The 144,179-nt window shown below is 40.8% G+C and overlaps 2 protein-coding genes and 1 pseudogene across 3 annotated transcripts; all 3 read right to left on the bottom strand.

Moving 5' to 3' along the window:
* Positions 1-8,955: 8,955 nt before the first annotated feature.
* On the bottom strand, positions 8,956-23,585 carry LOC148091619 (metastasis-associated protein MTA3-like). Its single transcript, XM_087823519.1, has 3 exons — positions 23,404-23,585; positions 20,637-20,783; positions 8,956-9,113 (listed from the first exon to the last, which is right to left on the bottom strand). The coding sequence occupies exons 1-3, from the start codon at positions 23,519-23,521 to the stop codon at positions 9,088-9,090; spliced, it is 291 nt and encodes a 96-aa protein (XP_087679645.1). The 5' UTR covers positions 23,522-23,585; the 3' UTR covers positions 8,956-9,087.
* A 6,815-nt stretch (positions 23,586-30,400) lies between these two features.
* On the bottom strand, positions 30,401-140,663 carry MTA3 (metastasis associated 1 family member 3). 2 transcript variants are annotated; one of them, XM_087823516.1, is made up of 14 exons: positions 140,587-140,663; positions 138,653-138,720; positions 128,844-128,937; positions 104,047-104,173; positions 84,750-84,813; positions 81,875-81,992; positions 74,509-74,611; positions 70,723-70,822; positions 52,418-52,606; positions 40,788-40,862; positions 38,931-38,989; positions 34,270-34,394; positions 31,569-31,720; positions 30,401-30,736 (listed from the first exon to the last, which is right to left on the bottom strand). In XM_087823516.1, exons 1-14 carry the CDS (start codon positions 140,612-140,614, stop codon positions 30,491-30,493), a joined length of 1,548 nt encoding a protein of 515 aa, XP_087679642.1. In that variant the 5' UTR covers positions 140,615-140,663; the 3' UTR covers positions 30,401-30,490. The 2 variants fall into 2 exon arrangements, with proteins under 2 accessions (XP_087679642.1, XP_087679644.1); XM_087823518.1 differs by having other exon boundaries at positions 34,270-34,391.
* Positions 90,276-100,827, bottom strand: LOC107539761 (large ribosomal subunit protein mL62 pseudogene; annotated as a pseudogene).
* Positions 140,664-144,179: the final 3,516 nt, after the last annotated feature.

Below are 144,179 nucleotides of genomic sequence, written 5' to 3'. Positions count from 1 at the left end.
CACTGGGCAGGGGCATCTGCCGAATGCCCTGCTCCCCCTGCGGTATACTAGCGCCCTGTCCAAAGACTCAGATGGCTGGGCCTGCTCCGGGGTCAGCAGTGCTGGGAGCCCCGGAAGCAGCAGTGGGTAGAAATGACACGCGAACCTTCTGCTGGGAGATGTGGGCTCTGTATCCTGGGACTTCAGTGAGAAGTCGATGAGGGGTCCGAGTGGGGGTAACTGAAGCTGCACCTGGATGGAATATGCCCCTGGTGAGAGTCAGAGCTTCCTCTGGGAAACCTGGGGTCTGAGCCCTGCCTTCTCCACCCCGTCCGGCGGCTCACCGCTTTGCCACACTCCACCGAAGAGCAGAGAAGAGCCCGACTTCGCAGAAGGGGCTTCTGGCCCTGAGGGATATCAGGACCTTAACTCACCTCTCTACTCCTAATCGCCCTCCTCTCCTGGAAGAAAGGAAAAAAACACACCACCAGCCTCCCCCAAACTTGCAAACAGCCCAAGGCAGTGAGGGGAGAAGCCTGGCGTGTGCTGGGGCTGCCGCAATGTGGGGCTCCGTACAGGAGCTGAGGAAACACGGGATAGTGGTTGTCCCTACTGTCCAAAGGAAAAGTCACATGGTGGGGACACAGTCTTCAAGGCTTCCAGAAGACTTCTTAGAGGTCACTAAAGCCCCAAACATGTACCTCCTGAACTCTGTGTGTACTCAGCTCTGGCCACTTCAGAAAAATATACACCTCCCCGCAACACACGTGCCTCCCCACTGGGGAGACAGAGGGGCTGGAACTGGGTCTCCACTCATCACCCCAGACACAGGCCTCTAGGCCTCGGGCACAGGAACCAAATCCTCTCCCCAGTTCCCTTCGGACTTTTAATCCACTAAGTCCGGCCCTCTCAGGCCATGGACAGGGATGGTTTCCACCTCAGGAATGGAGGCCTAAGCACCGGGCAGTCCCGGATGTTGGTGGGAGATGGAGACAATGCGCCAGGAGGAGGGAGGTGGCCTGGGGGACGAGTGGGATCGATATTGGGACCCATTTCTCCTGTGTATCTCTAGTTCTCTTGCCTTTTTGGAAAACTTACCAGGAGCCCTTAGAAACTCACAGAGATAGAAGAACCCAGCCCAAGTGATAGAAAGGGGCGTGCCACCTGGGCGCCTCCAGGCTGTCTCCTCGCGCCTCTCTGTCCCTGAGGGCTCCTGCTCCATTCCTCCACTCTCGTTGCTGCCTTTTTCTCCCTGGCAGAGCCACTGCCAGGGACGCTCCACCTCTCCACCCTCTGACACCCGGGGAGAAGCGGGCCAAGCCCGGACCAGCTCGATTTCAACCTGAGGTTTGGAATTTCCAAGTCAGACACTTTTATGGACGGCCCAAGTGCTCCTGGCGGCTGGGGGCTGAGCCCCCACCTCCAGGGGTGCTGCCAGAGCCCCCAGGGAGGAAGGCAGTTGTTGAGTAGGGGGCGTCAGAGAGGATGGGGAGAAGGGGGACAGGAGGAGGGGGAGGGGGAAGCAAACTGTTGAGGAGCAGGATTTTCTACAGATGGGAGGGTAATGCCCGTGCTGGTACAAGGTGAGCTAAGACAGGCTGAATAAAGACCCATTTCTTACATTCGTGTCCCAAACAGCAATATGGTCCCTGGGGTGGGCTGCACGATTCAGTGTGAATGCTGAGCGGCGCCTTCTCCCTCCTCTTTCTCTTAACGTAACCCACTGTCACCCTGAGGGACAAGCAAATGGCATCCAAGACTCTACTCTGGTGACTCCTATGCAGGGGGACAGCAGGCAGGGCTGGTTGATGGGCCCACAGCCACTAATCATCCAGCATTTACTGGGCACCCACCAGTAGCCAGACACTAAGCTACAAAGGTAGACAATAGACTCTAACCTTGAGCCCCTCCAGGCCAGACCTGGGACAGACCTGCAAACGGATCAAATGCAACCCAAGCCAAGGCAGTGCAGGGTGTCTGCGGGAGCACCTCTGAGAGCACAGACGACGGAGGAGCTCGCCGCCCAGGTGTCAGCGAGGTAATGCACGTGAGCCGCATCCTGGCGGGCAAGGAAAGGAGTGAAGGGAACAGCATCGCTGACGTGCGGAAGAGCATAAACAAGGGCACAGGGCTGTGGAAAGCCTCGGTGTGCAGGGAGGGGCGAAGAGATCACTGAGGCAAGAAAGGAGGCGGCCGAGGCACCAAGTTAGGAGACAGACAGGACAAGCAGGCTGGGCCCTGCAAGCCCAGGAGCGCGGCTGGTCCCAAGACAATCAGTATGGCAGGAAGGAGAATATACATGAGGTTTTTAAGTGGAAGATGACCAGTTTTGCATTCTGATCAGTTAACTCTGGTAACACTGTGAACAGACTGGTGAGGGGGTGGGGGGTGGGAGTCGACCTAAGTAGGGAACAGTCTGTATTCCAAGCAAGGACCTGAATAAAGGTGGGGGGGCAACATTGAGGCACAGCCTAGGTGAAGACGACAGGTGACTGGACGCTGGGTAGATGGTGACACACTGAGGATACAGGTAGTAGAGCAGGCTGGGAGGAGCCGATAAAGAGTTACGACAAGTTGGAGGGGCTTGGAGGACCTCCAGGTAAACATGTACACTAGCCCACTCGGGCTGGAAGATTTCAGAATCTTCCTCTTACTAATTTGGAGTTGAGCTTATGGGAAAGGATATTTAAGAATCATCCTCGCCCAGCCGGGCGTGGCTCAGCGGTTGAGCATCGACCTAGGATCCAGACGATCAGGGTTCGATTCCCGGTCAGGGCACATGCCCAGGTTGCGGGCTGCAGCCGATCAATGACTCTCTCATCATTGACGTTTCTATCTCTCTCTCTCCCTCTCCTTTCCTCTCTCTGAAATCAATAAAGATATATTAAAAAAAAAATTTAAAAATCCTTTTAAAAATCCCCACAAGTAAGAGACAGGCAAAGGAAAACCCAGTAAAATGCCCAGAAGAAACCTCTAATAGGAAGAAAACCAGGAATGTAGCAGTAAGAAGAACATAAAAGAAGTCAAGGCAATCTCTCTGCCCAAGTATAGAGATTGCCCATTAAAAAGAACAGAAAGGAGACACCTTTTATGAGGGTAAAAGCCAAACATAAAATACCCAGAGAGGCTGCAAGTGCTTCATGCAAGAATAAAATATTTTTTAAACTCCTAATTGCATGCTGAAGAAAGCTGATCTGAAAACGAAAGTGTGTGTCTGAAGTCTGCTCAAGCATCTTGGATTGACAACCCAGATTAACAATGCCTTGTCTGGTACTATTAACACAAGCTTTTCAAGACGTGATAGACCCTCATTTGTATAAAATTTAATAATCAAAACATGTCCTATGTTGGTTATAGATTCATAGATATGTATCAGCTGTATAAAATCAAGCATTGGGATAAACACCAAATTAAAGGGAGTGCTTGCTTGTGAGACGGAGGAACATGAGAATGGGGTACACAGGTGACTACTACTGTACCTGAAATTACCTTTGTGAAAAAAATCTGAAAAAGATAACTATGAGCAATAGCTGAATGCTACTTAGTGTTTCTCTGGGTAGAGAATGAAGGGGTCAGTGTCAAGAGCAAAGAAAAGTAATACGGTAACAACAGCTTCAAATGCTCGAGAGAGCTCAAGTGCAATGACAGAAAACAGTGTTGGGTTTGGCAATTAGGTCACTAATGCCTTCATCGACAGGAATTTCAGTGAGTGGCTGGGAGCAGGGGCAGATTGGAAGCCGTAAAGTACTCTAATGGGTTGAGAAATTTACGAGATTTGAAGCAATGGAGACAACTCTTCCTCTTCCAACAATGAGCCTGCCTGCAAAGGGAGATAAGCCAGTAGCTTCAGGTGAAGCGAAGTAGAGGACAGGCACGGTGGCGGGGTGAGTGTTGTTTTGTTGACTGGATGGAGAAATTTAAATCCAGTGGAGGGAGAAGGGAGAGGTGAAGGTGAGGGGAAAGGAGAGAAAATGATGCTAGAACAGTAAACACTCTGTCCCAGGCCCTGTACTAAGTAAGCACTTTACAACTTATTTAGTCCTCTGTGGTAGATACTATTATCTCTTCTTACAGATGAAAACCTGAGGCACAGAGAGGTTGTATAACTTGCCCAAGGTAGGTCATACACCTAGGACGTGGCGGCCTGGTCCGAGTCAGGACATTCTACTGCAAGGGTGGGTCGGGGGGAATGGGTTCAGCATGTGGGTGCCAGAAGGGTCCTCTAGAGGCCGGGGGTGCCTCCTTGGGTTGTTGGAAAGGCACTGTTACGTAGTCAGTCTTGGGGTGGAGGGGAAGACAGGCGAAGGGATTCTGAGAAGGCTAAGCTCTCAGCGGGTGAGCGCTTAGGGAGCGACAAATGGCTGGCTCTGAAAATAAGACAAGCTCCTGAAGAACATACAAAAAGGCCACGACGCAAGCAGCCCAAAGCCACCTGGTGAGCCAGGCACCCGCGGCCCGGGCAGCCCCAGCCCCTGCAGGGTGCAGGGCTTCCTCTAGCGACCCCTGCAGTTCAGGAGCAGGATCGGAACAAGTGGAAGGTCCAACTTAGCCAGACGAAGCCTCTTGAGGAAGCCTGACCATAAAAACCCAGTCGGCAATGTACCAACTTAAGGCTGGCACACCGAGGGGGTAGGGCACGGGGCACTCTGAGGTCTACAGATCAGCTTCCAGAAAGAAGAAGATATTTGAGTCAGAATAAAAAGTCTTAATAAAAAGATACCAAGAACATGGGGCACATTAAGGGTCCCATGGAGGTAGGGCTGCTGTGTTCGAACTTGAGGGCTCCCTCTCCTTCCACAGAGCCTTCCCTGGCCTCCAGTCCAGCCTTACTGAGCCCTCTTTCCCAGAACTCCTCCAAGTCCTGGCACAGCCTTAGTTCCCACCTCTCTCTTCTCCAGTAACCTCCCATGTGTACGTCTTGCTTCTCCAGGGAAACCCCTGAAAGAAACTTGGTCTCTCTGTCTCTCTCTCTTCCTTCCTCTCTCCTCCCCCCCTCTTCCCATCCCTGTACCTCTATCTTGCAGTCTCTCGCCTCTCACAAATGCCAGCAAACAAGTCACAGACAGGCATGCTTCACGGACATGGGCTGGAATGGTCCCAGGTGAGCCTGCATGGCCCCAGCACAGCAGCTGAGGCAGAGTCTACACTGAGTCAAACAGGCTGGAAAGTAAGACACATACTAGATAGAGAATGTCTACCAGGCCGGCGCCAGCACCTGGCTGGGGAAGGGGAGAATGCCGGGCATTTGGATCTGGCTCCCTTTACCTTTTAAATCAACTACATTTTTATTTCTGACTTTCAGGCCTGAGGAGGATGGCATGAGGGTGCTGGGCTTCGCCTGTGGAATATGCAGCTCCTGCGTCCACTTTGCTTGCCCAGGAGCCTTCCCCAGAACACCCCCCGTGACCGGCACTCAGCAGAGCAGGGCAAAGTGGCTGGTGGGGAAAAGTGGCCCCTCACACCTCCAGGCCTGGGGGACACAGGGCCGAAGGCCACCTATCAGCGTGACCTGGCCTCACAAAACCTCCAGCTGACTTAGACAACAGAAGAAAATGTAAACCCTGGGGGAAGGCCTCTGAGGGTACGGATGTGGCCACGGGGGACGTCAGACCCACTGGCCTGGCCCGTGACTCCCCAACACCCCATGCGGGAGATCAGCACCTGAGACCAGGAGCACCTGGTGCTGAGGGCTGGGGGCTGTGTGCACCCAGCCTGGCCGCTGAGCCACTGTCCCAGCAAAGGACAGCATACAACCAGGCATAACTTCCAGAAGTTTATTGGAAGTACAATACAAATTGGTTAGGAGATGACAGACGGTGCGCACTGTATGTTACTCTCTGCATGAACCGTCCTGGGGAACACTCATGACCACTGATGCCTGGTCTGGGTCACCATTCTCCGGCAGCAGAAACCAGAGATTGGGGGGAAATGGGGAGGGGTGGACAGATAACTGGGCACAGCTTTCCCGAGGGGCGTGGTGAGGTGCGGCTGCTATATGGTTAAACTCCCCCAAAGGAAATCAGGGACAACTGTTAAGAATAAAGGCTTTTGCCCTCCCTCTCAAAAGCACTTTCCTCTCTAGGTAGAGTGGAAAAGAGCCTAGAGGACAGCATGGGGCATGAACACCGCCTGGGGCATGACCCAGAGCGGGCCAAGGGGACGCACGCCCCCCTTGCCCTCGCTGCTCCGCCCTGCAGGTGGCCTGTCCCAGGCCCCCAGGTCAGCTGGCTCCCAGCTGGCTGCAGCTAACAGGAGGCACCTGCAGAAATCTGGAAGGCACAGGCCAGGGAGAAGCAGGCCATTTCTCCCCCCTCTGCCCGCGGGAGTGTTTCTGACAAGGACCACGCCTCCTCGTGGCTGCAGCTCCCACCGATCGATCGGCCCTCTGCGGTCCCGGGTTCCTCCCAGCGTCCCTGCGCCCCAGGCTCTAGTAACATGGCCTCGCCCCTGTCCCATCAGCCTGCAACTCATCTCTGGCTTGCTCCTCGCTCCCATTTGGCCTCTCAGCTTTCCTTGTTTCTGTGCTAAACAATTACCTGGATTAAAACCCGCATTTTAAACTTAGACTTGCTTCTTTTTTTCAGGTTGGATACTGACACAGAAACTGGGCTGTGGGCAAGATGGGCTTGTGAGAGGCACCCTCTGTGACAGGAAATCAGGAGTTTGGGGGTGATGATGGCAAAGGAAAGGGAGGGTGGCTCGCAGAGCTTCTGGGATCTCATCCAGTGGAGCACAGACCAGGCTCAGCACGGCACCCGCTGCGCATGTCGGCTGCAGGCCATGCGGACAGGCTCACTGCACAGCGGTGACACACCACCCACACAATGGTGACGCCGCGGGACACCCTCTCAGCACCTAGTGCTCAGAACAGCCAAGGCCGACGTCAGAGGCTCCTCGGCGTCCCTCCGACTCCCTGGAGTGCTCGCTGGGGAGGGACTTTCCAGAGGTGAACTGAGAGCATGAGACCTCAGTCAACATCCTGTTCGTGGAGGGCAGGGCTGCAGAGCCAGCTCCAGCTTCCGGTGCGGAAGAGCTTTCTTAGCACATGTGGCTCAAGCCGAGCTGCGCCTGTCCCAGAGCTGAACTGGCCAGCACTGGGGTGGGCCTCCCTGTTCTTCCTTCAGACCCAGCCCGGCCCCAGGCTCCACATCTCCTGGGCCCGGCCACGAGGGCTCCCCCAAGGGGCAGAGAGAAGGACACTGGCGGCGGACCGGGCAGCCAACTGCTTCTCTCATCGGAGGCCCCGTTTCACGTGGGTGAGGGGGAGCTCTCCGCTGTCCCTGTGCAGCAACGAGTCCGGGCAGGGGCAGAGACGGCTCTCCCTCATCCCTCTGCTGAGAAGCGCACACCCCGTGGCATGTGATGTGAAGGGGCAGTTGCCCCCTCTCTGGGGCTTCTCTTGGGAGCCTGAGGGCAATGCCTGCCGCCGCCACTGGCTCACCGAGCTCCTCCGACACAGGCCCACCCGCGGGGCCCCAAGCCAAGACCCAGAATAGCTCCAAGAACTGGCAGGGGCGACATCGTCCCTGGGTCAGCCCCGCAAAAGCCCAAGATGAGAACCGACTCCTCCTCAGGAGAGAAGCCACCGTGACTGCAAACCAGAAAGCGAAAGGCAGCTCGAGCTCTGAGCCTTGCCTCCGGCCAGCATACATCACGTCCTCTCTGCGGGGTGGAACCCAGCCCTGAGGGTCTGGGCATGGAGAGAGTCACGGCCATTCCAGTGACACCTCACTCTGCCTGGGGGCTGGGGGGCTAGGGGCCAGCTCAACTGCAGCCACTCTGTCCTGCAGCCACCTGGCTGTTCGGGGCCCCTACTATCCGCTGCCGCCCAGTGCAGACCCCAGGGACGGCTGGGAGGCCAGGCGCCAGCTGTCTCTCCTGGTACTGTGACCCGGTGCCCTGTAGCTTGTCCCTGCAAATGGAGGGCAGGGGAGTGGTCAGACTCACATTTGCCGGGGAGCCAATGGGCACTAAGCTGTGGCCCCTGCAGCTGTGTGCACAGAGCCATGAGGCGCCAGCCTGTGAGGACTGGTGCTGAGCGCGGACAGGAGGAGCCCACGCCAGTGGAAGCCAGGCTGCAGGCAGGTCTCCCAGGCCCCAGGCACAGGTGCTCACAGAAATGTTTGGGGCTGGAAGGGCGGGGGCTCAGGGGCTTATTCACAGGCTCACCTGCAGACACAGCTCGCTCACTTCGCCTTCCCTGGTCAAATAGCTTCCATCTGCTTAAACAGACCCGGCTGATCTGTAACTTGCTGAAGGAGCAGCCTGGCTGCCATTCCCCGTCGGCGGGCTGGCCGTAAGGGACAGGACAGAACGCAGGCGGCTTGTCCCGGTGACACACGCGCTTGGCTCGGTTTGAACACTGCTCCTGGGGGAGCTGTCTGGGACCAAGCAGAACCGAGCAGAGCACCCACCTCTCTTCAATGACAAAACACAGACAGTATGAAGAGTTCCCAGGCTTCCCAAAGACGGCTCTCTTATCTTTTGTCAGGACCTCGGGTAATTCTTACCTTGTAGGGGTAGGGAAGGGGGTCAAATATACAATGCAGGGGGTAAAGAGGAAAATTACCCATTAACAAAAATAACTATGAAGCCGACTGAGAAAAAGCCAGTGACAGTAACATCAAGGACGGGAAATACTGCGAACTGCATAAACACTGGCAGATCTGCTAAGAAAACTCCAATCAGGAAGGTGCCAAGTCCGTCCTGTACACAGTCACTCAGCTTGCGACGGAGCGGAGCTGGCGCATGCAGGGCAGCGGCCCCGCGCCCGGCTGCCCGGGCCCCAGGGGCCGGGCGCGGGGCGCAGAGGAGGCCGTGGCGGGGTGGCTCCCCATCCCCTTCCTTCTCAGGCAGGTCTCAGGCCGGTCTCGCTGGGCCAGCGGGGGCTCTTGGGGAAAGCGAGGTGACACGGACTCACACACGGAGGCTCGGCTGTGGGGACGCGCACTGCCACAGGCCCTTCCCCTGCCCCTGGGGCCTCCGACGGAGCCACGCGGAGACCTCCCACGGGAACGCACTGCGCGGGGCCGCGGCCTTCCCGGCACAGCCGTGAGCGCGAGCAGGGCAGAGCAGCAAGTCTTGGGTTATAGGATGAAACGGGGTAGCTCAGTCTGACCCGCAGCACGTGAGTTCTGGAAAAAGGAAGGAAGAGGGTCGGAGTTAAATGAGTGCCAACGGCGGAGGCAAAGTGAGAGGAGGGATGGAGTCAGCCCTCCCACCAACGTCACAGCCTTCGAGGAAAGGAGTCTGGGCATGAACTCAAATAAAAGCTCACAATGTAGTTCAAGGCTGGACCAAAGGAAACTTCAACCGAGGCCAAGAAAATATGTGGATAATACTGAAGTGTCTTAAAAACTGAGCTCTGGCCCGGCCGGGCGTGGCTCAGCGGTGGAGCGTCGACCTGGGATCCAGGCGATCGGGGTTCGATTCCCGGTCAGGGCACATGCCCGGCTTGCGGGCTCGATCAATGGCTCTCTCATCATTGATGTTTCTCTCTCTCTCCCTCTCCTTTCCTCTCTCTGAAATCAATAAAGATATTTTAAAAAAACAACACAACTGGGCTTTGGATGGGCAGCTTTAGTCACCCCTGGCAGGTGCTACAGCTCACCTGGCACGTGCGCCCATGCTTATCAGACTGACGTCATGGACCTTCTGTGACCAGAGGCTAAGGGACAGGGAACACCGCTGGCAGAGGAGGCACCACGGGATCTGAGGTAAGCATAGTTAATCATAACGATGTGGGCACTCAGATGCCAGTAACGCAGTTTCTCGTAGGAGGGGAACAAACCTAAACGCCCTAGTGTCCCTCGTTCTCACCCCTCCACCTCCCCTAGAGACCTTCAACTCTCCTGCCCCAGAGCTGGGCACCCAAGACTCTCAGTAGAAATGAGTAAATGAAAAGCAGAACTGGATAAAAACCAATCATCACCATCTGGTACTGTAAGTGGGTTGTGAAACCTTTGGCTCGGTTATTAGGAAAATGTGGAGGAAGGAAGTGGGGGTTGTCTGCTGAGATGGGATCAGGTGGTCCTGCCACGGTGGCACTCGGATGCTCTCTCACCATGCGGGCCACCTGCAAGAGCAGAGGACAAGGGACGCTCACCTTCACAGCCTCCCGCCCTCCTGAGGAAGGTCTGCAGGATGGAGCAGAGCTGCGCCTTCACTTCATGAGCCTTTCTAGAATAGGGGAGATATATGTACACAGCCTGGTATTTGACAGGGCTCAGCAAATATGTGTTCAATACAAACCCAGACTATTCAGTTTAGGACTCAGGCTAACCTTTGCTTTATTGAGCCGACTGTAGATTATATGACGGACTTATTTAACTTTCACCAGAACGTCGTCTGGCTGAGAAAGGTTAGGAACTTGCTCAAGGTCACACAGCGATTAAGTTGAGGAGTCAAGATCTGAACCCAGATCTTAATTCAGGTCAACTTTTCCCTGCTGCACCAAGCTGCCCCTCCTCCAGCCAGCCAGTAAGGGCACACTGTCCTCTCTGGTGTATAAATTAAGGGTTACATACGTGTCATCATGTCTCAGATGACTTTTTTTTTAGGGGGGGCAGGCTTCTGTCATTCATTTGTTTGTCCAAACCACAATGGAATTAAGCCATCTGCCAGAAAAGCCACCTGTAATAAGTTTCCCGAGGGACTGGTCTGCCATGGTAAATTGTGCTTTTATCTATTTGTACTAAACTTACCTGCTCACTTCAAAAGCAACCCTGTCCCCACAGCAGCTCGGGACCTGGCACCCAGATTCAGACCTGCCTTCTCCACATTGGCCATGGTTTTACATCGAGATATGTCACCTCTCTGCAGTCCAGGCTAAAGAATCCCAGTGCTTATCACCTGCCCTGGTAAGGCTATCACTTCAGTCCCCACTGCTCAGAAGTTCCCCGGGCCCTCTGCATTTCCCTGAAGCCAGAATGAGAGCCACACGCCGCAGACACAGAGGCCCCCAGCACGGAAGCGCTGGCAGAGGCCCCAGGGAAAGATCTACATGGATTCTCAGGTCTCGTCCCTGGCCAGTGTAGCCCAGATCGTTTCCTGTTTTGTTTATGAATTGTCAAATGCATTAATCTACATTTGCTGCCTTTGTCTATATTAACCCTGATTCATAAGCACGCACTCTGTTTTTACAAAATAAATGGTCCCTATTGGTTTGACTGTTCACAAGCACTTGAAGTGCATGGACTTCAGCATTCTGCACTCTAACAAGCAATGCAATGAAAGCAATCTTTTCTTAAGGCGTCCAGCTGCCACCTTCTCGGTTAATTTCCCTCCCTTCTGACACCCAGAGGAGAAACCACCATCGGAATCGGGGATGGTGGAAAGCAGATAAATGAGAGATAACACATGGCACAAGAAAGCCAAATCTGAAGCTGGCAACACAAACAGTACGTTACTACAATCCTTCTGAGAAGCAAGTGGGAGCCCATAGAACTGAGGAGTTCTGCTGCTTATAATGGTGGGCTAATTTATATTGGACTCACCCTCTAGTCAATAATGGTGATAAACTCTGGATATTAAAAAAACGACTGTTTGAAGGTACTGGAGAACAACCAGAATCAGGCAAAAATTGGAGCAGATATGACCCTTGGAAAAAAGTGAGAGTAGATGAGATCCATGCTTAACTGGTTTTTCCCTTGTGAGCACTTCCAAGCAGTACAAGAGGAATAAAGCTCAAGCAGAAAGCTGCAGCCTAATCGAGCTGAGGAATCAGAGAGAACTCAGAGTTCAAGGCTGCCAATGCAACTGGGAACTGGAGGAGGAGATCCTGGGAAGGAGACACAAAAAGGGAAGCCCCTGAATCTACATACACAGTGCCCTCAAATCATTGGCTGATTTTTGAACTGAGCATGTACAGGTGAGACTCCAAGTAGAAAACATCCGCTGGAAGGCTAAAAAAGGCCAAGCAGCAACCTCAGCAGCAGCCCAGTGCTGGGAGGCAGAGTTTAGAATTCAAGTTCTGCGAAGTTAGAACGGCTGGGCAAACAATTTCGTTTTTCTATTGAAATCCCATGGGACTAAGAGAAAAAACTGTTAATAGACCAGACCTAATAAAGCTTTAAACCAGGCCTCCACATAATCGAGGTGATCTGCCAACTTAATTGCTTGCTAGAACAAACTCAACACTCTGCAGAAGAAAATAACAGAAGCCAGAGTCCCCACAACGTTACATCCACACTGACCAGTATTCATTAAAAATTATTAGACCTACCCTAGCTGGTCTGGCTCAGTGGCTAGAGTGTTGGCCCATGGACAGAAGGGTCCCAGGTTCTATTCCAGCCAAGGGCACGTACCTGGGCTGCAGGCTTGACCCCCAGCCCCGGTCAGGCGCATCCTCCCAGGAGGCAGCCAATCGAGGTCTCTCTCTCACATCGATGTTTCTCTCTCTCTCTCTCCCTCCCTTCCATGCTCTCTGAAAAGCAATGAAAAAAATATCTTTGGGTGAAGATTTGAAAAAAAATTATTAGACCTGAAAAGCAGGAAACTGCAGCCCATAACAAATAAAAAAGTCACTGGAAGATGATTAATGGATGATTTAAATGTTAAAATTAGCAGATATGGACTTAAACTATTTACTATAAGTATGTTAAAGAATCTATCGAAAAATATGGGTGTAATGGGTGACAAGATGATGTATCTTAGGAGAAATATCAAAGAACTAAATGGAAATTCTAAAACTGAAAAATATAAAATCTGAAATAAACACTTTGTTGGATGGGATTAACAGCAGATTCAATACTACAAAAGAATCAGTGACCTTGAAGATAGATCTCTAAAAATTATTCAAACTGACAAGGGCACATACTAATGACTCCACTTAAATAAAATTCTAGAAAACGTAAACTAATCTGTGGTGACCAAAAGAAGATCCGTGGTCACCAGGGATGAGGTGTGGGAGATGGGAAGAGAGAATAGATTATAAAGGGGTGCAAAAAAATTTTTTAGGGTGATGGATAAGTTTATTGATTGTGGTGATAGTGTGTGTGTGTAAAGATTATATATATATATAACGTTAAACCTGTCAAATTGTATATTTTAAAATATGTGTAGTTTACTGAATGTCAATTATGCCTCAATAAAGCTCCTTTAAAAAGAAATGATAATAGAAAAGGGCTCTATAGGGCTTTTAAAAATCTGTGCTAGAACAACATGAATGAGTAATTCACAGCTTGGTGTTTTGGTATATTCTGGTAGGATGACGAATTAGCCACCTCTAGGACCATGCCTGGGTTCACTAATCTCGAAGTTTCTCCCAGAGAAAGCTTCTCTCCTGTCCCTGAGGGAAGTACTAGTGTGGGAGCCTGTAAGAGGCCCATACCTGTGACCCTCTCAGTAGTGTGGGGGTCTTAGAAGAGTGACGGAGTCCGTGGTAGTTACTCAAGGGTTCTCAGCTCTGAGGGCCAGCTCTGGCCTCCGCGAAAAGTGTCTCAGTTTACCTACAAGGGTCGTTACAGGAAACCTTTAAACCAACCTATCTCTGTGTACTTCCATTCTCAGTGACATGTCGAAGGTGAACCTCTGAGAAAGAAAGTGGACCTCTGACTTGAAAGTTTAGGTCCCAGGGTTTGGGGCGGGGGGTAGGTATAGCTGCTTAGGAAAGGAAAGGGAAGAAACAGCAGAGGGAGGGGACTGGGTCCCTGAAAAATACTCTTCTTAGGAAGAGATTCAAGTCATCTATCAAAAGAACAGGCACAAACGTCTGAGCAAGCCACTGGGACATCCGTATTAGACGCCCAGGGAATTAAAGACCAACCCCCAAAACCAACTGTTTCAGGCATCTCCCTGAACAGTCTCTTTAGGTCCCAGTGAAGAAGTGAGAAGTCTTCTGAATCTGCACAGTCCCCAGGGCAATGGAAATGGAAAGATTTGTCACAGTCTCGTTGATTCGGGTCCCCCACTGGGTTCATTTTGAGCTTCTCAACCTTGCTGTTGTCATTTTCCGTTTCCTGTTTTCCCTTCCAGATGACTGAGCACTCTTTAAGCTCAGAAAACATCTGAGTTATCGTCTATGCGTTTTCCCCCTCAACCAAATGTTTATTTTCATTAGCAACTACTTCCATGTCAATGAATATGAAAAATAATTAATGTAAAACTGAGGAGCAAGCTTGAAGGTGACTTTGTCAGATGCAGATTCCTAAAGAAGATGCCTGAGAAGGCTGTTTTCATGGTAGTCCGATGGCAGCTTCACTGCGTGCCTACAGGAGCCCTTCTGAGGCAGTCAGGGCAGGGCCGAGGATGAGTCCTGGGAAACAGGGCTGACCACACTGAGGGCATCTGAGGCCAGTCAGCAGAAAACTAGTCAAGATATTAGATATTGGACCTCCTGCACTGGTCCTCCGATTTCTTCTTGTTTCTCCCCAGTTTTCTTTCTCTGTATCTTTTTACTCTACTTTCTGGGAGGCTGTCTTCCTCTACACCCCCCCCCCAGCTTCACAGTAGGAGAGACCCACTCACTGCCCTCAGACCATGCCCCAGCTCTCCTGAACTCTCTGGATACTTTGGCTACTCTGCTATAATCGCTTCACATTCAGGAAACCCTGTGGCCATAATGATCCAAAAAATACCAGGGGGGAAACCTCTAAGGTACTCTCATGTATTTAACCAGGTTACATAACATTACACCTTGAGACAAGGAGACCAGGGGTCTAGGGGTACTCAGTGTTCTTCCTTAAACAATACTTCAGAAGATTCAAAAGTACTGTAATCTTTGGAAATGGCATAAAAATTTTGACAGAAGGCAGGCGAGGCCGAAGCATGCCTAGGAGTGCCATCAGCTGTTCCCAGCAGTCTATTTTTATTGGGATTTGTGAAGACAGCAGATGCAGTCCCTGAGCTCTCTCACTGGTACAATGGCCCTCACCACCGCCCATCTCCCAGGGTTGGGATGCAAACAGTTGGAACTGTTGAATCACTGATTTCAGAAACAAGTCATCAAAAGGACAGTCTTCACACCCCAGATCACAATATTGTACTTAGAGGCATCCATGTTAGCTACCCTCCCTACATGGAAGACTGAGAAATAATATTACTCAATGCAGGAAACAAGTAAGAAAAAAACTAGATTTACAGTGGACTCACATACCCCAGGGGAAATAAGCAGAAGAGAGCAGATTAAAAAGAAGTTTATTGTACAATTCATCAATTTCCTTGGCTCAGATGCCCTGACTGTCCCATGAAAATACCTCTGTTCTGAGCCTGTCGCTTTGGTTTTCCTGACGCACTGAGTAGTACCCCTGGGACCAAAGCTGTGTCATCTCAGAAAAGGCTTAAGGGTACCTGCAGTTGTTGCTCCCTTGGTCTACATCACTACACAGCACAATCCGTTCTCAGGGGTCCCCAGTGATGGAGACACAGTAGGTAGTCACCTCGTTCCTGCGCAGGGGAATGAAAGATCTGCTGATGGACCAAAACTCAAGCATCTGACAGTAGGGGGCCACCCAGGGCATCTTTTTAGACGGTCAGGAGAGGATGACAGACATCTGCACAGCTCGTCTGCCCCACTGCTCTCTGGGTTTTTCCTGACTCAGCCTTCACTCTAAAAAAGATTCCACTGTCTCAGGATCATGATGTCCCACCCCCTCTGCTGTGGGGTTTCTAATTACAGGGCCCTGCAGGAAGCTAAAGTGAGCTCTCTCTATAAACCTAATTTCCGGTCTTCAATAATCTAAATAACTTAATCAAGGGCAATTTCTCTTTATAGACACTGGGCCTTTCTAATGTGCAATCATTCGCCTTCAAGCAAACCCATGAGTCATTCTTTGAGAATCATACCCGTAGGTAAAAAATCAGTGTAGTTATAAGGAAAGAATTGACATTTTATTTATATACAATTCACATATGACTACAAAAACTTTGGTTGATATCTTAAAATTTTTCAAAATCAAACTTTAATAACAGCTCTTCTTTAAAGGAGGGGATGGAATCTTAACACTTAACAAACATCTAATACAAGTTAGAGTCAATGCTGGGAATAGCATGTCATTTAAACACAGTCCACCTTGAGGTGATTCTGTGAATTTTCTCTTTTTTCTTTCCTCTCTCCGGCACTAATACAGCTCCTATGCCCTAAGTTCCAGAAAAAGGGGGGAGTGGCATAATACGGCAGAGGACTTCAGAGAGGCAGGAGAAGGTGAAGGCTTTCATTACACAGTGATGGCTCACACTTCACAACCTTAGCAAAGAAACACCCACCACACCCCTCTCTATATTTACAAACACACCCATCTCCTCCACACAAAATTAAGCACCTCCCAGGTACACGCTGCACTCAACACACCAACCTGGGTCCTTTCCTGGCCCCGGGGGGAAACGACACGGGACCTGAGGTTTCAGTCTCATCCCTGCTGCTTGCTGGCCATGTGACTTTGGCAAATCCCTTAACCTCCCTGAACTTTGTTCAGTTTTTACATTATTAAAATGCCAGTTCCAGATGGGTACTAGCCTTATCATAGTAATCACATCACAAGTTATTTAAATGTGTAATCACTCCTGTAACTAAAATTTTTTTTTTATTTAAATAACAAACAATAAAAAAATGCAAGTTATAACACCTAGCTCATAAAGTGTTTAGAAGATCAAGTCATACAAAGTAGGTGAAGAACTTTTCATCATTATAACAGCTCCACTCAGGCAACTAAATTCTGTGCTATTTGGAGGAAAAAACAGATCTGAAGAAACCAAGTGATTCATCCAAGGCCACACGGGAAATCATCAGAGATGTCGGCAGTTAATCCCATCCGACTGCAAACGCTCGGGTGCCCGTGACACAGCCTCCATGCCCCCCGCTGCCCTTTCTCTGGGCTCTCAAGCGCCGAGAGGCTCTCCAGTAAAGGCTCCTCATCCTGATCTCAGGGCCGTCCCTACTCACGGCCTCTAGGGGTTAACCAAGAAGGCCAAGTGTGGTGGGTACTTGGTTTGCTGGCAATAAAAAGGTCCCCAAAGCATCTGTAAATCTGAAAAGGAGGGACAGGACTTGGAAAGCACTGGGGCTGCATGTGGCTCACCACTGGCCCAGCGGCCTGGGGGACACTGAAGTGTAGGGGATGGATAAGGTACTAGGTAGGGCTGTATTTTGAAACTTCACTCTTCCTACATTACTGACCCCAAAATGAGGCTTCTTATGTACGCAGACTTTGTCTTCACCATCAGAGCTGAAGCCTGTGAGGGTGGTCACAGTCTGCGTGCGGCCCGGTGCCAGGGGCTGAGCCTACAGGGCACAGAGCGCTGGCTCCCAGCCGCAGTCACACCAGGGCCTTTAACGGGCCAGAGCCAGGTGTAAGACAGTGGGTTTGGGGAAGACAATAAGAAGCTGTCCAACTTTTTTTTTTAATGTCAGGTAAAACCCTTTCTGCCAGCAGAAATCCAGACTCTTCACAACACCCAGAACCTCCACCTGAAGACAGAGGGTGAGCGAAGGAGGCAAGCCACAGAGAAGGGGACAGGAAGCCCTGAGGCTGAGACCTGAGGATTTCAGTACAATCAGGTTTTGTTTCCAGTTAAATTAGTTCTGTCCCTCAACATCCCCTTTGGTGTGTTCATCTGTCTGACTTACTGATAATTAAGTGGCAGTGTTAATTGACTTTATTACTGGATCACATAGAGCCTGGCTTTTCCATGAGTTTGTATCTATCAATTCCAGTTATGATAGTATCAACTATCCCATGAAAACTCACTATTAGCCTGACATTTGTTCTGGTATTTTGAGTTCACCTTGGAAAATCAGGTTAGTCATGATTCCATATCCCAAAGAAAAAAGAAACAGACCCATTATCCCAAGAAAAAGGTCCACTGGAAATACAAAAATAAGGACATTTTCCAAAATGTGTGTTTGTGCTATAGTCGTCTCTCAGCTCCATGTCCATCCATCTAAACTCACCTCCAGCCCAGCCGGGCATGGCTCAGTGGCTGAGCATCGACCTAGGATCCAGGGGATCACAGTTCGATTCCCAGTCAGGGCACATGCCTGGGTTGCAGGCTCAGTCCCCAGTAGGGGGCTTACAGGAGGCAGTCGATCAATGACGACTCTCTCATCATTGATGTGTCTATCTCTCTTTCTCCTCCTTTCCTCTCTCTGAAATCAGTAAAGATATATTTAAAAAGAAATAAACTCACTTCTATTCAACTAACATTTATTGAGCATCTACTAAGTTCCAGGCACTGTGCTAGGCAGTAGTGATGCTTGCAAGGCTGGGACTCAGCAAGCTCATCCCTCCTTAGCCCTCAGGCTCCCTGTTACACCAGTAGGGGGTGCTAGAGGGAGCCCGCCAACTGAAGGACAGAGGAGACGGCTTTTTCCCGTTCCTGTCAGGCCGCCCCAAGCAGCAGCAGAGGTCTGCTCCGGTTCCCAACTTTCCTTCGCATCCCAGAGCCAGCCTCATCACTCCTGAGATGCCAGCACCAGCAGAACAGTGCACTCTCGAGGGGTCTGGGTGCCAGCTCCCAGGGCCCTCCTTGAGCTTCCAGCTGTGATATCCCCAACCCTAGGGATGGAGGCTGCTTCCTGTGCACCAACCACCTCATGCTCCCCATTTCCTATTGTGTCCCCCAGTATCTCTCATATTGATTTCTTTTACTAGTTGTTAAAATAACTTATGTCGTTTCTATTTTGCTGACAAATACAGCACAGTTGAGAGCTACAACTTCATTTATAAGTGGTTAAATCTGTCACACCCGAGGCGGAATCCCAATCCATTTATGTGGAAACTGTGGACACTTCAATTTACCTCTCTTGGTCTCATTTTCTCAATCACTTTCACTTCGCTTATTCAATTAACGTTTATTGAGCAACTACTACGTCCCAGGCACTGTGCTAGGCAGAACAGCTACGATGTTGCGCAAAACAGTAAAAGTCCCTGATGTCCTGGAGCCTCTGTGGTGTGAATCAAGCGAGACAGCACAGGCAAGGCACATGTCACCCACCTCCCTCTCTGTACCGCGGCAGGAGATCAAAGACAATGAATCTTAAAAAGTGTCTCAGCAGCTAGGTCTCTTCAGAAAATGAAACAAGTGTCTCTTCCTCAATAAGGCAGAAAATCTCAGTCAACTTAACACCAGGGATTCATCATATGCCCTGTCCATTCCTCCTGTTCAGAGCAGGGACGCAGTGGCCTTGCAGCAGCCTTCATTCAGGAGGAAACGGGACGAACAGCCACAGAGAGGGAACACTACAAGGCAGCAGGGTCATTTTTAGAAACTCCAAGGAGACGGGAACCTGTGACACAAGGAAAGAGCAACAGGAGCTGCAATGCAGGACTGGACCCAGAATGACCAGGACCGTGGGGCACGAGAGGAAAAGATACTTCTTCTCACCATAAAGGGAAAATAATGATATATATACCTATATATGTAAATATGTATATATATCCATTTGATACACATATTTCAAATGAACCAGAACTTACTTTTTGCTTTCTGCAGTAGGACTATAAACCTACAGAGGCCAGGGAAGTGACGAGATGGAAAAGAGAGATTCCTGATTCCACTTAAGCCTGAACACCAAGGCCCCAGGCTGTGCGCAAGGAAAAGCTGGAAAGAAATCCAATCTCCACGTTCTGACACAATTGTTCCTGGTGTTCTGTTGTCTAAACACTAGGCACACTGCGGGGAGGAGGGCCAACGTTCTCCTTAGCAAGGAAGTTATTTCATAAGATTACTGTGTAGCTAAATTCTTGAGAGCCATATCCACAACAAACTGATAAGCCTATAAATGCAAACTAAACTCCTCACCCTCAAATGGTTATTCATTTTGACATCACTATGACCACCCAAAGTCATGCTGGAAAAAAAGAACACCATCGAAAATTATTACTAGAAGGTCTATTTCACATCCTTGCTCTAGGGTCACATTATAAATAATTTACTGTCACTGAAGGAATTTAGAGTTCCATAGATGTGAGAAGCCTGGGAAGGGTTTTATTCATAAATAAATGCCAACATTTAAACAATCAAGACAGTTTCAAACTCCAGGACTATTGAGATGAACAATATATATTGCCTGAATGATTTACGGTTCCACTAGGAACATAATTCAATTCCACCTGAAGTCATTATATGGCCAAGCCCCAGAGAAGCACTTTGGATAGGAGGTGATAGTTCTGTTTTTCCATTAGAAACAAATGATTATTTCTGTATTTAGGACATCACCCAGGCAATTCCTTTTGTGACGTATAGCACTCTTGAGCAATTAAAAAAAAATTATAAGATGAAAGAAGTAGGGGACAAATGTCAAATTCAAAACAACCCACGAAGGCTAAAGAATCCCCAGAGAGCACTGCTGTCTCAGGCAGAAGGCGAAATCATCCCTTCTGCTCAAGGAAATAGAAATGAGCAGTGAGTGTGCATCAGAGCAAGAAGATTATTACCCAAGAGGCAACCTGCTAGATACACACCTCATCTCCAAACAGGCCGCCCAAGAGGAAGTGGGAGCAAAACGTCCCTCCTGAAGAGGTGGAGAAATATCACCCGGCCAACGTGTTCACTGTGGCACACGGCCGCCTTCTTCCCTTTCATCCTCACCACACTCAGTTCGAGCAGGGAGCAGAACCCATGTGTTACACGCTCTTAGACGTGGCAGACGAGGCCTGGAACTGGCAGGGGAGAGGGGCCTGGCCTATCAGAACAGCGCCTGCATTCCTGGGCTTACATACCATCCAGGCCATTGTGATGACTGTAGTTTCTTTTCCCCAAAATGCTCAGAGACGCGTGACTCGGGGTGGTCAGCATCCGCTTGGTAGCTGGGGTTTGCAGACTTGGCGTAGATCGAATTACGCTAGGTTTCTTCGAAGGATGGATCTCTGACAAGGGGAAAAAAGGTGTCTCAACTCAGAACACGGTATTAAAAACCTCTGTGTGAACTTCACTGGCTAACAGGCACACATCTTGTTTCTTAATGAGCTGAGAGTCAGTTCCTTATGAGCCAGCCTGTTTTCCCAAGGACTTGCATAATTAATCAGCTTCAAATGCTGTTACCATGACTCCTTTCCTTACCAAAGTGCGCTGGCTTTTCCCTGCTAGCTGGAGCTCTGAGCTTCAGGTTGTCAGTACAAGCAAAAAAAACCCAACACTATAGAGGGTCACTTAAGTAAAGCTCGACTAAGGGAATAATAAGGCATCTGACTCTTCAAGGTATTAGCAATCTAAAAGTTATCTGGAGAGGGGGCCTCAGAGAAAACCACCTGTGTTCTCTCCAACCAGAACTTAGCGTATCTGGTGCATGAGAGGTTTCTGAAAAGCAGGGTTCCTCCTCTGCAGCCAGGGTCCAGGACCAAGGCCAGTCACTCCCGCCCAGAACATTCTGATATACATGAAATCTGACACCAAACTCCGAACGCTCGCGTCAAGAAGCAGTAGAAGAAACGCCCCCACGGAGGATACACCACAATCCTGTAATACGCACATGGCATTTGCGTGTTTGAGTACGTTGTTGGCAGGCACATAGCCCAGAACCACTCGCTTTTCGGACAGAGGAGAAGTTGCAATACTGTAGGAACTGGAATTTAAGGACCTCGGTCTATTACTGAGGCTGGGCAACCTCGTCTCCAAAGCTAAACCTGCTCACTGATTCTGAGTCAACCCCCGGCGTGCCAACCATGCACAAGCCACTCTGTCTGCTTAAGCGAGAGCCAGGATAACAGCCTCATTTACCGAAATTTAGGAAGAGCCGTTAGCATTGCTGGAATTTCTACATCTTGTCCTGGTCAAAATCCTACACTTGCCAAAATTTAGAAATGGATCAAGTAAGTACTAACCAAAATATAGTGATTTTTTTATTCCCAATATGGCACTGAAGGTCTGTTAATCTCATTTTTAATTGCAACCTCCACCTTTATGCTCTATCCAGACCAAACAACCTGAATTCCCTAACCTTTTCAGGTCCTTGACTCACTGAAACCTTTATCTGGTTTTCTTGGCCTCATAAAGGAAAAAATATTATTTTCCTGTTTTTCAAATCCTGTATCTCTTTCAAGGCTGAGATCAAATATTACTTTCTTCACTTAGGTGCCCTAACACTCATCAGAAATAACTCTCCTTCCTCCAAGTGCCCAATGCATATTACCTGTAAGTCCTTTATAGAATCTTTAACTGTCTAACCTGTGTGCCTTCTCCACTAGACTTAAGATTTTTGAGGGCAAGGCCTGACTCATCTTGGTGTTCCCTAAACCATTTAGTATAGCGTCTTGTACATAGTAAACAGAAATATGTTATGTGGAGATGTGGTTCAGCTAGGACAGCCCAGTTTTGAGCATATCGGGTAGGGGCCGAGACCAGTTTGCCTGCGGGAGGAATACAGTTACCTGGGGAGAGGCCGACTAACGTGCAATGCTATATTCTGTTTTTTATGATCAGAAACTTTCCCTTGCAGGTGGGAAGGGGTTTCTAGGATTAGGTCCTACAAGGAAAGACAGACAGCAAACTTCAAGGATGTAACCACCATGAACTAGGTCCATGCCTATGATAACCAGGCGATGTTTTCAGGGGCAACTCTTTAGCTCCCGAGGAAGAAATAAGGTGCCAGCCTAACCTCAAAGAGGGAGTTGTGCGCTTCTGCCTCCTAGCAGGCTCTGATGAGGACCAGGTAATACACCAGGCTCAAGGCTACGCTTTGATTTTTAAAAGACTGGCTGTCTGAAGTTTGAACACTTTGTAACTATAAATTCTGACAGCAATAAGGTTCAGTGCAACTCTGACTACATATTTCACTTTTACTGAGAAAATGAAAAGGCAAGAATATCATAAGTACACAAAAATATGCCAGTATAGCTTCTAGGAACCATTATTTTGTAAATTACCTTAAAACCATAGGAACCATTATTTTGTAAATTACCTTAAAACTTTGCGCAAAGAAAAAAAGGTCATCACCCAGTAATTTTTTTAATCTATTGTTAATTGTTATATTTCAACATGTAAATGGAACCATCCTCTTTGGCAATTTTCAGAAAGCAATGCAAATGCTCCTCTTTCAAAGTAACCTCAACTGGCACATCAAAACTATAAATATTTTTTGAAACATAGGTTACAAATCAGTTTTATCTTTTTTTAAAAAGCAATCCTTTTCTATTTAAGGGAAGAGGTGAAGTGGGTTAGAAGAACCGAACAATATTAAGACTATTCATTCTCTAATAATTTAATGGCTCTTATTTTCATTTTTTGCTTAATCTGTATTTATATACATAAATATATATTACATTTTTATTCAATGATTTTGGGAAAAGTAAACATATCCATAATTTTGTGTGTCGCGTGTACTTTGGTAATAAAAAAGGTTTCTAAAACAAAATAGACTATACATAGGAAGGTACCCAATCTCAGCTACTTGCAAGGTTTTAACTTAGATGAAGTATGTCAATTTAGAGTAGCCAAATATTTGGAAAACACAGAAACTGTTGACTTTGCCCTCTATTAGGAAATACCCACCTAAATACCCAATGATGCAAGCCAAAGGCTTCCTGGTGCTTTTGCTTTTCAGTGGACTCCCGGAGAGCTCGGCGTGCCTGTCTGCATCTGAGGAGAGAAAGACAAGGACACGGCCCATGAGGCTGATTTCTGGTCCCGCCCCACGCGCCACAGCAGCAGGCGCAGCGGAAAGCAGTGCAAAGTGTCCACCAGGTCCGTGGATTTCCTTCCCCGGGTCAGAAAACCTGAGGTTCTGGCTGCCAGTGCCTGAGGAGGGATCTACCTGGGAAACACTCACTTCAAAGCCCCTGTGGGCGCGGCTGGGCCCGGCTCACGCACGTGTTCTGTGCGCGCCCTTAAAAGCAGCCGCAATGTGCCTCCTTTCTAGCTGTGGCTTTCCTTAAAGTGGAAATTTTTCCGTGAAATACGAGGCTGAATCGATCCTAATGCAAGATTAATCTGGCATGGAAGACAAAAGTGACAGCTGTCACAGGTCGCTGACCCTCGTGGCACCCCGACCCGACGCTGTGGCTCCCCACTGAGGGACACAGCTGGCTTGGGGAAACGCCACTCCATCCAACGACAGCCTTACAGGGGGAAATGAGTCGTTTGGTTTTACCGCTGGTTTCTATCCTTCATATCCCACCATCACGACATGAGTGCTGAGATTTAAAAGGTCACCTGTATGCAGAGCATTTCACCCAACAGTCAGAATCGGTAAGATACTGTGGGATGGATATTAGTTGATAAGAGTTCACATCACACTCCTCAGACCCCACCATAGAGGTTTCAGACAGAAAAAATAAAGCATACAACACGGACACCCTCTGCATTTCAATGAGCTGTCATCAGGCAGGAGGCTAGGAGTGGAACGGGGCTGCCTCTCATACCAGAGTTGTTCTAAAAATAAGAGTTTGAAGGGACAAAAACGTGTATTGAAGTTGTTTAGATTTGCAGATATTGTCATAAAGCTTGACAGAGTGGCTTCAGCAGGTATGATTCTACTGCTCTGGTAATATACCCTTTCCCCACCTTCAAATATTGGACAAAAATGTCCTACAGGCTGATTCAACTAGAGAATTTGCTCTTTCACAGACCAAGACCACATTTCCAGGCATACATACAAAAATGTCCTTTGATGTCCATAGGAATGCTCTGCACTATTAAAATGTACAATTCTACCTGGAACCTCAAATAATTTAAAGTTAAAAATTAACTTTTTCATAAGCTCTAGCCCTCTTTTTCACTAAAGAAACTCTATTCTAATAACAATAAACAGAAAAAAATGGGAAAACTGCATTTTAAAATATATTAAAATAGGCAAAGTACATACTACAGAGATTCTCAAATAATAGGAATCTGAGTATATATCCCAAACACTGCCTAATTATGATGAAACCAGTGACAACTGTAATGATTCCATTTCTTTTCCTCCTATTCAGCTGATTTCCTTTGGGGGGGAAATTACTAAGCTTTGAAGCTTTTCACCTTTTGTTGAGTAATGAAGATACAAGTGGAAATATAATATTCATATTTTGGAAGCGTAATCTAAATAAACATTAAAAAGCAGCGCAAATCCTGCAAGGATCAAACACCTGTCAAATCAACGTAAGTTAATACTAAATAATAATTCCTTCCTAATATTGTTAATTCATCTGAAATTCAAGTTCTATTTGGGATAACAAGAGAAAAATTCCTCCTTTCTAGTAATAAATACAGCTGGAATGAATCATCATGGTTATTTCCTCAATATACCGGACAAAGACAATCACTATAATTACCAGTAATTAGATTAACACTGCTCTTTATTCCAGTCTATAAGGCCCAAAGGAAAACTGCTCATGTGGCTGCAATTGGTGGACTCCCATATAACCATCACCTTGACAGGAATCAATAGATCCATTAAAAGGGTCACCAACACAATACCCAAAGATATTTCACTTTAATGTTTTTAATTCCTCATTAAATTAGTTGGAGAAATTATGTGTTACAAGTGACAATTTACAGAGCACCTGAGTGGGGGACCAAAGCTCTTTGGAAGGATCCATATTTCACTAATCCCACACGAATTATCAGTCTCAACTATAAAGAAATTGGGATGAAAGGTGCTAAGACTACCTAGTAAAGGTTTAACATAAAAATTGCAGCCATTCAGTGATATACAAATGGGAAAAATACATCCCGCCCTGAGGGAATGATCATAAACATAGGATTATCAGGTCCGCACTCGAGTTGGTGAGAGAATCTTGGTGTGCACACCAGACCAGCCAGTGGTGCCACTGGAGGTCAGTCCTCACTCCCAAATCATTCACTCAGCTATTCAACAGAGATCATCCATCAGCGTGTAGTAAAAGTGCGCAAAGAAAACAATCTGAGAGATGTCCAAAGAACCCAGAAGGAATCAGAATCTGCCCAGAGAGGGAGGACACCTGCATCTCACTCACGTTACTGGACTGAACACAAGGCACACTTTTTTGGCTTCCAAGAGGATGATCTACGTCTCTCTGAGGTAAACCTGGAAAAACAGTTACTTTTACTGTAACTCATGACCATTTTTTAAAACTGCTCTGGAAATATTAGTAGGATAAGTGAAACATAAAAACTGCAAAAAGTAAACACTGAGTTAAAATTCATAAAAACATCTCACATGGGCTTTCAAGATTGCTGTCAAAATAAAACCATCCATGGAATCTTCTTTTAGGAATTGTAGAGGCGTTTCTAAACAAGACACCAAGCCTAGGTGCCATTTTTTTTAAAAAAAGATAAATCCAACTACATTTTTAAAAATCTGTTTAGCAAATACATCATAAATAAAGTCAAAGACGAAATGGAAAATATCTGCATCACACATCATAAAGAGCTAATTTGCTTAAAATAGAAAAAGTTCCCACAAGTCACTGAGACTTTTAGGGGTAGGGACAAAAACAGTTGACAGAAAAGGAATGCCCGTGGTTTTCAAATATATACAAGATTTCCATCTCACTCAAAAAGAGAAATGCAAGCTAATATAACTCATATGTCACGTGTCAGATAGTTTGAAAGATGGGCAACACTGCCACTGGAAGGCCCTAGAGAAATGGGCATCTCTAGATACTGTGGGTGGGAGTATAAATTATACTTTTCTGAGGACAACTGGGTAGCAACTATCTAAATTCAAAATGCATGTTCCTTGATCCAAAGGGTTTGCTTAGGAATCTACCGTTAGATACATTCAATTTCACACATCAGTATGAAGTATCTACATAGGAATATTTGTTGCGATACTACTTGTAATAAAAAATGATTGGAAATAACCCAAAAATTCTTAGGTTAATTAATCAGTTTTAGAAAAATTAATTTAAATTAACCTAATTTTTAAGGAAATAATACAGAGGGCCCGGCCGGCCCTGGCTCAGCAGTTGAGCATCGACCTGGGATCCAGAAGATTGTGGTTCGATTCCTGGTCAGGGCACGTGCCCGGGTTGCAGGCTCCATCCCGACAGGAGGCAGCGGATCAATGACTCTCTCATCATTGATGTTTCTCCCTTTCCCTCTCCCTCTCTCTCTGAAATCAATATATTTTTTTAAAGTAATACAGAGTACCTCTGGATACTTTTTTACCCCTGGATACTTATTTTAAATTTTAAAAAATATATTACTTTATTATTGGGATACTTCCAAGTATAATTAGCATCTTGGAACAGAAAAAAAAAAAAAAAAATTGCTCCAGGTGCCTCCGGAAGATTCAGACTGGGGAATGCTGTCGTCCAAGTCTGCTGTGCTGTCAACCCAGAAACCACTCACTGACCCATGCAAGCTACGAAGGTAGCAGGTAAATCATTTGGATCCACTTCTCCAGGACCCAGCTTCATCTACAGGATGCTAACACACTTCCTCCCTGTCTCTGAGGATCCTGAATCTCAAATAGTAACCTTGTGCTCAGCAGGTATTGGGCGATTTTACTGATCTTGAAGTCACCTGGTAGCCCAGTGGTATCTGATGGCACAACAGAGGAGGAGCCCCAGGATCACACTGGCTTTTTCACTGAGGGGAGGGAGGTCATGAAGGGACAGGCTGTCTGAAACGATGCTGTTACAACCTGTCTGCAAATCTTGTCAAGGACACAGTAGTTCTATGCAACGTTTGATTTTGCATCTACCGATTCACTTTTAGTAAGCACTATCTGTGAGGTAAAACTGGCTCAGGTCCTCTACTGACGTAATTTTTGGCATGGACTTACATACCCACACATAAAGGTATATTATTAAAATGAATAGGTATTTGGAGAAATTGGTTTTAAAAACTCACTTTCCATATATCTCATATATACATATATATATTTAAACATGTTGGGTATACTATATACTTAATTGCTTTTAAGTTATTTAAAACAGGAAATATATTCCCATGGTTCAAAACTGAAAAAAGTCTTAAAAGGATGAACAGTGAGTGGCAAGTCTCCATCCCAACACCTTTCTCCAGCCTCCCAGTTTCCCTTCCCACAGATGCTGCTTCTCACATTTTCCTTGGGATGCTTCACACATATGCAAACAAAGATTCCCCTTCTTACAATACTGTGGTCCTTAATACCAGTTTCTTAATGAAAAGACAGTGAGAGCTGTTGTAACTGACCAAAAATTTCCTCTAAACAAGGATTAACTTTTAAGTCAAGAATTCAGTTATGAGTAGGCCCTCCCCCATCTAGTGGGGAGTTTATCTCCTCAGCACCCCACTTCCTCACTCATGGAGTCTGTCACCCCATAAATTCTGGCTATGACACTGGTTTTGATGGTGCTACCAAAGGGGTCAGCTTTTATAGACAGTGCTTATAAGAGGAAGACGCTAAAGTTCACAGGGAAAACTATTTCTCTTTCCGAATATTATGATTACTCTGAAAAGCATTAATTGGAGTTCTTAATCTATTAATATCTAGAATTACAACCTTTTATGTGACCTAAAAGAACATTCATATTGCATCACAGTGATTCTTAACTTTTTAAGGGGAGGGACAGGATTATCACTGCCTTGCAGCAACCAAAAGCTTACCCCCAAAAATACACTTATACATTCTCACTGGACCAGAGACATGGCTGCTTACAGACCTCAGGTTATTAACACCTAATCTTCTCACTAACAAGCCAAGACCAAGGTATCTGCTGAAGAGGCTGTAATAAGATGCACATAAGAAGGGAGAATCTGATATAAGAATTAATTAGATGCTACGAAGAGTTCAGTATTTATCTGAAAAAATAACTGAGTAGATGCCTGCTGAAGCTTTATCATTTTAAATCTCAAGGTAAAATTAATTATTCTGAGAATCTAATTCTATATGTAACTCAATCAATGAAGCTAAGTACAAAACAAAATGTTCCTTGAATCTCATCACAAATGACCGTTCTTTGATTATTACTGTATCACGTTTGTAGAAATAAAATACAGGTAATTTATTCTTGACTTTTTTAAAGCAGTATGGCCTTTCAATTGAGGGGAAAATATTAAAATGAGGTGACAGAAAAATATACTTCACCAAAGAATCATCAAAATATAAAAAGACAATGTGCCAATTCAGAGAAACGAACAGAAGAGCCATGCACGGAAAACAGAAGCTTCCTCCAGCAGCCTATTTAGTGGGTGATGGTTTCTTTTCCATTCACAGGAACAAAGATGATACTGGATCCCAGCCAACTTTAATGGAAGAATTTCATTCATTTTCTTTCTCAAATGTTTTTTTCTTTTTATTTAAGAAATTATATATAAAAGTATGTTTTAAATCAGCTAAGCAATTTAGATAAATATAAATATTCTAGTTCCTTAAAATGGATTTTAAAAACTGAAAATAGCATCAATCCCTCAACTCAGAAATGCTGGCATGAAACCTCAACATAAGCCTAAATTCTCAAATATATGTGAATCTAATGTAGCTAAATCTCCCCTCCACGGGGCTCAGAGATTACTATCACTTTCCACTCCCTTTACGAAGCACTTTCCTTTCCTTATAAACTTTTACCTGTAAGTTTTTAAAGCCTTTCAATTGTTTGCTGAAAATTAGGAATGAAGTGTTTTTCAATCATTACTCCTTTTACAGATACCCTCTTTAAATCAAAATGGAACATCTCGTAACAAGAATTTTCTTATCTCACGGATAAAGAAAAAACATCTACTGATTCTCTTTCAGATTTCCTCTCTGTTACGCCGGGCAGCAAGTGTTCTCATCCTTTGGGGGAAAAGTTCCATGGCTCTAAAATGCTAGCCAGGAAGGTGACTGAAAGTAGCATGACCAGAATCAGAGCTCATACACAACTCAGGGACACATTCAGGGGTGCATAGTAATAACAGAACAATCCACAATTCATTGGGACATATGAGCTTCGTTCTAACGAAAAAACGAAACATAAGCAAGAATGAATGCGTTGCGAATGAGAGTAATAAAGTCATGTAAATGCTATGTGGTAATATATGATATATGATTATGAAATGGAAACCAAGTAGGACAACAGGAAGAATGCTCAACCACAAATTCGGACACTAGCTTGTAAAAACTAAATGTGTATTTTCAGAAAATTCACCCAAAAGACTTTAAATTCATTTATAATTTGCTAAATCTTCTAATAAACCTAGTGTTTGTTATAAAGCACTGTGAATTTCCAAAATATTGTCTGATAATTGTAAAAGGTTCATGGGAAAACAAGGTTTACAAAGACATACAATTTTTAATTAGTGTAAATGGGCAGATTTTACTCAAACCTAATGAATTCATGCAAGACGGGACTGTGTATCTCAGTTACGGAGTTTCACTGTACCACCCCCTTGGGGATTCTATTGTGACACTACCTGCCAGGTAAGAGCGCCTCAGTAAGGCCTGTGTAAGCAGTTCCCTCACGGAACCCCTCTGGAGAGGACCACTCCCACCAGTCTTTTGTTGAACACTACACTCTCGTCAAGACGGCAGAGGTCTCCATGTTTTCTTTCCAGGTTGGCATGATACAGATGGCAGCAGACAAAAACAATGTTAAAAAAATAAACCAAATAAAAAAGGCTGTACACAAGAACTTATGTTTATTGCAAACAAAAACAAAACAAAAAAGAGAGCAGAAAAGAGAGAAAATGGTCAGAAGCACAACACGTAAGGTTAAGAATTTAAAAGCATCTTACATTCTGCCCTAATGGCAGCATAATTAATAGGAACAAACGGCCGTCTCGCTGCCTGCCGCAGCCGGAGGGTATTTTTGCAGACCTGACGAGCAAATTTTGTGAAATATGTAGTGTGAAGGAAGAAAGCTTGGCGGGTCTTCACTGAAGACTTTGGGCTCCCAGTGTTTCGGACCGGCATCCCCTGCATGGCCTGGCGAGACATGTGGCTTCTGACACGGGGGTCCTGCAGAATCAGACACCAACAGACACGTAAAGAACAGAGCTGCTCAAAGAAAAGTGCAGTTTTTAAATCTTCACTGAAACATCTACAACTTAATACGCTATCCCAAAGGATAGAATTAGAAAGTGTGTACTTTTGGAAAGAAAGTGGGGAAGTAGAGAAGAAAACTGGGTCTGGGGTCAGGGGTGGGTATTTGTGTTTTTAAATTGACACTAACAATCCAAAACTATATTCACAATAATTTTTTTTTTTTAAAGGAAAGAGGTTAATTATTTTGTTTTTTTAACATTGAAGGACTCCTGAGATCCTGTTGTACTCAAATAGAATAGTCTCCCTCTGATAGAGCTGGGTGTTTGATATCTGCTATGAGAATTTTGCCAAAATCAAATTTCAACTGGTGTTCACCTCAAGATTAAGTCCACACCGTCTTGCGCCTCCTGTAATAGCCCAGGAGGGGGGGGAAATGTTCAGTTTGTTGATTTATGTAATAAGACACATTTCCAATAGTATCTAAAGGGTGTAAACTGTTTTCAAAAAAGCCATGAACACGAACATTTAATTTGTAAGCGCTCTACTTATGCTAAGGCCTCCCATACACATTGTTCTTTTATCTCAGTAATCGTCTCACAAGACAAATATTTTGAATACCTGAAACGATATGATTTGTCCCTGCCCCTCTCCACCCCACCCTGAATACTGTGGTGCTATGTTTAGCTATAAAAATAGCTTTGTTTGCTTTTAAATTACCTAACACTGTACTTCTGTTTTCAAGGACTGACCGAGCCATTGAAAAACATGGCCATCCTCAATACTAAAAGGACTGCTGCTCGTGTACCTCTGCAGGCGGGCTGGGAGATAGCTTCTCTTCTTCGGACTGGGTGGGCATTTTCAGGCCGCCATATTTTTTCCAATAGAGCCAACAGGTTGCGCATAACCTACACTGCATATTAGGTGGGCCCCAAGAATACCACTGATGAGACTGTGTAGCTAAAGATGGAGGAAAAAGAAAGAACAAAGAATGCTATAGAATTTGTAACATCAATATATAAAATCAAATATTTCAAAAAATATTCCACAGCCACTTTCAGTTTACAATGTTATTTTTCTTCCCCCACCTTGCAAGCCAAACATGAAAGTCTAATATATACATACAGTTTTCAAGATCAGAATTCATTAAAAACTATTTATTTCTCTCTCTATATAAAGTGCCCATGGTATCTGTTTAAGAGAGGCTATTAGGTGAAGTATCCTACATTGTATGTTGTACTGCTAAGGGAGTTTTTGTTAATTACAAATATTTTCTAATGTGTACATTTCCAGAAATAAGTTATCTGCGAGGTATTATTATTATTAGTGTTTAAAGTCTAAATCCAGGTTTCCAAACCTATGGGTTCAGTTATGGTACTCAGAGAAGCCCCACTGATAGAGGCAGCAATGTGACAGAACCAGCTATCTGTTTTTCAATCCTTTATTTTAATTAATAGGTAAAATAATTATTTTAAATTTCTTCCTTTAAAAAACAGAATTCCTTTCAAGACCATAAGCCCATATCCAGTGAGCAAATGTAGCCAACATCACAGCATGCTTAAGACCTAATAACTTGGTTGATTTATTATATAGCAAAACACTACAAGCCTGTGTTAGTCTTGTTCTGCAGTTTAAATTACTGCCATATAACATTTAAAGTATCCCCACCTGAAGTTTGAAAACACTGACACTGAAACCTTTAAGTTAATGAGGTGCATAAAAATCATTATTATACTTCTGTAACTTTGCCATGGAATATTTCTCCCTGATCTGTAAGTTACAGCAGATAAATGTTTAAGTAGAACAACAAGGAGTCAGCTAACACTTCACAAACCAATGTCAAAAAAAGAAAATACAGTGATCGTTATAATCAAATTGCCTTTAGTTTATTGAGAACACCACTATGCACTCGTCATGTACTACTTCTGAAGGACTTGTTGAAAGTAGCAACCTTTCTCTTATAATTTAAAAACAAATAATAAGTTGATTGCTTAAAAACACAAATAATAAGAATTTTACATATTAGGCATGGACTTATTTTGGGTTCTGGAAACAAAATTTCACTCATACATAAATATACATTTTTACCCAAACTAAGACATGTCATTTCATATTTGTCAACAAATGTCTTTCTCCATACGTAATTAATTGATGTTCAATTAAAAAGTGACAAACAGAAAATATCAAATTCTTTCTATAAATGATAAATCTTATATGTATGCTATACTAAGATATTTTATGATAGAAATTATTTTAAAATATGAACCAAAAATAAATATTATAAAATTAAAATTGCCTATTTGTCATGCACACATAAAAATGACAATAATTATTTAAAGGGATGTGTGAGATTATGTATGTGTGAAGGGGTTTGTAAATAAAAAATAAGACAGATTAAGTCACTATCATTTGTCTGCTTTGTCTGCAGGATTCTTTTTATTTTTATTTAAATATAAATGCACTTTGAAATCTAGGATTTCCCAATTTAAAGACATTTATGATGCAATCCATGTAAAATCTTGACCAAAAGAAGCTAATTTCCACAAATTGTTTCCCCTCCTGCTCCTATGGTGCAGAAAATAGTTAGGCCTGTACCATTTCTATGAAGTCATCAATCTGTCTGGCTCGCACCTTCCTTAGTTTCAGGAGAGAAATTATATGATTTGGTTTTAAGAGCCTTTTCTAATGCTGAAGCCTAGTGTGGAGTATGGAGCCGAGTCATACACACTCTTGGCCCTATGTCCTTAGGGCAGCAGGCTCCATCTACCCCCAAAGAGCTGCTGAGAGACAAAAACTAGGCACCAACTAGACTCTTAATCAACGTTCGTTTCTTCCCTCTCATACTTCAGCACACTTTGGTTGTAGGAAAAACAGAGGACAATGTCACCAATACACCACTAAGAGATCATACTGTTGTGTGAGATTTTAAATAAACATAAAAAGTGTATTAACTCTGTAACAATTCACCTCACCAATAAATATAATACAACCAGCCTCTGGTAGGTGTTTGACATGGATGAATACATTGGGGCCTGAGGCCAAAAGCAAATACCACAGAACAGCATCTCCCCCAAACCAGTGCTCTGAGGGAATTTGGTCTGAGGACTGCCGACAGTTTACCCACACACAGGTCTTTCCTACAAAATTATCTGGAGCCTTTAATTTGTCAAATTACACTGAGAAACTCCAAAAGGGGATTTGGTATATTTCATGGGACCATGGTTAGCACAAAGCTAATAACAACTCTGAATGCAGCTTAGCTACAATGCCATGGATACCCAACAAACACAGGATGCCACAAAAGCAAATCAAAGGAAACCCAGTACTTAAATACTCAAGTGTCCAGGAGGAAGGCAGATGGGCATCTATTCACCCTAAGGCTACACTATTCTGCCTTCTTCCCAGTACTGACCTCGTGTGCCTCCCAACCACGGCGCCAGCACAGTTCCATGCACTTCACTGAGTCAGGCCTCAAATGAGAAAATAAAGCCCGGCTGGAGAAAACTTACCATAGCAGCTCTCACATGCTCGGCCTAAGAGGGGATTCTGCGGCTGGAACGTGGTTCCCACGGCTCCATTCACAGCGCCAGGTTTGCCATTGCTGGTGGATATTTGGTTGGGATTTGGTTTGCTGCTTTCAATGAAATGTAAAGTGAGGTCATAAAAATGACTTCTACAAACATGGCAAAGGCTCTATGTTTCATTACTGATTTATCTGAACTACACATAAATAAATCTGAATGCTTGGTGAAGAAGAAATACACCGGTAAAAGTCAACCCGAACCATTCATTTTTACAAAACAAAGGCATGTACAAACCAATCTCTTATGCCCAACACAAAAGAAATATGTACAGCCATCTCTCGTCTCCACACAAATATAATTTCTTTAGGACACCCTCTGATGCTTTTGAACAATACAAGTCATTAAGCTGTATCAGCTATCACAAATTCTCCTGAGAAAATAAAATACTTTTATGAATCATATAAATGAAGCCAAAGGCGATGTGCTGTGCTCAAAGGAAAGCACTGTCCTGGTCCTGCTGACTCTCCAGGGAACTGTACAAAAGCCCGTGTTCAACACAGACTCTGAATGTCAACAGAGCATATCTCCAGAGGTGAGTCAGCATTTCAGGAGACTTTGACCACTCATGATAATAATTTCTATTATGTTTAAACTTTTCTGAGGAAATTACATAGCATTTGAAATAAGAAAAACCAATAAATGTATTTTGGGGGTTTTCTCTTTGAGAAAAAATTTTTAGGAGGAGGAAAAGGGTGACGTCTATCAGCAGTGTACATGCAAATTCCCCAGAGGCCATAATTCCCCAGAGACAGGTAGTCCAGGTTATCCTGTACTTGCTGTGCAAACATGGCCAACTTGTCCCCATCGAGGGCAGGCTAGCTCCCTGCTTGTAAGCCATGCCCAAGAATACTGCACAGGTACACACAGTATGTCCTCTATAAACTCATAATTCATTTAGCATGCATTTATACAGTGCCTGACCTGAAGGAGCTTTCACGCCTATTTGGGAGAAATAAATGCTGAATAACTATATCTTCCTGTGGTCACTGAAGTAAGGAGCAGTCACAACTATCAAGACACTTGGAGTTTCAACACAGAATTGGTTTAGGAGTTTCCTCTTTGCTGTTTCTCATTCCCACAGTTCCAATGACCAGAGAAAGCCTAGTATGCAAGCTTTGCCTTAGGGCAAATTAAGATCTCTTCCTGGCATTGTTACGGTAACTCTTGGTGACACCCAACCACCACCCCCATATGAAATCATTTAACCTCTGAGAGCTCTGAGGTCCCTATTCTACATGCAGGGCTATTATTTACACTCATAATCTGTGCCAAGCAATGTGTTTTAAAGACAAATTGGTTATAAAAACACATTTCAAGCCAGAAAGAATATATTTCTCTTCTTAAAGTTTTCATTTGGAAATGTACAAAATGAAAAGTGGTGATTTAGAATGACTAAGATTTCCAAGGGATATAATAATATTTCTGATTTTTAAAAACCTACTAGATAGATAAATAAGACATGGTGGCCCCTTGAAATTAAATGACTTCCCCAAAATATGAAAATTTCTGACACTTAGCCCAGGGCTAAATGTATGTGTTGAAAAAGAGCTAATACAAATTTACAGAGGAGCTGCCTGAAAAAAAAGAGTAAGAGTAAACACAACTTCAGCTCTCCGCCAGAATCTAGAACAGTTTGTGACCAAATAAAACCACAGGCCTTACCATTATGATAATTACAAAAGGAAAACAAGTGTGCAAAGGCTGGATATGACATGTGAATCACCTAAACTCTGAAACCAAGTACCTACAGATTAATTCTCAGGGTACAAATGATTGATGTCAATGTGACCATCTGAATAAACTTTTACTCCACAACAAACGTGAAAAAGGTTTTAAAGTCACATTATATGAAACTGCCCTTCTTTTATCTAATGCCCGGGCCTTTCCTTCCCCCATCTGTGCTCCAGAGCCCATCCCTCTACCCTCTTGAGAACTCTGTACACTTGACTCTCTTTCCTGGACCCTCCTCATTAACATGGAATGTATTTCTCCTATTTTAAAAACTCTCCCATATCTCTATCCCAACCTACTCCTCAAAGCCAAGAACTCTCTTTCGACCGCCCTTTCCAGCCAGGTTCCCTGAGCTGCGAATCCTCAGTGTCTGCAGCACCTTGGCCCATAGGCAGCCCTCACACTGCATTAAAGATCACTGATGACCTCCATGCTGCTCAATTCCCGGGATATTTTTCACCAGCATCTGACACTGTTGATCTCTTTCCCTCCCTGAAACACACTCCTCTCTCAGCTTTGATGATAATAATGCATTCACCTTGCTATTCTGTTTTAGCTTTTATACTCTATCTGGCATATAAATACTGAATTTCCTCAAACTTGGTCCAAGGCACGTTTTTCTTATTGCTCCTCCTAAGAAATCTCATCCATGTTTTAAAACACAGTACTATAAGCTGATGAAGCTCAACTTTGTATCTCTAGCCCAGAACTTGCCCCTGAGTTTAAAACCAATATATCTGACAATATATTCAACACCTCTTGTGGACACAACAAACTCAAAATTACCTAAAACCTGGTTCCCTGCCACAGTTTCTCAGTTTGCTGAACAGCACAGCAATCCACCTAGCTGTGCTAGCCAGAAACCTGGGACTCAACCCTGACATCTGCCTTCCACAAATCCAAATACGTCAATCACCTCCAAGCAGAGCGGGACTTCCAGGGCCACAACTCTAGGTCAACCTACTCTCTCTCCTCTCTAAGAATGTCACAACTGGTCTCCTTACACCCACTCTTACTCCATTCCCCAAACCATTCTTCAGAATGTAGCCAGTGGTCTTACAGTACAAATCTGATCATCACACTTCCTTGTTTAAAATCCATTTCCACTCTTCATCAGCTGGATAACTCATGGCCCTTGCCTACCACACCAGCCACAGAAGAGCTATTTTCCATCTTAGTACTTGTCACACTGGGTGACAAGCTGTTTTGCATCTGTCTCTCCCATACTAGAACGGGACCTGTCTTCTGAACCTTTCTACCTCTACTGCTCTGCATGCAGGAGACTGCCAGGCTCAGAAGAGTGACAGTATGAAGTAATTCTTAATCTACTTTTGTCTTTAAATATTCAGTTCTAGAGTTAACTGGGAAATTCTTCAAAGGACTCATACCTATCCAACTCAATAATGCAGCTTCATATGTTCTATTTATTTATGTATATGATTTATATAACTTCTTTTAAAAGTATGATTAGAAACTGTCTCGAGCTCCAAAAATCATTCACTTAGATCAGGGGTTGGCATAGTAAATATTTTAAGCTTTGTGGATATTATAATTCTGTAGTAACCACTAGGCTCTGCAGTTGTAGCACAAAAGCAGACACAGATAGCACATACATGAATGAATATGGCTGTGTTCCAATAGCAGTTTCTTTATAAAAAGAGGTAACAGCTCTGAATAAAAATTATGTACCCTGTAAATTACATGTTATATGCCATGAGATAAAAGATTAGTAAGATGCTGTGGCTGGTGTGGCTCAGTTGGTTGCAGTGTCATCTCGTACACTGAAAGGTCATGGTTTAAATTTCTGGTCAGGGCACACACACACCCCACACCCCCCGTTGTGGGTTTGATCCACAGATGGGGTGAGTTCAAAGGGCAACAGATTGATGTTTCTCTCTCACATAAATGTTTCTCTCTCTCTCCCTCCCTGTCTCTCCAAAATCAAGGAAAGCATATGCTTAGGTGGAGCTTAAAAAAGATTAGTAAGAAATATTACAACTCATTTACTATGATGCTTCCTACATATAAAAATGTCTTAATACATCAAAATTCAGCAAACAAAAGGCTAAGTATAAAACAACTGTTCGGAGCTCACAGAGTGAGAAAAATCTTGGAGTGGTACATAGAACTTTGTAGTAAATTTCATTTTTATCCCAAAAGAACCTCGGATAGCACTATATACATGGTGCTCGATAAACTAAATTTTCCTGAACAAATAAATAATCAAACTTCAAAGATCTCAAGAAAAAGATTATAATTCATTTAAAACATAGCATATAAAAAGAAAATTGGCATCCATTTTGATATAACAATAATTTCTAAGTCAAAAGGAAAACAATGATAGAATGCTAGGCCAAAACAATAAAAGTTATTCATTATTTATCCAACATTGCAAAAGTATGATCCTAATTACTTTCCCTAACTCCTCCCCTAAGCAAATAATATAAAATTATCAACCAAATAACATACCTCAAAAGGGCAACACTCATTACCCAAACAAAATCCATTCTATTAGGTACAAGTTTCATAAGTTGGTAGCTTCCTGAAACACATTTGCTCCAAATAATAGTTCCATAGCTTAGTTCCCTGACACTTCCCCTGCAGCTGTGAGAGAAGTAAAATACAGGGCCATTGTTCTTCCAGGCCTTTTGTTGTCTACTGGTGGTTCTCCCACCAGCCATTTCTCTCTCGAAAAATATCACTGTAGTCGTATAATGGGAAGCAAGTCTCATGTTTTGTAGTGGAAAAATATAAGGTACACAAAGAAATTCAAATTTGGCTGAAATTGACCAAAATGACATTCATTTTGAGAGAATTAATACCGTGACAAATATTTTAAGATTTCCATTACTTACTAAGTTGGGATATACACTTGTTTCAGTTTACTCTCAGCTTCTGCTGCTTTTAGACGTTTCTAATTCAAAAGATAGATAAAATATATTACATACAATGCTTAGTAATTATTACCACTTCATTGTTTTAAAAAATTCACAAGAAAATGATATATTAGAGCATAATCCAAAAATTGCCATTTTAAGGTGTGCATATAAGCTGCAGTAATTTCCAAGAAAAGTCACTAGTTTCTGAGATACAGAAATATAAGTATTAATAATATTTTAGAAATAGATTTTTAAAATAAAGCAATGAACAACTCCATTACCCACAGGAGTGAATAAATAGGACTTGTAAGTAACCATTTTTACTTTTCAAATTTACTTTCTACCTTATTTCTTTTTTTTGTTCTGGGAGAAAAAAAACATACATAATGTTTACTTTTAGAAAAATATTCAGAGATGATTAGTTTTCAAAGTCCATGCAAAAGAAAGAGACAGTAACTATTCTAAGTACAATTAAATAAGCATTTACCCTCAAATGTTGGGAGGTATGCAGTATACTTTAAAGCTTGGCTGAACTCACATCAGATTTTAGGAACCAATTAGGAGCCAAATGCAGGAAAAGGAATGGGAAAAAGATTATGTAGTCAAATCCAGAGACTGATCAATACAACAATGAATGCAAATAGGGAAGGAAAATAATATATGAAAGATATCCAAAAATAAGACAAACCAAAATATTTCCCCTCATTTTCTCAATGAGGAGTAAACAAAAACATTTAGGGGGACAAACTTAAAACTTTCAGGGACAGAGTTGAAATTTCTGAAAATGATTTTATCCAACTATTTTCAACCACCCTTGATGCCATAATCTCCACCATCTTTAGGGACTCTCTGCTCTGAGTAACAGTTTTCAGAACACACGGTCTTCATGGCTGCCTACCTAAGTCATTTCAAATAAGCACTTTTTGAATTATGTATGATGCTGACACTGGCAATGTTTCAACAAGCCAGGGGTGCTGGCTATTCACTATTCATGATCTCAGCAACTCACTGTGGTAATTTATAAAGTGATCCTTAAAATGTATTTTTACAACATCCAGACCTGGCCACTGTGCAATCACATACTTAGGAAAAATAATGTCTGTGTTAAATATACTTGCCCCTTTCTTTACCAGTTCTGACATGTGACCAGAAGAATATAAAAGCAAGTACTAACTGAGGTTGCTCCAGGAAAGTGTGCCTTTTCCCAGGAAATATTGCTCAAAATAAGTAACTAAGAGAATTATCTCAATTTGGGACATGTGGGAAGGAGTCAAAAACAAATGGTTCCCTGCTTCTAGAAATAATTTTGGATAAAAATGTATGTATAGTACCAAAGCATCAAACTAGTAAGAGTAACTTTACAGTTAAAAGATAAAAGATTTCGGGGGTATATCTACAAAAATGTCATATAAAAAAGTTTCAGAATATCTTTTAAAATACCTCAAATTATATGGTTAATGGCACAATTTTCAATATGTAAAAAGTTGTTCAAAAGCTCTGTGTTAACATCACATCTTAGGTCATTCCCTTCGAGAATACTCACAAAGATATGAAGCACCAGGCACCTACAAAGAAAACACTACTTCTCTAGTATTTTTCCCTGCCATCTTTCCAAAATAGCTATCATAATAACATCTAAAGTTAAAAATACATATTAAGATTAAAATCTTAAAAGTAGTATCTTAAGGATATGAAATCATGCAGTTTAAACATCTAAAAAAGATAAAGCAAACACGACAAATTTAAAATTAAGTATATTGCTAAGAAATATTAAAATATAAATGGAAAGTTCACTTTAATGTCATCATATTGGTAGTGATACAAAAAAATTACCTGCTGCACGTATCTGTCAGTAGTTTTCCACATGTAATAATATTCAATGATGCTAGTCAATGATTTCCAAGGGAGCTGAAAAAAAAATATTTAACATAATAATGTAAACAACTACAACAGCAGCTGCTTTCCTTTAAAACCACTACTTTAAAATAATGAGGCAAATATCCACATGGAAGATTCATTCAGTTTACGAAAACTGAAATTAATTCTTAGCAAAGGGTATCCCAAACAAGTCATATTCAGTTAGAAAATAATAGGACACAGTCCACTTCTACTTCCCGTTTTGCTAGAAATTATAAATCTTATGACTAATACGATTTTATTTAATTAACTTATTTATTTATTCTTTATTATTATTATTTTTAGTATTGTTATTTTTATTATTCCAAAACCCCTTCTAGCGTATCCTTCTTGGAGCTCTAAACTGTATTTTCCCCCAGACACCGCTGAACAAAGGTGCAGACTCACAAGCTAGGCTGGCCAAGCTGACAAACCTGAATGACATTTAGATATATAGACTTGAGCAACATCAAAATGAGGCTGCATGCAAGGAGACTGGGATAGTTTGGCAAGAACAATGGTTGTGGTATCATGTTCCTCTGGGCCATCTCTGTTGACCTTTCTGCAATGGAAGCTTGAAATCATGAATGCCAAGCAGCAGAGTGCACGGGTGTTTCCACTGTTCCTGAAAGTATAGCGTCCAAGCCTGGTTCTCTAGTCCTTCGGAGATTCTATGAGAACCTAATCTCCTATATTCCTTTCTGCTTATATTAGATATTGTGAATTCTGTACTTAGCAGCTAAGAACTCTGACTAATATGGCCTATATCTTTATTCTAAATTAGGTGAGGATGACTTTCTCTCACCCATAATCAAAAGCACTGTAATATAAAAAATGGTAAGAAGTGAAGTATTCGAAGAGTAGACCCTAGAGATGTGGCATTTATTGACAGTCAAAGTGGAGCACAAATCAAGCCAGCCTGGTAGCAGAGGCATCAGTCTTTGCAGTGGGGTTTCTGCCAGAGCATTGCCGCTGTGGGGTTAGATATTGCTCTTGGCTTCACAAGTCCTGGCTGTGAAACATCTAAACTTGGATCCCTGGAAACTCCTGGAGGTTGTTAGCCTTCTAACACGCTGTAATAAATTTCTTTCTCCTCAAACCAGCTCACTCAAATGGATTCTGTCGACTCCAGTTACAGTTTGTCCACTATCAGTTCCAACTTCCTTCTATTTCACTTTCCTATAATGTAAAGATGAGAAATCCAAACATTGTATTTCCAAGACTCCCTTGTGATTTATTTCTTCCAATCAGATATACGTGTATAAGACCTAAATTCAGAAGTGAATTAAGCAGGGTTGAGAGAGGATTGGTGCACAAGGCATCCATTCTGCTGCATCAGAGCAAGGAGGCACAAAATGGTTTTAGAGCCCAAAGCTCTGCTTGAGGTTTCCTGATCCCAACACCAAGGTTAAAGTAGTGTGATCCTGGAGCAGAAGTTAACCCAGCAGCTTCCCAGTTTCCATATGGGGCAGAGGTGGGAGCTCACCTGCTGGGCCATTTCTGTAGGACTGTTCTGAAGCCTAGCCTGAGGCCTACTTTTCCAAACCTATCAAAGATTTCAGCACCTAATTTCTGAAATTATATCCCATTCTGTTCAAAATAGTTCCTGTAATTTTGTTATCTGAAACTGAAGCCTAAATAATACAAAAGCTAAGAAATACCTTTGTTAAAAGGGGTTTCTATGGCAACTGTAAGAAAGACCTGGCTATTTTGAACTTTGGAACTTCTTAGGTTACTTTACATTATTTCAGGTACTACTTCTTTTAAGGATGCAGAAATCCACAGGAGGATGTCATTCCTACCCTAAAAAATTAGGAAGAAGAGATAGTCTATAAAACCCTAACAATTCATGAGTCCATCCAAAAGCTAAGGTTATAAGACAATCACCTGAATTCCAAAATCATTCTAAGGAGACAGGCCTCATGAACTATTTTTAATTTGGCAGAGCATAAAAGAAACAAGTGACCAATAAAAATTAAGGTAAGAAGAAAACAACAAAATTACCAAATAATTAAAGGTCAACAGTGGGCGAAGACAATTGTTTAACACAAGGAAGCTTCAGACACAAGGGGAATCCACAAACATTTGTCACAGATCTCCACCAGGTGTTTATCAGAAAGAACTGGGCCAGAGCAGCAAACCTGAGAAAGCCCCCACTGGTGCTCATAAAAATTTGAATCTACATGAAGAAATGAAAAGGGGCAGAAATGGTGTAAAAAAAAAAAAAAAAATTAATAATGACAAGTAAATAAATATACCTTATATATTTATACTTATGGGAAAAGATATTTTTTAAATCTCTTTAAAAGATAGCTGATTATCTAAAGCAAAATAGTAATCATAGAGTGTACAGCAACAAAAGCACAAAAATGGGAGGGAGGGCCTGGAAGCGCATTGCTGTATGGTTCTTATAACCTGTGTAACCTAAGCGGTATTGGGACAAATGGAAAATTAATGCTCAGATGATAGATTTAAACCAATAATTATATTGCTGGTAATTACAATAAAGGTAAGTGATCTAAACACTACAACTAAAAGGCAGAGTTTGTCACATTGTTTATTTTTAAAACTCTAACTGTAGTCTGTCCACAAAAGCCCACTTTGGACATAAGTAAGGTAAAAGAAAAGGAAGAAAACAAGATATCCCATGTAAAAAGATAAAGCCTGAGCAATTATACTAATAGAAGATAAAGCAGGCTTCACCACAAAGAGTATTAGCATGAATAAAGAAGCATGATTTAAAGATAAAAGGGTCCCCCAGCCAGGCATGGCTCAGCGGTTGAGCATCGACCTAGGATCCAGGAGATCGCGGTTCGATTCCAGGTCAGGGCACATGCCCGGGTTGCGGGCTCTATCCCTGGTGGGGGCCGTGCAGGAGGCAGCCAATCAATGATGACTGTCTCGGCCCGGCTGGGCGTGGCTCAGCGGTTGAGTGTCAACCTAGGATCCAGGAGATCGGGGTTCAATTCCCAGTCAGGGCACATGCCTGGGTTGTGGGCTCGATCAACGACTCTCTCATCATTGATGTTTCTATCTCTCTCTCTCCCTCTCCTTTCCTCTCTCTGAAATCAATAAAGATATTAAAAAAAAAAAAAAATGATGACTGTCTCATCATTGATATTTCTATCTCTCTCTCTCCCTCTCCCTTCCTCTCTCTGAAATCAATAAAGATTTTTTTTTTAAAACAAAAAGATAAAACATTGTTTATTGTTCACCATGAAAACATAACAATCCTAAATGTGTATGTACTAACAACAGTTTCAATATAATTAAAGCAAAAACCTAACTGCAACTGAAAGGAATAGAAAAATCCACCATTATAGCTAGAGACATTTAACACTGCTCTCTCAGTAAGTAACAGAACAAGTGGACAGAAAATCAGTAAGGCTTCAGAAGAGTTAAATAATGCTATCAATAAACTTGACCTAAGTAGCATTTATAAAACATTCCACCTAACAGCAAAATATCTACTCTTTCCAAGAACACAGAGAACATTCACCATAACAGGCCATATACTGGATCAGAATCAATCAAATCTCAAAAATGTAAATTATGGTTTTTACAGAGTATGTTTTCTGATCACAACAGAATTGAACTAAAATTTAGTAACAGAAAAACATGAAAAAAAATCAAATATGCAAAATTTCTAAATAATCCACGGGTCAAAAAAGAAATCAAAATGAAAAATACTTTGAAGGAATGAAAATGAAAACATACATCAAACTTTGTAAGATGGAGCTAAATAAAGCAGTGCTCAAAGGGAACCCACACACCCCTTTCCTCCATCAGGTGCTCAGCAGGAGGAACAGGGACAAGGGAAGATACTAAGAAAACCCCTGTTGATGGTGATGTGGGTGTGCAAATGGTGATGAGCTGTCACTGGGGACCAGGCAAGAAAACCCCTTGCTCCCCAGATCCTTCTTTCATACAAAGCTAAAGCTGCCTGCCATTGGAGCAGGGCAGGAAGTTTGTGCCCATCCACAACCCCTGCCAGTAAAATGCAATACAATGCAGAGACTGGTTGCTATGAAGAAACTATGGGAGCGCTGTCATTGAGACTCGGACACACAAAGCCCGCCCAAGACTGGGGCTTCAACAGGACAGCTGAGAAGCCTTCTGTGCCACACCACGAACCTTGTAGTAACAAGTTACACCACACCACCACCAGAAGGGCAACAACGTGGAGAGAGGCTCTGGAGTACAGGGCCTGCTGGCGCTGGGACAGGAACACTGAAAAAGCCTCAGCATTCCAGGCCCCACGTCAAGCACAGGTAAGAATTTGAAGTCTGTGGATGTTCGGAACACCTCCTATTCACCCCTTCAGTGAGGGATCCCCCCTCAAAGCAGTACAGGATGGGCAGGCACACAACATATGACACTCAAGACTAAACAGATGAGGTTGGCAGCAGTTTATTAGTGACACAGATTCATGGCTCGGGGGAAAGGACACCATGCTGGGCCACACAGGGGTTGCACTGGGAATGGTGAGCCAGAAGGAGTTGTGGAAGTGAGGCTTTGTGTAACAAGAGGGGAAGCGTGCCCTGGTTCCCAAAGAAGGTTCCCATGGGAGGATGTGACTAGCTTGCTTGAATATCTCTGGCAGGGAAGTGAAACCCAGTAGGCTGCAAATTTGGTGAGATGTTAAGGGAACTAGTCAGGTGGGGAGCCTTTCCTGCTGGGTGAAGGGCATAGCTGGAAAAATGGGGGAACTCATCAGTGAGCTTTTGGGGCCCTATGAGACTCAAAGATGTCAAGGCAGTAGATGAAATTTTAGGCCTTCAATACAATGATGCACTAAAGGTAACTAGAAAGCAGCAAAATCCAAACCTGGCCACTGCTGACCAGACAGACTCAATCCCCCACAATAATGACCTAGAAGGAGAAGAGGCATCCTCATTTCAGAATACAAATACTGTTGAACTCAGTCTATGTTTTGTTTACACAGGATGTTCCACAACCAATCAAAGATATAAGACATTAAAAACAGCATTAAAATAAATGTCCCATTTTCAAGAAATAAATCAGGCAACAGACACAGACCCCAATATGACCCAAATATTGGATATTAAACTATGATAACTCTATCAAAGGATCTAGTTGAAAAGGTGGACAATACAAATAGGTGGGGAATTTAAACACAGATAGAATAAAAAAGAATAAAATGTAAATATGAGGAAAAAAATGCTATCATGTTTGAAGAATTCCTTTAACAAGTTAATCAGGATACTGGATATAGCAAAGAAAAGAATTAGTGTACTAGAAGATAAATCAACACAAATTATCCAAACCAATACACAACAGAAAATCTTAGCTCTAGGAAACTACGTGAACTACAAGTAGAATAATTATAAAGAAAAACACACCCAGGCACAATGTAGTAGTAAAACTGCTAAAAGCCAAGAGTAAAGAGAAATCTTAAACACAAAGAAAAAGAAACATTTACATACATAGGAACTTTCTCATCAGAAACTGCATTAAGCCAAATAAACATCTTTAGTGCATTAAAAGAAAAAGAAAAATGAATCTAGAAAGAACGAAATCTCTTTTTAAAGGAAACAATAAAAAGTTTTTCAGGCAAAGCAAAATAAATCACTGTTAGCTAAACATATGCTACCAATAAATGACTGCATTAGAAGAAATATTTCAAATAAATGATCTAAGCTTCAATCTTAAAAAGACACTAGGAAAAAACAAAGAACATTAGCCCAAAGCAAGCTGAAGGAAGGAAATAATATAAAAGCAGAAATTAATGAAACAGAGAAGTCAATCAAACCAAAAGCTGGCTCTTTGCAAAGATTAATAAAATGGAGAAACCCCTAGGCCAGAATGATGAGGAAAAAAGAGAGAAGACCTGAATTACTAGCATCTGGAATGTGAGAGGGGACATCACTACAGATGCACGCCATAGGCCTTAAAAGGATAATATGAGACTATTATGAACAACTTTATGACAATAAACTAGACATCTTACAGATAAAACGAACAGGGAGAGAGACGTCAGAAGCTAGAGGAATAGGGCAGCCTAGTCTTGCCCATCCCGCACCCCTAACAAAAAAGCAGTAAACAGACAGCTACTGACAAACGAGAATAGCCCTGGGAGAGCACAAGAGTCAAATTAAGAACCTAAAACAACACTGTGGAGCAAATAATGAATTACCATGCAGAAAGGATCACCGCAGAGAGAGCTTAGCTGTGACATCTTAAAATGGCTAAGAACAAAGAAGAAGGGTGGAGGGGTTGAGGGAGAAAAATTAGTTTAAAAACACCCACAGCTACAAAAAATATAAACCTTTTGGGCAGTTAGCCTCCTGGTGTTATATATTCTTTAAGGTTTTTGACATGGGTGGATAATTCACGAAATTTGTATCATTTCCAAAATACAAATCTAATGTGATTGGCTCATCAACAAGTAATCTAACCACTTTCAGCAAAAACTAATATATACCACATTGTAAATTTACAAGAATTTTGTTAGATCGTGAAGGTAACAAAAACATCTAACAGCATTATTACTGTTATATCAATGTCAGCCTCTGTCCGAGTATATTGCACCAAGGTACTCTTCAGAGAGTTACTTCCTAGTCCTGTGTTAGGTGCCCAAGAGTGCTGTCTGTAAGTTTCATACTTCCCATAGACTTTTCAATTTGCTGTTTTCTCCCTTTACCATCAGAGATCCCACTGAAATGCCAGTTAACTCTGTGAAGCTATTTCTGATTTGACTGGCACAACTGATAGGTGCCCTACCAATACCCATAGTACTTGTTCAAACTACTGACAGAAATAACTACGTTTTGTTTTAGTTGGTGTATATGCTTCAATCTCTTGATCTTGACTATGAACTCACTCCCTGAAGTAATGCTGTTTCTGTTGCATGCCTAGTGCCTACCTGAAGGCCTGGCATGTTCAGATGCTCAACAGACATTTGTTGAATTGAAATGTGTCCAGAAGGGTTACTAAAACATAAAATGAGGGTGTAACACTCCGTGTAGGGAAAGCAGTTTCACTGTATTGTTTCTCATCTTCCAATCGTTTGTCAGGCCTCCAGATTTTCTTCTTTAAGGGGTTTGGTTCTTGTGGTTTCTATTTAGTGGTATAGCTATATCATATAAATAACTACTATAGTAATAACATTGCGCTGCTGTGTTATTCTGACCATCTAAAGCTAAATGTCACCAATGCATTTTAAATTCGCACCTGTACGTCCTATAAATTGAAATCATGACATATAACATTCTGGGTATGAGTGAAGTTTTGCCAGAAGAACAAATGTCAGTGACACTAACAGCTTTAATTATCATGTTTGGAATTTTTATTTATTTATTTACTTATTTTAGAAAAATATATCTTTATTGATTTCGGAGAGAGGAAGGGAGAGGGAGAGAGAGAGAGAGAGAGAAACATCAATGATGAGAGAGTCATTGATCGTCTGCAGCCCGCAACCTGGGCATGTGCTCTGACCAGGAATCAAACCCCAATCTCTTGGATCCTAGGTTGATGCTCAGCTGCTGAGCCACCATGTTTGGAATTTAATGTATCCATACTGATAAGAAAAAATTTTGCTTCAGAAATAATTCAAATAAAAATTCAACAACATAAAAGGCAGGATATTAGCTCACATCAAATATTTCATAGTCTATAAAGATTCTATTTTCCTATTTTTTTTAAAAAGAATGACTGCTATAAAAATCTAATTATAGACTTCTCAAATGGAAATTTCTCCATTTCAAAGACATTGTAAGCTTAATTAAAGAAAGCCATTCCACAAATACAGAGACAAAAGACAGTACATAACAGTGTAAAAGATTACCTAGTATTTAAAAGGCAAGTCAGGAAGGAAACAAGAGGGCGGCATAGGTAAGAGCTACACGCGCCGCCTCCCGCAACTACATCAAAATTACAACTAAAGTACAAAACCATCGTCACTCAGAGCCTCTTGAAAGCTGGCTGCACAGAAGCCCCACAACCAGGGACCTGAAGAAGCACCGAGACAGGGAGGAGGGGCGGACACGCGGGCGGATCGTGAAGATGGGGCCATGGGCCCACACCCGATGCCCCTGTTTAAGCCCGGGAGGGGCATCTCGGCGGCGGGAGAGGTTTCCCGGAGGAGTGAGGGGTCCCAGCCCCACAGCAGGCCCCCAGCCCAGGGCTCCAGGGCTATGAAGAGAAGTCCCCAGAACTCCAGGCTGTGAAACCAGCGGGAACTGCGGCTGAGGGTCGCGGAGGCTGCGGGAGCCCCAGGAGCTCCTCTAAAGGGCCGGCCCACAGACTCACTCAGACACGCTCCCTCTAAGCCCCAGTGCTGGGGAACAGCTTGAAAGGACCTGGGACCCTCGGGGAGGAACTAACCTGCCTGAAATTAGGGCAACAGGTGGAGGGCAGCTTCCTCCCAGACAGAAGAGCTGGCAGAGGCCATGGCTCCTTTGGCGAGTCCTCCCCACACAGCTGGCAGGCAGGCGCCATGTTTGAATCGCCAGCGCCTGACTCACACCTTTGGCCCCGCCCCGTGATTCCCGGAGGCCCCGCCCCTCCCCACCTGCAGCTCATCCAGGCCATTTCCAGGGGCTTTTCTGTGCAAGTGGACTCTCACGCCTCATGCTTAGGACTTTCCTAAAATCTCTCAAACAAGCAGCAGCAGGCCCCATACAGCTTGATAAGTAGCCCCGGGCCTGGCACTAGTGGCAGCTGCATTGGCTCATAGCTTGGCCTCTCCTGGGCACCTCCAAGCCCAGCACAAGCAGCAGCCAACTACGATTTGCTGTGTAGCTCATGCTGGGTGGCCCTGGGCAAGGCACTGGCAGAGGCTGACTTTGCACCTCCCGGGAGGCCCCAGAGACAGTGCACCTGTTGGTCAGACTCGACCACGCTGGATTACAACCCTACCACATCCATGAGTGACACACTCAAGGGGCACACTTGGTGAACCAAAGCTCCACTGAGCTCCATAGGGGTGTCTCCAGCACAGCAGCTCTTAGCTGTAGTTGCAGCTGGTCCTCACAGCTGATTGGCCTGGGGGTCAGTTCCTCCCAGTGACGCCAATAGCGACCAAGGCTCAACTACAACAGGACAGTGCACACAGCCCACACAGGGGAGCACCTAGAAGGCCCAGCTCAGGTGACTGGGAGGCTGAGCCACTGGACCCTACAGGACACCGACTACACAAAGCCACTCTACAAATTCCAGGAGACATAGCAGCTCTACCTAATACATGGAAACAAACACCTGGAAGCAGCCAAAATGTGGAGGCAAAGAAACTTGTCACAAAGGAAAGAACAGAAGAAATCTCTAGAAGAGGAACTAAATGAAATAGAGCCAAGCAAGCTAACAGATAGAGTTCAGAGTTTTGTTTATAAGGATGCTCAACCATATTAATAAGAATATTATGAAAACAACAGAGAGAAATCGATGACATCATAAAGTACCAATTTGAAATGAAGGCTGCATGAACTGAAATGAAGAATAATTTACAGGGAATCAACAGTAGAGTACGGGACGCTGAGAATCAAATCAGCAATTTGGAACATGAGGAAACAAAAAACACCCAACCAGAAGAGCAAAAAGAAAAAAGAATCCAGAAATATGAAGACAGTATGAGGAGCCTCTGGGACAACTTCAAGAGGCCCAACATTTGTATTATTGGGGTGCCAGAAGGGGAAGAAAGAGGCCAAGGAATTGAAAACCTATTTGAAAACATAATTACACAAAACTTCCTCCACCTGGGGAAAGAAATAGACTTACAAGTCCAGGAAGCACAGAGGGTCCCAAACAAGAAGAACTCAAAGAGGCCCACAGCAAGACACATCATAATTAAAATGCCAAAGGTTAAAGACAAAGAGAGAATCTTAAAAGCAGCAAGAGAAAAGCAATTAGTTACTTACAAGGGAGCACCCATATGACTGTCAGCTGATTTCTCAACAGAAACTCTGCAGGCCAGAAGGGAATGGCAAGAAATATTCAAAGTGATGAAAAACAAGGATCTACAACCAAGATTTCTCTACCCAGCAAAGCTATCATTTAGAACTGAAGGTCAGATAAAGAGCTTCACAGATAAGAAAAAGCTAAAGGAGTTCATCACCCCCGACCAGCACTACAAGAAATGTTGAAGGGTCTTCTTTAAGAAGAAGCTAATGAACAAAAGAATCTGATGAACTAAATAGATGTAGAGACATTGACGCATGCAACAGATGATCATATTTCAGAGGAAAGAGGAAAGGGAGGGTGGAAGGTGGGAAGAGATTAGCCAAAGAAGTTATAGGCATATATGCATAACCCATGGGCACAGTCAATAACAGGGTGAAGGTCTGGGGAGGGGATGGGAGTGAGGTGGAGGGGGTCAATTGGGGGGGGAAAATGGGACACCTGTAATATTTTCAACAATAAAGATAAATTTAAAAAATAAATAAATAGATAATAAATAAATAAATGGCAAGTCAAATACTGCATATTATTAAGAGGAGTCAAAGATTGAAAGCTTATAAAGCAAATTCTCCTACTCTGCCTTACACGTTGTTTCCACATTAAAGGTCCAGATTAAATTTAGGCTTAGCCCAGCCGGCGTGGCTCAGCGGTTGAGCGTTGACCTAGGATCCAGGCAATCGGGGTTCGATTCCCGGCCAGGGCACATGCCTGGGTTGCAGGCTGAAGCTGATCAATGACTCTCTCATCATTGACGTTTCTATCTCTCTCTCCCTCTCCTTTCCTCTCTCTGAAATCAATAAAGATATATTTTAAATAAATAAATAAATAAATAAATAAATAAATAAAATTTAGGCTTAACAATTAGACAACTAGAAAAATATCAAAGGTCTAGCCCAGCTAGGCGTGGCTCAGCAGCTGTTGCCCTAGGATCCAGGCGATCGGGGTTCGATTCCCGGTCAGGGCACATGCCCGGGTTGCGGTCTGCAGCCGATCAATGACTATCTCATCATTGATGTTTCTATCTCTCTATCTCTCCCCCTCTTCTTTCCTCTCTCTGAAATCAATAAAGATATATTTTTAAAAAAGAAAAATATCAAAGGTCTAAAGGAGGGCAGAAAGCTTAAGCAGAAATCAGATATATTTAGTGCAAACGGTTAGACACTCTGTCCTTGTTTTAAAAAATATATTTTTTATTGATTTGTAGATAGAGAGGAAGGGGGATGGAAGAGAAAGATAGAAACATCTGTGATAGAGAAATTGGTTAGGTGCCTCTTGCATGTCTGCTTCTGGGGATCAGGCCCCAAACTGGGGCATGTGCCCTGAGAATCAAACCATCGGACAACACTCAATTCACTAAGCCACACCAGTCAGGCCATATTTTAAACTTAAGACCTCAGAGAGGAGAAGAGGATAGATTCATTCTGCCACGATTTACAAGAACTCAGGGCCTCCTGGCCCTGGTCTTACAATTACTTCCCAGGATAAAGGTCAATTTCTCCCTTTATAATACTGGCCTTCATTCTATGTTGAGCAGATAAAAGTTGCTACGTCACAGACTTGCTAAATAAATACTTTAAGGTTTACCAGATTTCTAAAACAAATAAAATATTCCCAGCATCAACATTGTATATTATTCACAAGTTTCTACTTACAAAGTCTTGACGTATATCGTTGAAGTCTTTGCCATATTTTTCCAGTGCCTCTTCAAATAAACTAGCTTCAGAGGCTGACCATTCTTCCATTTCATCTCTGCATAAAACAGGTCCTCCAAGTGGCACTAAGACACTAATTGCACTGCTCAAATCATAGCTGTGTCTATACAATGTATCCATAGCATGAAACTAAAGAAAACAAACAAAACAGAGAGAAAAGATCAGCCATAAATGCAAACTTCCTAGATTATTTAAGAATGAAATACTAAAGTGTATGATGCACTTAACAATAATATACTTACATAATATTTATTTTCTCACATAACTAAGAAAAATTTGAACAAGATTACTTAACAATTATTTAAAATATCATTTACTGCTGAAAATGTTCATTTGCGCCTTTTAAGGTGTGTTTTATTTTGTTTTTAATGCATCCATTTATTATAGCAACCTAACTATGAAGATCCAGGACCTCCAGGTATTACATTGGAAGCCCAGAAAGTTTATTATCCTTTCTGTTAAAAAGCCAAAGTCGCTTCAGCTATTATACAGGGCTGACACAACAGCCTTCCTGAAGGAGGGAAAAAATAGGATATGTATCAGAGAGTGAAAATAAAAATTCTCAGGTTGGATTAAGAGAATGAGGTACTAAAAAAAGAGAAATGGAAAGAAATAAATGGAACTGAGAATGAATGATAGTAAGACAAAACAAAATTATCCATGTTAAAGAGTGAACTTGGTTGACGTTTTTAAAACCTAGAACAGATGAGCAAGCATGCTTGGAACAGCTAGGTTCGGGGTGGAGGGGGTCCTGTATATTTCAAGGGAGAGTGATTTGAAGAATAATTTGAAAGGTTACAATAATGTAATTGGCTTTTTGCAAAAGTACCTTGGGTCTAGCATTTTCTTCCCATCAGAAGCAAAAACAAACTAGGTTCCAAAACTTTAAGTTCTGAAAAACTTGATGGTTTTTCTACTGGAGAGAAAGAGATCCATCCATAACATGTGTGTACATTTGTATGGGCAGCAGGAAAATTACAAAATAGGACAATTAGTTCTGTCTCTGGATAGGCATCTGGTTGGTGCAGGTACGGCCAACAAAGTGATTATATCTTTGCCATGTAAGAACTAGTTCTATTTAAGCTTTCTAACATATGAAAGCCAAGTCTTGCAGCATTTTTTTTTACACAAAAAAAATCTACAGATATTAAAAATTTCACAAATGGTGATGTATCACATCTATGCAACAAGTGTCTTAAAATTTAGTTTATAAGTGATCCCTAAATATCTGGTAGGGGTCAGCAGACAGTTTTCTCCTGGTACAAGAGCATAAAATAAGCTCAAATATCAACTAACATCTATTAAAAAATAAAATATTATTAGCAAAAGTATGCATTAAAATATATATTTAGCCCGGCTGGGCGTGGCTCAGCAGTTGAGCATCAACCTGGGATCCAGGCAATCGGGGTTCGATTCGCGGTCAGGGTACATGCCTGGGTTGCAGGCTCGATCCCCAGTCAGGGGAGTGCAGGAGGCAGCCGATCAATGACTCTCTCATCATTAATGTTTCTCTCTCTCTCTCCCTCTTCTTTCTTCTCTCTGAAATCAATAAAGATATATTTATATATATATACACATATATATTTATACCGTGATATATTAAGACACTGAATAAGAGTACAGAATATAAATTTGTTGACAGAGTTAAAGGCAGGATTTAGGACCTGTAGACATGTTTAGGTTCAGTAACTAACTGCTTTAACAAGGGTTGGCATCTCACTTAAAATAAATCATTGGACTCAAATAAACAATCTAAACTTACACCTGAAGGAACTAGAAAAAGAAAAATAAGCAAAGCTCAAAGCGAGTAGAAGGAAATAAGAAAGATCAGACTAGAAACAAACAAAATAGAATCTAAAAAAATATATACAAAAAAATCAATGAAACCAAGGGCTGCTTTGTTGAAAAAGTAAAAAAAATTAATAAACCTTTAACCAGACTTAACAAAAAAAAGAGAGGAGCCAAATAAAATCAGAAATGAAAGAGAAGTGACACCACCACAGAAATAAAGGATTATTAAGAAAATACTTTGAAAAATTATATGCCAACAAATTAGATAATATTGAAGACATAGATAAATTCCTAGAAATATACAATCTTCCAAGAATGAGTCAAGGAGAAAAAATCTAAACAGATCAATAACTACTAACAAAACTGAATCAGTAATCAAAAAACTCCCTACAAACAAAAACGTCTTGGACCAAATGGCCTCACAGGTTAATTTTACCAAATAGCAAAGAAGAATTAACACCTACCATTCTCCAGCTATTCCAAATAAGGCTCTCAAGCTCATTTTATGAGGCCAGCATTACCCTTATTGCAAAACCAGATACAAAGTAAGAAAATTATAGGTCAATATCCTTGATGAAGATAAATGCAAAAATCTTCAACAAAATATTAGCAAGCCAAATTCAGCAATACATTAAAAAGACCATACACCATGATCATGTAGGATTTATTCCAGGCCTTCAAGGTATGTTCATTATCTGCAAATCAATTAACACAACCATGTAAACAAAATGGCAGACAAATATCATATGATCATATTAATAGAATGCAGAGAAAGCATTATGACAAAATCCAGCATCCATTTGTGATAAAAACTGTAAGACACGTGGGAATAGAGGTAACGTATCTCAACATAATAAAGGCGAAATGTGACAAACGCACAGCTAACAACATACTCAATGGGGAAAAGCTAAAAACATTTTCATTAAGATCAGGAACAAAACAAGAATGTCTACTTTCACCACACTTATTCAACATAGTATGGGAAGACCTAGCCACAGCAATCAGACAAGAAAAAGAAACAAAAGTCACCAAACTAGGAAGAAGTAAACTGTCATTATTTGCAGATGACATAAGAGAACCCTAAAGATTCCAACCAAAAAACTATTAGAACCAATAAATGAATTCAGAAAAGTAGCAAGAAACAAAATTAATATTCAGAAAATCTGTTGCATTTTTACACATCAATAATGATCAGAAAGAGAAATTAAGAAAACAATCTCATTTATAATTGCATAAAACAAAATACCTAGAAATCAATTTAACCAAGGAGTTAAAAGACATTAAAGAAAGAAACTGAAGAAGATACAAATAAGTGGAAGCATATTCGGAGCTCATGGAGAGGAACAATTAACACTGTTACAATGACCATGCTACTCCAAGCAATTTATAGATTCAACACAATTCCTATCAAAATACCAATGACATATTTCACAGAACTAGAACAAATAATCCAAAATTTTATATGGAACCACAAAAGACCCCAGATAGCCACATCAATCTTAAGATAAGCGAAGTTCAAGGAATCACATTCCCTGATATCAAACTATACTACAAGGCTATAGTAATCAAAACAGCATGCTTCTGGCATAAAAACAGACAGATCAGTAGAACAGAATAAAGAGCTCAGAAATAATTATTTAATCAATTAATATTTGATACAGGAGCCCGGCCGGGCATGGTTCAGCGGTTGAGCGTTGACCTAGGACCCAGGCGATCGGGGTTCGATTCCCGGTCCGGGCACATGCCCGGGTTGTGGGCTCAATCAATGACTCTCTCATCATTGATGTTTCTCTCTCTCTATCTCCTTTCCTCTCTCTGAAATCAATAAAGATATATTTAAAAAAAAAAAGAAAGAAAGAAAAAATATTTGATACAGGAGACAAGGACATACAGTGGGGTAAAGACAGTCTATTTAATAAACGGTACTGGGAAAACTGGATATATGCAAAAAAATGAAAGTAGACCACATTCTTACCCCATATACAAGAATAAACTCAAAATGGATTAAAGACTTAAATATGAGACTTGATACCATAAAAATCCTAGAAGAAAACACAAGCAGTAAAATCTCTTACATTTCTCTTAGTAATATTTTTTCTGATATATCTCCTCAGGCAAGGGAAACAAAAGAAAAAATAAACAAACAGGACTACATCAAGCTAAAAAGTTTTTACACAGAAAAGGAAACCATCAACAGAATAAAAAGACAACCCACTGAATGGGAGAACATCTTAACTAATGATAGGTCTAATAAGGGGTTAATATCCAAAATTTATAAAGAATTCAGACAACTCAACGCCAAAAAAACGAACAATCCAATTCAAAAATGGGCAGAGGACCTCAATAGGCATTTCTCCAAAAAGGAAATACAGATGGCCAATAGACATATGAAAGGAAGCTCGATGTCACTATCATCAGAGAAGTGCAAATTAAAACCAGAATGAGATACCAGGTCATACCTGTCAGGATGGCTACCATCAAGAAATCAACATGCAAGTGTTAGGGAGTATGTGAAGAAAAGGGAACCCTCGCGCTGTTTGTGGGATTGCAAATTGGTACAGCCATTTTGAAAAACATTATGGAGGCTCCTAAAAATATTTAAAATAGAACCACCTTATGACTCAAGCAATTCCACTTCTGGGTACTTATCCAAAGAAATCCAAACACCAATTTGAACAGATATATGCATCCCTATGCTCACTGCAGCATTATTTACAATAGCTAAGACCACTGACCACGTAGTCTTTTGCTGTATGTGTCATAATCATGGAATAATTTCAACTTTCAACTGAATTTCTTCTCACTCTTCTGTAGCAGGGGTTACAAACTGTTAGTATTCTTTATTCTTTTTTCATCTTTATTCTTTGCTTGTGCTCTGCAAACTCCAGCATCAAACTCCACTTCTCCAATCAACTTTCTCACTTGACAGACTTAGCAGTTTAGCTGTCAGGATGTTCTTATGTACTGTTACGGCATCCCTGAAACGAAATGATTCTTGTTTCTGGACACATGACTTATGAAAGTGAAAAGAAAGCTCAACAGCACTTAGCGACCCTTCAATTATACTGTATTTATACACGATCTGTTTTAACCCTCGCCTGAGGATATGCTGAAAGAGAGAAAGTGAGACGAGAGAAACACCCATCAGCTGCCTCCCCCACGCCCCGACTGGGAATCGAACCTGCTACCTGCTGGTGTTCTGGACAACACTCCAACCAACTGAGCAACCCAGCCAGGGCCATAAGTGATTATTTTTAAAACTCCTAAATTTACAATGAATAACAAAACTAAAAAAAAAAACACTAAATGGTATTCAAAATCAATAATTATACAAATTTACTACGTTGCTGAGATTCCTTAGGAGGTAGAAGTAATTTTTATAATTAACGAGTGGTCTGAAACCAAAAGTGACAGAATTAAATGAGTTTTTCTCAGCTGATATTATACCAACCACTCAAAGCATGAATGGATTTTCAGTCTTTTGTTCATGTTAGATGAATGAAAATGCTTTTCATATAGGCACTTTTAAAATTGATGATGAGCTACTTATCTAATAAGGCTTCAAAGGACCAAAGTAATAACTTAGCCTTTATAAGTGGTTATGACCGAAATCTCAAGTGATTAAATATCTGTTCTTTACAGAGTGTGTCTGTGTTACTGAACAGTCAAGTAAGCATTTGCTTTTGGAAGACAAGCTCCTGCGTTGTGTCACAAATCAAATGGAAAGAATGGGTTGGACTCAGCTGACCAGGAGCTATGAAACCTCCAAAGTCCACATTTATTCCATAGCCCAGAAGAGAGTGCAGTAATGATCAGTATATGTACAAAATAAACATCCTACCAGGCACATGCACTGTGGAATGACTAGGCAATAATTCTGTTAAAATCGGTGACCAACTTCACAAAGGAAACCAGGGGATCACATTATTTTCTAGGAGTCCCTATTAACTTCATCTTTCTGGCACACATAGCAGTTTCTTTTGAATGGACTTTTATAGTCTAATCTTACCCTGAAAGGTATTAGTAAAACATGGAAGACACTTTCTATAATAGAAGAGACAACACGCAGTAAAGACTCACAGAAATAAGCTAAAAAAAGATATAGGAGTTTGACATATAATCAATGACTATGGTTTATCGGTAATATAATAAAAACTCAAAAAGCTAGTTACACTAGAGAACATACTGGCTGATTCCATTTATATGGACTTTGAGAAGAGTAACAATTAATTACTCTTAATTGTTGAGATACGTCTGAATAGTCACTACCGCAGAAGGGGAATGGGGGACCACTGACAGAGCAGGGGCATGAGAAAACTTTTTAGGATTCAGGATTGGTATTTTTTATCTAGACGTGGGTGGTGATTACATTATTACATGTATACATATGTAAAAATGTATAAGCTGTGTACCTAAAGTGTAGGGTACTTAATACACTTTACTGTATGTATACTTTAGTTTAAAATAAGATAGAACTTAAAAACTAAACGTAAAAAAAATGAAAGTCTTCCCTCCAGATAAAACAGAGTTACCATCTTTTCATAATGTCTATACAGATAACATACTATAAGATCCATTCAAATCTGAATTTTAAAAATCATAGGAACAAGCTGTTTTCTTTGCTAAATAGCACTGAAGGTGTTGTCACATTTCATCTCATTCATAACAGATGGAGATGACAAACAGAAATATTTTAGGAGAAAGACTGACAATGAAATCCTGGCAGTGAAATTCTCATCTTTTGTTCACTAAGCAGAATCACACTATGGTAGACTGGGTTATTCTTCAGCAAATATTCACATCCTCCCCTGGACCTCCATAGGAGGGGATTCTTGCACTCCATTGATGTTGGACCTGGGGCACGTGGCTTGACTGGCCAATAGGATGTTTAGATATGTGACTTAACAGAGCCCTGAATGTGTTCATGCATTTCAACTTGCCTTCTTGTGCTACTGACTTTTGCCAACAGAAGACAAGACACATGCAGGAGATCTGGTCGCAAACTGCTGCTTGGCACCTAAATCAGCCCAGTCTAGTTCAGCAGAATCCCAAACAAAGTGTGTACAAAAAAATCAGTGCTCGTTGTTGTAAGCCACTGAAGTTCGGGGCAGTATAATGGATACTGTGTATTCCCTTTGAGAATAAAGAACCTATTCAGCCAGTGCTAGAAGTGCTGTGAACAGACAGCCCCAGCTGTTGGATGATCTCAATTTAAGATTCATCACCCAAGGCCATGCTTTCTTCTTGGGGCAGCCTTCACCCAATGATGCAGGAGTGTCAAGGCCCAGTCTTCAACTCTTCAGAGCAACCCAGGGAGTCAGCTGAGGCCTTCATTCAGACTGTACCAGAGCCTACCTCCTCCCTCTATTCAGTCCTGCCAGGTGTTTATCCCAAGGATCCTCCCTAATAAATTTCCTGCCTGCAAATCTCTATCTCAAAGTCTGTTTTTCCCAGGAACCCAACCTGTATTGTGTAGCATTATTTTGATGACAGCTAACTGATACACATATATAGTTAATACTAACCATTAATTTGCTCAGAATCTTACAAAAACTTTCTATGTATACCTCCAGCACAAATTACAGCATTCTGAATATCAAATCTATTTAAAAACTAATGAGCATTATTGAGCATATGGGTTTTTTCCAAGCAGAAGGTGAATATAAACTCTCATGAGTAAACCTCAAAGCATGATTAAGGGAAAATTTCTTCTATATAAAAAAGAAATGTTATGTGTCTTTTTTGTTGTTGTTGTTAATCATCACCCAAGGATATTTTTTCCATTGATTTTCTAGAGTGGGAGGGGAGTAGGGGACATCAATTGGTTGCCTTCCGCACACACACCAACCAGGGCCAGGGAGCGAACATGCTGCCAAGGTATGTGCCTTTGACTGGGAATTGAACCCGTGATTCTTCGGTTTGAGGGCCAATGCTCTAACCACTGAGCAACATCAGCCAGGACTATGTGCCATTTTTGTTTCAATGCACGGTAGTCAAAACAAAATTCCTCATTCATCATCAAATTTGTTGCGACTTAGCTGTCATTCACTCACATCAATCTACAAGACCTGGGCCATGTTCTTATGCGTACTCATACATTTTGATCCTTACCACAAGAAAGCTACGAGGTGGCAGGCTGTGGTAACCCCTTGGTCGTAAAAGTCATTTCCAAACTTACCAAAAGCAGAACTATGGGTTCTTCACCCCTTGGCTGACTCTAGACACAAACTAGACAAATAGCACAACTGTGTGAAGACACTGAAGAACCACCAATGCAGACACGGAGAGGCTAAGATAATTCAGGAAGAGGAAGCATGAAAGGCGAGCTTCCACACTGGCCCTAGCTTTCACCCTGAAGGCATTTTCTGGGCTGCTACAAGGCAGAGACTCAGTTTCCTTTTTACTAGAATGAGATTAAAGGGGGTAAGACCTGGGGAGCAAAATCCTAGGGAAGAGTATATTTCAGGCCCTATAGGAAATCACAACATACTACAAGAATTGGTAGCACACTTGTTCCCTGACCACAACCCCCAAGACAGTTAAGGTAAATTTATGAAGCTCATTTCCTTGGAAATTAACTCATAACCCAATGCAAAATTATAAAGTATATTAGAAAATACTTAGAAGCAAATGACAATGAAAACACTACTTATCAAAATACATGATACTGTCAAGGTGGTAATTAGAGGGACAGTTACAATCTTAAATATTGATAAGTAGACTAATAAAATTAGTGAGCTAAAAAATGGTTTTAAAAATCTGGAACAGGAATATCAAAGTAAACCCAGAGAAATGCAGAAGGAAGAAAATGAAAAAGAACAAAAATAGAAAAACACACAATACAGAAAATCAAAATCGACTAAACTGAAATCTCATTCTTTTAGACAATAAAAGAAAAATCTCTGGTAAAACTGTCAAGAAAAAATGGTAAACCACACTAAAAACAGGACTGAAAAGCTATTTATAGCTACAGACATAGCAAATTTTTCTAATTAAAAATACTATTAAAAACTGTTGATAAATTTGAAACTTAGGAAAAAATGGAAAAATCTCCTAGACTGACATAACTGACCAAAATGGTCTGAAGTGGAATAAAATGTTATTCTACTTACAACCACAATCCAAACTGAGGGACATTCAGTAGTAGTAGTAGCAGCAGTAGTAGTAATAACAGCCTGTACTTTTCAAAATGCCATGGTTATGAAAGACAGAAAGAAGGAACTGTTCATTCAGGATTGAAATAAATTAAAGAGATATGACTACTAAATGCAGTAAGTGATTCTCAAGTAGACCTTGAACCAGGAAATTTTTTTCTTTTGTTATAAAGGACATGAACTGAAACAACTAGCAAATCTGACTCAAGCCTCTAGATTAGTTAACAGCACCACAGCAATATTCACTTCCAGGGTCTGACTACTGTGCTATGGCTATAGAAGAGAATACCGTGATTCTTTTACAACTGTCTCTTCAAATACTTAGCAATAATGGGGCTTCCATTATGAAATTTACTCTGAAACTGTTCAGAAATAATAATAATATGTAGATATAGAGGGAAAGAGAAGGAAAGCATATTAAATGTTACCATCTGGGGGATCTTGGTGAAGGCAATATCGGAAGTCTTACTACTATTTTTGTATTATCTCAAAATAAAAAGTTTTTTAAAAAACTATAAACCCAAGCCTTCATTAACTCACACTTACAAATCCAAATCTCTTCATCACTAACCCTAGACAAAGAACTTAAAACAATTTTCATTATATTTCCCCATAATTTAGATCTAAGTGATTTTTCTGATGCTTCTTAAATTCATAGAAGAAAAAGTAGAGTGAAAGGCTATATATAACAAAAAAACCCACTAAGCTTAAATTTAAAAGAAAAAGATAGATAAATAGGCCTTAACACACACAAACAATTCTCCGAGGACAGTTTGCAGTATTTCTAAGCTCATTTAATATCATTTTAACATTATTTTCTGCAATAGATCATCAGACAAAGAGAAATGTGCCTAATGTAGAATATTACTGCCTTAATGATGTATTTAGAAGAAAGGAAAATTTCATGTTTCATATTTTTTACTGCAACGGTAGTCCATTAGGTCTAATTTAATTTTACACCTTTGCAAACACAGATAGTACTCATCAGCAAATTGACTTTTAAAAAACTTCTATGAATTCTCATTTTACCAATTTTATATTCATTTTAAAGACTAGATTTCTGGTGTAAGTTAATGCCTAAAATGTTAACCAAAAGACTTATATTCTGCGGAGTACAATTTCTCTAAATAACGTAATGACTGTGATTTGCAAGCTCTCCTCAAATCCCCAGTACTCTCAAGGTCCTAAATGAAATGTGTGACTTGAATAGGGCTCTCAAATAAAGAGAATCAAGTACAAGATTAATGGCTACCAGTTTTACAAAGAGTTCATATCTGAAGAATAAAATTAGTATTGGTTAAATCAACTTTCTCTTTTCTCTAAGTTTTTCTTGAAGGGAAAATTTTTACTGCAAAAATTATAGCTTGTTGTAAGGAGAAATTATAGAGTGATTTTCTTGTAACAATCACACTAAAATGTATGGTTAATCATGGCCTAAGGACCATATTCAAACTTGATAATCTACTACAATGACAGTAAAAATGGCATCACAAAACCCCTTTCAGACAATCAATAATGCCACAAAATCAGAACAAAGGAAATGAGATTCAACAAAGATTGAGGGGGAAATGCATCATTGTCATCATCATCATCTCGACAATAACAACTAATATTTATTGAGCGCTTACATTGTGCCAGACACTGTTCTAAATTATTTACAAGCATTATCTCATTTAACCCTCAAGCTAATGCTACATGTAAGTCAGAGACAGACTCTTCAGGAAGCTGTAAAGAGGGTGCCAGAGGTCTTGTTCAGACACTGAGGCACCACCTGCTTTCTTTCCCAGTGAGGACAGGGCCTGGGATGGGGCTTCAAGAGGCATATGAGCCTAGTATTTATGAACATTACCTTAAATGAAGGCACATAATCTGTTGATTCTAATTTTTTCTGGAATGTTGATGGAAGCTCAAAAAAACTTGTGACACAGCAGTAAATCAGGTGTCTTCCACCCAATCTGGGCAGCTAATGTCAGAGAGCTCTATGCCCCTCAGAGAACCCACGGCCCAAGAAAATCAGCCCCAAGACATGCTCTGGGGAGCTACTAGAGTTCCATCAAGTTCTATATGCTTGGATACATGTATTAGCAACTTACAGAGATATGTCTATAATACCTCTTCTTGTCCATCCATAACCCCCTGAAGTAGGGCAGCTAGGTTTTCTTATTATTCCCGTTGCAGATGAGGAAACTTAGACACAAGGAGGTTAAGTCACTTGCATAAGGCTATATGGATCACAAGCTACAGGTCCAGGTGAAGGGAAACCACAGAATCATAAAAGCATATCCATTTGTACACTCATGTTCGTAGCATTATTTGCAGCAGCCAAAGGTAGAAGCAACCCAAGTTTCTATTGATGGATGAATGGATAAACAAAATGTGGTGTACACATACAATGTAATATTATCATTCAGCCTTGAAAAGGAAGTGCTGACACACAATACAACATGGACGAAACTTAAATGACATTAACTAAGTGAAATAAGCAAGTCGCAAAAGGGCAACTATTGTATGAGGTATCTAAAAAAGTCAAATTCAGAGACAAGAAGTAGAATTGTGGTTGCCAAGGGCTAGGGAACAGAGCAATGGGGAGTTGTTATTTAATGTGTACAGAGTTTCAGTCAGGGAAGATGAAAAAGCTCAGTAGATGGATGGTGGTGATGGCTGGTTGCACCACAATGTGGATGCTTGATGCCAGAGAACAGTGCCCTTACAAGGGGTTAAAATAATAAATTTTATGTCATATATATTTTACTACTACAATTTTTAAACAACTGTTTCCAATACCTAAATCCTTCTGTAACTCCTGGTCTTCAGACTATGTGTGTTTAGCTCTGGTGATACAATGATATTAGAATTAAAATATACATCACTCTTAATGATGAGATACACTCGGTAAAAGATTAAAAAATGCTTAGGACAATGGAATAAAAATACTCCAACAACCTTTTTAAAATATATATACACACACACACACACACACATACATATCTTTATTGATTTCAGACAGAGGAAGGGAGAGGGAGAGAGAGAGAAACATCAACAATGAGAGAGTAATTGATCAGCTGCCTCCTGCACGTCCCACACTGGGGATGGAGCCCACAACCTGGGCATGTGCCATGACCGGGAATCGAACCGTGATCTCCTAGATCATAGGCCAATGCTCAACCACTCAGTCACACTGGCCGGGCCCAACGACCTATTTTTTAAAAATCTTTCCCAGAGATAGAAATTAATTTGTTCATTCTCACATATTTACTGAACACCTAGTATATATCCCTAGTATATATGTATATGTTTGGTAGTAGGAATTCAACAATGAGGAAAAACAGGTATAGTCACAATATTAATGAATATTAATTACAAACTGACATGTAGAGAATGGAAAGGGGAAAAAGGGACATTAAGCAGATAATCACAAAAATGAGTGTTTAATTATGAACTAGCACAAAGGAACATGGTTGGTTCTCTGCATGAGCACATCACAAAGTAACCTGCCCCAGACTAATGGATTAGACAAGATTTGAAAAAAGACTGAGAGTTAACTAGATGGGGCTGTGAGAGTATCCAGGCAAAGGGAACTGAACGTGCAAAGGTCCTGTAGCAGGAGGCAAACCATGGAACCAAAGGAAGGATACAGCCTGGGTGGAGCCCAGAGGACACAGAGGGGAGTATGTGGGTAAGGGACTGAAGAGACAGGCCAGGCAAAATCCCAGTCCTGTTAACTTTAAGGACCTGGTTATTTTTACCCTAAGTGCAATTAAAAGCCACTGAAAGAATATAAGATAGGAGACAGCAAAATCAGAGCTGCATTTTAAAAAGATCAGACATAATATAGGAATTAGAGATGTTTCAGGATAAAATTTTCTCCCTACTAAATCAACACAGCCTGACCTTTCCCAGAATCAGACTTAGCATCAGGAAGCCTGTTTCTAGCCCTGATTCTGTCACTAATTAAATGTGAGTCTTTAAGTTACTTCACCATTATGTCTAATATTATCTATCCTACATTTCTAAAGGCCCAAACAACTCAAAAAACTCTTTTTCTGGGATCCACCCTCCAACTGCTTTAGTCCTCAGAGTCCAAGCAAAAGAGAAATCCGGTATCTACACAATTACCTATTCCCCGAAACTGAGGCTTTGCTCCAGCCTTAGCTCCCTGACAATTACATGGCACTCTGCCCCTCCAGCCACATGGGTGCAGACAACAAACAGGAAGTAACAGGCTAGACCATCCACCAATTACTACTTACTAACCATCTCAGGGTTTACTTTGTTCTAAGGAATTCTGTTTCCACAAAGGGGTGGAGGAAAGGTCAATGTAGTTATAAACTGATGATTTTTCTTTGCATAGTGTACAAAGTACCCTTTACTTTTTAATGAAACAAGGGTAAAATCTATGAAGCCTCCATGGCTTCATGTTCTAATAATTATAAATCTTATTATATACCTTAGACTAGCAGTGTTTGAATTCAGTCATGTTCATAACAGATCTCAAAATGAGGACATTAGATCTAGCAATCTGCTGGCAGCTTAATTACCTGTTCCCAAAACATTACTGGTGATTTGACAAGTGGCATACATTGATTGTCTTGGATAAATGGATGTGTCGGGTTAGGCGTGCTGAAAGCCCAATTGAAGTCCTCACAGATAAAGCAAAAAGAAAACTGCCTACGACAGGCTACTTGGGTTCTTGCAATTCCCCAACCCTGCCCTCTCTGCAGTAGGAGGTCTTCAGATCCATGGTCTGGTCACCTGATGGAGGAAGGCACTAACCTGATCTGTTACAGGCCTGAAAACACTGGAAAAAAAGTAAGAACTTTATTCTCCAAACTCATCTGAATGATAAATCAATTTTCATTTACTGGCACAAAGCAACTTAGCCTTTCACATGCTCTTTTTGGAAAACAATCTGCAAAATTCATATTACCAACATACTAATCAATTTTTAACCAGTCCCACTCATTTTTATAGAAATGCCTCAGGATCTTATATTTTAACATCAAAGTGGAAGGCCTGGTACCAATGGGCAAACAAAAGACACAGATCGTGGCATCTGAAATAACAAAAGGCATCGATTTCTTCCTGCTTTCGCAACTTCTAAAAGATGTCAGTTCTATGGCACTGAAAACATAATCTCAACACAAGAACAACATAAAGAAAGAGTCCAAGTAAAGCTGCGCCTAGAGTAGGCAGAGCAGGAAACCAAGGCATTTACATGTTGCAGACAAAAGAGCAGATCCTCTTCAGTGCTGCCTACTCTAAGGTAGACAACAATAGTACTTAAAGCCAAGCCTCTTAGATGAAACAGAAGAGGCAGTCTGGGAGACTAGAGAGAACTCCTCAGGAGGAGTCCAGGACGGATCCAAATCCTCTCTCTGAAACCAGTTGTACAAACAGGCCCAAAAAGAATTTCCTTAACTTCTGAGTATAATTCTGCTTAAAAACAAAAACAAAAACAAAAACAAAAAACAGTTGTAGTAATAAATAATTTAGGATATTAGATGTAATATAAAAGTGACCTCCAAATTGCTAAATACTAACGACAAACAGAAGAGAGAAAAACGCTGGAGAATCTGAAAGTACCCGCCTAGAAGGAGCATAACAGCCAAGACACGCACAAAATGATACTGAAACTAATTAAGACGTACAGGTCGCATCCTCTTTAAAATGTTCTTTCACTGACGGAAAAACACTGAACCTGGAAAATTCTGCCTCTTCCTAAAGAAATTCACCTGCTATCCCACAAGTCACCAGCAGTGGGAAGCAGAGAGTTGCTGCAGCTGCGAACCCAGAACCCACCCACCTGCTCCTCACCTGTCAGACTCGTGTCCAGTAAGTCAGACCCAATTGTCCTAAGAGCTCTGTGCCATCTCAAGAACAGACTTTCTACTCTTACTCTTCATACAAAACAGAGGGAATCTGCTGAACTATAACAGCAATAGCATCCCCAAATATAATCTGAGAAGCATTAACTCATAAAAACAGTATTAAACCATAAGAGACTGGCCCTAGATGGCTTGGCTCAGTGGCCCACAGACTGAAGGGTCCTGGGTTCAATTCGGGGCAAGGGCACACACCTCAGATGCAGGCTCAATTCCTCGCCCCCATCAGCACAGGAGAGGGAGGCAACCAATCAATGTTTCCCTCTCACTTCAATGTTTCTCTCCCCCGCCACCTCTCTCTCCCCCCCTCCATCTTCATTCTCTCAGAAAAGCATTGGAAAAAATATCCTCACTAGAGATTAAAAAAAATAAATAAATAAACCATAAGAGGCTGGGCTTCATACAAGGCAACATTAGAAAAAAATTTTCCAAGTTTTTATAATGATATGAAAGAATGCTTATGTTATATTGTTAGGGAAAACATGACGGGTTGGGAGATTCAAAACTCTGATCTAAATGACTTCAACTATGTGTTAAAAAGAAAGTTCACATGGGACTTGTCTTACCGGCTCTCATAATGCATTATAATGTGGTGCCTGTACAGGGACAAATAGATCAACAGAACAAAGGCTAGATTAGGAATCCAGAAGCAGACCTAAAGATATCTAGAACTTTCAAATAAGATAGAAGGGGCATTACAAAATCATGAGGAAACAACAAATTTGATAAAAGGTGGTGGGATGATTAATTTTCCGTATGGAGAAAATAAAATTAATTAGACCCCTACTTCACTCCATTCTTAAAAACAAACTCCATAAATATTTACAATTTTAAAGATGAATAAGACATTAAACCTATTTGAAAAAAACAGAATAATATTCTAGATGAATATTAGACAAAGGACATGAATCCAAAATACAAAGAAGAAGAAAACTAAAGAGCCAATAAGCATATGAAAACATGCTTAACGTCACTAAGAAATCAGGTAAATACAATTAAAATGAGATAGCATCAGGACAGGAAGAATTTTAAGTCTGAAAATACCAAGTGTTGAAGGCAATGTAAAGAAATAGATGAAGAAAGGAGAACACTAACTGGTGTGGGATTATAAATTTTGACCATGGCTTGCAGAATAATTTGGCTGCATGTGGTCAAATAAAAAATGAACACTGCCCTATGAATCACTGTGTATTACTATTTCAACTGTAGTTATTGTCTAGAAAGCTCACCATGCTCACAAAGGGAAATGTGTTGTAATTTTCAATGCAGCATTATGGGTAAGAGAAAACAAATGTTTTTAAAGCACTCCAGATGTTCACTGGTAAGAGAATGCATAATGTGGTATAGTATTCTATACAATACCGCAAATACTACAAAGTAGTTAAAATGAGTGAACTAGGTGTGTATTTATTAACATAGCTAGACCTCAAAATTAAGCAAATGGGAAAATTTTACAGAGATAATTTAAAAACACTCACAACAAATGTGTATGCAGTTTTGGATACATAAATACATAGTAAAACTATAAAAACAGACTAGATACCTAGCAGGTTGTTATAGTGGCTCCCTCCTGACTGGAGGCAGGGTCGTGGGGTCAGAAGTACAGGTGGTGGAGGGGGAACAGGCCTGGGGCAGAATTCTGAAGACTCCAACATGAACTATAATGGTGGGAAATTTTTTTTTAATCCAAAGAACTAAACACTACTAACACTTGCTTTAGGTGGCATTATGTGGCCTTTCATTACATTATCCTCTGAGCTATTCTGTAATTTCCTTTGATTACTGTTTATAATGCAAAATAATCACTAAAAAAAAAATAAAGAATATATTCTGCTCTGGGTAATGAAAATAAAACCTTTCTTGGCTGCTGCTGTACTGTATTTTCCAATTTTTCATAATAAGCCTATATTAATTTTAGAATTGGGGGAAAATCTTTTGAACAGAAAACATACACAGGTAGTAATAAGACTCCATATAGTTCTGGTCCCACATAAAAACCTGCTGACAGGGCTTTGACATCTTTACAAATGTGACACCTGCACTCTCGCCTCTTTGGTAGACAGGTTCTACACAGCCAAAATGCAAACCTATTTTGAAACTCCCAAACTTTTATATAAAATATCAATGTACCAGCGAAGAGAACAAAACTTGCTTCTATAAACATTCTAGTCTTTGAGAAAGGAGAAAGCTAATCCATAACGGCGGTAGACTATTAATGCTCTCATCACTCACCGTAGCTGCACAAAAATACAAGAAAGCATTGTAAGAAACAAATTTCATATACCTTCCAGTATGAGTTTTTGCGTTATTAGGATATTTTGTAGAAAGCATTTCAAATTCAAATATAATGAGAAAGTAACAAAATCTATCATTGTATTCCATTACATCAGGAAATAAAATTGAAACTTTTATTACTTGTAGTAAATATTGGTCAAATAACAACCTCACCAAACCTCAGTTTTCTCACCTGTGAAATGAGATCCTACCATGCCAATCTCAAAGGTTATGGCAATCAAATACAGTAATTAATTTTAATCAGCAAAATACCTGCCTGTCTACTTTGCTGGAGGCAGAGAGAAGCAAGTGCCAAGCTCAATGGCCAGCCAGCACTCACGGTATAATTAAACTGAACACGGAAGCTTCAATTGATCACCACGGGGAAAGGAGACAGTCTTACAAGATGGCAAGCGTGACATGACGAAATAATGTAAGAAACAGAACCTCTTTCTAATGAACAGACACAAACATTTTAAATACTGAGACTGAGGAACGGTCATGATAACGGAGAAACTCCTACAGCAGCAATGTGTGCCATTAGCATTTTTAAAACATGCAATACTGACTATTTAATCAGGGGCACTGACTTCTTTTCCCTCAGATTGTCAAATAAAAATTTTAAAATGACAACAGCCAACACAACAATAGCTGTCCAATGTGAAGAAATCAAAAGTATACCTTTTTTTGGTCAGATCAGCAAAAAATATTTTGGGGGAGTGCCGCAGAATTTTAGTAATTAGTTTATTGTGTCACTAGATGAAAAAGATTGAAAACCGCTATCCTATAGCAACAGTTTCAAGGGTGGTCACTTTCACTTAAAAATACTGTGATGCATTATATATGATCTACAACTATTTAGGTACATAGACAGAATACATACAAAAATACCAAAGTGAAAACAGATGGGTGAGAATGTTGATTTGTGTACCTACGCCACGAACAGTCATTCTTCCTTGTCTCCGCTCACAAACACAAGAGGTGACAGGAATAAGACACGCCAGTTTGCCAGCCAGCCGAGCCAAATCCATCTAGCAGTCAGAGGCGAGGAGCCAGAAAGCTCTCAAGTCTACAATACTGCTATTTTGACTTTAAAATTAAACGAGTAGAAGAAAGAACCCTAAAATTTCAAAAAGCATCTTACCAGGGTGATGTCTCGAGAAGCTGCAGCTGCGCTCATATGCAGGCTAGGCTGCCTCACAGAGCTGCTGCAATCAAGGGCTCGAGCGAACGTCCCAACCGCACTAAACAAACCACAAAAACAAAGGGGAAAATCAAGGCTGTTATTTTTTTTATATTTAAAGAAACATATTTTGGTAGTGAATGGAAAATTGTGAAAGAAAAATCAAACAAGCTCTTGGATGTTTGAAAATCAAATATCAAATAAAAATAGTTATTCTCTATAAAATTTAAGAACTGACAAGCCAATGGACCACACATGAGTCATTATAATTAAGAAAAAGTAGGTTGTGAAGCATAAAGAAGGGGAAGATCTATTTTGGAACGCCATAAACAATTTGGCATTCAAATGTGCTAAAAAATGAGAAGTAAATTAGTTAAGAGTTTGACTATTACTGCAAAGCAAGCTCTGACCCTTTTTTTCAGCCCAATTTGTGAAAAATCCCAGTAACATTTTTCCTTGAAATATAGTCAGCCTCTTATCAGGCCTCAATATATAATACATTTTCCATTTTTAAAAATTACCACAACACTGATTATCACTTACTGATTTAGTAGAAATTCCCATATGTAGAGAGCACTAACTTCAACAGATAAAGAATGAGACGAAGATGACTTGCTATTTGTCTTTTAAACATGTTAGCTAAGGAAAAGTTTTTTAAATATTGTAATTAAAATATAACACATGTGCCCGGCCAGCGTGGCTCAGTGGTTGAGCATCAACCTATGATCCAGGAGATCAAGGTCTGATTCCCAGTCAGGGCACATGCCTGGGTTTCGGGCTCAATCCTCAGTAGGGGACGTGCAGGAGGCAGCCAATCAATGATTCTCTCATCATTGATGTTTCTATCTCCCTCTCCCTTCCTCTCTCTGAAATCAAAGACATATTTAAAAATATATATATATAATATATAACACATGTGCAGAAAAGTACACATTGTATAGCTATGTAGTTATGTCTAAATGAATTATGCATCCATGTCGCCAACATCCAGGTCAAGAAACAGCAGGCGACCGCACCCTAGAAGACTCCTCCTGCTCCTTCTCAATCACTGCCGGCTCCCTCTTCCTCCAAACGAACCACCATCCTGGATTCTAACGCTAGGTTCATTTTGCTCATTTGGGAACTTACAGAGAGTCACACATTGTGTGCTCTTTTTGGGGCATCTTCTTTTGTTCAAATTTACGTTTGTGGATTCACACCTGCTGCTCGATGCAGCTGTGTGCATTCATTCTCCTTGCTATAGAGCATCCTGCGCACGATGCCCCACCCCCACTCTACTGCTGGTGGACATTTGTTTTCAGTTCGGGGCTACTATGGATAGTGATATTCATGCCATCTGCTTATGTGTCTTCTGGTGCAATGGTCTGTGTATGCACTTCTGCTGGGTATATATTTAGGAGTGAAACTTAAGATATGTGTATGTTAGATGATAGCAAACAGTTCACCAAAGCAGCTATGCCAAATCATACTCCTACCAGCAGGATGTGAGTGCTGATTGCTCCACCTCTTCCCCAATGCTTGGCATTGTGGGTTTTCACATTTTAAACATTCTGGTGGGATGTGCGGTGGTATTTGATTGTGGTCTTAATTTATATTTAGAAGATTTTTTTTAAACAAAAATTTAAAAAGACACTAGGTGTATCTCTTTGGTGCCCGCCTCTTCTGGCTTCAAGGCAAAAGGGAACATATGGCCCTTGGTAATTGAGGGGAAAACAGAACAAGAATCAAATCTAAAACTGTACTGTCTACTAAACAATTCAAAATCCAGGAACCTGTGTGACTCTCCAGGTCAGTGGTTCCACCAACGATTCAATTCTACTCCCGATTCTCCGATTGTATCTATTCCACTGACTGGCTCCAACCCAACAATGTACACCAAGTCTGTTCATCTAATCACTTGGTGACTAAGCATGTGGGCTCTGGAATCTGAATACCCAGCCACCAATGCGATGTGTGACTTCCATGGTGAATGGCACTATGAACAGTGTTGTCTAAGGATAAAAGCTAAGACTCTTTTTCCAGTGCATTATAAAAAAGTTCAACAGAAAATTAAAGAATATAGTGATGAAGACCCTTGTAATCATGTCTGGAGCTACTTGATTCTAATATTTTACCAAGTTTGGTCATTTTTTTAAGAAAACAAATATTATAAAAAATTTTAGAGCCCCCTACACAGTCCTAGAACTCGTACATATATATACAGCATGCATATGCATATATACGCCCACTAATAAGACACTGTTTGCACATTGTAAAACTTTTTATAAGTGATCATATTGTATGTATCCTAAACCTTATTATTTTTAATCCTCACCTGCTTAGAGAAAGGAAGGGAGGGGAAGAGAGAGAGGGGACAGGAAGAGAGAGAGAGAGAAGGAGAGGGACATCGACATGAGAGAGAAACATAGATGGGCTGCCTTCCATACACTCCCCAACTGGGGATCAAACCCGCAACCCAGGTATGTGTCCTGACGGGGAATCCAAACGGCAACCTTTCGGTGCAATGGACAACACTCAATCTAACTGAGCCACTCCAGCTGGGCTCAACATTATTTTTGAGATTTCTCTCTTGCTACATATAGCTCTAATTCATTCATTTTAATTGTTGTAAAGTAATATTCCATTCTTGAGTATGACTGCTTGCTGGTATACTTTTAGTTTTTTTCCAATTTTTCTATTACAATGCTATGATAATCTCATTCCCCTTCTGCTTTGCAGCAATTCCTCCATATATATCATTTACTTTTATAAGTAAAAAATAAAAACTTCTATATCATTCATTCTATCAAGAAAAGAGAAAAAGAGGTCAAGCAGAGAGAAGCAAGAGGTCAGTCAGGCTGCCAGGCTTAGAGATCTCAAAGGAAAGCCCTATGAGCACTCAGCAGTAGACCTTACTCACGCATGGGTGCGGTGTGAGGAATCCAAGGCATGCATTATTATTGACACATGAATAATCACTGTTTTAATTAAAGATATGGGATTTTTGGTGTTGAATTTCCTCTTTATACTTTTCTGCAGTGCTTACATTTTTATAAGGAGCATTTCCTTTTCTTTTTTATTTATTTTTTCCAAGGATACTTTTTTTTTTTAAACAGATTTTATTTTTTATTTTTTTATTTTTTTTAATATATCTTTATTGATTTCAGAGAGAGGAAAGGAGAGGGGGAGAGAGAGACAGAAACATCAATGATGAGAGATTCATTGACCAAGCCCGCAACCCGGGCATGTGCCCTGACCGGGAATCGAACCCCAATCGCCTGGATCCTAGGTCGATGCTTAACCGCTGAGCCACGCCCAGCCGGGCTCGAGGATACTTTTTCCACTGCTTTTCAGAGAGAGTGGAAGGGGGGGGGGGACATCGATGTGATAAAAGACACATCAATTGGTTGCCTCCTGCACAAGGCCCTGAATGGGGATCAAGCCTGCAACTGAGCTATATGCCCTTGGCCGGAATCAAACCTAGGACCCATTAGTCCATGGGCCAATGCTCTAACCACTGAGCAAAATCGGCTAGAGCGCATTTTATTTTCTTAATCAGTAAAATTCAATAAGTCTAGTTCATTTTAAAAATAGAAACTAATGATAATAAATCATTTAGGAAGTGGTGTAATATATATTAGGCTTTCTGACATAACTAGAAAAAGAAAAATACAACCAATGAAAAAAGTAGAATACAAAGGAAAGAAAATGAGTATAAATTCTTTCAAAGAAAAGATGTTTTTGACTCAATAATAACGCCATACTCACCGTGCTACAACTAAAAACTGGTCTATCTGTCGATCTGTAAGTGGGCTATTTGGGTCCCAAACTTTAACTTCCAATTTGGACTGTTCCCTCTCATCTGATTCTCCTGCCAGAGAAGAAAGGAAATGGAGTCTTATTACTCACAGGGCACATAAACTGTCATATGTGACTGATGACTGTGGTGACTGCAGCATTAAAAATGTAAGGTGAATGTTCACGGTTTTGGTACATTCTTTCAGACAGCAGATGCAGACACTTTGTAAAGTGAACACTGATAGAAACGCAACCAAACCATATGGTATTTTCATTTGTGATTAACATGTACTTCCTGAATGCTCCTATGTGTGAGGCACTAAGTCTCGTGATAAGGGATATAAAGGCAAAAAATAAAGCACTCCTGCAGTAAGACGCTTAAACTATGACAAAACTTACACATAAATAACTATGATACAAATGAAAAGAAAAAGAAAAAAACAACAGGTGTCATAAGAGACATATAGCTATGGCTGTAAAGTTCCAAAGGTTAGATAAGCCATTTCCAGCTAGCTAGGGAGCGATCATGAAGGAGGAGGCATTTCTGCTAAGAACTGAAAGATACGAGTCCACCGGCAGACGAACTGGACGTAAGACTAAGAAAAGAACATGAACAAAGTCATGGGGCTTTCAAATGTGATAGAAAAGTAGTTTCTTTCATCAGGAATACATTAAGGGGAATGAGGGGAGGTCGCTAAGGAAGTGGATTATGAACGTGTTACTGAAGATGCCACATACATTTTCTGAAAAGGGAGGTAATGAGAATTCCTTGCCTTTTTAGTAGGGGAGTGGCAAGACCAGGATCAAACTTCTCATCTCACACTTAGAAATGGTATATAATTTGCTCTATGGACACACCTGATGAAGACAGAGGCATGGTATTGACAATGACGACTGAGAGCAAAGGGAGATTTAGCAATGTCAGTGACAGGTTGGAGGTAGTGGGTAGATGTCAAGCCTTGAGAACTACAGGGATAGTGCTGGCATCAACAGAAAGAAGACTGATGATAATGCAGGATGCTATGTTTTGGGAATAGCTCACAAGGAGATACAACCATCAGGCAGGATTCAATGTGAGGACAAAGGTTAGTAATGGAAAAGATTTAGGACTTGACTGAAATTTTGATTTGCAGCTATGGATTTCCTATCAGGCTAGGAACTGGTTTTGGCTTTGTTTTGCTTTTGAATCACTCCATCTATATCAGGCAGAGCTCTGCCCTGACTGACATGCTGTGACACTAAACACCCCTGACAAACCCAGGCTATGGGCTTCTAATGTGTTCAGCTTCCTAGTGTAGGAGAAAGCAGATATTGATGATTCAAAAGGAGAAAGGGGGAGGGCAGAATCAGCCATTCCACTTGCAGTCTCCTAAGTCAGCCCCTTCTGTCAGGTGGGAGACTTGCTCATCCTGCACCCTTGTTCAAAAAAAGCCAATTGCCACCCCCCAACATAAAGAAACACAAGCAGAGCACAGAGAGTACTAGGCCAAGGAGATCTAAAGTGTTGGAAAGGATTTCACTTTTCACTATTTACAATTCTCAGCATGCTGAGCCAAGACATTCAACATTAGGTTCGTAGTTAAAAACCAAAAATTGGCAAACTGTGTGAAACCTGAGAAAGGAGAATGTCACATTTATACTTCCCTGTATCTTCAAATAATGTATTTTAAGTAAGATAAATAGTAATGGTAAAAAAAGATAGAAATTATGAAAATAAAAATTTGAGATCTTAATTTTTAAATAATACAAGATAAAATGACAACGTTACTCTGTATTAAGCCCATCTCTGTTATATACTCTAGAACTTAAGGGTTAAACTGATATTTAATTTTCAAATTCTAATAAAATTGATATATTTCAATCCCACCCATCCATTCTGCAGCACACAGCAGAAAGAGAATTCCGTATAAGAATTGTAAAATAAATTCCCTACAAACAATTTTTAAAACACTCCCGGATGCACTTATACTAACACCTAAGATACAGATAATACCATGAAATGAGAACAAAAATAGCAACAGCAAAGAGAATAAATATATATCAAACAGTCACTCTAAATAAATAAGAATTCCCCATTTTAGATTCACCATATAATAACATTTGTATCAGTTTGATCACTTCTTTACAGTAAAAAAAACTTTTAAGTTTTTTTTTTTTTTTTAAATGTATCTTTATTGATTTCAGAGAGAGGAAAGGAGAGGGAGAGAGAGAGATAGAAACATCAATGATGAGAGAGTCACTGATCAGCTGCAGCCCGCAACCCGGGCATGTGCCCTGACTGGGAATCAAACCCCGATCTCCTGGATCCTAGGTTGACACTCAACCGCTGAGCCATGCCCGGCCGGGCAACAAGTTCTTGAATAAATTTACAATCTCACTTTCCTCCTCCATTTATGATAATCTGCTCAAGTCCCACATCATCAAAAAACCCAGCTCATATCTCCCTAATCTCCGAATTCCTAAAAATGTACATACCAACTGCATGAATTTTATATTAACATCTTATTTTTGCTTCTTTGTCCTTCAAAATTTTGAAGAAATGTAGATTCAACAATCATTTTAACTGTGTTAGCCTTAGCCTTCTGGCTATTTTTTAAGATTGCTAGAAAATATGGACAAAGTACTTCTTCCTTATATCCTCTAAGCACATAATGTCTGAAGACTCTGAAGAATTAAGGCTGTATGACAATCCTATAGGACCTTTCCTGAACAAATGGAAATATTCTTTATTCTAAATACAATTAATTATCTTTGCACCAACCACCAGAGTTCTACATTTTTTATGTTATAGTTAATTCAGAAATACACAACCATACCATTTTTAATATTGTTCTGAAGCTTCTGACCAATGTATTAAATTATAAAAGATGGATATAAAAACTTCAATAGTAATTCAAACAAAAAAAAACCATACTTTTTAAAATATCACATCACATATAAAACACTAAGAAATAAAATTGAAGGTATGCTTATAAAAAGAAACTACATGGCCCAGCTGTGCATGGCTCAGCGGTTGAGCATCGATCTAGGATCCAGGAGACAGGTTAGATTCCCGGTCAGGGCACAGGCCCAGGTTGCGGGCTCAATTCCCAATGACTCTCTCATCATTGACATTTCTGTCTCTCTCTCTCCCTCTCCTTTCCTCTCTCTGAAATCAATAAAGATATACATATATAAAAAAAGAAAGTACATGATGACTTGAGTATAAAGAGTAAAGAAAACTTTAAATCTTAAGGATATAACTTTTGTACAAGTAACTCAATAGGTTACATTTAACAAATTTTAAGTCTTGGGAGCCAATAGAATGATCCAAATATTAATCTTTACCAATCAAATAATATTATTATGAAAGGGATAACAAGAGAAAGGATTAACCAAACGGCATGGGATTACAGAATCAATAGTGTACTGGCACAAAAATAAACAGAGTCAAAAGCATAGAAATAGACTAGATGATAAAATAATTTATCTGAAATGTATTGTTATAAGTACCATTACAATTATGTAAATATTAACTAACATTTATTTAGTGCTTACTATGTATGTCCCAAGAATCCTTTACAGCAGAGTTTCTCAACCTCAGCAGCACTGACACTTTGGGCCAAATAACACTTGGTTGTGGGAGCTGTCCTGCGGACTACAGGATGCGCAGCAGCATCCCTGGCCTCTACTCACTAAATGCCAGTAGCATCTCTACCCTCTACATCACCAGTAGTGACGACCAAAAATGTCTATAGACACTGTCTAACGTCCTCTGCAGAACAAAATTGCCCCAGGTTGAGAATTACTGTTTTACATGGTTGCAATCAATACCTGCTTACACTTAATTGTTATAGGCCGGTGTTTTTAATTTGGTCAACATCCACCACAATGTTGAAAAGCACATTCTGCAAAATTACATACTAAAAACAAAAGGGTTATAAAAAAATCAGACAAAACTCTGAAAACCTATACAACTAGGTAACCAGAGCACTCAAGTAATAATCATAATAAAAATACAAACACAGCTAAATCTCCCCTGACATTTGTTTGCACCAAGCACAAAGGTCAGTAGATCTTTTATCTCCTTAAACCCTGGACTCATGCTTCCTCCACTGAGATATAGGTCATTGTGTACAGTTTCAACAAAATAAAAAATAGAATTCAGGGTGCAGGTGTTTTTGAACACAGGGAAATATGTTCATAGCTCCTTCATCTGTAACTGAAAGCTTTCCATAGTTTTGTTTCTTATTACACTTTACTTTCAGTATTTTGCATTGGTTTTAGGTATACAGCCTAGTGATTAAGACATCCGTATTGTTTTAACATAGTAGAAAGTGCCACAGATTTTGAGGTCACCAAATCAGCTACTACTTGCACTAGAGGAAGGCACTTCTGTAGAATTCTCATCTTTTTTCCTTAAGCTCTCTATCTATAAGAATACGTGCTTTCCTGATTGCTGCAGAAAGTCTCAGACAAACTGACCCAACCTGCACACTATAATGATATTTTCCTATTTACCAAATGCATACGAGCTACTTCAAGTTTTTAAAGCATATGTTGTAGGAGAAGAGTCTATACTAATTTAACTCTTTAACTCTCAAAGACAGAGTCCTCCTGAAGTTCCCAAACACTGACAAGAGTTATTTAACTAGTAGCAGTAGATAGTGGTAACCAGGAGGGAAGCAGCTGCAGTAGGTGAATTACTTTACTTGATCATCACAGCACTATTAACCAGGGGGTGGAGGGCTGGGAGGGGGGGAGACGACGTGGGATTAGTTTTTCCTACAGGAAATAATACGATAATTAATAAATAATAATACAAGAATAAACCGTTTCACATACTCACAACTATAAACCTATGTTTGCCCCACCCTATATATGTACATACATTATTTCCTTTTTAAAGAGGAAGAAATGGGAACTTAGAGAGGTTAAATAGTTTTTCCAAGGTTATTCAGCTAAAATACAGCACAGCCAGGTTTTGCCCAAACCTGTGAATCCAGTTATTGTAGTTTAATAATTTAATGTTATTATTCTACTTTTTAACAGCCACAAATTTTAATTTAATATGTAAACAGATCTTTCTTAAATTTTCAGTGCTACAACACAGTGAACTAATAATTCAAACCTTTGCACATTGTATCTTTTTCTATGGAAAATCCTCTAGGTGCTTTATTCAAACTCAATAAAAGATTTTAAATCCCTTCCTTCCTTTGCAAACTACATACCCATCTTTCCAGATATTCAAGAGTTTGTTAGATGGTGAGCAGTCATAAGTGAATTTCAAAAGTCTAACATAATAACAAGATTTATTCACTAGCAAGACAAATGCCACAATATTTTAGAATTCATCAAGACATGCTCACAAAGGATGTAAGCCTGTAATATATATCCTGGCATGGTGCTCAAGTTGCCACCTCCTCAGGGTATTAATTCAAGTTCTGCAACCCATGCCAGTGCAAACTGGAATCTGGCCACTGGGCAAAATGTACCCACTCAAGAATATCTGTTCCTTCTTTAAAATGTTTTTATTGATTTTAGAGAGAGAAGAAGGGAAAGGGGAAGAGAGAAAGATCAATAGCTGCCTCCCTCATGCACGTTGACCAGGGATCAAGTCCACAACCTCCGCACCCGTCCTGACCGGGAGTCGGACCAGCAACCTTCAGGGTGCATGACGCTCAACCAACTGAGCCACACTCGCCAGGGCCATAAATATCTGTTCTTGAATATGATGTTTTCTACTGTTTAATTTCCCTGCAAACAGGTATTGGCAATCTATAGAAGTTTCTATGAAGGCAATGTCCATGTTTTTCAAGTGTGGTTTAACGAATGATATATATATTTGCAGCCCTACACCCTTTCCCCCAAAAGCATATTAATTAGAAAAAAGAAAGGGGTTCTTTAAGTCTTGTATCTAATTGACCACCTGATTATAACTGAAAAGAAACATTTTGTATATGCTAAATGCTTTAGGCTGCAATAAGAGTCCAAAGTGACTTCTTCAATTATGATGAAAAATGTTTTTCTTTGTTAAAGTTGAGTACTTACACAAATAAAGCCAACAAATTATAAACTTAAAAATAAGCTTAACAAATAATGTATAAAATCTACATGACTAAATCTTAATTTTTTAAAAACTCCCACAAAACCCAAAAATAGCCTTGAACAAAGGGCAAGACATCCCTTGTTTCTGGTTAAGATGTTTTAATATCAAAATGTCTGCTCTCCTTAAAAATTAACTGCAACCCCAATAAAAATAGGAAGGAAGGTGGTGGTGGTTGTTTTTCTGGTGTTAAATCTCAAAAAAAAAAAAAAAATGAGGCAGGGACTAGCCTCACCAGATATTAACACATACTCAAAGAGCCTCTATAATTAAAAGTTAGTTACTAGAGCAGGAACAAACAAGACCAGTGGAACAGAACAGAAATCTCGAAAACAGACCCATGTACTGCTCACTAGGAGCATATACATTTGTCAAAAACTCAGAACTATACACTAAAAAGGGTGAAATGTATTTACAACATGTAAGTCATACCTTAATTAAAACAAGGAAAAAACCACCTATAAATGACAACCTGGAAGACGATTTTGCATTTGGTCAAAATTTTACCACATGTGCCCTATGATTGAGCAATTGCACTTTTGGGAACATATTTTCCAGTTAATCCAGAATACAAAAGTATCCATTATACCCACTGCAGTACTATTTGTAAAATTTAAAAATCGTTTTATTTTTTAATAATAAATATTTAGTGAACACTCAGGTACAGTGATATAAGTCTAACATCAAACATTAAAGACTATAAACATCCAAAATTGTTTCTGGAAGACAAGCTGATTTTTTTAATGGTAAGAATGTTTTATTTTTGAAATCAGAAAATAAAGGTTTTGTGTATACAGTTATAATATATACATTGCTGGGAAGATGTTTTTCAAATACAAAGTTGTGAATCTTTCTGGTACATAATCTACCCAGATCAGCCAGAATCCCCACCATTTAAAATGTAAGTGTTCACTAGATTTCATGGCCTCCTCAGATAGATGGCTTAAGGGCACTCAGGATCTCTAGGCATAAATAAGTGTGCCACATGAAAACACAAACTCAATATGAATATCCCTGAATTTATCCTTAAAAAAAAAAAGCAAAATACTCATAAAAATGTAAACTCAAAAAAGAATAACTGATTAAATAAATTATTATCCCATGCTATTTTCTGCATTTCTAAAATTGGAAGAACTCATACCTTTTAAACTTTAGCCTAAAAGTCGATTCTCCCATATAAGGAAAACAATGTTTGAGTTTCAAGATATACTGTATGTTTTCACAGGATGCGGAACCCAAAGGAAAACATACCTTCTGAGAGCATTTCTGGAATGTCTGCTTGATATCTAGGTCCCACTCTGATTTCACCTTTGTCAGCTAACAGTGTTTTCACTGAGGGGTCATAGACCAATGAGTAGAAAAAGGTATCCTGAAAAAAATGACAGAAAATATCTAGGTAAACTTTTTATGAAACAATAAATCCAATGTCACAATACTGAAACCACAAAATTTCGCAAGCATATAAAATTTCACTTTGGTGAACAAATTCATAAATGTCTAAAAGGGAGAACATGAAGTTGCTGTCATCATGTAAAACAGTGTAATATTAAACCAAGCCAAAACAAATAGCTTATAATAAAAGTAGATAATAAAGATTATTTGGTTTAGTCTAAATGAAAATCATTTAAGAGCTCTAAAACAGGGTTTTGAAAAGCTAGCAAAGTTAAGTCATAAGTCAAAGGTAAGACACCTAAAATCAAGTAATCAATTAAACCTCCAAAGCCCACACTAAACAGTATGGATGCATTCATGGATACCAGGCACTCTTACTTTTGGAGTGTCCATCCCACATTTTATCAAAATATTAAAATGTACACACATCCACATTAAATAAACTATAGAAGAGCTGAGCCTTTACACCGTTTACTAATTAAAGTGTCACACTGTATACATTTAATTAAACATCTATTAATTATAAGTCTGCAGTTTTCCTTTAAATCATAACTATACATACCACCACCACCAGCACACCCACCTATCTGTGGTCCAGTAAAATGCAAAAGAGCCCTAGTTACTGGGTCTAATGGGTAAAATGACCTGGCCACCAGTCCTTTGCTAAATTCTGCGTAACCAATGGAGGCTGTCTGAACCAGTCAAGTCTTGTACCTGCTTCCCACTAGGATTCTGAAGGTCACCTACTGCATGACTCTCTGTATTATATCCTGGAAGGGTCCATCCTTACCATTAGCACTTTCCCAAGACCCAGTCAGGCAAGTTGCAAATAACAGATAGTCTGTCAGATTATAAAGCTGTCTCCTTTCAAGGTCCTAGACTGCGGTCATGGAAAAGGAGAAAGACAGACAAGGAGACTCTGAGAAATTCTTCCCAGTGTTTCCATCATGGGTCACTGTGAGGGGAAGAGATTAAAGAGTAAAACTGTTCAAAAGTCACACCATTATGTGACAATTTATGCATCTAAAAAATGCTATCCAAGGAAAAGAAAAAAATCTGCAGAATATACTAACCTGCTTGATACACTGGGGGAGGACAGTCAGTATATAATCAGAGTTGTTCCTTTGCTTTTTAAGACAGGAGCAATAACAAATGTTACTAGGTAACTAAAGCTACTACCACTGGCTCACTATCAGCTTTAAAAGTAGAGATACGTCAGGTCACTTTTAGTCTGTAAAATGTTAGCGAAGTATTCCATAAAAACAAGATTTTTGCATCCCTAGCCAGCATAGCTCAGTTGGTTGGGCGTCATCCTGTGCACTGACCGAAAGGTTGCTGGTTCAATTACCAGTCAGGGCACATACCCAGGCTGTGGGTTCGATTCCTGGTCTGGGTGCGTATGGGAGGCAACTGAGAGATGTTCCTCTCACAATGATGTTTCTCTTTCTCTCCCCCTCTCCCTTCCTCTCTCTCTAAAATCAATGAAATCGGGTGAAGATTAAAATAAAATTTAAAAACTTTTTTTAAGTTTCCTTAAGTACACTGCCAGAGGTCAGTCCCTATTTCAAAGTTTAATAGAAGACTAAGTGGTAAAAAGAATAAAGACATTTGCAAATTTTCACCCAGTACAGTTCTTTGCTAACAATAACTTAGAAGGCAAAAAATATTTAAAAATCCACTCAACAGCCAAATATACCAATAAAATACACTGAAACATACTGAATATTCCCTCCTTTTATTTCTGCTTCTGTGCAATAATTCTAGCATTATTATTATCCACGTTATTCCTTATTATCAACCATTCTGTTGGACAGACTAATGACAAACCCAAGTACCTTCTTTTCTAAATTTCACAAGCATTAAGTTATAAGGACTATTAGCCTTTTTTTCTCCCTTGAATATTTATTTCCTTTTAGTTTTCTTTATTGTTTCTAATGTACAGTAGTTCTACATATTTTTATCTATCTTTTCAGTTATGTTTTCTTCATTTGAGATAAGACAACAATATTTTGAGTATGATAAGAAATATGTCCCTTTAATTCTTTTATATATATATATGGGGGAGGGGAGATTTGGTGTAAACAAAACCACCATAAAGGTTAAATACTGAACATCATCAACAGTAAAATATTTTTTCCATAAGACAAATGCTAAGTCCCATAAAACTGTACATAACATGGAATACTGTCTATGAACATTTCCTCCCTTCACTGAAGCTTATACTTGAATTCAACTAGCTAAACAATGTTAAAATGTTTCTAGCTGAAGTTTACAGAAATAAATATTTTTAGTTAACAAAGTTTATTAGGGTTCCAAGAAAGAAAACAGATCACCAATGGTAAAATCTCATCTGAAAAGAGTCTAAAAGGTATTTATTAAAAATCAACAATGATAACAAAAACAAAAACAAACAAAAAACAGGGAGGATGACCAATTACAGTGAAGTCACTTTTTCATAAAGCCAAAAATATTTCTTCTACTGCCAGCTAAGTCACATTATATTTTAAAAAGGTTTTCATTACCAACTGGAAAAAGAGAGACAAACACAGGAGTTTTTAACTCTTTTCTCAAGTAACCAGAAAAATCAAATTATCCAAATGCATTCTAGTCATTATATTTTTACTATAATACTGCTATGGTGGTGCAATAACTTGGTACGAAATGAAATAAAGTCAAAGGTATGGGCTTCGAGTGAAATAAGGGGGGGCACAAAACAAGTATAATTGTGAATTACCTCTTTATCAAGATATGACAATACTGACTCTGTCTCATTCAGAAGGGCAACAGTGCATTTCCCCCTGTTGAAAGAGGGGAAAAGTGAACGAATAAGTAAACATTTAAGAAAGGCTACTTCACCTTCACAGTGATGACGTATACAAAGTAAGGAATATTCAAAATGTAAGGTTGGCATTAAGAACCCAAGTGGCAGTTAGGAATATACATAAATGTATATACTTAGACTGGCTTTACAATCCTGGTGTTGCATAACCTAAAACATTCAAGACTGTTTTTGTAGACATTTATAGAGAGGCTAACCTGTGGAAGGAACTGTTAGGCAGTAAACCCTTATAACAGAAACCACATTATAGCTATTTCCTAGTTATTCAAGAAAAAAAAGTACAATGAAAAACCTTCAGATTAAGTCAGTTTCCAAGTCTAAAATGAATAAATATGAGGTAGTTTTATATTTTTCAGACATTATGCAAACCATGAAAATCAGTGCCTAATATAATCTTCAGATTTTTAAAGAAGCCACTGCATATGAGAACCTAAAATATATACACATTCATACCAGGATTAACTAAACTTACCTTTATTGAAATTGCTCTGAAGAGTAGTTAAAATTTAAACACAAGGAACTTCTACAGAGCAAGGGGCACAGTAACGATCTATAGGCCTGTTCGACCTTGAAGTCTGATAGCAATTACCTTTGATCCTAAGCCCTGGGTACGAGTCTGGAAATGGATGTCAATTTAAAAGCACTTGTCTAGACTTGAGAAAAAGTAAGCTTATCCAGGTAAAGGCATTTATTACAAGCACTTTTTAAACTGTCCTCACTAGCTTGAAAAATTCAATATGGCAGGAGAATTTTGATAGAGTATTTAAGATATAGATATTGGTCAGGACTCACAAAAATTTTCTAAATACTATAATGTAATATGATTTCCTAAACAAAGTCACTACTTGGCTCTCCACAAAATAACAAGCAAAAATAAACACATCACATATGCGTTATTAGGAACTAGAAGAACTGTTGCTGTTGGATTATCAGGAGTGAAAAACAATTCATCACAGATATGTAAAGTACAGCACAGGGAATAAAGTCAACAACATTGTAATAACTATGTATGGTGCCAAGCGGGCACTGGAAATATCGGTGGAGGGAGGGGATAACTTTGTAAAGTATATGGCTGTCTCATCACTATGCTACACACCTGAAACCAATACAAAATAATACTGAATGTAAACTGTAATTGAAAAATAAAATTTTAAAAAAGGAAAAAATTACCAAAAGCAAAATAAAATACCAAAGGTAAAAATACTAGCACATAGGTAAAATATAAAAATAAAATTACAGTTCTCTAAACATTTTGCAACACTATATTCCTCAAGTTTAAAAAAATTTCCCCTCATAAGGACACCTTTTACTGGTAATCACCTTGGGTTATTATCACGTCAAAATATTTCTCTGGGAGCATGTGGTATCTCCATATTTTCCAATCTCTATTTTGCTTACAAAGAGTTACAAAGGTGTTCTGTTTTTCTAATATACCTTATTCATGCATATTACTGATGCAGAAAAATTAACATTATTACTTCAGTACACATAACAACACTCAAAAGTCAACAATTACCTGACATGCTCTCACACAGGACAGAATTACGAGCAGGAAATTGCTCTGTTGCTGTGAGCATATCTACAGCTGTCACTGAACTTCTATGACCTGTGAATATGTGCAGCATGCTTAAGCAATAAATGGGCTTTCCAAAAAGCCCATTTGTTTGTTTTTTGCCTCAATAACAGCTAACAAAGCAATATTTGTAACAATTAATATTTAATCACCTAGAAGAAATAAAATCTTTCTTTTAAGTTCTCAAAAGTTGGGAATTTTTTTTAATGGGAGGAGTAAAAGCTGCTAAATGTTATTTAATAGATAACACTTTCTTTAATAGTCACTTGAATTTTAAGGGTTAACAGGCACTGAAAATTCATATAAACAATATAGCATACTTAAAGTCTCCTCCATACTGTCTGAAATGACAAGAGAATTTAAACTGAATAATTAAACCATTGTTTTCCTAATTATATTAGGAGATAGAAAACACTGGTTATACCGTTTTAGAGGCATGTTATTTTTTTTTTTAAAAATCAATAGGCTATGTGAGCCAATCTAAAATATAAATTATTTGGGGCAATGTACCTTTTACACAAAGATGAAAGGGTAATAGGTGATTTTAGTTTTTAAATTTTCTTTACTGTAGCTATATTGTACTTTTTCCCAAATTAAAAATGAAAATCCAACACAAAAATTTTCATGTACATACATTAACAGCTAACAAAGCAGGAGGTTGAGTCAGAATTATTTTATGAAGTAAATATGATTATGTAATTAACACATGTACTACATGCCAAGAGTTGCTGATAAAAGTAGTTTAAAGTGAGATTCAAAGTGTTATCTTCCTTTATGCCGAACAAATGCTGGCACACAGATAAACATGTGCTAAATTCTAAGCAAACCCCAAACTAAAGGAATTATCGAACTCTGAATACAGATGGTAGATTTACGCTGAATCGCAAGCAATGATCCTAACTGTTCTCCTCCATAATACTTTAATCCTTAAAACACCGAAATATGATGATAAAATATATCAAAGACCTTAACACAAAGCAAGAACACTCTAGGCCCATGTAATTATTCATACTGCTTTTCTATAAGGAACCATGCAAGGGAAAGGAAATTCTATAGAGATAACATACTTTCCCACAGATCATTCAAAAAGTTATTTAAAGTATACTGTTTCAGAGACTGTGCTGGGACAGAGACATGTGTGAATAAATAATTACCAAACAGCATGGTCCCATGTTTAATGGCAGGTGCTGATCAGCCTACTATATGCTTAGCAAGATTCCTATATAATCCCACAGATTCAAAAACCATATGTAAAAATGTACATACTGGTAATATATTTCTTTTATCTACAGATGTTACCAATCTGATGAAAAAGAGACAGTTTACATTATCATCTATTTCCATACTGCCTGAAGAATTTCCTTCAGTTTCATACGACTGCAGCTTGTAGAATGGGTCAGAGCTCACCAACCCTGCTTGGGAAAATGCAGATTTCTTAGCCAGGCCAGACTGAAGGACTCCAAGTACTTGGGGGAGGTTCAGGAATCTACCTGATAACCAAGCATCGCCAGGGGAGCGTCAGGCACACTGAACTTGGAATACCACTAGACACATGCAGAGTCTGCCTTTAAACTGTCCTTGTTCAATGAAAGCCATTATTTCTTCATTTAAAAAATGCGTACTTCTCAGTGGCCTTACGAGTCTTACATTTGCTCTGAATTCTGAAGATTTTTTTCATATAAAAAATGCTAGGTTCTGTGATTAGAAATTCGGCAAATACAGTTTTATACAGCATTGCACCCATTAAATACAATGAGCAACCAAATAAAATAATGAAGTTCAAAGATCCACCATGCTTTCAAAAAATTACATCTCTCAGCAGAAACACTGTAAAATAGGACAAAAGGAAAGATTCAAATTTCTAAAGGAAAAATAAAATAAAAAGTAAATTCTGAAGGAAATTATTTCTAAACATATTTGTTTATGTGCCAAAAAAAAAACACCTCCATCCAACTGTGAAAAACATTCTCAGATAACCAAGGACTAAAATTTTTTTTACATTTTAGAAGACTAATGGAAAGGAAAAGGCAAAACAATTATTATACTCTCAGTGAAACAAAAGGTTGTACAAGAAAGAGCATGTGAGGAATATTTATATGGTCACAAAATACAAAGACTGATCATTAAGTTAAATAAAAGTTGTGATATTGGCAATACCTGGGAAAGAGAAGGGAAGGAAGAGAAAGTAAAGAGAGATTTCTAAAACGGAGAAATCAGTATCAGCAGCGTAAGAGTGGTAAACACGCAGAAGCCACTGTCAGAGAAGCTGAACATGACTACAGTGGGGAACCAGGCACATGACTATTCAGTATTATTAGAAAGCTCTACACATTTGACTTTAAAAATATAAAATTTAAAGTAAAAGGGGGGATCCCAATTAGATAAAGTGCATAAATGTCTATGACTGCTATACATGTGAAAGGAGCGAGGTTTTCTCAACCTTAGCGTTACTGACGTTCGTTGCGGGGCTGCCCTGGAAGGGGAGGATACTGAAGCAGCATCCCTGGCCTCTGCCTCACTGGATGACAGTAGCATCCTCACACCTAGCTGTGACTACCAAAACTGTCCAGGCCTTGCCAAATGTCCCCCAGGACATAGAACTGTCCCTGGTTAAGAACCATTGCTCTATATTATAGAGTTGTTGACATGGTTTTCTTAACTAAATCGTAGTAACAAACATTTAAGGACTGCCTATGTTAATTGAAAGAATATGATTTTATGGATCATTTTCTAGATTATAAAAAGCAGAAAGACAGCCCGGCCGGGCGTGGCTCAGCGGTTGAGCATCAACCTGGGATCCAGGCGATCGGGTTCCATTCCCGGTCAGGGCACATGCCCGGGTTGCGGGCTCGATCCCCAGTCGGGGGCGTGCAGGAGGCAGCCGATCAATGACTCTCTCATCATTGATGTTTCTATCTCTCCCTCTCCCTCTCTCTCTCTGAAATCAGTAAAGATATATTAAAAAAAAAAAAGTAGGACAAAGAAGAAATCTGGAAACCTTTCAGAATTTCTATTCAAAGATGTATTTTCTGTTCTTAATACTGCTGTAACAGATGTTAAGAAGTAAAAATCAAAAGAGGACCAAAAAGAGAAAACCCAAAAAACCAAACACCCATGAGTAGGCGAGGTAGAGGAGTAAAACGCCAGGAAGAGCAGCCAGGATTAATGTGGATTCTGTGGAGAAAAATGACAGTGTTTTGGAAAGGTCGTTGTGCCTGTGGCATGTGGAGAGTACTGAAAGATCAAGACTTCAATCCACGATTCCAGAGATTTGATAAAAATATGAAAGAAACTGTCAACAAGTAAATTCAAGGGGGGAATCCTCTTGGTGCCACATTACCCTGTTACAGCCAGGAGAAAGTGAAGTGTGCAAAAGGTAGCAGGTGCTAGGACAGTCCCTGCTCCAGAACAGGATGGCGATTTGTTCTAACTGCTGGAAAAGTCACAGGCATTCCCACAACTGTGTGGGACACCAGTACTAGGGACAAAATGCAGTATGTACTTCCACCTAGCCCAGGGCTTTTCTGCGTCGTGGTTTTGGTTGGAGAAGAAAACACTTCAACCCACGGGGAATAGACTGATCCTTTCAAGGAAAGATTATATAGTGTAAACACAACATTCAAAAAAAGTGTGCTATAAACATGTAGACTCAAATGTTAAATTATGATATGATTTTTCTCTATTTCACTTGCTCTATTTTTCCTCTAGTTCTCCTACTAGCAACACTAAGTAATTAACTTCCTTAGGTTAATTTCATTTTTTTCGGGTTTTTTTCTTTTTTCTTTTTTCTGAAGAAGGGAAGCCACTGAGTTTAGAATTTTATTGCAGCTAATACATTAAGTGGATAGTTAAGGCTTGACAACACATAATTGCCTATAAAGACCTTTGCAGCCAGTGCCTACCACCCTCACTCCGAATGAACGTTCTTGGATGGCTCCAGCGTTAGAGACAATCATTAACAACTGCAAACAGCAAATCCCTCTCCCGACAGCACTCGGAACTCGGCCAGCTGCCTGGACGGCCCTCGGAGGGTCTCCGCCAGCTCTGAAGGGTGATTTCGGTCCATCTCTACCCTCCTGCTTGTCTTTATGGCAGAACTTATTCTCTTTTTCTCAGCCTTTCCCAATTCATGTTTCCTATCCTGATTCTCCGGAGTACAGCATCTTCTTTGGATGGCTCCATGGGCACCTGGCTGGCTTCAGCAACCATGTCTCGAGTTTTCTGCAGGCAATCTGCCAGATTTTGGAGCTGAGAGCAGCTACATTCAGAGGTGAGTATCAATTCTCCCAACCTGTTGATCTTATTTTTATGCATGATGGCCATCTTCTGGCCATGGCTCTGCATCCAGTCGGCGGTTGCCAGGAGGAACCTGACTTCAGCCTTGGCGTTCACTTTATTAACGTTCTGGCCTCCAGGACTGCTACTCTGACAGTAAGATACTGTTAAGCGATCTAGAGGAATATCATTGTTGGTTTGACTTGCTGCATCCAGCACCCTCCACACAGTGTCCGAGCCCCGCGAATCCGGGCAGAGCTTGTCCAGGCTGCAGATGCTCTGGAATTCGGTGCCGTCTGCCTGCTTGAGCAGATCCTGGCGGGGGCAGCGCGTGGGCATCAGGAGCAGCCAGGCTCCGCTCGGCTCAGGCCCCGCTCGGCTCAGGCCCCAGCGCAGGTGCCCGGTGGCCGACACGGTCGAGTCCCCGGATTGCTTCCTAATTTCATTTCTTAAGTAGCACTAGTTATTGCCCTTTAGGCTAATTCAAATTTTATTTACAAACTCCCAGAAAACTGCAAAAATCTAACATCTTAAAATAAAAATATCAGAGAAAGGAAATGTGAGGAAGAAAATTGCCTTTATAAGAATTTTTTTTAATATATTTTTATTGATTTCAGAAATATGAAGGGAGAGAAAAAGAGAAACATCAATGATGAGAGAGTCATTGATCAGCTACCTCCTGCACACCCCCCACTGGGGATGGAGCCCAAAACTCCGGCATGTGCCCTGAGGAACCGAACCTTGGTCTCCTGGATCCTAGGTCAAAGCTTAATCACTGAGCCACACCCGGCCGGGCTATAAAATTTTTTTTAAAGATTCAATTCCAAATAAGTTCCTTTAACATTAGTAGCCAACTGAAGAGAGAATACTAATTCAAGTAAAGTTCTATTTTAATACATATATACTTAATAGTTAGCATTTTCAATCAACTTGTCGTCTTTTTCAAAAATTGTTTTCTCTGAAGATAGCAAAAAGAGGTCTCAACAAACACATCATATATTAATTTCACAAATTACAAATCCTTTCAGGTGAATCTCCCTGCTTTAATCAATATAGAAATACAGGGAAATACAAAATCCAGAAAGTATAATTAGGACGTTTTCATCTATTTTACTTAGTGAAAGTTATTTTGTACATATCCTCACAATCACATATGTGAAAGAACTCATGTACAAGTTTATTATTTTTCACAGCAAAAGACTAAAATGAAAACTGATGAACAGAATAGATTCAATGACATGGAAGCATAGATGAGACTGATGAATGTCAGAGGGATGGAGGAGGGCGGGTGGGTGGAGGGGGAGAGAGTAACCAAAGAATTTATGTGCATATATGCACAACCCAAGGACACGGACAATGGTGGGGAGAGGGACTGGGGAGGGGGAAGGAACGGGGTGGAACGGATCATTGGGGAGAAAAAGGGACATCTGTAATATTTTAAACAATAATAAAATTTTAAAAAAAGAAAAAAAAAGACTAAAATGAACCAAATATCCATCAATTAGGATTAAGTTAGAAATAGTACAAAATAGCCATAGCAAAGAATGAGGCAGATCTCCCAAGATATTTCATTTAAAAAGCACATCATCAAAAAATAAATAAGCAGCCCGGTGGGCGTGGCTCAACAGCTGAGCGTCAACCTAGGGCGTGGCTCAACAGCTGAGCGTCAACCTATGGACTAGGAGGTCACCGTTCAGTTCTCGGTCAGGGCACATGCCCCAGGTTGTGGGCTCCATCCCCAGTGGGGGGCGTGCAGAAGGCAGCCGATCAATGACTCATCATTGATGTTTCTATCTATCTCTCCCTCTCCCTTCCTCTCTAAAAATCCATAAAAACATTTAAAAATAAATAAGTAAAAATAAAAATCACAACATCAAAGCATCATAATTTACTTACAAACATAAACATATACACATCTTATTGCTTCTATATATATGAAATAGTATAGTATACAGTTTCTGGAAGTATACATAATGTTAAGAAGAAACAACAGACCCAAAATGGAGTCACTTGTGATAAAATCCACCAAGACTTAATACCTAACCTACCTGCAGTTTCAGTCTCTCTCAGGAGTACAGTTTTGAACCAATCAGTCTGGAATTTCCTGATCAACACTAAGGAGGCAATCTACCTAATAAAACCTCCTGCCTTCCCCTAGTGCAAGGTGACCTGGCCTGCAATAATGCACTTTTAACCTCCCTCTGCTAGTAAAAACCTTCTATTTTGTACAGTCCCTCGGAGCTCCCTTCAATGTGCTAGAAGGGATCTTGTCCAATTCATGAATCCTTTAATAAAGCCAATTAGATCTTCAAATTTACTCGGTTGAATTTTTGTTCTTTAACAATATGATTCTAGAAACATTAACAGGCTGGGGAACTGTACAGTAGTGAGACACTTTATAGTATACACCATATTTTGATTTCTGAACTATATCTATATAGTACATGACTCCACAAACGTTTAAATTTTTAAAAGGAGGGGTCTAATCAGTTTTCTGTGATCCTGACAACAACAAAAAAAAACACTGCTCTACCACCCACTGCTTTTGGATCCCAGATTACTCCAAACACTCATCCAAAATGGGGATACCATCCCCAACCATAGTAATTCACAATAAACTCACTATGGCAACCTATTCCCATCAACTGCCATCTACTAACTACATTTCACACAAGGAGACACATCCCAATACTGTAAAGTATTTTTTAGCCAGTAACCTAACTGAAAGAAGTTTAAAAGCATTCCAATGGGGGGGGGGGAATGGGATAATATTTTTAGAGTCTCAACAGAGTCATAATGAATTAAATGACAGGCAAAGCCTACATGTTTATCTCCTCTTTTCTGGGATGCCTTTAAAATGATGAAGAGAACCAGAAACAAAAGAACCTAAGTCACTCTAAAGAAGGGGCCATCAGCATATGGAAGATTTCAGAAAATTCTGGAAGATAAAGATAGATAAGAGAGATAGAGCAAAGCAAACCAAAGTTCAAAATGAGAATTTCAATCAGCAGGGACACTAAGACTAGGAACAAGGCACAAATGTCCACTATATGCATTACTATTAAACATGGCATTGGAGGTTTTAGCTAATACAATCAAAAGAGAGAAAAACAATTAAGTCCAAAATATGCATAAAGAGAGCTGATGCTAGGGAAAAATGAAATTGATTTACCTAGCAGAGCCTTAAAGAAGTTCCAGTAAGAACAGGAACTAGAAGAGCCAGCTCTGTATTCTAACTGGAAGCCACCAGCAAAGTCTGCCCACACAAAGGGAGCTCCTGGTTGGCCTTGATTTTAAATAGGAACAGACAGCTATGAATCATCTAATATTTGAAGAAAGACTACAGCAGAAAAGATAAATATCAAAAAAAAATCAAAGAACAAAAACTGAACCTGGAGGAAACAGAGGTGGTTTAAACAAAGAGAACTCTGAAGATACAAATTTAAATTTTTAAAAAGATTTGTGAGGGTACTGCATTCACAAAACAAAAACAGGATGCACTGGAAAATAACAGTATGGAGACAAAAAAGAACCTCTGAAATTTAAAAAATTTTAAATATCACTGGCGAAATTAAAGCATCAGTAGATGGGCTGGAAGATAAACGTCAAAAATTTAGCTCAGAACCAAAAACAGAAAATATAAGAAAAGACAAAGACCATTCATCCAGGAAACCGAACATATAAGCAACAGAAGTACTGGAAAGTGGGGGGGAAATGAAAGAAATACTAGGGGGGCAAAGGCCCAGCTATAAAGGAAGACAGGTATCTAAAATGGTCTACCAAATATCCTCACAATTGAGGCATCACTGAAATCTCAGGATACAATGGGTATGAGAATTCTAAGAAAATTTAAGAGAGGGGAAAAAACAGGTAATATGCAAAGTATGGAGAATCTATGTAATATAAACTTACTGTTCAATGACCATAGATATTTGAGGACAAAGTTTTGAGAGAAAGTAATTTTTAAGTCAAAATTCAATAGTAAGCCAAACTATGTATTATGGAAGTAATAATAAAGTATCTATGTATTTCATTTCAAAATAGTAAAGGAAGAATTACAAAATATGTAAAAGAGAGGTTGAGTCTGATAAAATTGAGAACCTCTGCTGTAAGGTATTACACGTTAAACCTTAAAACTAAAATTAAGAATCAGAACCAAAAAACACAGAAGTCTTCCAACACATATATGAAAAAGGAACAGCATAATTAGAATATCACCACTGTATAACAACTATGAATTAATGAATCTCTAGACAATAATCATCAAATACCAGTGACATCCAGAAAAGAAATATTATGTATCTCCAGATACACAATACAACCTATGAAGTTTTTGTGTATTGAACATTCCTCTTCCCCAACAAAAAAGAAAGAAACTGAACTACATCTTCTATATATAAGTACCGATTCATGGGAAATATGAGGGAGAGAGGGACATGGTAGAGAACACCATGGGATACAATCAACAAAATCCAAACAGTAAGAAACAAAACCCTCATTTCATCAACAAAAAATAGCAAGGGGAGGAAAAAGAAAGAAAAAGGGAAGCCGTCATTTATTTCCCCTATGGCCACCCAAGTTACTTGGCATCATTTTCTAAAAAGACCACCCTTCCCCCGCTATTCTGCAATGGTGCTGTCATCAAATATGAAGTTGTATTATGTATGTGGGTATGTTCTGGCTTTTCAATTAAGTCCCACAGGTTTATTTCTCAATGTACCTACTAATGCCACTCTATTTTAATTATTCTAACTATGCAAGTGTCTTAATATCTAATAATATAAGCCTCCAACATTTACATTTCTGTTCTTCAAGACTGACTTTGTCAATGGTTCTCAAACTTCTTTATCTCAAGATTTTTTTACATTCCTAAAAATTATTGACGACCTCAAAGAACTTTTGCCTTTCTGAGTTTTATCTGTCAATATTTACTTACCATGTTAGAAATTACTAATTTAAAATAAAAATAAACATATATTAGTAAATATTTGTTATAATTACTATATTTTCCCAAACAAAAAAATACGTAATGAGGACAGTGGCACTGTTTTATGCTTTTGCAAATCTCTTCATGTCTGGCTTAGTAGGAAACTACATTTTCACCTGAGTAACAAGTTTACTTCATTTTCAAAAAAATCCTCCAAATATTCATGTCTAAGTAACCACAGCTTGTCTTTCAGTGGTTACTTCAAGTAAAAACGGTGTTCCATGTAAAGGCAGCTAGTTCAACTATTCAAACTATTCCGTGAGGGGTTGTTTTAATAACCATCTTGCTTCCATATGGAACATAATCTATGCATACTCCCCACTTTATCGCAGAGAATGTTAAAAGGCTGTGTGATCTCTTGACACAAGGCAGAGGCCTGCACAAAACCGTCAGTGTACTGCCTGCCACTGAACTGTGCTCTGTACACTCTATAATGGTAAGTCTGATGTGAATTTTTCTTCAAGTTTTTTTTAACCCTCACCCGAGATTTTTTCCGTTGCTTTTCAGAGAGTGGAGGGGGGGGAGGGAGAGATCAGTGTGAGAGAGACACATCCATTGGCTGCCTTCTGCACGCACCCGGCCAGGGCCCAGGATCCAGCCCGTAACCGAGGTAATGTGCCATTGGTCGCATTCGAAGCCGGGACCCTTCAGTCCTCAGGCCAATACTCTAACCACTGAACCAAACCAGCTAGGGCTTTCCCAATTTTAAAAAAAGAGATGAAAGGTTAAGATTATTAAAATTAATAAACTGTGTCAAGAACACTCTTTAGTGTCGTTTTTGTTTTTACTGCAAATGCAGAGAAGTGAAGAATACAGTGACAATTATAGCAGTTTGGTGCCACTGCCCTGATTTGTGCTAAGGTGCAAGCAGTTTATCCACCACTACTTTTGCACATGCTTTTTACTTTTGGAAAATCAACACAGGGAAAGGGCAAATAATCTTAATGTTGTTTTGAAAATAGTTTTGACCTCATAAAGCCCTGAAAGGGTCCAGGGGGACACCTCAGAGTACATGAACCATGCTTTGAAAACTCCTTTTCACCTTTCTTGATCCTTTCCACTCCCATACATTCTGCAACCAGCTTAATTTACACACTTACACTTAACACACACACAGAAACCCTGCTGAGCTTTTCTTTGGAAATATACTGAATCTTTGGAACAATGTGGGAAAGCTGACATTGCCCTGCATTCACTTACCCTGCATTTATTTACTTAAGTCTTTAACTCCTCCAGCAATACTTTGTAGTTACCAGATAAGAGTTTTTACACAGCTTTCCCCTTTCTTTATAAATTTACTTCTAGGTACTTGGTGTTTTTTGATGATGTTGTAAATGGTATCTTTTTAAACTTAGTTTTCTAACTGACCCCTCTTCACATCATATAAATAAAACAAACTTAAATACAAAAGGTGAAACAGTAAAACTTCAAGAAAACACAAACTCTCTCCATGATCTTAAGAAATCTTTGCTTATTCCAAGACGGTGGCACTTGGATTTATCTTTGAAAGAGCACTGTTCCTTTATTTACCTGTCCTCCCCTCCTCCTGCAATTCCATCACTCATTTTCCAACCATATTTCTCATATATTTAAAAACAACCCAAACAAGCTAGAAAGAGCAAAGATGACAACAGCTGCGCAGAATAAGCACTACTTAGCAAGAGAGAAAGCTACACACAAGTAATGCAGCTCCTCTGTCATTCCAAGTAAATTCCAGCAGTGTGTGGCCAAAACCCAACAAATGCACGTAAGATTAGAAGAGGCATAAATGATACACCAAAATGTAGGTGCCACTGGGTGGAGGAATTATAGGGGTGTGAGTGTGTGAGAGAGAGAAAAAGAGAGAGAGAAGGGGGTGGGGGTCTTCTGTATTTTCTGTATTTCAACAATAAATTATAATTCTTCCATTATCAGAAAATAAATAATAAATGTTTATTTTAAAGTCCAGTAATGCTGAGAGAACAGCACAATGGCATATTCATAACGTACAGTGATGGAAATATAAACTGACAGAATAATTTTTGGTTTTTTGGTTTGTTTTTTTAAAAATACATCTTCATGGATTTCAAAGAGAGGAAGGGAGAGGGGGAGAGAAAGAGAGGAACATCAATGATGAGAGAGTCATTGATCGGCTGCCCCCGACTGGGGATCGAGCCTGCAACCCAGGCACATGCCCTGACCGGGAATCGAACCCAATCACCTGGATCCCAATCGCCTGGATGCTCAACCACTGAGCCACACCCGGCCAGAATAATTTTTGAAGGACATTTAGCATTTTGTAACAAAAACATTTGTTAAATGTGTCCCTAATTAGAAACAGTTCCGCTATCAAATGGGGATGGGTAGTGCCGCTCCTTTACTGCTACGGGAAAGGAGGATAGAGAGCTCTCAACACATCTCCCTCTATCCTGTCTTCATCAGGACCAGCCACGCTGTCAGGCAAGAAGGGGATAAAAATGAACACAAAATGGCATTTTCCCTCCTAATGTCCAAATTTTTAAATAACACTTTTCCCCATTAAATATTTAAAGTGCTTCCATTTCAGAAAAACTAGAAATACAGAAAAGCATAAGAGGAAAGTTGCTTGTATTTTCTGATATCAAAATCATTCTGCCTTGGCCAGTGTGGCTCAGCAGTGAAGCATCAACCTAGGATCTCAGAGATCGAGGTTCGATTCCCGGTCAGGGCACATGCCCGGGTTGTGGGCTCCATCTCCAGTGGGGGACATGCAGGAGGCAGCTGATTAATGAATCTCATCATTGCTGTTTCTATCTCTCTCCTTCTCCCTTCCTCTCTCTCTGAAATCAATAAAAATATATATTTTTTAAAGTAAAAAAAAAAATTGCCATGGACCAAATACTGAGTTCCTATCTACATTTGTGACACAGACATATGATTATTAATGAAAACCATCTCGTTTATTCACAAAGTAAAGGTCATTAACTAAAAAAAATAATTCTGAAATAAACACATCAGTATATATTTTTCTACAAACTTATATGACAACTTCTGTTAGATAAAATCCAAACAGTAGAATTGCCGAGTCAGAGAATATACACTCATTACGACCTCATTCTTCTAACTATTCTGTGTGATGAACACACCCAAATGTAGAAGAATTAACCTATCTCCCTACCCTCACCAACACTGGGCATTAAAACAAGAACTACAGTATTCCATCCGCCAAATAACACTTATTGGCTAGGAACTTTACCATTTCTCCCTTTCTCAGGGTTGCTATTTACTCACAAATTCACTTTTTTGGTAACAATATGGGTTGGCAAAAATAGGTTTACAGTTGTTCATATGGAAAATAACACAATAATTAATAAATAATGCAAGAATAAACTCCATGTTTCACGTACTCACAAATGTAAACCTATTTTTGCCCACCCCTGTATGTACGCAAGAAAAGATTACCTGTTCTCTGCCTAGGCCTCCATGTAAAAGCCTAATGTTATCTGAGTGAGTCACTCTCACCCCGCCCCCCCCTCCCAGGCCTGAGCTAACTTGTGATTCCATATATCCAATCCTTTAATTCTCAGAGAGGAAGGCACACAATCTAAAATTTCATTTAAGGCCCGGCCAGGTGTGGCTCAGCCGCTGAGCGTCGACCTAGGATCCAGGCGATCAGAGTTCGATTCCTGGTCAGGGCACATGCCCGGGTTGTGGGCTTGATCAATGACTCTCTCATCATTGATGTTTCTGTCTCTCTCTCTCCCTCTCCTTTCCTCTCTCTGAAATCAATAAAGATATATTTTTTAAAAAAATAAAATAAAATAAAATTTCATTTAAGGTCAGTAGTAATTAAGAAGAGGTTATTCTATTATCTATCGTTGATGACTTTTATTTCCTTAAAGAACAAAAATAAAATTAAATGGATACTATTCAAGCTTTAAATTCTGCCTGGCTATAGTTTACTATGTTCCACAGTAGGCAGGAAAATGGGGGTGGAAGATACCAACCTTCAAGCATCTTGTACTCTAAGACAATGTCTGACTAGAATATACAGAAATATTACATAAGCCCCAAGATTTGCATCAGCTGCTCAAGACACTTTTTCAACTGAATTAAGAAAGCTCCTCATTTTGGAGGTAAGGAAACCATGTCAGAAGCAATATGGCATCACTTAAGCAAGACAAGCTCACCACAAACAGTGGCTATAGCCGGTCTCCTATGGGGCAATAGTAATGATGATGATGATGATGACAACAATATTTGTATTCTGAAATCCTAACCTACAAATTATTTAAAAGGAAAAGCACATAAGGTTTTCTCTGAAGCACCTGCCATTAAGAGACTGCTTGAACACGATGTGCACGTATGCGTTTAAGATCTATCCTACTACTGGCAACAAATTTAGATTCTAGAATGGCTTCTCTGGCCTTTTTTAAAAGCACAGTCAGGATGGAGCAATGAGGTAGACAAAATCCTCACCAGTGGTGCTCTGAACGAGGTCAGGCACGGATACACTGGTTTCTTTCCCACCACTCACTCCTCAAAACAAGACAGACTTGGACAAGAAAGCACTAGGTACAAAACCCTTTACTGTAGGACAAATTGAAGCCAATAATCAAAAGGTACCTAAGGAAATGCTTTGAAAACACACTGAATCGTAACTTCAGAGGTTGTGATACAGGTCCCAAGGTTGGCCAGCAGGAAAGGATTGGCTCTTTTTAAATATGACTAAGTAGCTGCACCAGAGGCTGGGAAGAGGCATTAATCATTATATATACAATGCTGTAATTAGCAGCTTCTACAAAGCCAGGCTTTGTGTGTTCAAGATGTGGAAAAAATTACATTGGACCATATATAAGACATATCCATAAACTCAGACACCCAATGAAGTAAGTACTTCCCAGTTGCTACTATATATCTAGCACTGTAACATAATCTTTTAGTATAATAGCAAAGTTTATATGCTTAACTCAGTTTTTAATTTAGTTCTGTTCATTTGACTTGAGCATCTAAATAAAACTATGTGGTGGGGAAAGAAAATCAAAGAGCCTACCTATTCAACAAGTGCCTGATTAGCTTTCTTTCCATGTCTGATGCTTTTTAACACTTACAGTCATGTACACATCATAATGCTGTATCTCTGCAGTGAGGCAGTCCGGGTTGATTTCTGAATCTGCCATTTAAAAGCTTTGAGTCTGACAAGTTACTTAACCTTTTTGTGCTTCAGTCTCATCTGTAAAATGGGGGTTATAACAGGACCTACTTTATCAAGTCATTGTGAGGATTATATAAGATACATGTAGCCCGGCCGGGCGTGGCTCAGCGGTTGAACGTCGACCTAGGATCCAGGAGATCGGGGTTCGATCCCCGATCAGGGCACATGCCCGGGTTGCGGGCTCGATCAATGACTCTCTCATCATTGATGTTTATATCTCTCTCTCTCTCTCTCCTTTCCTCTCTCTGAAATCAATAAAGTTATATATATTAAAAAAAAAGATACAAGTAAAGCAAGTGGAATAACAATGATCATAAAGGTTCAATAAATGTTAGATTTTTTAAAGCCAAGTTCAATAAACATGGGCTAAATATAAAACTGAATATAGTCTTATATATACTTATAACAGGTCCAGCACAATAATCAATATTATATTGCTTTATAAACAGTGTATGCAGCATATAATCTATTATTAATGACATAAGGTGCTATGTGTGAAGCATGCTGCCTCTCCCTTTGTCAAAAAAACCCAAACTGTTCCAAAAGCATTCTCATTGCTCAAGTCTTATCTATCTCACAACCAAGAGGTGACTCACTAACCCTACCCAGAACTGACTGGGTCTCTCTCTTCCAGTGGAATCAGGGAATCAGAAGAAACAAAGAGTTGCTTCCCTGCCACTTTGAGAAGCTCACAGCATCCAGTATTATAGCTCACAAACTGCAAAGAACCTCAGAAATGCCTCAGTCAGGTTTTCTCCTATGTTCCATATGGCAAAGGAAATGCTCAGCACATGATTATGTCCCTGAGAATAAAAAGCCAGTATTCACCAAATTACCCCTCTTTGCTGCCAAAGAACAATGGGGCTTCAGTAATTTCCTTCTGTTGTAGCAGAAACAGATAGGGCATGACTTCAACAGTAGCAAAATGTCAAGATCGCTCCAACTTGCACTTGTTCTACATCAGCATGAGGGCTGGTTAGCATGACTCCATGCTTTGGACACAGACTGCCCCAACCCCATTCAGCTGTTCAAAGACAAAAGCCACATATGGGACAATGTCCCTTTCAACTTGGAAAAGAAAATAAAGCCCCAAATGTCTATGTCTCTTCATCACAATTCAAAAGAATTGTCACCTGATAAACTCCTTCTTGAGTTTACAAACTGGGGACCTTGTCTGTCTTACCAAGCACTTAGTAAATTACCCAATCTACAATACTCTCAAGAAATGTGTTGAACAGTGACTGATCATGTATACTATGTAATTTCTATGTTCAACACAGGGGTGCCTTGATAATTACATTTCAATATACTATCTCAGTCCTTATGAAAGATGAAAAACACATCACCAGTTTTTCCATCCCAAGCAATCTGTTAAAGAAAACCATTACTTATAAACAGATTCCAAGCTATGGGGAGGGTAAATTAAAAATATACTTGTGTGTTTTGGATACATTTTTAAAAACATTTGTCAAATTCTTGTTCTGGCAAGATTCTTATAACTGTCCACATAACTTCTTGAGCTTAAAATGAGTCGTTAAATTCTAGCTTCTTCCAATTAAATAATTCAACACAGGGGTGCCTTGATAATTTAGTTACATACACCTTTAAGCATACATACATCTTTAGCATTTAGTTACATACACCTTTAAGAAAATTATTTAATGTTTTCACATTCTACCTCTTTGAGCAAAAATTAACTTATTCTCTTAATTCCTGAAATACCCCTATTGGTAGGTAAAATGACTATTCCCAAATTACCTGGCCTGAGTATCTTTTTCAGCAAAGGACCTAATTCACACAGAATATACTAACTAGCCAATCTAAACACAGTGTCCCCTAAAAAAAACCTAAACAAAGCAACAATATAGTGTTAACTTATTATATTAAGGGGAAGAAATCAAGATATTTCTTAAAAGACTTGGAGAAAAAAGAATGACAGTATCTTTGTCATATTTTTCCTGCCTTAGAAGATCTCTACACCTACTTTGAAAAGAGAAGTATGCACAAAGGTCCTTGGAGCTGAGGTACAGGTGTGAGTGTGGGTGTGGGTATGGGTGTGGGTGTGGGTGTGGGTGTGGGTGTGTGAGGGGGTGGGTGTGTGGGGGGGGTGTTACAAGGACCAAATCAGAGCTTTAGGAACTCTCCAAACCTGACCCCAAAAAGGCAGACTTAAATTCAATACTGACATTGGGGGCTAAAGAGGAGGGGCAATTACTGAAATAAAGAGTTAATATATTTTATTTTCATATATAAATAGTTTTTAAGAGACCCATGACTAGTAGAGAGCTGAATAAATGAAATAAAAACTGTGAACAAGAGTTGAAGGAATTTCTTTAACCTGAAGAGACAAAAACACTGCATTTCTTCACACCCATCACCCTGGACACATGCTGTTCCCTGTACACACCTATGCTCATCTATTTCCTCTGCCTGAAACATGCCCCAGTCTCTCAAAAGCTGAATAAATGGCAACTTCTTCTGAAGTTTTCCTGACCCTCAGGGTCAGTAACTACCTGTTTTTTGAGTTCAAACATGTTGTTATACCTCCAAGATGCACCTATTAGACTACACTGAGAAACAGCCTATGTTCATGCTTAAAATTCCACTATCAGCCAATCATGTAAGATCAACATCATTCCTCCACAATTTCCAAACTATAAACCAAGACTGAATTTTCTCACTTTTGCAACCTATTAATGCACAAACAGATGCAAGTAAGTAATAAAGAATATAAAGTTTTCAGCCCAGAGGTCCTCAAAGAAATAAATAAATAAAAGGCCATATACTCTACAGGGTCTGCCTGGGAACCAGATCTTGGGTCCCAGTTCTTGGATGCTAATGCCTATGATGTTCTAGGACTTTGGAGAACACCTGTATTTCCCAAACTGATGTCTGCTGGACATTTTTCTGCAGGATGCTAACAGATAACCAAATAAATTGGGAAAGTCATGATTAAAATAAAGCTAAGTGGTTACTTTACTGCAAAACATTCTCAGGGCTTTAATATGCTAATACACACCATAAATTTCCAAGATAAGAGTCCATTATAAAGTATTTAGTAAACTAATTGGAGCAAGATCACAAGCAGAGTTTGGAAAATGCTTCAAAGAAGATTGTTTTCAGGGTTTTTTAATTGTCACAATATTACTGAGTACTTCAAATCAACTTCTAAAAAAGTTCTTACCTGATATGTGTTGCAGGCAGAGATTCATATTGGCGCGATAAAAAGAGTTCCCTATGTTTCAACTGATGTTTCTGTTTATCAGTCAAGTCGGCCTCAATTGTTGTTTCAGATTCTTCCTCAATTTCTTCTACACAAATAAAATTCAAAGAATTATTACAAAGCACATTATCTATCTGGATATTACGAGAGATTTTTTTTAAATCAACCTTTCATTCAATATTTTCTTCATACTAATTAATGTTAAATTTATATATTTACCTTTTCATTTAAATTAATATCATAAAATTAAGTTACATCAGCCTCAAAGGAAGAAATACAGTTTAAAAATGGCAGGTGCCTGGCCAGTGATGCTCAGTGGTTGAGTGTCCACCCATTAACCAGTAGGTCATGGAGGTCATGGTTTAATTCCCAGTCAGGACATGTGCCCAGGTTGCAGACTCGATCCCCAGTAGAGGCCCTGCAGGAGGCAGCCGATCCAGGATTCTCTCTCATAACTAATGGTTTCATCTCTCTCTCCCTCTCCCCTTCCTCTCTCAATAAAATCAATAAAAACATATATCTTTTTTTTTTAAATGGCAGATGGGCCCTGGCTGAGTAGCTCAGATGGTTGGAGCACCATACCCATATGCTAAGGTTGCAGGTTTGATCCCTCCCTGGTCAGGACACATACAAGAATCAACCAATAGCCCTAGCAGGTTTTGCTCACTGGTTAGAGCAATGAGCAAACCGTTACTAAGAACAAACAATTCAAAGAATTTGCCTTTGGGAAGCTGGGTTGGAAAGGAAGGGATGGAAGAGACAGAAGACAAAGTTTTACATCAAATTTAAAACATAAAAGACTATGGAATACTCTTTTTAAAGAAAAAAATGACCATATGTGATTTACAGATATAACTGCAAATAATTTTAGATACAAAAATGTTTTAAATACCTCTCTCTTAGGGGCTCACAGATCCTCTGCAACCTTATCTGGCCTGAATGGACATGTGTGACTATGGGAATAGTCGGAGCACTGAGGCTCAGAGTATGAGAATGGGGGGTTGGGGCCTCTTCACACAGGAAGCAGAGCCCAAGTTCAGGCCTGTAAGGCTTTCATTTTGGGACACTGATTGGCAACACACACACAACACATTTCCGTTCCTCATAGTTCTTAAGTTCTTATTTATAGACCCTGGACCACAAAAAGATTTGTATCACATATAATCCTCTAGTTGTGGCAGTTCTTCTGAATTGTGTGAGGGTACTGAATGGGCTAAGTGTCAGGTCTTTTCCACTTTCAAATTTTGAAGGCTCTGAATGGAAAATGAACCTGAAAAACTGACTTAGAAAGACTCACCTAGCTCAAAATGAGAATAAAGTGATTTAAAATTCTTAGAATATTCTTTTTAATGAACTACTCAAAGAGAAATATAGCACTAAAAGAACCATTTATTTGAAAGTCTAATAACATTTCACCAGGAGAGATCAATGAAGTTATTGCTGCACTGGCACTGTTAGCACCAGCAAAGACCACATACAAAATTACACTCTTTATCTAATTAGGATTTGATAAATTGTTGTTCTGTAAAACACAGCTAACTGAATTCTAATGTGTACCCTATAGAGCTAAAACAGCAACAAGTTCTACAAATAACGTTAATAGCAGCAACTTTTCTTTTCTTTCTTTTTTTTTAATATATCTTTATTGATTTCAGAGAGAGGAAAGGAGAGGGAGAGAGAGAGAGAAACATCAATGATGAGAGAGTCATTGATCGAGCCCGCAACCCGGGCATGTGCCCTGACCGGGAATCGAACCCCGATCACCTGGATCCTAGGTCAATGCTCAACTGCTGAGCCACGCCCGGCCAGGCAACTTTTATTTTCTTACACATCCTCTTGGAACAGGGTGAAAAGGAATAAATTTCTCACGTCCAACCCAAGCAAAGACAGAAATCACCCCAAAGCATCTGAAACCCATTTTTTAAAATTTGGTAGTTACATTTCATTTACATATTTCTATAAATTTGAATTGACTTCTGAACAGGAATGACTCCCATGCCATTAACATCCTAAAAACATTAAGCAGCCCCAATGGCAAAAACTAGCATGTAGACAATGAAAAATTTAAAAGACCAAATGTAACTATCATCATCAAAAAACACATACATGGCCCTGGCTGATGTGGCTCAGCTGCCTGGCAGCATCCCATGTACCTGGAGGTTGCCAGTTCAATTCCCAGTCAAGGGTACATGCCCAGGCTGTGGGCTCAACCCCCAGTCGGGGGACATGCAGGAGACAGCTGATCGTTGTTTCTCTCTCTCTCTCAAAATCAATAAACTATTCTTTAAAAAAGAAAAAATCACATACATGGTAATATAATTTTCTAAAATCATTTTACCAAGTTTGATGGAATGTCAAATACCTTCTAAAAGGTGTTACCAAATTATCTACTGTAGTTTCTGTAGTTAGAAAAGTTTCAGTACACACAGTTCACTAGCAAGAAGGCACTGGGGCAAGGAGGAGACAGAGTACAGAAGAAAACTGTACAAAGGAATTTATATGAAGTTTTAAGAGGCAATAGAAATATCACTATTCTTAATATTGTATGTGCCCTATAATCTGTGACCCACCAAGGCGTCACAAATTGCAAAGTTTTAGACTGCAAAATGAGAAAGCAAGCGTGGCCAAAAAGCTCACTAAGGCTGACTACACTTGCAGGCTGAGAGGGGCTGGGATAAGGCTAGTGCAAAGAATGCCCAAGAAGCAGGAGTCAGAGAAGAAATCAAACTAGCTGAGTAGTCCAGAGCACCAAAGCATCAGCCAAGGGATATGGGAGATCGGCCTCAGCTGCAGTTACAATCAGGGACTCGGGCAAAGCTTTAGAGATGGGGCATGTGACACTGTAAGAACAGAGCAGGCGACTAATCAATGTAGGTAACGGAACAATGAGGGACAACTCAGGCAAGGAGGAGTAGGGACTTGACTTGAAACTGAGTGTTTTTCAGAACAGATCAGAATTGTAATTCCTACATATCAGTTGTGAGGGATGGAGCGGGGAGCTGGCAGGAGAATTCTCTACAGGTCATTCTCAAACTTTCTAGGTCTCTATTTTAATGAAATACCAGCCCACAGTGGTAAGATATTAGCTGGTACAGACCATACAGAAAAGCAGGTGGTTAACAATTTGTTCACAGATGCGTTTAACAAGTACTCAAATGTTTGAAGGCATATTACTGGACTAGAAATAGCTTAGTATTGATGCAACTCAAGCCTGCTTGTTAAGAAAAAAAAATCCTCAAGAAAGGAATAAGCAAGCTGAATAAAGTTAGAAGAATTTTTATGACAAGTGAGATTTCAGGAAACTACCTGAATGAAAAGAAAAACACAGTTTGGAGGCAAATGATCCATAAACAAAAATCAATTCTATTTCTATCACTAGCAATGAAAAATCCAAAACTGAAATTAAGAAAACAATTTCATTTACAATAGCACCAAAAGGAAAAAATACTTAGGAACATCTTTGACAATTTTTGTATACTAAAAACTGCAAAACATCATTAAAAAAAAATTAAAGAAAACCCAAATAAATGGAAAGATTATGTTCACAAATTAGAAGACTTAATACTGCTAAGGTGGCAATACTCCCTAAATTGATCTACAAATTCAATGTGATCCCTACCAAAACTCCAACTGCCTTTTTTCCAAAAAATGACGAAGTAATCCTAAAGTTCCTCTGAACATGTAAGCAACCCAGAATAGTCAGAATAACTTTGGGGGGAAAAACAATTTAGAAGGACTCACACGTTCAGATTTCAAAGCTTACTTCAAAGCTACAACAACCAAGACCATGTGGTACTGGTATAAGACTAGACACATAGATCAGTGGAATAGGACTGAGTCCAAAATAAGTCCATACATTTATGGTTAATTAATTTTGGACAAGGTGCCAAGACAATTCACTGGGGCAGTGAATAGTGTTTTCTACAAAAATGGTGCTGAGAACAACTGCATATTCACATGCAAAGAATAAAGATGGACCCTCATACCATATACAAAAATTAATTCAAACTGAATCAAAGACCTGAATGTAAGAGCTAAAACTCTTACAATAAAACACAGGTATAAATCTTCATGACTTTAGACTAGGCAATGGTTTCTTCTCTTTAGGGTAGTAAAGCATAAGCAGCCAAAGAAAAATAGATAAATTGGAATTAATATTAAAATCTTTGTGCTTAAAAGGACACTATCAAGAAAGCAAAGAGCCCAGCCGGGCGTGGCTCAGCGGTTGAGCACCGACCTATGATCCCAGAGACCCAGGTTCCATTCCCGGTCAGAGCACACGCCCGGGTTGTGGGCTCAACCCCCAGCAGGGGGCGTGCAGGAGGCAGGCGATCCGATCAACGCCACTCTCATCGTTGAATTTTCTGTCGTCCCCTCTCCCTTTCCCTACTCCTCTGAAATCAATTTTAAAAATATATAAGAAATAAAAAAATGGATAAATTTCTGCACAGTAGTCCCCCTTATAGACAGGGGATTCGTTCCAGGACCCCCAGTGGATGCCTGAAGCCGCAGATAACACCAAACCCTATGTATACAATGTTTCTTTTCCTATACATACATACCCATGATAAAGTTTAATTTATAAATTAGGCACAGTAAGAGATTAGCAAAAATAACTATAAAGTAGAGCAATTATAACAATATACTGTAATAAAAGTTATGTGAACGTGGCATTCAAGGGTCATTTGAATCTGATAACCAAGACAGCTGCTACGTGACTAACGGGCAGGTGGCATACGCAGTGTGGATACACTAGACAGAGGAATGACTCACATCCTAGCCGGACGAGCAGGAGAGTGCGAGATTTCACCATACTACTCAGAAATGTGCACAATTTAAAATCTGTTAACTGTTTATTTCTGGAATTTCCCATTTAATATTTTCAGACGGTGGTTGACTGTGGGAAACTGAAACTGCGAAAAGAGAAATCATGGATAAGGGGGGACTTCTGTATAGTAATGTTATGGAATTCTATTCAGTAGCTTAAAATGAGTGAATCCACACACTAACGTGGATAGATCTCAGAACTTGGTATTAAGCAACAACAAAAAAAATCTGCGGAAGAACACATGTACAATAAAATTTTTAAATACAAAAACAGTGCTCTCTATAAATACACACATATGTAGCAAAAGTATAAAAACATGAATGGAAAAGAACACACCACAGCACTTTACCTATGGGGAAACTAGGGAGGGAACGGGGTTGGGGAGGGATATTTGCAGCACTCTATGAATCTGAAGCAAGTATGTCAAAATATTAAAAGAAGACAAAGCTGACAGGTAGGTTCATAATTAGCAACACACTACTCTCTTTTCTGCTTCCTAAAAACACGGCACAATAAAAAGTGAATAGGCCCAACAGGAAAGAAACACTTCTTCTGCCTGTAAGCGCTAATCCCCCTTCAGCTCATCTTCTTTACCGGGGACAACCACCACAGTTATCATCATTTCTTTACCTGTATCTCCTCTTTCTTCATCTCTTCCTATCATCATGACAGAACAAAAACTTCAACTTACCTGCTATATGACAATCAATTTCTAAACTATATACAAGTAAATTTGTTTTGAAGATGAAAAAAATGGGAGAATAGAAAAGTGGCCCATCTTGGGAGAGCAAAAACAGGAAGCAACTAAGTAAGAGTCAAATGTTTCTATCAAGAAATACTTGAGCCCGGCGGGGCGTGGCTCAGCGGTTAAGCATCCTCCTAGGATGAGCATCGTCCTAGGATCCAGGCGATCGGGGTTCAATTCCCAGTCAGGGCACATGCCTGGGTTGCCGGCTCGATCCCCAGTCGGGGGCGTGCGGGAGGCAGCCGATCAATGACAACGCTCTCATCATTGATGTTTCTCCCTCTCTCTCTCTCCCTTTCTCGCTCTGAAATCAATAAAGATATATTAAACAAACAAACAAAAAAATACCTGAGCCCTAGCAGGTTTGGCTCAGTGGCTAGAGCGTGGACTGAAAGTCCCACGTTTGATTCCGGCCAAGGGCATGTACCTCGATCCCCATCCCAGCTCATGCAGGAGGCAACCAATTGATGTGTCTCTCTCACATCGATGTTTCTCTCTCTCTCCCTTCTACTCTCTCTGAAAAGCAATGGAAAAAATATCCTCCGGTGAGGAATTAAAAAAAAAAAAGAAAAAAGAAATGCTTGAGATAAATAGAAAGGTTTGAATGGATGAAAATTTGTTTTTTTAATATGTTTTTACTGATTTTAGAGAGATAGAAACATCAATGATTGGCTGCCTCCTGCACACTCCCTACTGGGATGGAGCCCACAACACGGGCATGTGCCCTGACCAGGAATCGAACTGGGGACCTCTTGGTTCACAGGTCGATGCTCAACCACTGAGCAACACTGGCCAGGCTGAAAAGTTAACAGTAGTAAGGAAACCAAATGTAAAGCTGGAAGAAGCCTCTGAGATTTCAGTGCCTGATCGTCAATCTCCAGCTGGAGCAGGCAGCTCCTCTTTGCTACAAAAGTGGCACCCACACAAGCTTAAGGTACTTGTCACAATATGCCTTGCACTACAGTAATCTGATTCACTGAGTCTCTTGAGAACAAAGATGGGTAATATATCTTTGTGTCCATGCTGTTTTACTTGTGAAGTAAAAGAGATGGAATCTCAAGAAATGTTCACAGTAGATAGGTAAGAATTATCAGCTAAAGTTCAAGTCAGTAGCTCCAACGAAAGACTCACAAAGTTATGGCATAAAACACTGCACAAAGTAACCATCAGAAAGTTACTGTTCAAAAGGGCTCTACTTTTCACATTTCATTCTGGCGCTTTCTGCAATTCTTTCAAGCTCTAACACAGAGTAAGATGGGAGACCAGGCTTCAGAGTCACACTTGAATTCAAAATCTATCACCACCACACGTGCCGAGTTGTATGACCTTGAGCAAATTATTTACTCCTTGTAATCTTCATTTTCTTCATCTATCAAACATGTACATAATTCCTTCTTCATACATAAACTGCTTCGCACAGTGACTAACAGTGCTAGAGAAAAAACTATTACTTTTTGTTGTTGTTTGGGGTTTTTTTGTTTTGGTTTTTTATTAACTTCAGAGAGAGGAAGAGAGAGGGAGAGAGAAATAGAAACATCAATGATGAGAGAGTCACTGATCAGCTGCCTCCCGCACACTCTCTGCTGGGGACTGAGCTCAAAACCCGGGCATGTGCTCTGACCAGGAATCAAACCCCAATCTCCTGGATCACAGGTCGATGCGCAACCACTAGCCATGCTGGCCGGGCCTATTATTACTTTTTAAAAATAAATTTTAATATGATTTTCTTTGATATTTAGAAAACCATTCCTATCTCCTAAAACAATGGCTGATTTAAAATACAAATTATATTAAAATTAAAACAAATTAAATGTTTTCACTTTTTGTAAGCAAACAAAAACAGATATCCCACCCGTGGAGATCCTGGTTTAGAAACTCTGGGGTAGAGTCAGGCCAGCTGAGCATCAGTTAAGAATCATTATTATAAAACACTAATTTTACACCGTTTTTCTGGCAGAACGCATATAACAGCTATTGTCAAGCTTTTTACTCTCAGGACCGCTTTATACTCTTAAATCCTATCAAGAACAAGAGTTTTTGTTTATACAGGTTATACCTAATGCTGTATTAGAAATTAAAATGTAGGCTTTTTTTAAAATATGTCTTTATTGATTTCAGAGAGAGGAAGGGAGAAGAAGAGAGAGCCAGAAAAATCAATGATGAGAGAGTCATTGATCGGCTGCCTCCTGCAGGCCCTCCACTGAGAATCAAGCCCCCAACTCGGGCATGTGCCCTGACCGGGAATTGAACCCGTGATCTCCTGGATCAAAGGTTGATGCTCAAACGCTGAGCCACGCTGGCCAGGCAAAATGGAGACATTTTAAAAACACAAGAAATCACAAGCACACAGTCCATTATCATGAGAGTGATGATGTCATCAAGTGTTTGTCCCGGGACAAACTCTGCTACTCATGAGAAAAATCAATGAAATAATTAAATGACAGCTTAGTGATATTATGAAAATAGTTTTGTCCTCACAGACTCCTTAAAAGGTATTCAGGAACTTATGAAAAAGATATATTAAATGAAAGTCTAATATTAAATGAAAAACAAAACTGACTGAAGCAAGGTTTTTACTTTATTGGGTTTAAGAAACCTGTCTCACAAATTTTATCTTCACAGTATGAGATACAATGACTCATAATTTGTTCTAAAGCAAATTAGGATCCCATCAGAAATTTAAGCTATTTCTGCTTTACATTTATTTATTCAAAGAACACTGCATCTAACGAAGGGTGCCCAATCTTGCAATATATTCAAAGTCCATCTGGAATTTTATACAGGCTTAACATGTCACCATACATTTTCCCATTTGCTATCAATTTTAAAACTTAAGAAACAAAGTAAAAGGATTAGAAATAACCAAATTTTACAGTGCCACCAGACCACCATCCTTTCCAATTCTTATGGACACAGCAACTCACATTTCTCTAGCTTTGATTAAAAAAAACAAAAAAACCCTCAAGAGCTTTCAACTACCATGTAGATCAAAATTTTCATATCTGGCTCTAGCTGGTTTGGCTCAGTGGTTAGAGTGTCAGTCCTCAGACTGAAGGGCTGTGGGTTCAATTCCATCAAAGGCACGTACCTCGGTTGCAGGTACCATCCCAGGCCCCGGGTCGGGGCGCATGGAGAAGACAGCCAATCGATGTGTCTCTCTCACATCAGTGTTTCTCTCTCTCTGTCTCTCCCCCTCCCTTCCACTCTCTCTAAGAAAAAAGGAAAAAAAAAAAATCAATGGAAAAAGTATCCTTGGGTAAGGATTAACAAAAAACAAAAGAAAACACTTTCATGGCTGAAAAACTCTCCCAGTGACCTGCCCTGCCATTTGTTTCACCTATTTCCTCTTCCAACCCTCCACCCCACCCCACTCCAGGCAAAAAAAAGAAAATTTATTGATGTGCCCACCAATGTGTTCTGGGGATACTCCAGGAGGAAGACAAAAAGTCCTGCCCTGATGAAGATTACAGCTGATCCAGGATTACAGATAAGAATATCTATTTCCAACTGTCATAAATGCTCCAGAAGTATGACTGAGGAAACTAATGTAGCCTGAGGGGCCAGCAGAGCCTTCTTAAAGAAACACAGTTTAAGCTGAGACTGGAGGAACAAGGGGTGGAGTGGGTGGGTCCTTATTTTTTTTAACTAGAGAATACAAGAGTGGGTACAGCTGGCCCAGGTCCTTATCTGTAATTGGGCTTGGCTTGACTGTGTGATATTTTCTGCTTTTACCTTCACATCCTGCTGACTAAATCAGCAGAAAGCCTCATTTAGTGTGACTGGAACTGTTCTGGTGTTAAAACTGAATTTCCTAAGTTCAGAGAATCCCAGGTAAACCAGTACAGCTGGTCACCTAGCCCTCATATTACTCAACCTAAGCATCATGCTTTGGCCTACTAAAAGAAAATCTGGGGTCCCATAACAGCTAAAATCTAAAAGACTGAAAATATCAGTTTCATCAAGAACATGAACGGAATGTAATTCCCATACATTAAAACAGAGGAAGTGAAAATTGGTTCATCCACTTTGGAAAACCGTTTGGCAATTGTGTTGAAGTCAATTTACACTCACCCCATAAACCAGTAATTCCACTCCCACTTTTTTACCAAGAGGAATGAGAGCTTAAGTACACAAAAAGACTTGCACAAGAATGTTCACAGCTTTTTTCACAGGACCCAAAACCTGGAAATCATTCAACGTCCGTCAATAGGAGATGAATACTATTGGGCCAGAAAAAAGAACTAACAACAAGCACCAACACAGACAGATGCCACAGACATGGTGCAGAATGAAAACGCCAAGCTGGACTGGCCCGTGCGGCCAAGGTGGCTGAGCAGGGTCTGGAGCATCTTCCCTTGCACGGCACGGTCTCTGATTCCATTCCTGGCCAGAGCATACGCCCCGGTGTGGGTCTGATCCCCGTCGGTGTGCAGGTGGGAGGCAACGGATCCAGGTTTCTCTCTCACCTCTCGCCTGTCACCTGTCTCTCTCTCACCTCTCTCCCTCCATCCTTCTTCTCTTAAAAAAAAATAAATAAAGACATATTTTTTTAAAAAAAGAAAATAGGCAAAGAAGGGTAAATACTGTGGGTAGTCCATTTAGATGGAACTCCATTTAGATCAGGCAAAATTAACAGATGGTGGCAGACATCAGAATAGTAATTACCTGGGGAGGAAGAGAATGGTAATGACTAGGAATGGGCACGAGGGAACCTACTGGCGCATTAGAGTTTCTCTATCTTCATCTGAGTGGTAGTAATAAAATACATACATGTGTGCAAATTTAAAGACCTGCACACTACCCATTCCACTATATTTTATACCTCAATCTAAAACTTTTTTTTACAAGAACTAGAATTCCGGCTTCCAGGAAAATGATGTAACAGGGACCAGATCTACCCTCCTCTCTGAAACAACCAAAACAATTAAAAATTAATAAATAATTTTAAAGGCAGACAAAATACACAAAACATCAGTTTTCTCAACACTGGACCACTGCACATCAGGCAATGAAGAACAGTGATCACTGAAAGAGAGGAAATAAACAAAGTGAGCTCTAACATTGACCCTGCTTGCTGCCTTGAGTTTCCAGGCAACAGTGCAAGGAGGGGAAACTGAGGCAGAACATGGCAGACTCCTAGATTTGAGTCAAAGCTGAGAGGTGAAGGAGACCAAAGCAACTAGAGTTCAGAAGATAAGAGTACCAGGGAAAAGAGAAAACCTGGAGATTGCAGAGGGTGATCCTCAAGCACAGTACCAATCAATTAATGCATTTGAGAAAACTATGGGAAGCCAAGGAAAGAATCACTGGAAAAGAATCAGAGGAAACAGTACCCAGTGCCCACACAGGGCGTGAACAGATTTATTCCCAAACAGCCACACGGGGAAAACTCATAATTCGAGCTGCATTGGGTAGATTACACAGAAAAGTATTGCCTAAGTATGAAGAACAATTAAGCCCTGCAAATGAGCACTAAATGCTCCATACCCACCTAACAAAATCACAAACACAACAACCCAAAAAGATCAGTTTTCAAGTTACTTAAACACATCCCCAAACAAAGCTCAAGATTTACAGGAATACAAAAATATTCAGGATGTAAAAAAGTACATTTATAACGTCTGCTACACACCTACTACAAGGTCTAAAAAAAAATTTTTTTTAAATCCTCACCTGAGGATATTTTCCTTTGCTTTTTCAGAGACAGTGGAAGAGAGAGAGAGAGAGAAACATCAATATGAGACAGACACATAGATTGGTTGCTTCCCGCACACACCCAGATCAGGGCAGGGGATCAAGCCTGCAACCAAGGTACATGCCCTTGGACGGAATCAAACCAGGGACCCTTCAGTCCAAGGGCCGATGCTCTAACCACTAAGCCAAACAGGCTGGGCTAGAAGGTCTAAAATTAAAACGAAAGACCATACCAAGTGTTGGCAAAGATGTGAAGAAACTGGAACCCTCCTACACTATTGATGGGAATGTAAAATAGTATAATCATGTTGGCAAATAGTTTGTAGCTCTTAAAAAGCTAAAAATACCCCTACCATATATATAATAAGGCCATTCTACTCCAAATCAAGAATATATGTCTATACAAAGATTTGTACACAAATTTTCACAGCAACTTTATTTGTAACAGCCAAAAACTGGAAACAAATGAAATGTCTACCAACAGATGACTAGATAAACAAATCATGGTACATCCATGCAATGGAATACTACTGAACAACAAAAAGGAATGAACAATTGATACTGACAGACACATGATGTTCACAGATTAGAAGACTCAATATTAAGATGTCCATTTTCCCCAAACTGATCAACGGACTTAACACATTCCCAATCAAAATCCCAGCATGCTTTTTTGTAGAAAATTGACAAGCTGATTCTAAAATTCATATGGAAATGCAAAGGATCCAGAATAACCAAAACTACTCTGAAAAAGAGAAATCAAAGTTGGAGAACTAACATTACCTGATTTCCAGAAGTACTAGAAAGCTACTATAATCAAAAGCATGTTATTGGCAAAAAGAGCAACCAGTGGGATAAATGGAACAGAATAAAAAGTCCAGGAAAGAGCCACACTAACTGATTTGACAAAGACATAAAGCAATATAATGGAAATAGAATAACCTTTTCAACAAATGGTGCTGGAACAACTGGATATGCATGTACCAAAAAAGGGGGGGGTGGAGAAACTTAGGATCCATACCTTGCACTATATACAAAAATTAACTAAAAATGAGTCATAACTTAAATGATAAATTTAAAACTATGAAACTTCTACAAGAAAATATAGAAGACTAAATGACAGCAAAGCATGAAAGTAAAACTGACTCATACTTTCTAGAAGGCTCTTTGGGAACACGTATTAAAAACCTTAAAAATTGAACATGCTTTCTGAGCCAATCATTCCACCAAAAAAAAAAAATTCATGAGAAACTACCTACTAGGATAGTCACTAAAGCATTTTTCTACAAACTGTTAAGTAATGTAAATTAACTAGATGAGGATACACTCTATTTAAAGTTGTCAATTATGTGATATATGAACTATCAACCTAAGAAACATGAGCCATACCATTCTATAGAATATCATTTTCAAAGCTTTATACAGTCCCGCCCAGCTGGCATGGCTTAGCAGTTGAACACTGACCCATGAACCAGGAGGTCAGGGTTCAATTCCAGATCAGGGCACATGCCCAGGTTCTAGGCTCAAGCCCCAGTAGGGGGCGTGCAGGAGGCAGCCGATCAATGACTCTCTCATCCTTGATGTTTCTCTCTCCCTCTCCTTCTTTCTGAAATCAATAAAAACACATTAAATTTTTAAAAAGGAAAAAAAAAAAGCTTTACACAGTCTAGAAGCCAGGGGTCAGAAAATTTATAGTATACCAAAGACCAAAAAAACACACAAGAATCAATCATACAGTATAGGATTACAACTACATTTCTTACAGGAATTTTCTACAGTATATTTCCTTCAGGGAACCTTTCAATAATAAACTTCATAATTTCTAAAAGTTCCTTAAAATCTTGTCATCCTTTCCTGTTTATAGTCATTTAAATGACAAGGTATACAATCATAAGCAAGTTTTTAAAAAGTCACTTCAAATAAGGAAAAATATGGGAAACATCTCCCCAATGGTACAGAGTACTGAATAATCTGAAAGCGACCTCAACAAAAGAAGACGCATTTGTTTCTCCAACAATGAAAACCCAACAAAGGAGTTGGGCAAACAATAAAGGCAAAAAGAATTATACAGAAACAGGAAATAAAGTATTTCATTTTGTTATCTCTAGGAGTGTCTTTCCAACACCCTAACCTTCAATAATTTTTCTACCAGGTTGAAATTAATTCCTGTCAGGAATGTCAGTTCCACCCACATGAATTACCCATACTCTTAAATTTAAAGTAAGCTTGGCTAACCAGCTATTTTTACAACAATGCCACAAAAACTCACAAATTCCCACAATATGAAAATGTTCATGCAGGGGTAAAGACTAATAGAAGAATTATACACTAGTCTGGGGGGGGGGGGGGTACAAAACACAAGACAAAGCAAGAAATCATGAGGAAAAAAGTGTACTAAGAAGAATGAATTTACAAAAATCTTTATTTATGCAAAGAAGCTGGATAGAATCAAGACACTGTATCTATCTGATGGTGTCTAAAGCTACACTTCATTCCAGCATCTATAAATATTGGCCAACAGAAAGGTTTAATTTGGCTGTGAATAAAATGAATGGCCCTGGCCAGTGTGGCTCAGCTGGTTGGAGCCTCATCCCCTCACCAAAAGGTTTCAGTTCAATTCTCAATTGGGTTCTTTCTCTCTCTCTCCCCTTCTCTTCTCTCCCTTCCTCCCCCCACTTTTCACCCCTTCCCCTCAAATAATCAGTAAAACATAACCTCCAGTGAGGATTAAAAAAAAAAAAGTGAATGGGGGGGTGTGGTTGGATCACACTTAAAATGTGGTATAGTTGGATGGTAACTCTTCCGAAAGGTGAGAACTGTTCTTATTTGGCCTACAGGTAAGATGCAGTCACTATCTTTCACTAAAGGGAATTAAAAAACAACAACACACCGCCTGGCCAGGCATGGCTCAGCCATTGAGCATCAACCTAGGATCCAGGAGATCACAGTTCAATTCCCGATCAGGCCACATGCCCAGGTTGTGGGCTCGATCCCCAGTCGGGGGCATGCAGGAGGCAGCCAATCAATGGCTCTCTCATCACTGATGTTTCTATCTCTCTCTCCCTCTCCTTTCCTCTATCTGAAATCAATAAAGATATATTTTTAAAAATTAAAAAAGAGTACAGTACAGAGCTCTGGAACAATCACTCCAAGCATCAATTTACAAGGTTTAGAGTATAGTGAGGGAGGTATCTGAGGGAAAAAGGGCACTAGGGGGAATTCTTAATGACCACCGCTTCCCCTTACATATAACCATCCTTCTTAGGAAATGTGTAACACCTAATTGCTATGTGCTAAACTCTACCAGTAACTGCTGCATATATGAAGTAAAACACCTCTTTCAGTTCACCCACAGTTCTTCACCCCTTGCCAGCATGTGGATAGCGATGGTGTGCAGGTGGTAGTGGTGGTGAATGTGAGAGAGAAATGAGCTCCAGGAAAGACATGGTGAGGACTCACTGTCCTACACAGGGGAGAAGCATAAGTCTACTAGTCTTGCAGGGTTTTACTTCCCAAAGGCACAAGGGGCATTCTGTTACCCTTCGTAGTATACCCCACTGATTTTCTTTAATTATCTTATATTTTTTCTGATATATTAGTACCTATGTACTACGGCCCTAAAATGGGGAACATAAGTATGAAAAAAAGGGAAATGTTTTATAACCAAATGTCCCTCTACATGAAATAATGGAAGAGGTAAAAACATATTTAAAGCCATGCATCTTATTTCATTTTTGTAAATTATTACTAAAGGTTGGCCATCTGCATTCCAGGATTCAGCCTGGATGTCCAATATCAAACCCTCAAAGTCCATATCCCCAAAAGTGCAGGGGTCCCAGCCCATGGCTCCAACTTTTTACACCCGAGAGCCATGTCATATGGTAAAAAGTATAGCACCTGCAAGACTGTGTTAGCAAAAGAAGTGAGGTTGTTAACCCAGATGAATCCACTGAAGGGAAACTGTGATGCTGAAGATCCATGAGCGAAGACAAAATGACATCCAGCTAGTCTCCCCACCTTCTGCCAAAGAGAGAACTGATGTAGCCAGGCCTCCTTATTCCAGAGGGAAGTTTTGCTTCTCTTTGTAGCACCCAGATATGAGCCTACACTTGTAAACATGGATGTGTACTACTATCTCTTTCTTACTATTAAAGAGGAATCTGAACTTGGGGAAGAGGGAAATATAAAAAAAAATTTTTTAACTGCTACCAAAGGTTGAACTGAGAAAAAAGGCTCCTCCCTGAAGTAGAAAGGCAGAAGCTTTTGAGACATTTACCAGCAAATGTTTAAACGCACACAATGTAGAGAAAAGAGCAACAGAGGGATACAAAACTGGGGCACCACCCTCAAAAAACTCACATTCTAATTCCACTAATATGTTTCTATCACTCTCTCTCCCTCCTCTCTCTGAAATCAATAAAGACATACTTTTTAAAAATAAAATAAATTTTAAAAGAAAAAGATAACCTGTGGAAAATTTTAGATTAGGTTCTCTAATTAAAAAATGATTTTCATTCAACTAGTCAAATTTAAAACAGAGTCTAGCCCGGCCAGCATAGCTCAGTGGTTGAGCATCAACCTATAAACTGGGCAGTCACGGTTCAATCTCCGGTCAAGGCACATGCCTGGGTTGCGGGCTTAATCCCCAGTAGAGAGAGTTCAGGAGGCAGCTGGTCAATGACTCTCTCTCATCACTGATGTTTCTCTCTCTTTCCCTCTCCCTTCCTCTCTCTGAAATCAGTAAAAACATATTTAAAAAAAAAATTAGTCTATAACTTTCCAACCCACAAATTAAGTAAAGCTAACTAATAAAAGCCCTTTAAAGAAGCTAATTATTGGAATGCCTCATTTAATAATCAATAAGCAATATGACATCATTTTTAAGGTATTAATATAGTACTTGCTTTGTTTAAAAAGATAATGGCAATCATTAACATTTAAAGTAACAGATTAATAAAAAATGTGTATCATAAAACATAATTAACTTGTCAAATAATAAACCTTTTTATATTTACAGTTGATAATAATCTGGTTAATGAAACACAAACTTGCCATAACTGCTAATTATAAAATGTCATTCACAAAAATAAAAACATTATAAAATAGCAAGAGAAAAGTGTCCTTATAAGTGAATGTTTATTACTTTAAATGGTGTGACAGAAAATAGCTTTTTGTACTAACTCCTATCAACTGGTAGTAGTTGTCTAGGAAGAACTCAGAAGGATCTCCAGGGCTCAGTATCTCAAATTAGCCAGGTGTGTCCCTGGATTCAGAAAAGGAGTGTCAGGCTGAGATCTATGTACCTATATACTTTATAGACTTAAGAAACAACAGAATTATGGGCTATGTTCTAATAATGTAAAACTTCATAAGAAAAATACAACAGACATCTGGAAATCAAATATAGGGTGTCCCAAAAAAATGTATACCCTCTTTGAATAATTATAAAGGCAGTGCTTATTAAAGTTTATTTCATTTTGCCCGGCCGGGCATGGCTCAGCAGTTGAGCGTCGACCTAGGATCCAGGCGATCCGGGTTCGATTTCCGGTCAGGACACATGCCCGGGGTTGTGGGCTGCAGCCGATCAATGACTCTCTCATCATTGATGTTTCTATCTCTCTATCCCTCTCCATTCCTCTCTCTGAAATCAATAAAAATATATTTTAAAAAAATAAAAATTAAAAAAATAAGTTCATTTCATTTTCAAAATTGAGCTATTAGCCCGGCCGGGCGTGGCTCAGCAGTTGAGCGTCCACCTAGGATCCAGGTGATCGGGGTTCGATTTCCAGTCAGGACACATGCCCGGTTGCAGGCTTGATCACTGATGTTTCTGTCTCTCTCTCTCTCCTTTCCTCTCTCTGAAATCACTAAAGATATATTTTTTTAAAAAAAACAAACAAAATTGAGCTATCCGCCATTAAAGAACGTATACTTTTTTTTTTTTTTGGAACACCCTGTATATTCAGCCTTATCCCTGCTAGTAAAATTTGAGGTCAAAGTACAAAAATTAGAAATAAGAAAAAGTTCTTGCCCAGCCAGCATGGCTCAGTGGTTGAGCCTCGACCTATGGCCCAGAAGATTGCAGTTCAATTCCCAGTCAGGGCACATGCCCAGGTTTCGGACTCCATCCCCAGTAGGGGGCATGCAGGAGGCAGCCAATCAATGACACTCTCTCATCATTGATGTTTCTATCTCTCTCTTCCTCTCCCTTCCTCTCTCTGAAATCAATAAAAATATATATATTTTTTAAGTTCTTTATTTTACCTTTTCTCTTTAGTATTCCTCTTGGAAGTATAAAAATTTCAACAAATGGGCTAAATAAGTCTCAGAAGAGATAAGATGTGATCACAGAAGCTGGAGTATTATATGAAAGAATTTTCCCAGTAAGCCACATAAAGTTCTAAGAAATTAAAGAATGAGAACAAGTTAACAGAAGTCATAAACTTTTGTTACCAGGAATTCCATGAAGAGAACACAGGACAAAGGGACAACAGAGAAACAGAAATCTTAGAAGAAAACATTCCTAAGGGACTTAAGGGTCCCAGGTTTGATTCCGGCCAAGGACATGTACCTTGGTTGCAGGCTCAATCCCAGGCCTAGATCGGGGCTCATGCAGAAGGCAACCAATGGATGTGTCTCTCACATCGATGTTTCTCTCAATCTCTCTCTCTCCCTTCCACTCGCTCTAAAAAAGCAATGCAAAAAATATCCTCCGGTGAGGATTTAACATAACATAAGATAACATAAAACATAAAATATAACAACAAAGTAAAATAAAAATAACATAAAACAATAAAATAAAATAGAGAAAAACTTCCAGAGGAAAAATGTGTTACCTACAAAATAACAAGAATGAGACTGGCAGCAGACTTCTTAAAAACAACTGTATTCCAGAAGACAATGGTACACATGTTTCAAAATTCTGAGGGGTAACTTTTAAACCTAGAATTCTATAAAGAGCCAAACTTGCAGTGCAGTGTGATGGTAAAATAAAGACATTTTTAAAGCATGCAAAGATTTAATAAGTTCACCACCCACAGCAGCTTTCTGAAAAAAAATTTAGATGAGGACATATTTTAGCAAGGCAAAACACAAATGTAATTCAAAAATAAAGATGACTTAGATACAAAAAACAGTGGAGAGGCAACAAACAAGTAAAACTATAAATCTTAAAGAGTAGCTATGTAATGTAAGATTAATTTACATGTAAAAGCACTTAGAATAGTGGCTGGTGCTATGTGTTGTTATTATTATTATTAAGTCATTACCATTATTTAGTAAAAATCTAGAACTAAATGCTGTATAGTTTCACCAAGAGAAGGAAGAAAATGTGAGCTACATTTATGTCCTTATGCTAAGGGGAGAGGAAAAATATAAGGTCAAACATGTCTGTTTAAATGTAAGGGTATTTGCTTTTCTTTTTTCCCTTTACTGGGTTAGCTAAGATTTTCTCCCTACAAATTAATTTAGCAAAAGTTAAACTCAATATAAAATAGGCAAAGGATAGGAACAAGTCACAGAAGAAAAAATATAAGTGGCTTTTATAAGAAAGCCACATTTTCATAAGAAATGTAAAAATAATACTATACCACTGTATCATTTCCCACCTATTAAATTAGTAAAGACCAAAAGCGTGATAGTTAGGGTGGGAGGGAAGAGGCACTCATTCATTGCTGATAGGTGTAAATTAAATTGGTAACCTGTCTGAGACAGGCAATTCGGCAATATCTATCAAAACTACAATGTAGCCCGGCCAGACGTGAATCAGCAGTTGAGCATCGACCTAGGATCCAGGAGATCAAGGTTCGATTCCCAGTCAGGGCTCATGTCCAGGTTTCGGGCTGCAGCCAATCAATGACTCTCTCATCACTGATGTTTCTATCTCTCTCCCTCTCCCTTCCTATCTCTGAAATCAATAAAGATATATTTTTAAAAATTTAAAAAAAGATTTCGGGCCCTGGCCAGTGTTGCTCAGTGGTTAGAGCATCGGCCAATGCACAGAAGGGTCACGAGTTCTATTCCTGGACAAGGGCACATATCTGGGATGCAGGTTTCATCCCCGCCAGGTTGAGGGTTGGGGCATGTGTGGGAGGCAACCAATCGATGCGTCTCTCTCACATCAATGTTTCTCTCTCTTCCCCCTCCCTTCCACTCTCTCTAAATCAGTGGGAAAAATATATCCTCAGGTGTGGATTAACCAAAAAAAGAGATTAATTTGGGGAAAATTCAAACACTTAAATATTAAATAATCAGTTTCTGATTTTAAAACTTCTACATTTCCCCAATTTCATTAATTTTTGCTTTTATATTTAATTCCTTCTTTTGATTTAGTTTATTTTTCTCTTCTATCTTGAATGCCTGGCTTTAATAATTCTTTTTAGTCATTTTTTTCAAGGGTTGCTTTGAAAAAGGCTTTAAATTTTCTTATGAGTATTACTCTTGCCTCATCCTACAGGTTTTAAAGAATTGTGGTTTGGAATCACAACTGCAGATTTCTTTTGTTTTATTTTCTTTTGTTCTGTTAATCCTCACCTGAGAATATGTTTCCCATTGATTTTTAGAGAGAGTGGGGGGGGGCATCGATTGGTTGCCTTCCACACACACCCCGGCTAGGGCCAGGGATCAAACCCACAACCCAGGTACGTGCCCTTAACCAGGAATCAAACCCTCGACCCTTTCAGAGTGTAGGCCAATGCTCTAACCACTGAGCCCAGCGGCCAGGGCATATCAGCAGATTTTATTTCTCCTGTAGCACAAAAGCTACTTATAAGCATGTTTTTTAGATTTCCCAACTGGACAGTAACATGGCTGGTTTCCTATAATTGCTAATTGTTTACTTCATTGCTTTATAGACAGAATGTTACTTGTGCAGCTCTTGCTTTTGGTATTTGTTGAAGTTTTCTTTGGGCCTCATTTATAGACAAATGTTATGAATTAGCAGTCTGCCTTTTAACAGAATTTATTCCATTCACATTTTTGTTATTAACATGTTTCAACTCATTCTAGTCAACTTACATTTACCTTATTGTTCCCTTTCCTGCTTCTATTGAGTTGGGGTCTATTTGGGACCATTTTAAGTTCATCTCTTAATCTAATAATGTAGATAAAGTAAAGTCAAATGATTTATCTGTATCCTTCCACGGATTATCCTTAAATTATGATAACCAATATGAACTTTCTATCAATATAATAAGTTTAACAGTACCTATAACCTTCCCTTTCCCCAAAGTAACAGATTTTTAGAAGACTTTTAATTCCCTTACCCATTTCTAATGTTCTGATTATCTGGAATTTATTCCTAAATTATTGATTTATGTCATGCTTCTTGTGTGTTGAAAAATACCTTTATTTGGCTTTTCATACTGTTACTGAACTCACAACTTAAAATAATTTGCTCTTCCAGTATCTAAGAAACCTTGACCCTCACTCCTTTATTAATAACTTCCTCTCTAAAATAATTACAGGATCCTCACTTTCTCTTTGTCACAAGAAAATGAGGTTTACTTTAAAACAGTTAATAGTTCATTCGATACTTTTAGTAGACAGTCATAAGCTTAGATATTAATTCTAAATTGTCATTAAAAAATACAGAAAAACAGAAAATCTATTATCCTGTTTCATTTATCTATTGTCCGGTGACAAATCATCCCAAAACTTAATGACACAAAACAACTACTTTATTTTGCTCACAGGTTCAGTGGATAAGGAATTCAGACAGGGCACAGCACAAAAGTCTTGCTGTGCCTCAACAGGAACCCAAATGATGGTGGCTGCAGCACCTGGGCTCAACTAGGACTGTCAACCATAGAACCTGCATATGGCCTTTCATGTGGCTTAGTCTTCTCAAAGGATGGCGGCTGAATTCCAAGCAGGAATATCCTGAGCAAACATTCCAAGAGAACCAGAAGGAAGCTGTAATGGCCTTTTATGACCTAGCCCTGGGACGCACATAGCATTATTTCCACCACACTATATTCGTCACAACCCACTCACATTCAAGGGGATAAGACATGGACCCCACCTACCAATGAATGGAATGTTAAAGAATCTGGGGATCATGTATGAATACCACCAAAGATTCTTTTCAGCCAACCAAGATACTAAAACAAAAAAACCAGTAGCCTGGCTATCCTTCAGATTTGTTCCCCTGGTAAATATAAAGCTACAAATATTTACGGAGCAACTATAATGAACAAGACACACACAGGCTGGAAAGATGATGGAGACCATGTCCCCAACATTAAAGAACTTAACACTGAGCACTAAGAATGTACAAACTGTGTGTCAAGGCCAGATAAGCAGATGTATTCAAAACATCCAATTTCAGTACTTTGAGGTAACATTCAATTGTCATCACTGGTTCTAAATCTTTTATAAAACTCCATTTTAGTCCCAAAACTATGAAACATATTAAGCATTCTACATATTTTTAATAATTCTGAGTCATATACTGCATGAATCTTTAAAAAAATTAAGTTCCCAAGATATCCTTTGACACCAAAACATTTTATACGAACATAACAACTAGACTGGGATATGATAAGAACTATGTATAAAAGTCACCTCACCTTTCACATGAAACATATCATAACCTAAGTGCCTAGTAATATTACCACATCCTAAAATGCCTCATTTATTTAAAGTTTAAGAATAGTCAACACTACTATCTGAATCCACACAAAATAACAACATAGTCTGGCTGGTGTGGCTCAGCAGTTGAGAATCGACCTATGATCCAAGAGATCGCAGTTCGATTGCAGGTCAGGGTACATGTCCAAGTTGCAGGCTCGATCCCCAGTCGGGGACATGCACAAGGCAGCTGATCAATGACTCTTTCATCATTGATGTTTCTATCTCTCTCCCTTTTCCCTTCCTCTCTGAAATCAATAAAGATATATATATTTTTTAAGTCCCTTTGGCGTAAAAACAGTAGGTAATCGCTATTATTTTTTGTAAGTCAATCAAAATTATAACTAATTTTTTGCCAAATCAGCAAAAAATATACTTTTCGGTGTGCTACAGAATTTTAGTAATTACTTTACGTGTGCCATGAGATAAAAAACGTTGACAACTGCTGGTCTAGATTAATCAGTTGGTCATGTATTAATAACTTAAAGCAAAAGAAAAAAAAATGTTAAAGCAGAGTAATAGAAATATCAGGTGCATTATACTATTTCTCTGCAATCTATATGTTTGAAATTTTCTGTAATGAAAGCTTTAAAGGAGTCCATAATGAGCCCCGCTGGGTGTGGCTCAGCAGTTGAGCATCGACTGGGTTGCAGGCTCAATCCCCATTCGGGGGCATGCAGGAGGCAGCCGATCAATGACAACTCTGTCATCATTGATGTTTCTCTCTCTCTCCCCCTTCCTCTCTCTGAAATCGGTAAAGATATATTTTTTAAAAATAGAGGAGTCCATAATGAGAAGTTTCTTTTTTTTTTTTTTAAATATATCTTTATTGATTTCAGAGAGAGGAAGGGAGAGGGAGAGAGAGGGATAGAAACATCAATGATGAGAGAGTCATTGATCAACTGCAGCCCGCAACCAGGCATGTGCCTTGACCGGGAATCAAACCCTGATCACCTGGATCCTAGGTCAATGCTCAACCGCTGAGCCACGCCCGGCCAGGCGAGAAGTTTCTTAAATGGATAAACTAAGGCTCAGGAAAATTAAGTGGTATCCACACCCAGGATTCCAATTTTTTTTTTTTTAATGTATTTTTATTGATTTCAGAGAGAGGATGGGAGCGGGAGAGCGAGAAACATCAATGATGAGTCATTGATCGGCTGCCTCCTGTGAACCCCTACTGGGGATCAAGTCCACAACCCAGGCATGTGCCCTGACCAGGAATCAAACCTCAGTCTCCTGAATCATAGGCTGAAACTCAACCACTAAGCCACAACAGCTGGGCACAGGATTCCAATTTTGAAATCTTTCTACTATATGAGACTCTCTATTAATCCTCCCATAAATCTCTTTATAAAACATGGACTATTCAGGCAATATTATTTGTTCTCCCCACCTTAAGTTTAAGTCAGTTCCAATAGAAACATTGAAAGATACCTCTAACTCCAGCACACTAAAACATATCAATAAATAATGAATGAAAACAGGTAAATGTAAATAGAAGTAATCCACCCAAAGAGATGCTCTAAAATTACTGAGGCAGAAAAACCAACTGGCATCTTTAAATTTTTTTCATTACTGATTTTTAGAGAGAGGGGAAGGCAGAAGGAGAGAGCAGCCCCTGACCAGGAATCAGACAGACAACCTTTCATGCACAGAATAACACCCAACCAACTAAGCCACACCAGCCCAGGGCTAGTATGTCATTTTAAAAGGCAATTATTTTGGCAACTCTGTCTGTAGAGTAGCCCGTTTTCTGTCTCACTGCTTCACTAATAAACTCGCTTTCACTTGGAAAAAGCAAAAAAGCAATTATTTTGGTCTCATACATGAAGAACAAACAGGAATGCCCTGAATCTGTCAATATATAATTTGCAAATATTATACAACCCATATCATAATGAATATTTCCTATACAAAAATAGAAATGCATTAAAAAAACACTATGAACTATATAGCAGAATATATAATAGGAATTTAACTTATGAGACAACCAATCTGCCTGTTTAAATTGGCAACATAGTGAAAAAATAATTCTCCAGCCAACAGAAGAGAACAACACACAACGGCTCACACAACGGCCTCCCTTACCCATTACCACATCACTCCTAAAGCTTCCAGATCCCCAACACTCATTACAGATCACAGTATCTAACTGAAAAATGGCTTTCAAATAAAGTACTTATCTATATATGCCTTCTTTCCTAAAATTTATATCACTTTTTTATGATTACTGTTTTAAAAAAACAAAGGTGCTAAAATATGTCAAAGCTTTTGATTAACCAAAAAGCACAATACAGATTATACTACAACAAGTACTGAGACATATACCAACTATATTTAAATTTTTAAAAATTTTAAAACAAGAAGTGCCCAGAGTTGTCATCTACAGAAATCAATACCTAAATATCACTTTGCACTTCTTTTTCTAGCAAAATTTTAATACATACCTAATACTATAAACACAATAAATATTCAGAATTTTTTTTAATGTAAATATTACCCAGTTATTTGGGGGAAGGGAGGAGTCCTCCAAGAAAAGATCATTGAAGTATAAATTTCCTATTTGTACACTGAAACCACCAACAAAAATGAAAGATGGCAAAACACTGCCCTGCCTGCTAAAGCCTACTTGCAAAGACTTCTATTTCAACATTTTGACTAATTAAGAAACATATGATGCAACCTAAAAAAATATACTAAAACCAAACACCACCCAAAAAACTAACCCCCATCTGTCAGACTAGAAGGCAAAAAAGAAAGCAAAAAGCTACAGGTAACAAAAAAGGGTTTTTCCTCACATCATGGAAAACGAAAGACTTAAAACATTTTTTTATTAATCCAAGAGAAAAACAATGAACTTACTAGCATGCTTGTCTGCAAGCATTATAAGCGTGTTGGAAATATCTCGTCGTCTATAAAAGCACACTACTTTTGCTTCCACGTTGCCAGTTGCAGTCTAAGAAATAAGAAAAATAAAAGTCATCTGTACTGAATTAGATTCAAATAGTTTTTAAAACAAAACTAGATACAGCACAATTATAAGATCACTCTCATTTACACTGTGCCAACCACAACTGCAGGATAATCAGAGAGCTAAAACACTCAAATAAAAATGAGCAACATTTATTCAAGTTCCAAGTGAAGCTAAAATGTCAAACATAAAATAACTTACTGGCATCAATTAAACTAAAGTGATCAGACCGTTTTAATGAATAAAGCCAGACATAGTTAAATCTGATTAGCCTTAGGAACTAATCCCAAAAACTTCAGCCACAACAGAATTTAAGACAGTTAAACATAACTCCTCCAAAACCACTCCCAGAAGCACAGACCAAGAGTAAAATCACCCAGGCCTCTCCTGAACAACCGCGAGCTCTGCAGCTCTGCAGGTGCAGGGCGGCCATCACGCAGAATGCACCAGATTACTTGGAAAAGCATTCTCCAGCCCAAGGGAGTCTATGAATTCATAATACTCAATAACCTTAGCAGTACTTACTTTACCTTCCCATATGAAAGTATTAAAAACCTTGAGTTATGAACACTGAAGCTCTTATTTCTTTCTGACTACAGTCTAGAATACAATCAATATTCAGTTAGGTTGTAATTTACTGCAGCTGGGGCCCAGGCTCCAACTCTCTGATTCCTTATGAATTCTGAGAGCTTTCAAGAAGGTCAATCATTCATTACAAAGTTCCTTGTAAAAACATATAGAGCACAATAAAAAGCTATTGTGATTTCCAATTTCAAACACATTTAAAAACAAATTTTTACAATTTCTCTGGGCTTACAGATATAGTCAAACATAAATAAGAATATATATGTGCTGCACTGAATTTGCCAATTTTATGAAGTTCAGAAGCAGTTTTAGAATGAAAAATAGTCTTGTAGAAATACTGCCCCTTAAAATTGAAATTGTATTAAATCCTAATACATGATCAAATACATCCTCAAAAGTAATGATCCAGTAATCTGCTAAAAGAAGCCAATATTTCCACGTAAATAAAATCTATCAATGACTTCAATTATAAGCCCTTTATCATTTCTGTCTTCTTGACACAAATGTTAAAAACCCTAAACAAGAGTTTCACGGATTATTTTTTTCAGTCTCATCAGTAAGTTCCTTCCATAGGAATACTCTACAAAGCTAATTAAATTCTTATTTAAACCTGCTTGAGATGGAGGGGAATAATTCAAAATAAATATTCTCTTCTGAATTATGTACACACTTGGCTATTAGGTAGTTTACAACTAACTATAGTATTCCTCTACAACACACACACACACTCACACAAAAAACCCTCAAGCATCCCTCTAAAGCTGAGCTATCAAAATCATGGTCTAAGGCTCACTCTGCAGTGTTACTCTGTAATAAAATGAGCACAAAACTGAGAGTAAGTGTATTATAGCATTTGAGTTAACCTAATACCTATTGAACCTAAAATGGGAGCTTGTATTTTTATAAACCTATTTTAAATTTAATTTTTCTACCTTTTTTAATTTTACAAAAACAGTCTGAGATAGTGAAAATTCTTTACCATAAATAGTTTGAAAAGCACTGCTCTCAGGCCTAGGTTAAATATTTGCTATATATAAACTCTGGATAGATATATATAGATATATATCTATATATACACATTCTTTGGTTATTCACCAAATTTTTTGAACTATTTATTGACCTTAGAGAGAAAGGGAGAGAGAGAGAAATAAACATTTATTGTTCCACTTATTTGTGCATTCACTGGTTGATTCTTATATGTGTCCGGACCAGGATCGAACCCACGATCTTGGCACATCAGGCACGATGCTCTAACCAACTGAACTACTGGGCCAGAGCTCACCAAATTTTTTTGAGCCCTTCCTATGTGCCCAGGAACTGAGCTAAGCACTGCAGATTCATGATGCCTGTCCTCACTAAGCCTCCACTCCAGCCAGGATGCCTGGTCACACGTCATCTCCTCTCCAAACCTTCTAAAACCCAAGTTATAATCTTGCCCCTCACCTGATTAGAAACCTTCACCAGTCCCCCACAGCTAACACATAAAGGTAAAACATCCCTGACAATATTCCCAGCACTATATTCCTTTACTTCCGCCTGTCCCCTCCAGACTCCACTTCTCATTCATGGAGGCAGGAGTACAACCTGTTGGGGAAAGGATAGAAAAAGCTTCATGGAGGAAATGGGGTCAAGGGACCTTAGTCTGCTAGGAAAGAAGCAAAGGAGTCCCAACTGATGAAGCCTGGAGGAGTGAGGTATCTAAGAAAAATAAAAAACCCTGAGGAAAACCCAACAGGTAGCAAAAGTTGGGGACATGTATATAGAAGAATCCACAGTGAACATCAATTTCTTTCCTGGGTTCTTTTTTCAAAATAGGTTGCAGCATCTTTTTTTTTTTTAATATATCTTTATTGATTTCAGAGAGAGAAAAGGAGAGGGAGAGAAACAGAAAGAAACATCAATGATGAGAGAGTCACTGATCAGGTGCCTCCTGCATGCCCCGGACTGGGGATTAAGCCCGAAACCCTGGCATGTGCCCTGACGGGGAAAAGAACCCCGATTGCCTGGATCCTAGGTCGACACTCAACCTCTGAGCCACGCCCGGCCGGGCTGTTGCAACATCTTAAATCTCAATTCTCTCAAACACATTTACTAAATTATCCTCTAGCAATAAAAGGTTGTCTTAAGCTCTAAAATCATTTTAGTCAACCTCATACTCATGTCTGTCTCTATCCCATACTTAGAAAGTACTTTTTTTTTTTAATTAAAAAAAAAAAAAACACTTCCATTTCAGAAACTCCATGGTTTACTCAAAGTGAAGAATAAGTGGAAAAGGACTTCCTTTCCCAATTTCTGTCCTTAGTTCCGAAAGATCCTAAATGACAGGATGGGTATTAACTTGCATTCCATAAAAGGGTTTTGAAGGAAACTCCTGAAATTATGAGCAAAATTTTGTATGTGCAAATGTAGATTTGGCGAGATGGTCATCAGATGCTTAAAGATGTTAGTGAATCTCCCCCACTCCACACACACAAAAATAAGACCCTAAACATTAAAATGAAACTCAGAAAGTTTGAAGATTAATAAAATATCCAGAATGTGAAGATATATATAAATTATACAACTTACACACCAAAAAAAAAAAAGTAAATATAGTAACACATTGATTTATCTACAAGCATAACTTCCAAAACTTCCTGAAACTACATCCCCATTATTATGTGCAGAAAGATTTCTTTCAACATGTATGTAGTAGACTCACCCTTTAGAAACAAGAGGAACACCCAACCTAGGTAGTGACTAAATATAATTTATCAAAAAGTTGTTTTCTATTTTAACCTTATATTCTTCCTCCAAAAAGATCATCTTCACTGTATCTAGGTACAAATTAGGAAAGAGGAAAAGAGGGAATATGTGATAAACAGTGTTGAATTGTATTCATCAACTGATATTGTTTTGCAGCTAAAAGTTCCCAAAACTTTTCTGGAAAAATTGAGAATAAAATCTATTACTGTAATTTTAAAATAATAATAATAATAATAATAGTAAGCCAAACTGGGCGTGGCTCAGCGGTTGAGCGTCAACCTAGGATCCAGGTGATCGGGGTTCAATTCCCGGTCAGGGCACATGCCCAGGTTTCAGGCTCAATCCCCAGTCGGGGGAGTGCAGGAGGCAGCCGATCAATGACTATCTCATCACTGATGTTTCTCTCTCTCTCTCTCCCTCTCCTTTCCTCTCTCTGAAATCAATAAAGATATATTAAATAATAATAAAAATAATAATAATAATAATCAGCCCGGCCAGTGTGTCTCAGTGGTTGAGTGTCAACCCATGAACCTGGAGGTCACTGTTCAATTCCTGGTCAGGGCACATGCCCAGGTTGCAGGCTTGATCCCCAGTAGAGGGGTGGAGGAGACAAGACAGCCAATCAATGATTCTCATCTTTGATATTTCCATCTCTCTCTCCCTTCCTCTCTGAAATCAATAAAAACATATAAAAAAGAAATACTATAGTCAAGCTTTCAAACTAAGCAAGTAACATTTCAAATAGGATTTTTTTCCAACCAGGAGCCAACTTACAAAAGTAAATTTAAAGAAAATAAAAGTGTTATTTTCTGTAACAATGGTGATTGACAGTTTATCCTAGGCATTTGGTTTTAAAAATTCTATTTAGAAGATAGTTAATAAAACAGGTTAATGTCCCTTCTTCCCCTGGCTTATCAATTATGTATCAAGTGTTCTTAAAATCATTATTTGTATTTTCCAATCAAGTTCACTGTCCCCACTTTGCCAACTTGACCTCTAAGTAGTCAAGGCCTTTCTGGAATACTCTTGTGGCCTCTCTCCCATGGCTACCTTTCTCATCCTTTAGGCCTCAACTTCAATGTCCTTAAAATCCTTTCCTTCTCTATCCAAAGGAAGTGACCTGTTATTCCTCACGCAAGGCTCTTACTTATTTCCTTCTTAGGAGTTAACACTGTTTATAACTATTTCCTTTTGCCTGTTAACATCTTTTTATGCATCTCCCTATCTCCTTCATGAGAATACATGTGGTCAGGGATCATTTCCATATGGTTCACTATTACATCTGAGCCTACCATAGTCCCTAGTACATAACAGGTGCTCAGGAAATATTTGTTTAATGAATTAGTGAAAATGAGATCTTTTTCACATCCCTTCAGAAATAAAGGCCCTACATAAATGTTTAATACTTAACTAGCGAATCGCAGTTGTTTACCAATACTCCATCCAAACTACCATTTCTTTTTATCTTTATTGTTGAAAGTATTACAGCCGTTCCTTTTTCCCCCCATTGATCCCCTCCACCCTGCATCTGCACCGCCCCCAGGTCTTCACCACACTACTGTCTGTGTCCATGGGTTATGCATTTATGCATTAAGTTCTTTGATTAATGTCTCCGCACCCACTCCCCCACCCCCACCTTCCCACTGAGATTCATCAGTCTGTTCCATGCTTCTGTCTCTGTATCTATTTTGTTCCTCAGTCTATTTTGTTTATTAGATTCCACATATGAGTGAGATCATGTAAAACTGAATCAGGAAGAATCAGAAAATCTGAATAGGCCAATAACAACTGGTGAAATCGAAGCAGTAATAAAAAAAAACACCTCTCAGCAAACAAAAACCCTGGTCCAGACAGTTTCACAAGGGAGCATTCTAATTCTTTAAGTTGTAGTGTTAGATAGCTTACTAGAAATTTTTCTTGCTTTTTGAGGTAGGCCTGCAGTGCCATGAACTTCCCTCTTAGGAATGCTTTCTCTGTGTCCCATAGATTTTAGGTTGTTTTGTGTCCATTTTCATTTGTCTCCAGGAAGTTTTATTTCTTTCTTGATCTTATTGGTAACCCATTCATTGTTTAATAACATGTTATTTAGCCTCCATGTATTTGAATGTTTTTGAGTGTTTTTACTGTAGTTGATTTCTAATTTCATGCCTTGTGATCTGAGATGCTTGATATGATTTCAATCTTCTTGAACTTGTAGAGACTGGTTTTGTATCCTAACATGTGGTCTATCTTTGAGAGTGACCCATGTGCGCTTGAGAAGAATGTATATTCTGCAGCTTTGGGGTGAAATGTTCTGTAAATATCAATTAAATCCATCTAGCCATTTTAGTCACTGTTTCTGTGTTGACTTTTTGTCTGAAAGATCTATCCAGTGAAGTCTGTGGGGTGTTTAAGTCCACAACTATGACTATATTGCTGTTGCTCTCTCCCTGAAAGTCCTTAAGGTTATTATTGATAGGTCCTTATTTATTGCCATTTTAATTCTTTATGCCTATGTTTCTCTCTCTATTTCTTATTATTACAGCAGTCCCTTTAACATTTCCTGCAAGGCTGGCTTGGTGATGATAAACTCCTTTAGCCTTTTTTTGTCTGGGAAACTATTTCCCCATCTATCTTGAATGATAATCATGCTAGATAGAGTAGTCTTGGTTTCAGATCCTTATTTTGCATTACCTTGACTACTTCATGCCATTCCCTTCTGGCCTGTAGAGTTTATGATGAGAAGTCAGCTGACGGCCTTATGGGAACTCCTTTGTGGGTAACGGATTGTTTTTATCTTGCTGCCTTTAATATTCTGTCTTGAATTTTGACATTTTAATTATGATGTGTCTGGGAGGGCCTCTTTAGATTCTTCTGGCTTGAGACACTCTGTACCTCCTAAACTTGTGTGACTTCTCCTTTACCAGGTTAGGCAAGTTTTCTGCCATTATTTCTTCAAAGAGGTTCTCTAACCCTTGCTTACTTTCTACATAGCCTGGCACTCCTATAATGTGAATATTGTTACATTTCATGTTGTCCCACAGCTCCTTTAGACTGTCATCCTGTTTTTTAATTGTTTTTCCTTTTTGGATCTCTTATTGAGTGATTTTTTTTTTCTACCCTGTCTTCTAATTTGCTGATCCAATCTTCAGCTTCCTCTAATCTGCTGTTTATTCCTTCCAATGTATTTTTTTTTTTTTAATATATCTTTATTGATTTCAGAGAGAGGACAGGAGAGGGAGAGAGAGAGAGAAACATCAATGATGAGAGAGTCATTGATCGTGCCCACAACCCGGGCATGTGCCCTGACCGGGAATCGAACCCCGATCACCTGGATCCTAGGTTGACACTCAACCGCTGAGTCATGCCCGGCAGGGCCCAATGTATTCTTTATTTCTGCTATGTCATTCCTAATTTCCTTCATAGTTTCCATATCTTTCTTCATGCTGTTGGACATCCTTAAAATAAGTGCTCTGAGCTCCATATCTGATAGACTGCTCATCTGTTTCATTTAGCTTTTTCTGGAGACTTCTCTTGTTCTTTCATTTGGGGCTTGTTTTTTGTCTCCCCATTTTGGCTGCCTATTTGGGTTTGTTTCTATGTATTAGGTAGACCTACTACGACTCTCAATTTTTGAACGAGTTCTGGTGCAGGCCAATGTCAGACACTTGTTTGTGGCTGGCCTGCAGTACTCTGCTTGGAGCTACCAACAACCTACGGCTTGAGGTCCCCTCTGTTGAGGCTGAGTGCGTTTGGACAGGACCAAGATGCACACCAAAGTCTGCTTCTCCAAAGCCCAGGTCCAGTAGCAGATCAGGCAAAGATCCAAAGAACTCCTGCAGGCTGATTAATCTGATTCTCTTAATGAGCCTCAGGTTATAGAAACTCCAAAGGGTGAGATGGCTGACTGTTATCAGTCTCTTAATGAGCGTGAGGCTGTAGAAACTCCTGGGTAAGGTGAGAGGTTTTCCAGCAGGTGGGGCAATTGCTTCCCCCTCAGGCAAAAGCTGCTAGGAAGGTAAGTGTCTGCTGGTGAAAGATATCCTCTGCAGTATGAGGGAATGACTTGGCAAAGGAATCCAGACGGGTGCCCTCTGAGCTCTATCTCCAGAGCCCACAACCCTAGATTCTCCTCACACAGCTCCAGTCCACACTGTCCTCCCTCTGTTGGAGCCCAAGGTGAGTGGCTGCACACGAAATTTAGTGCGTTGGTTCTTTAAAAGGGTGCCTGCATTTCCAGCCATGTTTCTCTGGCAAACAGAAACCTGGCTGCTATTCACAGCCAGATGTTATGTGGGTACCTTTCTCAGTTCTGGTGCTCTTGGCCAGGAAGCCCAGCCTGGGGTTTAGGCCCCAGAGTCCTCAGTGGGAACCCCCACAGCTGAGCTATCCCTCAGGACCTTCAGCTGCTGCCTATGGGAGCCCAGCCAGCCCTCTCGTCCCTCCACACTTCCTACCAGTCTCTATGCGGTCTCTACTTTTCCTTCTTGGTTATGAGGGTGCTCTCCAGCTCTTCTTCAGTTACAGTTGATTATTCAGGATGGGTTTTCTATATTTTAGTTGTAATTCCAGTTTGGTCCCAGAAGAGCGTCAGTGTAGCTTCCACTCAGTCCGCCATCTTTAATCTCTCTACCATTTTTTGTGTTACAGAGAATCCCATTCCTCACAGTCACCCTCAACCCCTAAAAGACAGCTATTATATTAATGACTCTTTGCTGAAAGCAGAGGAGCAGGGATAAGGTGAGGACTGGTGGGGGAGAGGGGTACTTCTGAAGTGAATAGTAATATAAAGGAATGTGAAAAGATCATAAAGAAATGATCCAGGTTCAAGCTCAAAGTGTAACCCAGTCATTTAAACACTGTGTGCCTCACAACTACACTTTATAGTGCATCTACCTTAAAGGTTTAAGGTTATTGTGAGACTCAACAGAGGTAACGAATGTGAATCCCCAGATTATATGCTCCTGGAGCATCACGCTCTGATGGTTATAAATTTAGCACAGCTGCAATTTCCTTTGTGTGGGATTATTTGGCTGGTGTGGGATTATTCGGCTGATGTCTGTCCCTACTTTTTTATTTTTGTTCACCCCTGAATTCCTAAAAGTGCGTATCTAAAAGTGCCTGGCAAGTAGCAGGTTCTCAGAAATGTCTGTAAAACGAATGAATCAAAATACTTTGTAAACAGTAAAACTATGTACAAGTATTAACAGCAGACATTTGAGAAATCCATTAATTCAACAAATATTTACTGAATGTCATAACTATGGACCAGCCATTACACACTGAGCTTACATTCTAATCTGGGGAAACAGGCAATGAAAATAAACACAATAATTAAGTATATTCGAAGGTGTAAAGGAGATGGAAAAAAGAGCGAGGTACAAGAGAATGGTAACAACTAAACAGTCCTAAGGTGAGTACATGGGAGAAACAGTGCTATCTACCATGCTTGGAGCCAAATAAGCAAGGTGCAGAGCAGCAAGAGTGGAGGTGCAAGAGGGGCACTTCCCACTCATAGACTGATCCAATCCTGAGGCCATTGTCTTCAATCAGCAACAGTCACAAATACTATAGAAATCTTTAAAATGCAAGGCCCCTGATGTAATCCCAGAAGCAAACCAAGATCTCAAGGTTTATAAGCCAGGAGTGTCCTTGACCAGACCTGGCTTCCTGGGACTCAGAATCGGACCAGTCTCCAGATGGTATTTTGAGGGAAAGCTATCAACTGGACAGCCCCAAACATTTTAACAGTATGAATTCTCATAAGCTACATAAATAACCCTCAAAGTGGTTTGTAAGAAACCAGAGCATCATTAGAAACCTATGGTTCAAGTAGTTTATGACTGTTTTCGTGTGCCTCCTTTATAAAAGCTCATCTACTACACACAGTCATAATACTTCTGATGTCCTTGGACACCTGTGATCAGAGACAAACCTTAATGTAAAAGTTCTTGTTACTTGAGCCTAAGGTACAAAGACACTTTATTAATTATACTAGTTAGCCTAGGGCAAAATTTTACAAATTCCCTTCAACACTTTATTTCCTAGTTTCCTCCTTCTAAAGGTGGGAGAACAAATTTATTAAAAAAGGAGAAATATAAATTATGACTCTAAATATAACAAGGGACTGGTTACAGGAATGACCTGCTCTGAGAAGTTCTAAGCAACTGGAAAAAATCTGCAGATGTTAAATACCCAGCAACATTTAATATCAGAGATTATAAAAAGGAAAAGAATACCTAGAATCCTGCATAATTCTCCAATCTGAAATCTCTAATTTCAAAGAGTCTGGGACTGAAAGCAAAATCACCTCTTACGCCCTTTACCCAATTATCTGCAAAGGGAAACAATTATGTTTTAATATTACAATCAAGAACACGCAAAGGCATACCTTGTTGAGCTCTTCTATCCTCCTGATTAGGTATGGGTTGCTGGAGGAATTCTCAAAGTAGACATAATCTGTAATTAAAGAAAATAAAGAGCTTAATCTTTTCAACAGAAAGTTCCCATTTGTGGACTGCGACTTCGTCTATTAGGCAATTCACATTGAAAATGAAGCACGTAACTCATTCCCGGGCAAAAGCAAACTCGGTAATGCAACCGTAACACACTGTCTCATGCGCCTCCTATTTATTCGCAGACACTTATTTTCCTGGCATTTTCATTCAATTCGTGTGTTACCGAGTTCTCCGAGAGTCCTGTTCCACACATGTCATTTCTTCAGTAACAAAGACATCCCCTGTGGTCACCGAGCAGCCGGCCGACCGCTTCCACGTCGCTTCCCTGCGACCCAGTTTGCCCGGCGCGCTCCCCGCGTAAACCAGTGACCTGGGGCCACGCGGAGCACCGGCCGCTGCCCGGCGGGCGTCACCAGCTCACACCCTCAGCAGCGGGTGAGCGGCGCCCCACGCTTCCCCCGCGCCACCTGCCCCACCTGCGGGAGGGGCGGGGGGGTCCCCCTCTGAGGGGTGCACCCCACGCTTCCCCCGCGCCACCTGCTCCACCTGCGGGAGGGGCGGGGCGGGGGTCCCCCTCTGAGGGGTGCACCCCACGCTTCCCCCGCGCCACCTGCAGGAGGGGAGGGGCGGGGGGGGTCCCCCTCTGAGGGGTGCATCCCACGCTTCTCCCCGCGCCACCTGCGGGAGGGGCGGGGAGGGGCGGGGCGGGGGTCCCCCCTCTGAGAGGTGCACCCCACGCTTCCCCCCCACACACTCCACCTGCAGGGGCGGGGGGTCCCCCTCTGAGAGGTGCACCGCACGCTTCCCCCCCACACACTCCACCTGCAGGGGCGGGGGGTCCCCCTCTGAGAGGTGCACCGCACGCTTCCCCCCCCACACACTCCACCTGCAGGGGCGGGGGGTCCCCCTCTGAGAGGTGCACCGCACGCTTCCCCCCCACACACTCCACCTGCAGGGGCGGGGGGGTCCCCCTCTGAGAGGTGCACCCCACGCTTTCCCCCCCCACTCCACCTGCGGGAGGTGCGGGGCGGGGGTCCCCCTCTGAGAGGCGCCCCACGCTTCTCCCCGCGCCACCTGCGGGAGGGGCGGGGGTCCCCCTCCGAGAGCAGCCCCCCGCGGCGGTGGGGTCCCCTCATCTCTCGCGTGGGCAGCCGGCTCCGTTTAGGACCGTGCTTCATAAACTGCCGCAGGCTCTCCCCGAAAGGGCGCACCCCGCGCGGCCGCGCCTCCCACCCGCCGCCCGGAGCCCGCGTGTCGGGCGCTGCCGTCCGCCTCCGCCTCCTCCGCGGCCCCCCGCAGGCCCCCCGCAGGCCCCCGCTCGGGCCCCCAGCGCCGCCGCCCGAGCGACTCCCCGGGACGGAGGGGGCGGGCGCGCGAGCGGGAGAAAGTTTGTTTGACCTTATTTCTCGCCCCGCGGGGCCGGGGAGGGGCGCGGGCGGCCGTCCGGGGCCCGGGTCCCCGCGCGGGCGGCGCCGCGTCCCGGGCAGGTCGGGGGCCGAGGGCGCGAGGCCGGGGAGGCGCTGGGCCGGGCCGGGCGGGCCTGCGGGGCCGGCGCTCGCCCCCCTGCGGGAGGGAGGTGGGGTGAGGCCCGCGCCCGGGCCCCCCGCCCAGCGGCGACGCGAGGGCGCCCGCCCCCCAGGGGCTCCACGGCCCCGCCCCGGGGGTCCCGCCGGGCGTCTGGCCCCTCGCCCCCGGTGCAGGCCGCGGGGCCCGGGCGGGTGGGGCGGGCGCGGGAGGGGAGGCGGCGGAGGGCGCCCCGGCCCCGCGGCCCCCCCGCGCCCTCGGCCCCGCCGGGCCCCGCGGCCACGGAGAGCGCGCCCGACCCCTCCCGGGCCCGCTCCGCAGCCGGCCGGCCGAGCCCTCCTACCTCCGACCCGGTACATGTTGGCCGCCATGTCCGCCCGCCGCCCGGAGCCCGAGCCGAGCCCCGCCCGCCGCCGCCTCAGCTCGGCCCGGCCGCCGCCTGCGCCGCCGCCTCGCCGCGGGGGGAGGGGACGGAGGGAGGGGGAGGGGACGCCGGGGGGGCAGGTGCCCGCCCCCCGCCGGCCCGCGAGGCCCAGCGGCCCGGCCGCAGGTCGGAGCGCGGCCGCCAAGACCCGGGGAGGCGCCCGCGGGCCCGCGGAGGGGGTGAGGGGCTAGGGGCGAGGGCGCAGGGAGAGGGGAGCGAGGGGCGAGAGGCGAGGGGGGAGAGGGGGGCGAGAGGCGAGGGGGGCGAGGGGCGAGGGGGGCGAGGGGCGAGAGGCGAGGGGCGCGAGGGGGGCGGGGGGGCGAGGGCGCGGGGGGCGAGGGCCGAGGGCCGGGGGGCGAGGGCCGAGGGCCGAGGGCCGAGGGGGAGGGTCCCGGCGGGCGGCCTGCACTCGCCAGCGGGGACCGGGCGCCGCCCGGGAGCCGGGGCGGGGCCGGGGCAGCCCCCGCGGGGCGCCATCGCCCCCAGGGCCTGTCACCTGCGCCCCGAGAGGGGCCCGCCCGGGAGCCCGGCCGTGTGCCCTCTGGCACGGAGGCGCCGGTCCGGCGAACACGGGCCGCGCACGAGCGCTGCAGGGGCGCCTCCGGGGCCCCGAACTTGAAGCTCCCCCGACGGGCGCCCGGTGAGGACCCGGGCGGGAAACGCGCCTCCCCAGCCGCCCCGACTGCGCCCCCCAGGCCCGGCGCTGATGCAGGGCTCCCCCGGGAGGACGGGGGGGGGGGGGGTTCTTTGTTGGCAGGGGACCCGGCCCCCCGCGTCGCCCCCCAGGAGGGGATGCTGCGATCAGCCCCGTTGGTTGCGGGACTGCGGACCTGGTCGTGCGCCTGAAGCTTTCAGATGCTTATTATTCCCCCGCTAATTCCCCCTGTTGCTCGGCCTCGCGCCCTCGCAGAAGTGAAACACCGAGCAGAGCTGAACCTCAGCTGCTCTCCCTCGAGCACAGGCCACCCAGGAAAGCAGTCCATGCCCAGCGACCGAGCACAAACCACCAGGAAAGCCCGTCCATGCCCAACGACCAGCACAAACCACGCAGGAAAGCCCGTCCATGCCCAACGACCAGCACAAACCACCCAGGAAAGCCCGTCCATGCCCAATGACCAGCACAAACCACCAGAAAAGCCCGTCCATGCCCAACGACCAGCACAAACCACCCAGGAAAGCCCGTCCATGCCCAGCGACCGAGCACAAACCACTAGGAAAGCCCGTCCATGCCCAATGACCAGCACAAACCACCAGAAAAGCCCGTCCATGCCCAACGACCAGCACAAACCACCCAGGAAAGCCCGTCCATGCCCAGAGACCGAGCACAAACCACCAGGAAAGCCCGTCCATGCCCAACAACCAGCACAAACCACCCAGGAAAGCCCGTCCATGCCCAAGGACCGAGCACAAGCCACTAGGAAAGCCCATCCATGCCCAACGACCGAGCACAAACCACTAGGAAAGCCCATCCATGCCCAGCGACCGAGCACAAACCACTAGGAAAGCCCATCCATGCCCAGCGACCGAGCATAAACCACTAGGAAAGCGCGTCCATGCCCAGCGACCGAGCACAAACCGCCCAGGAAAGCCCGTCCATGCCCAACGACCAGCACAAACCACCCAGGAAAGCAGTCCATGCCCAACGACCAGCACAAACCACCCAGGAAAACAGTCCATGCCCAACGACCAGCACAAACCACCAGGAAAGCCCGTCCATGCCCAACGACCAGCACAAACCACCAGGAAAGCCCGTCCATGCCCAACGACCAGCACAAACCACCAGGAAAGCCCGTCCATGCCCGACGACTCCGGGCGCCGGGGATACACACAGAGCTGAGCCCCGCTGCTCTGGGCTGTCTGGAGGTGCCGGTGATTTACAGCCGCGCGCTGTTGACTCTGGCCTTGCGTTTTGTTTGCCTGTTGATGGCACTTGTGTTGGTGCACCGTGACAAATTATTGAGGTAAAAAAACTAATTCTCGCCCGGCCGGCGTGGCTCAGCGGTTGAGCATCCACCTAGGATCCAGGCGATTGAGGTTCGATTCCTGGTCAGGGCACATGCCTAGGTTGTGGGCCTCATCAGTGACTGACTCATCATTGATGTTTCTCGCTCTCTCCCTCTCCTTTCCTCTCTCTGAAATCAATAAAGATATACTTAAAAAAAAAAAAATTAATTCCCTAGATAGCTGAGGCAAAGTAAAAAAATAAAGTAAGCACCTTTGCCTGAATTAACCTTGTGTGACCCAAGATTTCTCATCTATTGAAATGAGCCACTAATTCCAGTTCACGGGTGGGGTGAGGAAGATCCCTGAAAATGCTCTATAGAGTACTATGCAAGTAACAGGTGTCTGTTGTTTTTGTTATTTTTTTTTTAAGTATCTTTATTGATTTCAGAGAAAGGAAGGAAGAAGAAAAGAGAGAAGCATCAATGATGAGACTTCATTGATCGGCTGCCTCCTGCACGTCCGGACTGGGGATCGATCCCGCAACCCGGGCCTGTGCCCTGACCAGGAATCAAACCGGGACCTCCTGGATCCTAGGTCCATGCTCAACTGCTGAGCCACGCCCAGCCAGGCTTGTTGTTTTCTTAACTTCAGAAAGTTTCAGATTCCCAAGGGTTTTATACCATGTGTCAAATTGTGAGCCTGCACCAGCTCTTTGGCCCAGAGAAAAAAGCAAATGTTCTGTTAGGCACACTGCATAGCTGATGTTTATCTAAATCCTTTTATGGGAGATCCCACCAAACACATACTGTGACTTACCTGACATCACTTCATTTCTGAGCTGACACATAAGTAGGCTGAATAATTCACCTGGAGTCATCCAGTAAACTGGCAGCAGGCAAGGACTTTGTCTATGAAACTAATGTATCTACTAATACCAAAGAGGTATGCACATAAGGCAGTTCAGCAAATGATTTTAGACTGAAAGAATCCCTCCAGCCAGACAAAGAAGGGTGGAAAAGCTTGTACCTGCAAAGAAAACAAAGGCACCTCCACCTATGCTGCATGGTTCGGATCACAAACTTAACAACCAGTTAGGAAAATCTTCACTCTTAGTTTAGCTGTTTGGCTTTAAAATCTTGAACAAGTTACTTAACCCCTCTGAGCCTCAAGTTCTACAAAATATAATTAGTGATTGACACCTACAGTGAAGGCTTGTGCTAAAAATTAAATATATAAAGTGTTCAGCACATGTTCAGAGCTTCATAATTATTAGGTCTCTTCTCTCTATTCCAGTCATCCTCATTACAAATAAGTGTTTCTCAGACCATGCCAGGAATCCCAGGATAAATCCAGCTCTCCCATGGGTAAAATTTCCCAACATAGCTGTTGTGATTAAAGGTCTACATAAAGGATTGCCTAAAAGCCCAGGACATTCTCTGTGTCAATCTCCAGCATCCCACCATTTAGCTAAAGAGAGGTGGACACTGCAAGAGACAGCGAGTTGGTTTTTGTTTCAACTTTACGGTGAAGTTTTTATAAACACAAAACAAATAAGAAAAGGCTGGCCA

This window comes from Miniopterus natalensis, chromosome 13 (assembly GCF_054644295.1).
Source record: "Miniopterus natalensis isolate mMinNat1 chromosome 13, mMinNat1.hap1, whole genome shotgun sequence".
Classification (NCBI taxonomy): Eukaryota; Metazoa; Chordata; class Mammalia; order Chiroptera; family Miniopteridae; genus Miniopterus; species Miniopterus natalensis.
This window is presented reverse-complemented; position numbering and strand designations above follow the sequence as displayed.

What these genes read in the sequence shown, in the direction of transcription:
- MTA3 (XM_087823516.1), bottom strand. Translation starts at nt 140,614, where the DNA reads ATGGCGGCCAACATGTACCGGGTCGGAG. An exon ending in TGTCATATCTTGATAAAGAG is followed by an intron (nt 81,993 to 84,749) that starts GTAATTCACAAT and finishes CATTTTTTTCAG; the next exon opens with GATACCTTTTTCTACTCATT. An exon ending in CAAGTGTATATCCCAACTTA is followed by an intron (nt 34,395 to 38,930) that starts GTAAGTAATGGA and finishes TTTCATTGAAAG; the next exon opens with CAGCAAACCAAATCCCAACC.
- LOC148091619 (XM_087823519.1), bottom strand. Translation starts at nt 23,521, where the DNA reads ATGGGCCGTGTCCTTGTCTTTCTCTCCTCAGATGCAGACAGGCACGCC. An exon ending in TTGCATCATTGGGTATTTAG is followed by an intron (nt 20,784 to 23,403) that starts GTGGGTATTTCC and finishes TCCCCTTGTCAG; the next exon opens with AGATCCATCCTTCGAAGAAA. An exon ending in TCATCACAATGGCCTGGATG is followed by an intron (nt 9,114 to 20,636) that starts GTATGTAAGCCC and finishes TCCTTTTTCCAG; the next exon opens with AACTCACGTGCTGCGGGTCA.